Raw genomic sequence first — 144,179 nt, 5'->3', positions numbered from 1 at the left:
ACAACCATGTACAACACAACATACATGATATGTAGACGATAGCTAATCTAGACGTCTGCTGGAGTCTAGTCACATGCATGGACGAACTGATCTCCCATGTCATGCAGGGATCGTCCCGACACCGATGTGTTTACAACATTGCTCCAGTACTATCACTCGTCTCTCTCTTCTATTAACCCAGCCGACTTGCGTGAGTGGGCGAGTGTGCCTATGGTTGGTTCTCAATTGTGGTCCCATATGTGTGCGCAAACACAATATGACGTGCGTTCCATTCGGAGAGCGGCGTGCCAGACCGACCGACCGTCTGGGGTGCGATGCAAACGCGACGGACGTGTTGTATACATGTGTACTGCCATTTTCTTGAGGCTTAGCTCCATGGCGCAAACCATGGACACAAAATTATATTTAAAAGTCGAGGGTGGGGATTTTGCCGCGCGGTAGGCGGGGCAGTTCCGCCTAGCCGGTTTGACAGAGAGGCGAGAAGATGAGGGAGTAGGCTGCTGCAAACGTAGGGCTATGTGATTTGACGCCTCGTTACTGGACAGGTGGGGCCCCGTTATTTGACTTGCCATTATCATTATTACTGCGACGCTATGACCAACATGAGTCTTCCGATTCCTGACCACCTCCATGGTATACAGGTGCCAAGTACTGTACTCCTTACTCCTTGGGAAATAAAATAAATACTACAAAGAAAGAGATAGAGAGAAGTAAAAAAATTCTCTTATAGCCAACCTTATATCTAACCTTGTTGTATGAGTGACTAAGTGATGACTATGTATGACATGCCAACATCAGATAGCCTAACGCACCTAGACGGAGGAAGTAGTTTCATGCATGCGAAGTAGGCTAAAGATGCTCATTTATAGCCGTCTGAAATCTTCAAGGGCGCTACCGCGCGAGCGAGCCAACGGTCGTGGTAGGCGTGACCATGATACGGGCTGCTGACAACCCTTAGATCTGAGATCGAATGGTCGCATGCTAAGTTGCTGAAAATTTGCAGAATAACCCTCAATGATAGGATATTCACCCATAGGTTTAAAATCTGGCTATGCAACCATTTGATCTCAGGTCCAAGGGCTCTCGGAAGCCCGTATCATGGGAGCATGGAAAGCTTCGTATCACCTGTAATTTTCCCCACGCTTGACGTGCGAACACGCAGATGCATGAAGCCACTTAATTGGACGTCTAGTAGACATGACATCTAATTGGGGCCCCATAGTACTGTGCATGAATCCATTTACCCACTGGGAAAGCCACTACCCTGCCATTTGCATGCCCCACTCAGCATTTTTATAATCGAAAGACCGCTAGCAGTTCGCTCCTACTTGTCCCCGGCCATCCTTTAACATTACAGCAGTTTGCTCCTACTCGTCCCGTCCTTTCACATTACAGTGGTTCCACTAATCCTCACGCTCCTCCCAAATCCATGGCATCCCAAATCTCCATCATCGGCAGTGAGTACAAGGTTAGAACCATCACTGACGATGAGTTCGACGTCATCTACACCCGTTCCTCCGCGATGGTCAAAAGTCAAATGGTGATGAGTGGGTCGCTGGGCTAGAAGTTGAGTACATCATAGTCCTAGGAAAAGAGAAGAATATAAAGGAGGAAGAGAGGAAGAAGCCCGCCGTGATCCAAGTTTGTGTGCATAACTTGTGCTTGGTCTACCACATATGCCATGCCGATGTTGAGTGCAAGGATTTTAAGAACTTCCACGTGGGCGGCAAAGTCAAATTCGTTTATGTAGAGTTTGCGAACGACATAAAAGTCCTGGATCAAATAGGCCTCGTTGTAGACTAGCCCTCGACCTCCAGAGGAATGGGCTGGTGTCCTCCCATCAGCCTTCAATGCTGACCCTGGCAGCAGCCATGGATGATCCTTCGTACGGTAAAGTGAAAAAACCTCCGACCAAGTTTCATCTTGCATGACAGTGGAATGTACTAGATAGAGACCACATCCAGTACACTGCAATGGATGCCTACCTTTGTTTTAGTATCTACAAGGGTTGGATGAAGAGCGAGAGCCAATTGTGCGGTTCAAGCAAAGAAGTGTCGGCCAAGAGGAAGAGGGACAAGGATGAAGTCGAGCACGTGGACGAGGAGTCCGAGTAAGGTGGGAGTGTTGTTGCTCATGGTGGTTCTAATCCAGTTTTTACTGGATTAGTTGCTTAGTTTAATTTTAGGGTGGTTAGTTTTATTTTAGGGGTGTGTTCTGCTGAGCCTCCAGCAGAACTATGTTATCCTCCTTCTCGTTCCTTTAACTCTTTAGTACGTACGTACTAGTATTTCTTACAGTTCATCTTGTAGTTGGCAGTACTACCACTAATTTCTTCACATTATATACATACTATATATGATATGGCCAACATCATATTCGCTATACTATAACCATGCTCTAAGCATGGCACATACATAAAACACTTAAATGAGATAAGTAATTTAAAAAAAACTTAAATGAGAGAACTTTACCCAAAGCATGAAGGAGTTTAGTTGTCAAAGAATTAAATACGTATGCTAATTTCATTAATAGACTTTAGCACCCCATCTAAGCACGTACTAGCTTTTTTAATAGTACTATATGCATAATTTGGCGATGAGCGCTCTCCATATGTACCACCTTTTTTCGTTAATTTCATCTTGTTAGTTTTGCTCCGTGGCGCAATCCATCGATACTAGTACTACTATACAAAAGTACATTTAAAAGGCTAGAGGGCGGGGCAGTCTCGCTTGGTCGGTTTCGAGAGGCGAGGGCCTTTGTGATTTGACGGCTCATTACTGTTGGAAGGTGGGGCCGATTTGACTGCTCGTATAAATGTTGCCGACGACCTAAGGAGGAGCAAAGAACCGTGCAGTATATACTCAAGTTTGCCACTTAAGTACTAGTACGACGGAGGAGCATGAAAATCGGCAGCCCAGTGCAGTATGGCTATAAAAATGATCTAATTTGCTAGTGATCGATCCCATGGCGCCGCTCATCATTAGCATTGTTCTATTTGTGCCTTGCAGAGAACGTGAGACATGTGGCAAAACACCTGAAGCAAAAGAAGAAACACAGGAGCAAAAGAAGAAGGAAGATTATCCCCCCAAAAAGAAGGAAGACGCAGACACAAGTACGGGCGCTGCTCTTTACTTCATGAAGGGTTGCTGCCCGGAGTCCTAACTGCTTCTTCATCGCCTCCATGACCTCCATCTCCTCGCGCATCTCCTCCGCCATCTTGTTCATTCTATCCATGACGTGGGATTTCTCGACGCGAGCCTTCATCATCTGTTCCATGGCTGCATTACATACCATGTCAACGGCCCGGTGCTCCATGCGGAGCTTCGCTAACTCCTCCTTCTGTTCCATGACGAGGGCTTGCAGCATCTTCACCAAGGAACTACTCTTCTCATGCAGCTTCTTCCAGCCGGCGTTCTCCTCCTTCAGCAGGTCGAGCTCGTCGCAGAGCTTCACCTTGTCCTCCTGAAGTTGCAGGATTATCTAGGTTGCCTTCTCACCCGAGGCAATGCTCTCCTTCAGCAACATCGCAAAGCCGGCGGTCAACTCCTCCTTCTTATTGAGCTCAATGGGCATGTCGTCGAGGCTCTCCTTCAGCAGCTCCACCAAGCCATCGATGAACTCCTTCTGCTTATTGAGTTGATCGGGCATGTCGTCGAGGGATAACGACTCCAGCACCGCCAGCTCCGCAAGTTCACCTCCACAGCTAGGGCGCTCCTGGGAGCCCTCGCCTGCCCGTGAGAGATCTTTCGAGGTCTCTGCAAGACGGCGAGCCCTCTCTTTTTTCCGCGGCCTTGGCCGCCACTCCCTTGTTACGAGTAGCTCTCGAGCTAGAGCTCTGCACACCGGCCATGGCAAGGACAGACAAACAAGAAAGACTTATGAGGAGGAAGGTAGAGTGATTTTCGGCTAGGTAGTTCCCCTTTTTATAACCTAGTACTAACACTAGTACTAAAACCTGCATAGTGGGAACACATTCAGGTTTGGTACGTACTAGGTGTGAGCAGGTTTGCACTTAATTATACATGGTAGTACTACTTTGGAATGTGGTGGGAACAAGCTAAAGATTAATTGATGGTTTTGGTTTCGAGGCCCGAAACGGCTCACGATGAGTTTCTTGGAACACAAATTTTAAGTACTACTGCTCAAATGCAGTCGCACAAGTCAGTGATGTAACTGGTCGTCCATGTCAGACCAAGCCGATGCGTATGCCTTCGGGGTGACGCAGGTCCGACCGACTGTCTGTTGGTGCGACCGATCGTAAATATTACACGATGGAGACTTCTAGTTGTGGCTTCATGTGATTGTCCCGACCAATCATTCAAAAACTAGTGATAAATCAATTACCATATTTTTCCAAATGACCAAGTATTTTCGAGGAATACAATACATATAGATGGAGTGACTGTCACGGTTGCAAACCGCCATGGCGCCACAAGTTCACTGCAGCAGCAACCGAGTAGGTCACGGCATCACTGGCGGGTAAGGAGGGCAGCTCACCTCGCCAACGATGCATGCCCAGTAGTGCCGCCGCACGTGGTCCCATGATTTGGTTTCTCCTATCGCCCATTTGAATAGTTGCATTGGCTGCTCATGCCATTCCGCAGGCATGCACGTTCTTTCCTCCGCAGTCGACTCCATGAATATGATCTCTGCCATTAGCCCTAGCTCGACATTAATGAGACGCTGCCAGATGCTGACATCCCTCACCATCTCTCCCCTGAGATCGACTTGCAACTCCGCCTTGTGATTCACAAGGCACGGCTCATTCGAACTTGTCTCCAACCGATGCGACGCTTCCTCGATCCGATTTGCCTTTGCTGCCCACCACCTGAAACGTGGCCCTGGCATTTCCTCCGGCGTCACTGATCTGTGATTCCAAAGCAATGGATCCCCTCTGAAACACATGTGGGTTTCGCTCAAATGCGGTAGTGCTGCGGGCCGCAACAAGAGGGTAGCCCGCGGGATCATGGGATCTAAGGGATTATCCATGGCGGGATCTGATGGGCGAGGAGGGGAGCCGAGTGAAGGCGCTAGGAGATCCCTATGAGGATGAAATAAAGATAGTACTACTTCACTCCGTCCATATGTAAATACAAAGGACACCAACAGTAACCCAGGCAAAAATTGATCATCCTGCCTATGTCCTGGTTTATTGGCCGCCTTTCTATTTTGTGCCAATTTTTTAACAAAAAATTAACTAAGAAAATGTTAATGCATGTCAACAAAAATTATATCATTGGAATCATGTTTGAACATAGTTTTCGATGACATTAATTTTTATGACATGCATAAGTATTGTGTTACTTCAAATTATGGTCAAAAAGTGGCACAAAATCCGAAGGAGACTAATGGAAGTAGCAAACCATGATTTACCTACTCACATGCACGTAGTGGAGTAGTAATGTATTTCTCAACTACTTCCTCCCTCACGTCCACTCAATTTGCATGCAATGTATATTAATTGACAACCAATGAAGTGATCGACTTTACATGCGTCAAACTATCACATGGGGTGGATCTTCCTACAAAAATGCGTCCCACCGTGTACCCGCATGTGCGTGTGAGGGAATGAGTGCGCGCGTGCACATCTTCGCTTCGTCCATGTACTGCTAGTGTGCGTGAGAGAGGACGAGTACATTCTTCTGGAACCAACAGCATGTCACTGTGATCAATCCACAAAAGGAGGTCGCGACAATGCCTCCACATGTGCTACGTGGCCTCATGGATGCCCCCACATCATTTTAATCATAATATATTAACTTAAAAAGGGAGAGACACTGTGTAGCGTGCCATTAGAATTCTAATTCACGTGGTTTACACAAACTAGAAGTACTAGTAAGGTGCACGTGCATTGCACGCATGAGATTTGGCAACCAAATTATGAATAAATACCACACTATAGCATCTAAGCTTTGAGTCATATATGCATGATGTAGACGTTCGTTTAATTCTTACAGTTCATCTTATTCAAAATCAATTAGTTTTTATAAAAAAGTTAGTCTATTTTATGATTCATGGAATTGTGCATTGTAAAGCATAAAGTAAAAACAAATAATGGCAATTCAACTAGAAAAAAGTTTGCGCAATTATCACACGGAAGATTCTAGAACAAAGGAGAAGTACTTGTGTTTTGATGTTTGTGCATTATGCTTAAGTTCAACCATGGAGTCTTCTAGATTGTACATGTGGCAGAATCTAGTGGAATAGAGATGATATCCAATGACCAGTAGTGCTCGGGTTTGCCATCTCTGCACATTCGAATTGGCTTCATCCAACGACCATCTTTCAAATTTATTCGCACTCTATATAGGGGTATAGATATAGATATAGAGGTATAGATATAGACTAGTGGCACATCATCTAAAGCCTTTCTACACGCTCATTTTTGTAAAAATGTGCTCCACCGTGCACCCGTGCATTTGTATGTGGGAACGGGTGCGTGTATGCACCTCTTCTCTTTCACACATGTAGTCCGTGTGTGTGTGAGAGATTGATCCGTCTCCAACGTATCTACTTTTCCTAACTCTTTTCCTCTTGTTTTGGACTCTAATTTGCATGATTTGAATGAAACTAATGCCGGATTGACGCTATTTTCAGCAGAACTACCATGGTGTTGTTTTTGTGCAGGAATAGATGTTCTCGGAATGGAGCGAAACTTTGGAAGGATTTTTTATATCAATAAAGAGAATTTTTGGAGCCAAGAGTCACCTGAGGGGGGCACCTGGGTGGGCACAACCCACCAGGGCACGCCTGCCCCCCAGGTGCGCCCAAGCGGGTTGTCCCCACCTGGTGGCCCCGCAGACCCTGAAACCGACACTATAAAATCCTATTTTTCCAAAAAAATCAGGGAGAAAGAATAATCGCGATCCACGAGACAGAGCTGCAGTCACCTCCTGTTCTTCATTGGGAGGCCAGATCTGGAGTCCATTTGGGGCTCCGGAGAGGGGGTTCTTCGTTCATCGTCATCACCAACCCTTCTCCATCACTAATTACATGATGCTCCCTGCCGGGAGTGAGTAATTCCTTAATAGGCTCGCTGGTCGGTGAGGATTTGGATGAGATTCATCATGTAATCTAGTTAGTTTTGTTAGGGCTTGATCGCTAGTATCTACTATGTTCTGAGATTGATGTTGCTATGACTCTGCCATGCTTAATTCTTGTCACTTTGGGCCCGGGTGCCATGATTTCAGATCTGAACTGTTTATGTTATCATAGTTATATCCATGTTCTAGATCCGATCTTGCAAGTTATAGTCACCCACTACGTGTTATGATCCGGCAACCCCGGAGTGACAATAGTCGGGAACACTCCCGGTGATGACCGTAGTTTGAGGAGTTCATGTATCACCGTGTGTTAATGCTTTGTTCTGGTTCTCTATTAAAAGGAGGCCTTAATATCCCTTACTTTCCAATTGGACCCCGCTGCCACGGGTGGGTAGGACAAAAGATGTCATGCAAGTTCTTTCCATAAGCACGTATGACTATTTACGGAATACATGCCTACATTATATTTACGAACTGGAGCTAGTGTTGTATCGCCCTAGGTTATGACTGTCACATGATGAATATCATCCAACAAATTACCGATCCAATGCCTACGAATTTATCTTATATTGTTCTTGCTAAGTTACTACTCCTATCGTTACTGCTGCACTTGCTACAAAATTACTGCTATCATTGTTACCATTACTATTGCTACTGCCACTATTATTAAAACTATCAAACTACTTTGCTACTGATGACTTTGCTGCAGATAATTAATCTCCAGTTGTGGTTGAATTGACAACTCAGCTGCTAATACCTGCAAATATTCTTTGGCTCCCCTTGTGTCGAATCTATAAATTTGGGTTGAATACCCTACCCTCGAAAACGGTTGCGATCCCCTATACTTGTGGGTTATCAAGACCTTTTTCTGGCGCCGTTGCCGGGGAGCATAGCTATATTTGTTGAGTCACTTGGGATTATTATCAATTTATCACTATGAAGAATCTGAAGGATGCTAAGACTAAGATTCATCCCTCTAAGACGAGGGGAGGTAAGGAACTACCATCTAGCTCTACTTTAGATTCACCTTCTGTTATAAGTAAAAGTTGCAACACCTCCACATGCTATTAACCCTGATATGTCGCAAGTTATTGATGATGGTACTTCTTCTATGAATGATACTTATGATGATGTTGTACCTTTCTTGATGATGATGTGCCACATGGTGACTTTCTTGATGAACAAATTGCTAGAGTAAGACAACATGATGTTGTTGAAACGGATGATGAGCCTGAAACTAAAAATCTAGAAACACCTACTAGAACGAGCACTCCTAGATATGAATTGCCTAAGGTACTGGAAGGTTATGTTATGAATGAGGAGACAACTAGAGACATTCTTGGTTGTAAGGATAGAGATGATCTAGAGAAATTATTATGCAAGTATAAAGAAAAAAAATCTCGGAATGCTAAAATGCAATATGATCCTAAGTTGCTACCTCACCGATATTTACTGATGATAAGGATTATGAATTCTCTGTCGACCCAGAGTCGATTACTTTGGTTGAATATGATCCTTTCAATGGTTATGAAACTGAAACTATTGTGGCACATATTACTAAGTTGAATGACATAGCCACCCTTTTTTGCTCATGATGAGAAAACTCGCTATTACTATATTCTCAAATTATTTCCATTCTCAATAAAGGGTGATGCTAAAGCTTGGTACAATACTCTTGCTCCTGGTTGTGTGCGTAGTCCCCAGGATATGATTTATTACTTCTCTGAAAAATATTTCACTGCTCACAAGAAACAAGCTGCCTTACATGAAATATTTAACTTTGTGCAAATTGAAGAAGAGAGTCTCCGACAAGCTTTGGGGAGGCTTTGCCAATTACGGAATGCTTTGCCTGATCATCCTCTTAAGAAAAATGAAATACTTGATATCTTCTATAATGGACTAACCAATGCTTCTCGGGATTTCCTAGATAGTTGTGCTGGTTGTGTTTTCAGGGAATGATTATTGAATAACATACTGAAAATTTATGATGATTGGACTCTTCCTGAACCACCACTTAAACCCACTCCGAACAAGAAGGGTATATTATATCTCAGTCCTAAAGATATGCAAGAGGCAAAGAAATCTATTAAGGAAAAAGTTATTAAAGCTGAGGATGTCAAAAATTTACCTCCTATTGAAAAAAATACATGGGCTTAATACAACACCACTCCTTAAGGTGGTAGAGGTAAATTATCTAATGAGATTCAATGATAATGATAATCCTCACAATATGCACCCTAGCCAATGCCTTTATGAGATTGAAAACTACACTAGAAAACAAGATCACTTCAATGCAAATGTTATGAAACAACTAAAATACAATTCTGATATGATTGCTCGCTTGAGTGACTTGTTATTTAGAATCTCAAATGATGTTAGAGGTGTGGGAAAGCATGCTTCTATGGTTCAAACTCAGTTAGAACAAGTTGCTAAATCTCAAAGAGAGTTGCTAGATGAAATGAATAATAACATACATGACTTCGCTATTAGAGTAGCAACTAGAGGAGGTAAATTGACTCAGGAACCACTTTATCCTGAGGGACACCCAAAAAGAATTGAACAAGACTCTCAAAGAGTTAACACTGATGCACGTAGTCCTTCTAAAAACAAAAAGAAGAAGACAAATTATAGGACATTGCATGCCTCTAGTGAACCGGAAGTAGAAAAACCTCCTGATAATGATAATGAAATTTCTATCTCTGATGCTGAAACTCAGTCTGGTAATGAACACTCACCTCCTGATAATGAAAAAGATAATGATGAGGTTCATGAAAACACTCAAACAAATAATGAAGAACCAGACAATGATGTCGAGATAGAACCTGCAGTTGATCTTGATAGCCCACAACCCAGGAATAAAAGATAGATAAAAGAGACTTTATTGCTAGGAAACACGATAAAGAAAGAGAACCATGGGTTAAAAATCCTATGCCCTTTCCACCTAAGTCAACTAAAAGAAAGATGGTGAAGAATTTGAACACTTTGTTGAAAAGCTGAGGCCAGTATTTTTGCGCACTCGCTTGACTGATATCTTGAAAATGCCTCCTTATGCAAAGTACATGAAAGACATCATCACCAATAAGAGGAAAATACCGGAAGCTGAAATCTCCACGATGCTTGCTAATTATACTTTTAAAGATGGAGTACCTAAAAACATGGAGATCGGGGAATACCAACTATACCTTGCTCCATCAAAAAGAATTATGTGAAAACTACTTTATGTGATTTGGGAGTTGGTGTTAGTGTTATGCCTTTCTCTTTATATAAAAGACTTGATTTGAATAAGCTCACACCTACTGAAATATCTTTGCAAATGGCTGAAAAATCAACTGCCATACCTATCGGTATCTGTGAAGATGTGCCCGTTGTTGTTGCTAATGTTACTATTTTTTGAGCAAAACACAATGGGGACACTGTAACTCTGATTTTCATTAATAATGATAAATTACATCCACTGTACAAAGATTACAAGGTTTACAGAGGGAATAAATTACAAGTAATCCAACCAACTCTGCATGCCTTCTTTCAGACTTGGCTTAGCTTTTTTGATAATCATACTGAAGTGTTCCTTGAAAGTGTTGATGCAATATGCCATGTTCCTTTCCTTGTGATAAAAAATGATATCGTTTCTATGTTTCCACAGACTCCAACATCCAGCAATGAGGCATTCTTTGAAACATGATGTGTTGTTCTGCCTTCTAGCACCCATTAACATCTCCAATAAGTCATAATCTGTGTTCCATTGGAAGCCAATATTCATCCAGAAATTATGACTAAAATCATAGCTGAAGAAGAGGTGCATTAGATGTTCATTTGGATCATCTTCATAGAGAACACATCTGGTGGTTTGTATGTGAAAGCTCTTCCTGGTAACCAGATCTCTAGTATTGAACCTATCTTGTAAGAGTAGCCAAAAAAAGAATTTTTTTCTTAGGCAGGGTGCACGATTTCCAAATCCATTGGAAAGGTTTGGGTGCATAATAGGGTTACCAATGTATTCTAGGTAAACTCTTTTGTTAGAGTATTTTCCCCCACCCGAGCAGAAATTCCATGGAGTCTGGCCGATCCTGATTGTCTCTATCAGGAATTCCCTGAGCCTTATTCCATTGTTTTTGGAATAAGAGAATAGTTGAGCCATCATATTGGCCAATGGTTGGGAATTCCATTTATCTAACCAAAGATTGATACTATTTCCAACACCATCAGAGCAAATAGTCATGTTTTTATAGCTTTCTAGAATTGAGTAGCAGTTTCTCCACCAAAAGGATCCTACTCTGGTTGGGAAACTTGGGAGTTCTCCATTCGAGTAGTAGTTATTCCATATCAATCTGACCCATGGGATGTCAAGTTTGTTGAAAATTTTATATAGGAATTTGGTGAGGAGAGCTTTATTTTGCATTATGAGGTCTAAAACACCCAGACCTCCAGCTTTCTTTGGGAGACAGACATTTTCCCATTTGACTAAATAGTTTCCATGCTTATTGATTCCTTTTCCATACCATAGGAAGCTCCTACCAGATTTCTCAAAGTGGCCCAAGATGGTGAATGGAACTCTGATACAGCAAATAGCAAAGATAGGTAGGGCAGAAACAATTGCCTTTAGGTGGATAAGTCTACCTGAGTTGGTCATCATGGAGGCAATGCCAGATAATCTGATGTCAAGCCTGGAAACCATAAGCATTAAATCCATGACTTTAGGCCTAGTAGACCCATGGGCAATCCCAGATATGTAAAAGGCATAGACTTTTTCTTATAGTTAAAAATGTTTGCAAGTTCTTGAGCTCTTTCATCAGAAATATTAATTGGCACTGAGGGTGATTTGATGTAATTGACAACCATCCCAGAAAACTTAAAGAACTTGTCCAATATCTGTGTAAAACACCTGATATGCTCAACATCAGCAGGTAGGATGATGAGGGTGTCATCAGCATACTGAATGATTGGGTAACTATCAGTAAAATTTGTATCAATGGGCAGTTTGAGTTTATTTTCTCTCCATGCTTGACACACCATGATCTGCAAAAGTTCCGCAACCATAATATATAGAAGAGGAGAGAAGGGGTCTCCTCGCCTAACACCACATTTCAATGAATGTTTTTCCCAGGGACCCCATTTAGGATCACAGAGGTAGTGGCAGTTAATAGTATCATATTGACCCATCTAATTCATTTATCACTGAAACCCAAGTGCTTCATCATAAATAGGATAGCATTGTAGTTGACCTTATCAAAAGCCTTCACAAAATCAAATTTGAAAATGATTATCTCTTTCTTTTATTTGTGGCACATGTGAATATATTCAAAGCTCCATGCAAGACAGTCTTGTATGTTTCTGGTTTTGATAAAGCCATATTGGTTTTTGCTGATTCTGGAGATGATAATGCTTTGCACTCTGTTAGCAAGAAGTTTGGTAAGAATCTTGATGGGCATGCTTACCAGGGAGATAGGCCTAAAATCATTGGGGGTTTCAGGATCTTGATTCTTGGGAATCAGAGTGATGTATGCAGAGTTAACAGGCTGAAGAGTAACAGTTTCTTCATAAAATTCATTTATGAATCTATAAAAACCGTATTTAATGATATGCCAACAAGATTTCATGAAGTGTGCATTGAAGCCATCAGGCCCAGGGGATTTATCCTTGGGCATCTGCTTAATAGTATCATCAATTTCTTCTTTGGGGAAAGGTCTGTCAAGTTCCTCAGGAAGGCTATCTATGGATAGGTGGGCAATGTCAAAATTTTTATAGCTATCAGATGATGTGCCAATTCTCTCCTTGAATGATGCCCAGAGTATGGCAGCTTTGTGATCATGACCATATGCATATTGGCCATCATCAGTTAATAAATAAGTGATGAGGTTGTGCCTATAAATCTGGGAAGCAATAGCATGAAAAAACTTGGTATTTTCATCCGCTAAATTAGCCCATCTAATATTAGCCCTGATCCTCCAATATAACCTTTTAGCTTCCAATAATTTGTTGGTATGCTTGATGAGGATATTCTTGAATTTCTTTTCCATTCTAGAGAGTGCTCTTTGGTCTTCCAGTCCATCATGCAGCTTAACATAAAAGCAATAGTTCTTAATGGTCTTGCTGAGCTGGGATAGATTTTTGCTCCATATTTTCAGGCCCTTCCTGAGAGTTTTAAACTTAGTATTAATGTTTTTTGCAGAATCAGCATAATGAGCAGAGTTTAACCAGTGGCTCTCAAGAGTCTCTAAAAACCATTAAAATCAGCCCAAAACTCCTCAAACCTGAAAATGGTGCTTTTAGGAATATTGCTGTCAATCTGAACCTTGATGGGCACAGCATCAGAAGAAATTTTTGCCAGGGGGATGGCCATTGTGGATGGATGAGCAAATGTCCAATCAGAACTTGTAAATACCCAGTCAAGTTTCTCAAGTAGTGGCAGATCCTGTTTGTTACTCCAAGTAAATGATCTTCCTTTCAAAGGTATCTCTACAAGATCAAGATTAATAATAATTCTATTAAATAGCATCATGTTGTTAGGGTCTCCACTAGGTCTGTTTCTGTTGTCAGGTCCTCTAATATAGTTAAAATTACCCAAGATCATCCATCTTTTACTCTGGTTGATGTTGAAGCTTTACAACCAATTTGTGAACTCAAGCTTGCCCTCCACTGAATTAGGTACATAAACATTGGGCAGGTACCAACTACTGTTGTCCAAAGTGGATATGAACTCAATAGTGATCTGGAAATAATTTTGAGAGTTAATATTTCCTTTGAACATGTTGCCATTCCATATGGTAATTAGCCCCCCATAATTGCCAGAAGATGGAGAAAACAGAACTGGTTAAACCTCTTAGGGCAGAAGTTTTATATATAAGAAATATCAAAGTCATCCCTCTTGGTTTCTTGAAAGGTCATGATGCAGCAAGCACTTTCTTGAATTTTCTGCCTAATTTCATTCCACCTGGTAGAGGAATTAATACCTCTAACATTCCAGTTCAAAATGTTCCAATTTCTATTAATTAATCATAACAATATTCAGGGAGGAAATCACGCTGTGAGTAGCATAGCATGAGTGGATATAATAGGGACAACAAATAATCTTGTGGATCATCTTAACTAAATCTGGTCTAGTGACATATGAGAACAAACAGAAACAGAGTATGGAGCTTAAGCAGGTGCATGAGACAGAGTAGTAGCACCATGATATAACCTCATAACATCCAAAAGAGCCCTCATGGCAAGAGTGCAGATAATTATTACAACCCAGATAACTTTGTGATGCACGCAGGCATCCAAATGAGCACATAAAGCATAGAAATTACATAAAAACTACAACATAGAAAGCATCAAATTGTGGCCCAAGATTGATAGCTGCAACCTTCTTCTCCTTCTTGAACCTCTGCTGAGTGTTAACAGTATGAGCATGTCCATCCTCATTCTTGCTGGCAGCACCTGCAACAGCCTTCTCCTTGAGACCCTTGTTGCTTAGGGCAATTCTATTACTCCTCCTGCACAAGGTTTCATCAACAATTGGCTTCTTCTTTTTTGTGGTTTTCTGAATGTCTGCAAATTCCTGACCAGTGATTTCTTCAGTGCTGACAGAGTTTGATTGCTGGGGCATGCCCTGGTTGGTGTCAACAGTCTGAATCTGAAGGAAACACCTCTTGTTGGTGCCATTGGACTTGACCACATCAACAACCTTACATGTAGCATTAATGATTTTGCATCCCCCAAGCTTAGGAATGATATCATTAGCATTTGAGACCAGGTTACCCACCAAGTCTTGAAGCATAGCAATGTGTTCAGTAAGTCCATCCACAGCAATATTGCATGTCTCGATAGGTTGAGTAGAGCTGGAGGAAGGGATATCATTATAATTCATGCTGACATTCGTTGGATGGAAACTAGGACTTGCAGCTACATGTGAGGTGTGGTGTGAGCTTTCTATCTCAAGAGGGATATAATCAGGCCCCATAGTCTCATGTACCTCATTAGCATTGTTAGACATAGGAAGCTTGGTGGAAATCACCACAGAATCATTCAGAGCAGGTTCAGAAATCCCAACTCTGGCCATAGCAACAGAGTTGAAGTTCAGATTAGAACTGCCAGAAGAGACACCAGCATCTTGATTGATATGTGCATTGTTGGCTGCATGCACATCTTCATAAGGAGCCCCTAGATTCTCATTATGAGGATTGATAACTACCTGATCCATGGGGATGTTGCCAAGTACATCGTCGTGCCAGAAACCACCATTCACATGTGGCAGAGGATGGGGATTGCCACCATCAGGGAGGAGCGGATCTTCATCCCCTCCCTACTGCCCAATAAGATCACCTGACAGGATGTAAGTAGGGAAAGTCCAGGAGTCCCCATATCCAACATCATCAAGATTCCTTAAGACAATAATACTGATCGGAATAACATCAACATTCATAGTTCTAAGTTTGATAACAACTCTGGTTTTATCCCTAGGATCTTTGTTCCAAATCAAAAATCTGCCATAGGGGGATACAGTGCGGCTAATCACATCTACATCCCAACACTCCAAAGGGTAGTTCATCAGCATGATCCACACATCGTGCAGGAATGTGATGCTATGATAGTTCTAACCTCTATACTGTCTACTGATCCTCAAAACTGAATCACCAATCTGAAACGGACTACTGCCAACAGCTATATCTCTAGAGCATGTAGTGGTGAACTGAATCAGGGCCGTACCCATACAGCAGCATGAAGTGTAGTTGATGCGCCAGCCCCGGCCTTTGAGGAAGTTGGTGATGAGGGCGATAGCGCCATTAAACTCCTCTGCAGAGACCTCGGGGATGAGGGTGGCAACAACCCACTCATCACAAACCATAGGAAGCTCAGCACCAAGAAACATGTAGCCGCGCCGAGCATGAAGGGGACCAGGGGGAATGATGGTGGTACCGGGCGGGAGGTGGGGGAGGGGATTGCATGGGTAGTAGGCCATCTCTGGCAGTTGAGAGCTAGCAGGCGGAGCAGAGGATGGTGGACAAGCAGGAGAAGTTGAGGAGACCACGTGGGTTATAGTTATATCGGGTGTAGGTAGCAGAGTTTATTTGAGCCGATAAGCTCCAAGATTTTTCTTGTTATAACAAACTCGAGCGATATGGTTGTAACCAAAACATGATCGACACCTAATTTTATTGGCTAGGTTTTTTCCAGGCATACGAGGAGGCGGTGTTGGCAGCCGGCGGTGACGACAAGGTCATGGCCAACTGGCTTCACATGGCCCTCGCAGGCGCGCCACATGCGTGGCTGCTTAGCTTGCCAGGATCGTCTGTGGCCTCCAGGGAGGGGCTGCGCAGCCTCTTCGTCACGCGCTTCGCGGGACCGGCACCGCATGCTGTCGCAGCCCTCCTCGGTGGCTCGCAGGCGCCGCCCTCGGACCGCCAAGTCAAGAAGGTTCTTCCGTCAGGTAGTTGCCGCCCGCGTGTAGTACGGGGCTCCCCTGGCTGGGCGGCGCCTAAGGCCGAGCTCACCTTTGACTCGAGGGACCACCCCGCAACCACCGCGGGCGTCAGTGCGCTCCCCATGCTCTGCACTCTCACCATCTGCAAAATGGCGGTCACCAAGACCCTCATCAACGGCGGAGCTGGCCTCAATGTGCTCTCTGTGGAAGCTTTCGGCTTGCTTCACGTGCCACATGGCCGGCTCCACCCCACCAAGCCCTTCTACGGGGTCGTCGACGGCTCTACCTGTCCCCTAAGGCATATCCGCCTCCCCGTCACCTTCGGCACCCGCGACAACTACCGCACCGAACTTATCGACTTTGACATCTCTCGCATCGGCCTCCTGTACAACGCCATCCTCAGGTACCCGGCCTTGGCCAAGTTCATGGCAGCAACTCACCCAACCTACAATCTCATGAAGATTCCCGGAAGCAGCGGCGTCCTCACCGTGGCAGGGGACACCAAGGAAGCGTTGATAGCCCTCAAGCTCGCCTTCAGGGCTGCGGCGGTCACACGGACAAGTCAGGAAGGAGCCCCTGAGGCCCCGGGGGCTGCGCCAGCGAAGAAGAAGCAGTTGTTCTCTCAAGATTGCGCCGAGACGAAGCAGGTGCTGATTGACGAAGACGGGGCATCTGGTGCCACCTTCACCATAGGTGCCGACCTCCCCCCAAAAAAGGAAGAGGCATTGGTCGGCTTCTTGTGTGCGAACAAGGATGTTTTCACATGGGAGGCTAAGGACCTAGTTGGGATCCCGAGGGGGATAATCGAGCATCACCTGAGGGTGTGCCCAAACATGCTGCCAGTAAAATAGAAGGTGCGGCGGCAGTCTACGGAGAACCAGTCGTTCATTGTCCAGGAGACACGCAAACTGCAAGAAGCTGGTGTCATTCGGGAGTTGTGGTACCCGGAGTGGCTGGCGAACCCGGTCATTGTCCCCAAGAAAGGCGGGAAGGAGCGTATGTCCATCGACTTCACCTACCTCAATAAGGCTTGCCCTCAAGACCCTTTCCCGCTTCCGTGCATTGATCAGATCGTCGACTCCACCGCCGAGTGCAACTTGTTGTGCTTTCTGCACGCCTTCTCAGGCTACCACCAAATCAAGATGGCGGTGCAGGACGTCGAGAAGATAACCTTATTGACCCCGTGCTGGGTGTATTGCTACACCTGCATGCCGTTCGGACTACGTAACGCCGGAGCGACCTTCCAACGGCTGATGCACATCACACTGGGTCAGCAGCTCGGGAGGAACGCCGAGGCCTACGTCGTCGACATAGTGGTAAAGTCTCAGGAGGCAAGGATCCTTATTGAAGACCTGGAGGAAACGTTTGCCAGCCTGCGCGAGGTAGATCTGCTGCTCAATCCGGAGAAATGTGTGTTTGGCGTCCCTTCCGGCAAGCTGCTGGGCTTTCTGGTGTCGCACAGGGGAATCGAGGCAAACACAGAGAAGGTCAAGGCAATAGAAAGGATGAGCCCACCACAAACCCTCAGGGAAATGCAAAAGCTGGTGGGCTGCGTGACCTCGCTCAGGCACTTCATCTCCAAGTTGGGGGAACGCACCCTCCTGTTCATGAAAAAGAAGGGGCCGTTCGAGTGGACTCCGGAGGCTAATGCGGCATTCCACGACCTCAAGTGATACGTCACCAGCACGCCGGTGATGGTACCACCACCACGTCCTCTTTAGCCCCTGGTGCTCTACCAAGCCGCCACGCATCACTCTACCAGCGCAGCGCTGGTGGCGGTCCGGGAGGAGCGCTAGGGCAAGGGCCCACCAAGCAACACCACGCACCCGGTCAGGACGTCGCAACTTTAGAACGGCACTCCCGAGGCCTCAGCTGCCCCAACAGATGACCAAGCTCCTCAGGATAACACTCCTGAGGCCCTGGCTGCACCAACGAACTGCCAAGCTCGTGAGGTCCTCCAGTCTCAGGAGGTACAAGGACCCACCGACACCTCCGCCCTCGTAGATCACCCGGTGTACTTCATAAGCATGGTGTTACATGATGCGTGGGCGCGCTACCCCATGCCGCAAAAACTCTTACTCGCACTCCTTGTCGCCTCCCGCAAATTGTGCCACTACTTCCAAGGCCACCCCATCAAGGTCGTCTCGGCTTACCCACTGGAGAGAGAGTGCTCTGGAGCCCCAATGCTGCGGGGAGAGTCGCCGAATGGACCATCAAACTACAGGCATTCCAGTTGGAGTTCAGCACCACCAGAGTCATCAAGGGTGGGACACTCGCCGACTTCGTGGCGTAGTGGACTGACGTCCCCAGCCCCAAAGCAGGAGAGGACCGACCCCTCTCACCAGGAAGCGAGGGGCCAAACGGCTGGGTCATGTACTTCGACGGCGCATTCGTGCGTCAAGGCGCGGGGGCTGGAGCCGTGCTCATCTCGTCCACCCACGACAAGCTCTACTACGCCGTGCAGCTTTGCTTCAAGCAGGGGGAGAAGGTGTCCAACAACATTGTGGAGTACGAAGGCCTGATTGCCGGTCTCAAGGCTACAGCAGCCCTGGGAGTGAAGCACCTCACCATCAAGGGCAACTCACAGCTCCTCATCAACTTCTCCAACAAAGTATACAAGCTGTAGGACGAGAACATGGAGGCCTATCTTGAGGAGGTACGCCTGATGGAGAATTCAAGCACGTGCCGCGTGGCATGAACAAGGAAGCAGACGAAATCGCCAAGAGGGCGTCCCGGCGCCTGCCTCAGGAGCCTGGCGTCTTCGAGGAGCAGCTTTTCAAGCCGTCGGCAGCCTCCACCGCGGCACCAGCGCCGCCTCAGGAGGAGCTCCCCCAACACCACTCTCTGGCGCGCCTGCTTGCGGCCCGACCTCGGGAGCTCGTCTGCTCCTCGCGCTCGAGCCTCGGGAGGGGTGCTGGACCGCGGAGTTCAAGGCATACCTACTCCAAGGCACCCTGCCGGAGAAGGAGGAAGAAGCGGAGCGGGTACCTCGCCAGGCAACTGCGTACTACATCGAGGACGGTGAGCTCTACCGAAAACGACCAAACGATGTTTCTCTGTGATGCATCTCCAAGGAGCAGGGATGTGAGCTATTGCCCGACATACACTGCGGGAACTGCGGGTATCACTCATCATCGCGCACCCTCGTGGGCAAGGCGTTCCACAGTGGATTCTACTAGCCCACAACGCCCAATGAGGCCACTGAGATGGTGAGATCCTGTGAAGCCTACCAGTTTGATGCCAAGCAGATCCACCAGCCTACTCAGGGTTTCCAAACCTTCCCGCTCTCATGGCCGTTCGCGGTCTGGGGGCTGGACATCTTCGTCCCTTTCCGTCGAGTGCCCGGGGGCTACCGCTACCTCTACGTCGCCATGAACAAGTTCACCAAGTGGGCGGAGGTGGAGGCTGTCCGCACCATCCCAGCCGGCTCGGCATTCAAGTTCATCAAGGGCCTCGTGAGCCGGTTCCGGGTCCCTAATCACATCTTCACCGACAACGGCTCGTAGTTCACTAGCAACCTCTTCAAAACATATTGAGCTAACGTTGGAACGCAGATATGCTACGCCTCAGTGGCACACCCCAGGAGCAACGGCCAAGCTAAGCACGCCAACGCGGAGGTCCTGAGAGGCCTCAAGGCAAGAACCTTCAAGAAGAAGCTAGAGGCTTGTGGCAGGGGCTGGTTGGACGAGCTCCAGTCCATGCTGTGGTCCATCTGCACCACCGCGACCAAGCCAACAGGGGAAACACCATTCTTCCTCATCTACGGAGCCGAAGCAGTTTTCCCACACGAGGTTAGGCATCGCTCCGTGCGGGTCTTGGCGTTTGAGGAGCCATGCCAGGACGCCTCATGGGGGATGGACTTCATGCTACGGGAGGAACGCCGCCGCCAAGCCTCGCTTCGTGCAGCGACGTACCAGCAGCGCTGCAGCGGTACCACTGCTGCAGTGTCCGCTCTAGTACGCTTGAGGTGGGTGATCTCGTCCTGAGGCGGGTGCTCTCCAGGGAGGGGCTGCATAAGCTCTCACCCATGTGGGAAGGCCCGTTCAGGATCGCCCATGTCTCCATGCCTGGCGCCGCGCGCTTGGGGACGAAGGATGGGATACCCATCCAGAACTCCTGGAACATCCAACACCTCCGGAAGTCCTACCCATGAAGCAAGGCCCCGTGCCTGTGAAGGTCTCCGCTCGTGACAATCTAACGTAATAATGAGTGGGGTTGTACATGCCCCGGAGTCTCCTGAGTGTCGACCGCGGGCCTCACGGGGGCTCCCTCCCACGTCCTATTGCCTGCACTTAGCTCCGCGCTGGTGAGAAGACTAGAATAGGTGCCGGACGCGGCTGTACTTTTGCTTGCTTTCTGTAGTCGGTTTGCAAGTTATTAATGGAATTTGGAGTTCTCGCGTTTTGTTCGCCGAAGTTGGAATTTTTCTCCCCTTTCTTCGCTTGTCTCTTAGTCGTGACCCGGGAAGAGCGGCAGTTGCCCGTCGCTCCTCCTCACGCATCCCGCACGTGGGGGCTAGGCAGGTGTGCACGTTCTGGTTCACCCGCACGCAAGCACACCGCCCCAAAACCCCGTTGCCCCAGTGCTTCGGCTTTCTTAATCCTCACAAGACGTTATCGAATGAGCTCGTGGACATGCGCACCCTCTTAAGTCCGTGCCCCCGGGCAGTGCGACGCGGTGCACTAAGCCACAACTAACCCATACCTGGGGGCTCGCTCAAGGAAGAACAAGGCACCCCATCAAGCTTTCTAACAAACTCTGAAGCTCTACGATGTCTCCTCAGGCTGACGGCACCTGGGTCGTCAAGAAGGGAGCTTCACCAGATGCCGAGAAGCGCGCCCTCGCGAGGTGGGAAGCTACCGTGAGCATACCAGGCTATGTTACCCTAACCCCATCTACTCGGAACACAGATATCACGACATAACATCAAAATAATAAACATAGCATAGTGGCATAAGTGACATGGTTCATTACACGCCCCGGCAGGGCCATCTACCTTTTACAAAATGCAGGAGAAAGGAAAGGTTAAACAAAAGCAAGCCGCGTGCCTGCAGCAGCTCCCGAGGCCAGGCTCCAGCGGCCCCTGGGCTCAGTCCGAGTCTTCCTCCCGCTTCACCGGAGTGCGGCGACGAGACGATCCGTTTCCTTCCCCGATGCAAGCCCGGCGACGCGGTGGCTGGTCGTAGCTGCTGCTGCTTGTGCTCTCTCCCGAAGAGGAGCCGCCGCAGCTGGGGGAAGCGTGGTGGTTGCCAAGGGCAATCTCGCCCTCGGCGTCATCGCGGCTGTCGTCAAGGCCAAGCTCATCGTTGCTGCTGCCGTCTTCAGGGCAGCACCCCGTGCTACGGCCGTCTTCCCCAAACACCCTCACATAGAGGGTCGCGAGGCCATCGTACTTGAAGTGGAGGGTGCACCTCCTGCTCAGGCCGCGCGCACGGGCGAACGCCTACCAGCCGCGGGTCAAGGACACGTCACCGGTGGCGGTGACTTCGAACCCAACCCATGAAGCCGTGCTGTAGCAGCCGTCAAGCCCCGCGATCGGCAGTTCACCCGCGAAGAAGCGCGGGAGTGGGAGCCTGGTGCCGGTGGGCCTCTCCGACCACACAATGAACTCCGGGAGCACATCTGCCGAGTGGAAGCATGGACGAGGAGGCCGAGCAACCATGACATGCCTCCCCTCATCACAGGGGCTGCCTCGCCCTTGGCAGCCCCCGCCTCAAGAAGAAGCGACGCCGCGACCGCCCAAGGCGACATCGGGCCCCGAAGAAGTGCGCCCGCGCCCCCGAGGATTTATCGCCGGGGTCGCAACATACTTGAGGGGATGGCCACGCCCCCTCTTGGGCGGTGGCGAATCTGGCCCCTCCTTGTAGGCCTTCCCCTTCTCAGCTGCGAAGAACTTCCTCGTCGGCGCCATGAGAACTTCAGCAAGACGGCCGGGCGAAGAGGAAGAAGAAGAGGCGGGCGGCGAGAAGACGGAGATGAGCAAAGGCAGCTCTGTCCCTCCCCTTATTTATAGCCGAAGGGTGGACAACCGTCGGCCTTCGTGATCGCACGCAATGATGGTTTTTTCTGCATGCAGCAGGGTCTCGTCAAGTCAAACGGTTGCCGAGGAAGCGTGGGGAAGCGGAGACGCCCATGTCCCATCAATCGCCACGCGTCGACCAAGGCCACGAGTAGTTAGGGCCCGCGGCGCTCCGCACTTGCGCTTTGGCTTCGCCTTGAAGCCAAGTCCGAGCGCGCCTTGGGCCCGGGGGCTACTGTCGGTGTCTGGGAACGGGGGTACCCAGACTTTCCTACCTGTGGCACATGGCGTGGCTCCGTTGGCGGCCCTGTATGACCCAGCTTTAGCATCAATGACTCAAGACCCTCGCGAGGGGCCAAGCCTTGCGAGGCAGACGAGACCAAGACCTCCACGGGGAACGGCCTCCTCAGGCTGGCTCTTGCGGAGCGGAGATTTCTATGCAAGCCTCACCTCATGAGGCTCGGATGATGCAAGCCATGACGACCAAGGCTGGGCAGGTGCCAGCGGGCGTAGTGTACCAGTTTCCTCTTTGGTGCTAATGAGGCAAGCGCAGGCGCGGTGTCCCGAGGAATCAACTAAAGGTTTCCATTCCGGTGCAACAAGGCCAAGACCGCCAGGACGACAGGACAGAGGTCATCACCGAGCCCACCGTGGTGTCATGACCAGAGGCTTTTGCAGGAGAAGACTACTTTTGTCAGGATAGCATGTACTAGTTGTCTCCCTTCGAATTTGGCCATTGTGGGATCCCTTCCCGCCTCACATTTGGGGAGAGGACCAAGGCCACTATAAATAGAGCCTAGCCACCACCATAAAGGGGGTGGATCATTCCGATCACTCTTTCACTCACCATTTCACTCGAGCCCAAGAACACTCCCTCTCCTGAGGTTGTTCTCCCACTGTACTAGTTCATCCGCAACCCCTCGAGGCCAATCGACCACAAAGCAGGAGTAGGGTTTTACACCGTAAGGTGGCCCGAACCTGGGTAGACTGTTGTGTCCCGTTTCCCTTCCATTCATCGAGCTAGGCCGCGAGATTGGCGAGTAAGCAGACTGGGGAGGACGAGTTCTTCGCATGCACCCCATAGTTCGAATGTCTCAACAGTCTGCGGAACCGGAAATCCGACAGTAACTTAGTGATTTACGAAAGTTCTTCGGTTTCATGCTAATCGAAAGTGGTTATTAATAAGAGTTGATCAAACTTATTAATGGATCATTTTAGAGAGGTATGAAGTTGATGAATTTAGTAAGCACTACCTTCTATCCCTACCTTTTGTTTTCTGTTTTTATTAGTTAAATAAAATAAAATGCTATGTTTTGTCTGTTTTCTAAATTTCCCATGCAATAAAAAATGACCCAAAAATAGAAGTTCTCAGAAATGCCCTGAAAATTTAATACAATTTTTTTCTGAATATTTAAGAATTTTTGGTGCAAATAATATCAGAGGTAGGTGCACCAGGTGGGCACAACCCACCTGGGCGCGCTAGGACCCCCAGGCGCACCCTGGTGGGTTGTGGTCCCCACGTTGCCCCCCTCATTTATCTCTTTATCCCACATCATCACCTACTTCCAGAAAAAAATGACCATTGCTCTCTCTCTCTCGTGTTCTTTATCTCAAACCTGAAGATTTCGATCTCTTTCCTCGAAGCTCCATTTCCGAAACTGTTTCGGGGGATTGTTGCTTGGGATGTGACTCCCCCGTTTGTCCAATTAGTTTTTGCTTCAGTGGTTTATATTTTGAATAATTAGCTACTATTGGTGCTGATGTAGATGAGCTTGCATGTTGAATTCTTAGAGTTCTAAGTAGTTTGAGTGCTTGCTATGGCCTCTATGTATCCCTATGGCCCCTATGTTGCTATCAATTTTGTAAAGTTTTGTTGATAATTTTTTGTCACCCAAATTTTTTCAGAAATTGTACGCGAACATGATGAACCTCTTTGGAAGGAGGTCTTCGAAGAGGAGATCCTCGGAGGCATCCTCTAGTGATAGTTCCATTCGCCGGTCTTATGTTGAACCAAGTGAAAGTTCCATACAGGATCCCGCCACCAAAACTTGCTTGAGGCCATGCCATCATTATATGGTGCGCATGGGCATTAAGGAGGAATTTGAGCAATATGTTCACAATGCCGGTCTCGGTCCCTACATTTCAAATAAGTGCAATCAACACCACACCCTCACTGAATCATTTGTCAAAGGATTTAAATTCCATCCCCACGAGTCTAGGGTGTCATTTAAACTTTATGAAAATTCATTTACCATATCACTAGAGAGATTTGCTCACCACTGCAAAATCCCATTTCGGGGTTCGCTTGACGAACCACCAAGGACTGAGTACCAATCATTTTTGACTACTTTGCTACGGTGAGACGAGGGGAGTGACGCAAGGTAGAATAAAGAGCATTCATTTTCCCACAATTCATTATGTTGCTTTATTTAATGGGAAATGTATTGTGGGAAAATAAGATTGTAGTACACTTTGTGCTCCAGACTTGACCCTCATACGCACCGCTATCACCGGTGATAGGAGTTATAATCTTAGAGCTATTGTTGCACGGAGGTTACAACATAACGTTAATAGTGGCTATTTCTATGGTGGATTTTATGCCACGCGTTTAGCAAGAGAGCTGGGTGTTTCACCTTTTCCCTTTGACCCTATCCTATCCACGCAGTATTTAGACTTTGATGCTATGAAACATCATAAGATCCTTAAAGGAGATATTCATAATTTCACTTATAAATTGTTGTTTAACCAAGCATTAGTGGTGTATACATATTTGCCTGCGCGTCCTCTCTTTGATTATCACAGCAAGGGAAGGTATTTTGTTCTTGAGAGCGAGGCCCAAGCCCACAACGCGGCGGTTGAGGCAGCACGGCAGTCCGAGGCATCTGCACCGAGAACCTCCGTGAGCTACCACTCCGACTACTATCCAGGCTACTAATTGATCACCAAGTTAGGCCAAAAGCCTAAGCTTGGGGGAGTACGTATTCCCACCGACATTACATTCCATTGTATCATCCATGTTAGATTTATTTTCTCGCTTTCTTCTTGTGTGTTTGAAAAAGCTTAAGAAAATACAAAAATATTTCCTTGTTCTTCTTTTGCTTGTTGGGAGCTTTCCCGTGTTAATAGTTTTCTCGTTTTTGCTTTTCCCTTTTATTTGCTTGTTCAATAAAACCAAAAACTCCAAAAATATTTCAGTGTGTTTCTCTGAATTTCTTTTCTTTTTATTCGAGTCGTACCGAGGAGAAGACCATGATGAAAATGTTGAGTGGCTCTCACATGCATAATTGTTTATCTGACAAAGAGCCCATTTTACCTTGTCTTCTCCTGTTGAATAAAATGTTTGCAGATTCCAGCTTAGTCACGACATTCTTGCACTATTATTATTTTCACATCGTTCGGTCGTGCAAGTGAAAGGCAATAATGACGCGGTAGAGAGAAACTGGTATGAACTCGACTTGTTCTGTTTTTGTAAATATGTTTAACCTAGTATCCATGATTCAGCCCATTATGATTGAACATGTTTGCAATGACAATTAGAGATTATAGTTTCTCATGCCATGCATAAGTAGCTAGGAGTGGATAATGATTTATCTTGGGTGTCAACATTGCGTTAAAATGATTGTGATGTAGTATGATGATATGGTATCCTCCTATGAATGTTTGAGTGGCTTGACTTGGCACATGTTCATGCATGTAGTTGAATCAAAACCAACATAGCCTCTATGATATTTATGTTCATGGTGTTCATATCCTACTCATGCTACTGTCCAATGTTACTTATGCATAATGCATGTTCATGACCGTTGTTGCTCTGTAGCTGGCCGCTTCTCAATCTATTTGCTAGCCTTCGCTTGTACTAAGTGGGAATTCTGCTTGTACATCAAAAACCTTGAACCCAAGTTATTCCAGATGAATCCACCATACCTACCTATATGTGGTATTACCCTACCGTCCTAAGTAAATTTTTATGTGCCACCTCTAAAAACTTCAAATAAATATCCTTTTGTGTGCCTGGATCGTTCATGGAACGACAGGAGGTGGTCGGTATCTTCCATGCTAAGTGGGCTATTCTCAGGTCGAGTGTTTATTCACTCGCCATTGCACGAGAAAAGGGCGGTAATGGGGATGCCCAGTCCCGAACTGCAAACAGAAAAAGCTTACAAATAATAAAAAAAAAACTCCCAACGGAGTCAAAACCTTTACTTTTATCGCTTGGGAACCGCCACTAGCGTGCTTAGCATGGAAGATATTGATAACTGATGGTCATGAAGTAAATGAGAAGGGTGCATGTCTCAAAATATCATTTACCTCTGTTTTAAAACTTGAGCTCTGGCGCCGCTGCAAATCACTGTTTCCCTCAACGAAGGGACTATCTATTTACTTTTATGTTGTGTCATCACCTTCTAAAATAAGCACCAGAACCTGAGAGCACTACTGTCATGCTGATGGATTGTGTGTAGCTAATGTTGGGTGCATCATGACTGGATCTTTTCTACCATGAATTACAATGTTTAGTCGCTGCTTGAACTTTGGAGGTGCTCTACATTTATGTTTTGCGGTCTCAGAAAGGGCTAGCGAGATACCACTATTGTCATATTATAACATGGTTGTTTTGATAACGTGTAGTTGTTTGAGATATCATATTATTGCTCGCAAGCTGATTATGTCATTGATATGAGTTAATATAATTTTTAAGAGTTATTGTCGGCATGTTTAGTTATAATGTTGGCTGAAAACCTGGGTGCTGTTTAAGATTATTTATGCAAACAAGAGCAAAAGAGTTCGTAAAAGTTTTTCATTTTCACTTTCACTTTATCAACTGAATTGCTTGAGGACAAGAAAATGTTTAAGCTTGGAGGAGTTGATACGTCTCCAACGTATGTACTTTTCCTAATGCTTTTCCTCTTGTTTTGGACTCTAATTTGCATGATTTGAATGAAACTAACCCCGGACTGACTTGTTTTCAGCAGAACTACCATGGTGTTGCTTTTGTGCAGGAATAGAAGTTCTCGGAATGGAGCAAAACTTTGCGAGGATTTTTTATATCAATAAAGAGAATTTTTGGAGCCAAGAGTCACCTGAGGGGGGCACCATGGTGGGCACAAGCCACCAGGGCGCGCCTGCCCCCCAGGCGTGCCCAAGTGGGTTATCCCCAGCTGGTGGCCCCGTAGACCCTGAAACCGACGCTATAAAATCCTATATTTCGAGAAAAAAAATCAGGGAGAAAGAATAATCGTGATCCACGAGACGGAGCCGCCATCACCTCCTGTTCTTCATCGGGAGGCCAGATCTGGAGTTCGTTTGGGGCTCCGGAGAGGGGGGGTCTTCGTTCTTCGTCATCACCAACCCTTCTGCATCGCCAATTCCATGATCCTCCCTACTGGGAGTGAGTAATTCCTTCGTAGGCTTGCTAGTTGGTAATGAGTTGGATGACATTCATCATGTGATCTAGTTAGTTTTGTTAGGGCTTGATCCCTAGTATCCACTATGTTCTGAGATTGATGTTGCTATGACTTTGCCATGCTTAATGCGTGTCACTTTGGGCCCGGGTGCCTTATTTCAGATCGAAACCGTTTATGTTATCACAATTATATCCATGTTCTAGATCCGATCTTGCAAGTTATAGTCACCTACTACGTGTTATGATCCGGCAACCCGGAGTGACAATAGTCGGGACCACTCCCGGGGATCGACCGTAGTTTGAGGATTTCATGTATTCACCGCGTGTTAATGCTTTGTTCTGGTTATCTATTAGAAGGAGGCCTTAATATCCCTTAGTTTCCAATTTGACCCCGCTGCCACGGGAGGGTAGGATGAAAGATGTGATGCAAGTTCTTTCCATAAGCATGTATGACTATTTGCGGAATACATGCCTACATTATATTTATGAACTGGAGCTAGTGCCGTATCGCCCGAGGTTATGACTGTCACATGATGTATATCATCCAACAACTTACCGATCCAATGCCTACGAATTTATCTTATATTGTTCTTGCTAAGTTACTACTGCTATTGTTACTGCTGCACTTACTACACATTTACTGCTATCACTGTTAACGTTACTATTGTTGTTGCCACTATTGTCACAATTATCAAACTACTTTGCTACTGATAACTTTGCTCCAGATAATTAATCTCCAGGTTTGGTTGAATTGACAACTCAGCTGCTAATACCTGCAAATATTATTTGGCTCCCCTTGTGTCGAATCTATAAATTTGGGTTGAATACTCTACCCTCGAAAACTGTTGCGATCCCCTATACTTGTGGGTTATAAGAGATACTAAGATATGGTGAGGGAGTATGTGTCAATGCAATTTGTATGAAGGACATGCCTATATACATACATGTATGTGCATGGGGCCGGGTGATATACGAGAAGGGAGGGAAGGGGTCGAGCGCGCGAGATATCGATAGAGACAGATAGAGGGAAGAGCTCTACAAGCGTACAAGCAGTGGGATATGGGGGGCGGGGCTGGAAGATGGTGCGAGGGGCCAAGTGGAGGGAGTCTATGAAGGAGTGCACAAGTGCGAGATCGGTATTTAAAGAGAGGGGCGAGAACGTGCGCAGTTGCGCGCTGTGGAGGAGCCATGAAAAATAATTGAGCTAGGGGGGCAAGCATTGCTAATCCTTTACGGGGAGGGCCAATTCATCAACTTAAACCATTTTACCAGCAATTGATATACTGATCACATTCATATTAGCCTGAATATATAGTGATGTTAGGGGGGCCAGGGCCCTTGCTGCCCCCTATCTTCGCCACTGTGCACGCATCTGAGAGATGAAGCGGAAGGCATGGATGATAAGAGGGAGATGATGGATAGATAATGTGGGTGTATTAGCTATGTAATCCTATATATAGAGGTATAGATTGATCGATGTGTATGTGGGAACGAGGGTGAGACCTGACTAGATATATAGATCGACCGGTTTGTGTGGAAAACTGGGAAAGACCTAGCTATATATACACCCACATAGAGGAACATCGATCGTTGCGCATGCATGTGACAGATAAAGAATGCCCAAAGTGATGAAGAGGGGGATGTGTGTGTGTGTGTGTATGCATGGGAGATCGACTTGAAGAAAAAGATTGCATGTGTGTGATGGATAATGCTGAGTGGTAGTGTGTGTGCATGCATGCACGAGAGGAAGTTAGTGGTACAATTATAAACAGAAGACGACTGTGTGGGTGTAAAAGACTAGGTGAGGTCATAATCAATGTAAAGTTGAATTCAAATATTCGAATAAGAGATCATGATGTTTGAAACCCATGCATGCATGAATATAACTGAGATATGCGTGGTGTGGTTTGGAAATGAGCATGCTATACTGTATACACATTGAAGAAGGTCAGACTGGTTTGAATTTGAGATAGGGATGGCACGCATTGTTTGGCCACATTGCATCCACGCATGGACACACTATTCAAATTGGAGATGATGGGTGGCTTTCGCATCACATATCTATACCCCTATATAGTGTGTGAATAACTTTGAAAGATGGTCGTTGGATGAAGCCAATCCGAGGGTGCAGAGATGGCAAATCCGATCACTACAGGTCGTTGGATATCATCTACATTCCACCTGATTTTGCCACATGTACAATCTAGAAGACTCCATGGTTGAACTGAAGCATAATGCACAAACCTCAAAACACAAGCACTTCTCCTTTGTTGTAGAATCTTCCGTATCATAATTGCCCAATTTTTTTCTAGATGAATTGCCCATTATTTGTTTTGACTTTATGCTTTACAACGCACAATTCCATGAATCTTAAAATAGATTAGATTTTTAATAAAAACTAATTGATTTTGAATGAGATGAACTATAAGAATTAAACGAACATCTACGTCATGCATATATGACTCAAAGCTTACATGCTATAATGTGGTATTTATTCATAATTTGGTTGCCAAATCTCATGCGTGCAATGCACATGTACCTTACTAGTCTAAATGGTGTGTGTGTGTTGTGCGTGTTAAACACATTGTACGTAGTATCATACATGGTTTAGATTCCGAACATCTAGCTAGAGCATACATGTACTATGATTTGAATTCAACATAAAATGGAAACATATATTTGAATTCGAGATCGTATGTACATATAGTTCAAATTTGTATGGGAATTTACTACTCCTATGTTCATGTCATGTGTTGTGAAGATAATATTTAGATGGTTGTATAACTAACCCGAGTACAATCCCATTCAAACAGGGAAAATGTAATCAAATTTAGTCCATATGCTAGACAAAACGATTTTTTTTATTGTTTTGGGAAGTGAAAATTGATTTGGTACTTTACATGTAGAGCTTGTTGTCCCGATTTTTTAGTTTTTCGTTGTTGTATTTGAATGCATTTCTAGTAATATGGTAAAATGGGACATGGCTCTCTCTAGTGAGGTGTGAATTGTCTTTTTTTGTACATGTTAAGCTTGTTCTCCCGAAATTTCAAGCCGCGCCTTGTTATGCCAAAATTTCAATATAGTATCTCTGTCTATCGTGCGGCAAAACTCCCGCCTCTTCAACCCGCGCCTTGTTACCCTGAAATTTTAAGATATCTCTTTGTCTCGTTGTGCTCCGAAAACTCCCTCAATCTCAACCCGCGCCTTGCTACCCCAAAATTACAACGCGCGCTAAAACTCCCACCTCCTGCGAAATCCCGACCCGCGAAATGCCCGTGATACCCCTGAACCAAAGGACCGGCTAGCTCAAATTGGTGGGGGTACTTTTGTAACTTACCCCAAATTTCAAACAAGCCCGTCCCCGAGCCATGGTTCCCCCTCCCATCACATCCGCCCCCACATTTTTATATCGAGGCCGCGAAAACCCGCGAAGCCCCACACGCTCCTCCGTCCTCCACCTAGCCGGAGTCTCTTCCCTAGCAACACCTCGACGTCCCTCATCCACCGCACCGGATGAGGATCTGCCGTTGATCTCATCGTCCCGCTGGTTCAGCCACCCTGTCCTCGACCTCCGAGGAGCTGCCCCGACGTTCCCCTCGTCTTTCGCACCACCTCCATTCCCACACCGCCGTCTTCACCTGCACCACTAGAAGAGCAGCATCATCACTGATTCCTCGGATGAAGCTGAGGCCTAATCAATGCCACCAAAGAGGTTCTACACTAATCACTGCATTTTCTTCTTGATTCGATCTCACGGTGCTCCCGGCACTTGGTCCCGAGCCGAGTTGGTGCGGCTCCATCTACGGTGGTGTTGCCAGCCACTTCCTCCATTGCGTCGCTCCCTCAGCGGCGACGTCCACATCAGTATGAGCTGCTGCTGCTTTGGCTCTCGCTTGTGCTGCTGCTCTACTCTTGCTCTCGGTCCCCTACCTAGTCTGCTCTTGCTCTTTCTCGAACTGCTGCTCTCGCTCATGCTCTTGCTTGCGCTGCTGCACTACTCTTGCTTGCGCTGCTGCTGCACGAGCAGCAGATCCTGCTCTCGAGCGATCCCCTGCAACTGCTACCTGAGATGCTGCTACATGACAAGCTGCCCCCGCTCTCGCACGCGCTGCTGCTCCGGGCATTGATGTCTACTATGCAACCTCCTTATAGACTCGTGTTGGGTCTCCAAGCGCAGAGTATTGTAGGATAGTAGCAAATTTCCCTCAAGTGGATGACCTAAGGATTATCAATCCATGGGAGGCGTAGGATGAAGATGGTCTCTCTCAAACAACCCTGCAACCAAATAACAAAGAGTATCTGGTGTCCCCAACACACCAAATACAATGGTAAATTATATAGGTGCACTCGTTCGGCGAAGAGATGGTGATACAAGTGCAATATGGATGATAGATATGGATTTTTGGAATATGAAAATATAAAAACAGCAAGGTAGCAAGTAACAAAAGTGAGCATAAACGGTATTGCAATGCTTGAAACAAGGCCTAGGGTTCATACTTTCTGTTGGGGATATAACTATTGGGTATGACCCGCCCAGGAGGGGTCGGGTCATACCACTGACGGTTTATACATTGAAGATGGCAAATCATGACGAGCCTATTCACGGCCCAAGACCCAGAGGCGACTTGAGGCCCAAGAGAATGAACCGCCATAAAGTATAACTTGTATTGTAAGGCAAGGATAGTTAGTCACCGAGACGGACACGTTGTGTATGAGCTGGCTGGGACCCTGTAAGCCGGCGGGCATCAACCTGTGTATATAAAGGGGTGACCCGACGGTGGGTGAACTCAAGAAAACAAGAGATCGATTACTAGGTCAAGCGTATTCACTCCCTGGTAATCGAAACACAAACAATACAATCCCAAACAGGGGTAGGCCTTTACCTCCATCGCGAGGGGCTGAACCAGTATAAAATCTATGTGTCCTTTGTCCCGATTATCCCCTTTAGGCTAACCTAGTTGCGATGGCTCCTTGACTAACCTCCTCTCTCTAGGACATCTGCCGTGTCAAGTTCACGATAGTTGGCGCCCACCATGGGGCCAGTGAATGGTGGTCTCGAGTTCTTGAAGGCAGCTTCGCAGGGATCAAGGGATGCGTTGTGGGCTGGATGACCAATAGTCGTCGCGGCAAGTTCTACATCAACGACGCAGGCTGGGGCCCCGAGGCAGGTTCAATTGAGTACTGGTACCGGGTCCCCTTCGGCGGAATCCACGTCTTCATCGGCAAGATCGGTGAACCAGGCCCTGAGCCGGACACCTGCACCGACATCATTGAGACGGCTCAGCGTGCACGACCCGCCTAGGTTCAACCCGCCGTGAAGCGTGCCTTTGTTGGTTTCATCCATGGGGCGGAATTTGAGGAAGGATATGTGTCTGGTGGTGAGGCGGCCATCTACTCTGATGGTGAATCGTCCACAGGTGAGACTAGTTCAATGTATCAACTGCAAGACGGCCGGCTTGGGGGCTGTTCCGATGGAGATAGTATTCCGGACCCCTATGAGCCGAACAGGGTTGCGATCTTCATGGCCCAGCCGGCGCTCGGCTCAACGACCATCGCGGCTATGACCTCCAGTTCAACGGATGCGGCGATGGCTGGTGCTAGCGGCACTGCGCACCTGCCGGCTCAAGTTTTGACAGAGTTGTTGGAGGCTTTGGCGACTTTGATGGGTGTGGAGGTGACCCCGGACAACTAGGAACAACATAAGGTGGATGTGGCGAAGCTACGAGATGAGATAGCTCAAGCCAAGGAAGAACTGGCGGCTGAGAATGCTAGGATGGCCATGGAGCTAGCTGTTTTGGACACTCAGGCACAACGGATTCAGGAAGAGTCGTTCCGGCTCACCTTGGATCAATACGCTTCATATGCCATCATGAGAAGGTGGCACCAGAGTCATTTACCTCCGGCTTATGATGCGAGAAACCTCTTCAACACGCCTGGGGTAGGGACCAGTGACCCGCCTGTGGTGAACCGGGCGGTTGAGGCGCCCGTGACCGGAGCGCCGGTTCAGCCGCGTACTATGGATCCGCCTCGTTTGGATATGACTCCGCCTCAGCATGTTCCGACACCGACGGGTCATTATTCTAACCCTTTGGATAACATGATCGCTGCGGCGACATGATTGGCGTCTCTCCCAGTTGAAGGCGAGTCTCCAGCCGCGATAGAGACGCGGAGGGCAAGGGAACTTCTTCAGACAGTCGTGGCTCAACAGGCGGCTTATTCGTATAGCCGTGAACGGATTCACTCAACCCCTTGTCCAAGCCGGAGTTACAGCAGGCACATTGAGTCGCCAGCAGCTTCAAGCAGTGAGCAGCACCATAACCTGCCTCGTAGGCATGACCCGGCATGTTGTGGTGTCGATGCTCAGACTTTGGTGGATCAGGGCAGGGCGCATTGGGAGGCTGAGTTGGCGACTTAGCTGGCGGCTCAACAGCAATCTCTGGTTTATCCATCAGCATCGGTGGAGGCAGGAGTGACCTCTAGAACTTTGGGTGTGCCATGTTTAATGCCGGCTCTGCGTAACGAGCGTTTGCCTAAGGATTCGAAGGGTCCTCGTAAGGTGCCTAATTACATGGCAGATCAACCCCCCTGAGGCTTGGATTGAGAGCTAAGAGATGGCCATGGAGATGCTGGATGTTAGTGATGCTACATGTGCTAAGTATTTCACCATGATGTTGGATGGGCTGGCTCATACTTGGTTGAAAGGGTTGCCCGCTAACTCCATTAGATCATGGGCGGAGTTGAAAGCTCGTTTCATCCAAAAATTTAAAGACACGTGCAATCAGCCTATGTCGATCCTAGATTTGGATTCTTGTGTCCAAGGTGAGGGCGAGTCAACAACCAATTGGGTGCGCCAAATCTCAGCTGTTATACACTCATCGGACAATATCAGTGCCTGTTCAGCAGTCCTGATGTTGCAGAAGAATTGTTGTTTCCTCCCCCTTAAGTAGAAACTGGGGCGACTTAAACGCCACTGCAATGACATGGGGGAGCTCATGGCGGCTCTCATCAAATATGCCGACTCTGATAGTACCAAAGACCCCGACTCTGATGAGGAAAAGGAGGGTAAGGGGAAGAAGAGTAGCAGTGCGAAGGGACAGAGCATAACACGGCGGGTCATAGTGGCAACGGTAAATGCAAGGCTGAGGGCGGTTTAGAATTTGTGGCCAACACAAATACGCAGAACAATAATTAGCTTCGGAAGGGAAAGCCACCCCGGCTTGGCGTACCAAAGTTCAACCTTGAGGCAATGATGAACCAGCCTTGCCCAAAGCATGGTACGCAGGAGAAGCCGACCAATCATCTATGGAAGGATTGCTTCATCACGAGGGAGTACAGAAATTCCATTTTTTTCTAGAATAATCATGGGCCGAATGGCGGCTCAGGATCCGGCTCTCACGGGCCTAGCTTCGGTGGTGGCAGCTCAAACTCTGGTTTCTAGGGTCAATGCAATCAAGGTGGTTTTAATCAGAAGTCTGGTCAAGGGAATCAGCATCAATCTGGTTATTAGAGTAACTAGAAGCAAATTGAATAGTGGACAGTATCATGTGTTCACCACGAGTTTATGTAAACAAGACCAGAAGATTCATAAAAGGGCGGTGAACGCAGTTGAGCCGGCGATTCCTCGTTACTTGCGATTGGTGTGAACATCCTATTCTTTGGAGCCGTGAGGATCACTCACCCCGGGTTGACAATCTGGGTCATTTGGCTTTGGTGGTTGCACCTCGGGTTGGAGGCTATAAGTTCACTAAGGTGCTCATGGATGGAGGCAGCAGTATCAGTATCCTTTACTACGAAACTTTTCATCGTATGAGTTTGACTGACAAGGATCTTAAGCCGTCTAACACTGTTTTTCATGGTGTGGTTCCTGGTAAGTCGGCATATCCAGTGGGTAGGATAGCTTTGGAAGTGGCTTTCGGTGATGATCATGATTCCAGAGTTGAAACATTGACCCTTGAGGTGGCTAAGATCAAGAGCCCTTATCATGCTTTGTTTGGGTGGCAGGCTTATTCTAGGTTCATGGCAAGACCTTGTTATGTTTATCTGCAGCTTAAGATGCCGGGTTACAAGGGGACCATCATAGTGCGTGGAAACCGGAAGATAGCTTTGGAATGTGAAGAGGGCGATGCTGCTTATGCTGAGTCTGTTTGTGCAACAGAAGAGTTGAGGTTTTATAAATATAATGTTTACCCGGCCGATATGACACCTTTGAAGAAGCCAACCATAGAGCATGACCCTCTGTTGAAGTTTAGATCAGCAGATGACACTAAGTTGGTTGATTTTGTTCTTGGCGATTCATCCAAGCAGTTCAGTATCAGTGCTAATCTGGATCCGAAATAGGAAAGCGCGCTCATCGAGTTCATCCATGAGAACCAGGACATCTTTGCATGGAAGCCTTCAGACATGCCAGGTGTACCGAGGGAACTCGCTGAGCACACCCTCAATAGTGATCCAAAGTTTAAACCGGTCAAGCAATTCCTTCATCACATCAATGAAGAGAGGCGTAAGGCCATTGGTCAAGAAGTGGCCTGGCTCTTGGCAGCTGGGTTCATTGTTGAAGTTTTTCATCCTGAATGGTTGGCTAACCTGGTGCTGGTGCTTAAGAAAAATGGTACTTGGCGCATGTGTGTGGATTACACAGACCTTAATAAGGCCTTCCCGGCTGATCCTTCTGCTCTCCCTCGTATTGATCAGATTATTGATGCTACGGCGGGTTGTGAGTGTTTGAGTTTTTTGGATGTTTATTCTGGGTATCATTAGATCAAGATGGCAGTTCAGGACCAGGAGAAGACAGCCTTCATCGCTCCCTTTGGAGCCTTCTCCTATGGGTCTATGCCTTTTGGGCTCAAGAGTGCCCAGGCAACTTATCAGCGGTGTGTTCAAAATTTCGTTCATGGTCAGATTGGACGCAATGTTCATGCTTATGTGGACGATATTGTTGTGAAATCCAGGAAAAAGGAAACCTTTATAGATGATTTGAAAGAGACCTTTGACAATCTCCGGGTCTACAAGATGATGCTTAACCCGGCCAAGTGTGTTTTTGGTGTGCCAGTATGCAAGCTCTTGGGTTTTTTGGTTTCTGAACGAGGCATTGAAGCTAACCCGGAGAAAATCAAGGCTATTACTTCCTTGGCTAAACCGGTGTGTATTAATGATGTTCAGCGTCTGGCGGGTCGTATTGCGGCCTTAAGAAGGTTGGGAGAAAAAGCTATCCCTCTGTACCAGATGATGAAGAAAACAGATCACTTTGTCTGGAGTGATGCTGCTGATCAGGCGTTTGAAGCCTTGAAGAAACCGTTAGTTGAGCCGCTAATCCTTGCCGCTCCTATTGATAAGAAGCCCTTGTTGTTATATGTGGTTGCAAATGGCCGAGCTGTCAGTGTAGCGATTGTGCTGGAATGGAAGGAAGCAGGCAAGGAACATCCGGTTCAGCGGCCGGTTTATTACATCAGTGAGGTGCTCATTGAATCCAAGCAGAGGTATCCGCATTGGCAGAAGCTGGTATATGGGGTGTTCATGCCTAGCCGAAAGCTCAAGCAATATTTTCTTGGTCATTCCATCACTGTGGTTAGTTCTGCTCCTTTAGGGGATATTATTCAAAACAGAGAGGCCACAAGTTGGGTAGCCAAATGGGCCATTGAGCTTGGACCCCATGGTTTGAAATATATGCCTCATACAGCCATCATGTCTCAAGCACTTGTGGATTTCATCAATGATTGGACAGAGCTGCAGATGCCTGAGGAGAAGCCGGATAACACATATTGGACTATTCACTTTGATGGACCAGGCAATTGGAAGGCTCAGGGGCTGGAGTTATTTTGACTTCCCCACGAGGTGATAAATTTTGCTATGTTTTACGGTTGATGTTCCCTTGTACTAACAATGCAGCTGAGTACGAGGCCTTGCTCCATGGTCTTCGGATGGCTAAAGAGATGAATCTAAGCCGGGTGAGGTGCTTTGGTGACTGAGATTTGGTGGCCCAGCAAGTCTCAGGAACTTGGGATTCTAAAGACCCACTCATGGCAGCTTACCGCCGAGAGGTTGATGCTATTGCTGGTCATTTCAAAGGCTATCAAGTGGAACATGTGGATCGCAGGAAAAATGAGGCGGCTAATGCTTTGAGCCGGCTAGGGTCCCAGCGTAAGGCGGTACCACCTAATGTTTTCCTTGATATTCTGCATAACCCTTCAGTCAAATTGCCTACGGAGGAAGATCTTGCTATTCCTGACCCGGAGGTGCAATTGGTGGCGGCTCTTCATGTTATTCCTGATTGGACAGTTCCATATTTGGGTTATATGACCTGGGGCGAGTTACCTGAAGATGAAACTTTGGTCAGGCAGATAACCCGGCGGTCTAAGTCAATGACTATTGTCAATGGAGAGTTGCACCGCTGCAGTGTCACAGGGGTATTTCAATGTTGTGTTTCTCCTAAGGAAGGCTGTGAGATTCTACGAGAGATTCATGAAGGAGATTGTGGTCATCATGCCGGGTCTAACTCTCTTGTAGCCAAAGATTGTCGTCATGGTTTTTATTGGCTGACGGCTCATGCTGATGTAGAGGATTTGGTCAGTAAATGTGATGGTTGTCAGAAATTCTCAAGACGAGTTCATGTACCACCTCAAGAATTGAGGATGATTCCAATTACTTGGCCGTTTGCAGTCTGGGGGCTCGATATGGTTGGACCTTTCAAAAGATCCAAAGATAAAAAGACCCACCTTTTGGTGGTGGTTGACAAATTTGCAAAGTGGGTGGAAGCAGGGCCGGTCAGTAAGTGTGACGTGGCAATAGCGGTTCAAATCATCAAAAAGGTGATTTTCCGTTTTAGCTATCATCACAGCATTATAACTGATAATGGCACTAATCTATCAAAGGGTGCTATGAAAGAGTTCTGTCAACGGGAGCATATTCGTCTTGATGTATCATAAGTCGCTCAACCCCAGTCCAATGGCCAAGCTGAAAGAGCCAATCAAGAAATCTTGAGAGGCATCAAGCCCATGCTTATGGTCCATTTGCAGAGGACGCCGGGTTATTGGGTGGAGGAATTGCCCTCAGTATTATGGAGCATCAATACTTCCCCCAACTGATCTATGGGTTACATGCCTTTCTTCATGGTTTACGGAGCAGAGGCGGTTCCCCCTAGTGACATCCATCACGACTTAACCCCGTGTGGCGGCTTATGTTGAAGCTGCTAATGAAAAAGCATGTCAGGATGCTCTTGACCTGTTGGATGAGGAGCGTGACCGTGCGACGGCTCGTTCGGCGATTTACCAGCAAGATCTGCATCATTATCATAGCGGTCGGGTTTAAACCAGGACCTTTCAAGAAGGAGATTTGGTGCTCCGGCTCATCCGGATCAAACTGACATGCACAAGCTATCCCCACCTTGGAAAGGGCCCTTTGTGGTCAGCAAAAATCTGAACAACGATTCATACTACCTTATCGATGTTCGAGACCACAAGGACTCACGCACATCGGAGGAGGAGACCTACCGGCCGTGGAATATTGCCCATCTTCGGCCTTATTGCACCTGAGCCACAGGCTCTTGTGATGTACATACTTTGTCCATGTATATATTATGATGAAAATAATAAAGACGGCATCCGTGATAATTCAGGGCCTGTGTCATTTCATTTCTGAGAATATGAGTCTTTATTGTCACTTCATACGATTACTTGGGGCTTCCTTCTTATTGAGCACAACTATGACTACCCTCTTGATCCGGCTTGTACGCCATGATTACAAAATACTTGGGGGCTTCCTGCTCATTGAGCATAGCTGTGACTACCCTATTAATCCGGCTTATACGCCTAGAGTGAAATATTACTTGGGGGCTCCTGTTACTGAACAGAGCTTTGTTGTCCCTTGTAATAGGCTTGGATGCTAGGTGTAATCACCAAAAATCCGGGTTATCCTGCCTTTGTTTGCCTGCCACTCCGACCAGGTAACCCTGGAATGACTCACCGTACTCTTGACAATCAATCTTATAAAGACCCTGAATTTGTCAAAGTTAAAATGGTGAGTTGTCATGTGGGGTCCGGCTTACGGGTTTGAATTAAGGTTTAACTCAGTGGTTGTGCGGCCCTTGAACAACACTTGACATTGAGTCTTGGCAGCCTATGAATGCCTTGTTTTTCTGGTTTATGTTTGGTTTGAACATTTTCTAAGATTCATATTCATATATGGTTGAAAACTGATTAGGGCCACGTCGCCTTATGGTTCATATTTGAGTCTACCCGGAGTTTATTAACCCGGCCTGGTCTTGGACTTTAAGTCGCCAGTGTATGATGATTATGACCTTAGAGTGTTGTGCTCTAAGCTTTGGGATGGTACCCCTTGCTGAATATGGCATGATAAGTCGGCGCTATGAATAAATGGAAGAGTGAGTTGTGCTCTCAATCTTTGGGTTGTTAACCTTACTGCACGACATATGATAAGCCGGTAGTGTGAACAAATATCACATGTATGCTATTTCTTTTGTTGCGGTTATATGAGGTTTTGTTAAACCGCCCCCCTGGTTATGAACTATTTAGTCATCAGTGGTCTTTATATGGGGTATTGTGACCCGCCCTGGGGTAAACCGCCAGGGCAACTGTTATTTTCTTATGTGCAGGAAAACATGATAAGTATGGCCTGCATAATTGATGGTATTATGAGCATTAGTGGCAGATCTTCAAATGATGGATCGGCAGTGTTATGCAAACAAAACATGCACAATGGCACGACAGAGCATTGTTTAACTAGCCTATTACACGGCTCCGGGAGCCCAAATTATGGAATGTTTTTCCAGACTAACTCTGATGATGCAGATTATGAACCACCCAAGAGATCAATTCTCCTGGTCTTGGCGGCTTGAAGTTTCCGAGTCATCCCGCGCTGGTTCTTCTTTTTCCTCCGTTGTCTGGAAGTTAGGCGATGACCAATTGATGCTAGTCAAGACTTAAAATTCAGCTTCGTCATTGATAAGTTTAGACAGATCGATTTCGGGGCGAAAGTATGCTTACGGATAGGAGGGATGGGATCGACAATTTTGTAAGCCAGCGTTGGCATTTTCTGATTGTCCACCGTATAAGCCGCCTCATATTTTGATAGATATATTTCATCTGCAATAAGACTCGCTAGCGGACGATTCTCCTTTACACAAGCAGCAAAATCCTTCTTACCAAAGGGAGACCCGTCCTCTTTGAAGCTGGGGCAACCAGTGGCCAACTCGGCCGGGTCTAATTCGGCTTGCCACACTTTAGCCCGGCTTAAAGCCATAATGGCACCGGCTCTGGTGGCTGACCGCTTGATTTCTTAAATTCGGGCAGGCAGGACAGAAAATTTGCTTAGAACATCACTGAGAAGGGATGGCGCTTGATATGTTGGTGAGATGGTGGCTATTGTACGTTGAGCACCCATGTATAGTTGCTCCACCAAGGTATAAACCGCCTTGAGCTTGATCAGCATTTCTTGCTCAAGATTGTTGCTCCTGGGGCCTGTTCAATGCAATATGTGAGTAAATCATCTGGCGGTTTACAACATCAAAAAATCACATTTGATCGTGATATTTGAGTATTACTTACCAAAGATAGCGGTAGTCATCTGTGTTATATGACGTTTCAATCCGCTAAGCTCGGTGGTGACCTCTTCCAAAGAGGCTTCAACTTTTTCAGCCCTTTGTATCAGGGCAGCCTTTTCTTCAGCCCAGACGGCTTTCTCAGTATTAAACCCAGTTTTCAGCTTCTCCGTTTCATCCAAGCTAAACTTGAATTTGGAGTCAGCCTTCCGGGTCTCAGCTTCTTGTGATTCAAGCCGGGTTTTTAATCGGTCAAATGAGGTTGAAAAAATTGGCTGGAGGCCTCCTGCAGGTAGAAGAATGAAACAAATATTTATAGTTATGATATTTCTTTATACAAAGAAAAGTCCCAAGCCCTTTGCAAGCAATAGCACTTGGTACTTGGGGGCTAATGGGTGCAGAAAGTTTCTTTATGAAGCAGTGACAGTGATAAGTCCCTGTTTATTCATGACGATTAAACCGGACCTTGGGGGCTACAGGTGCAAAGTTGATCCTTGTTATCTGAAAGTCCCGGCTTAACTTCATAAGTTTAAGCCGGCCCTTGGGGGCTACAGGTTTTGGTTGTGATACATATCTAAAGGCTATCTAAAAGTCTACAGTATATTTTATTCTATCATATTCAGTAGACTTGGGGGCTGAAGGAATATATCTTATAGACAAGGCCGAAGTTGGTGCCTCGTATTTCTAGTGCATGTGTTTGACCATGTCAATCTCCAGATCGCGGCTAGTGTGCACTTGACTGAGATAACCAGAGAGTACTTCAGTGATGCTCAGATGAGAATAAGTGGCCATGTCAAATTTGACTTTGCGTTTCTCGATCAGTTCTTCTTTGGCAGAATGTTTTGCCAGGGCAGTGGGATTCCCCGGTTCACGGAAACCATTGGCGGTGATAAGAACCTCTTCAGTATTCGGTTCTGAAGGCTTGATTGGGCTTGGCGGTTCAACACCCAAAGGATCGACAATTTTATGTTCAGCAGAGGTGCAGGATTCTCTGGTGGCGGATCATCAGCAAGTTCCTCCGGGCATTGCACGGAGGCTTCAGATATTGGTGCTTGCTTTTCCGGTTCATGAGTCTTGGGGTCTTCGGCTGGCTTGTTTATTTTGGCCTTTTTTCTAGGCTTTGCTATTCCACTACAAGAGGATTGAAAAAGTCAGTATATGTGCAGAGATGTCAAAAAAGAAAGATAAAGTTTTTACCCCGGGGCGGTCTTGAAAGCCGGAAGCTGAGTCTGAGATGAATCGCCAAAAGAAGAGTGAGAAATCCCCTGATAATTTGAGTCAGAAGGATTAAGTGGTCGACGAATAAGACCTGCCTTGGGATAAAAAGAATTGGAATTCTGAGGCACCTCATTCCGGCATTTGCGTGGGGCTGGTGTGCTAGGTAAACCAGAGGTAAGCTCTCTGCCTCCACTAGCCCGAGTTCTGCGCCGGTTCTCGTGCTGTTGTTGCTTCAAAATAAAGTTGGGATCGAAGTGAGCTAAAGGGTGAGAAAATCTTACTTTCTGGATCACTTGTCGATTTTTCTGTCTTGGGAAAGGCTCTGAGTCGAAAGAAATAATAGTTACCACTTCATCGCCTGCCTGGCTAGTTTCCGCATCATCCTCATAGCAATCAGTGTCAATAAGATAGGTGAAAAAAGAGCCAAGGGAATCACGGTCTACCTCCGACTCATCAACTTCATCCAGGTTCAGCATATTAGATGCAGTCAATTTCTTCTTATTCTTCTTCTGGGCTTTAGTCTTAGCCCTGGCTTTCTTGGCGGCTTTTTCATCATACTTCCTTTTCCAAAAGGTGGATCCAGCCTACAAAAGTTACAATAAAGGTTGGAGATTTGCAAAGTTATATGATCAATAAAGCGACAAAGATGAGCCGGATAGACTTACATCCGGTGTCGGGTTGAGTGTGCAGAAGGGATTCAGCCCCACTTTGTTGCAGCTCTCCAAGCTTTCGTTGAGAAGGGTTTTGGTCATATCATTAATTGCTTTATTTGTCAAACGTGTTAAGTTGTAGCGCAGTGGATCTTTGGCATCACCATTATATGTGCACATTAAACCGGGTCGGCGGCTCAACGGTATGATCCTCCAAGCCACCCAGCAATGGACCAGGTCGACACCAGTCAATCCATTGGCCAATAAAGCTCTAACCTTTGAAAAGGCAGGCATAAGATTGCCTATTTCAGCTGTGGTGAGCCGTTCGGGGAGAGGGTGCCTTGGGCTGAGCCGTTGTTCACGGAAACCCGACAAAGGATTCTCGTCAGCAGGAGAAGTATCCTGGCAATAGAACCAGGTCTGATTCCAGTCCTTGCGATGGCTTGGAAGCTGAGCATAAGGAAAGATGGCGTCTCTCTGCCACTGAATGGAGATTCCTCTAAGTTCTAAGCTGGGTCCATCAGTAAACTCATTCTGGTGGTTCAAATAAAAATACTCTGTGACGAGTTCAACACTGGATTCCTCCTGAAGATATACTTCACAGAAGACTTGGAAATTGCATCTATTTGATACAGAGTTGGGTCCGATTTCTTGAGGATGAGGTTCAAAGAAATGCAGAACGTCACGAAGGAATTTCGACCTGGGCGGTGAGAAGCCCCGGATCATGTGATCAGTGAAAACAATGATTTCTTTCTCCTGCGGCCGAGGCCTGACTTCATCTGGCTTGGGAGCACGCCAATGAATGACATTTTTTGCTGGTAAAAAGCAGATTTTGACATATTCTTGAAGCATTTTGTCTGTGACGATGGATGGGACCCAGTTGCATGACGTAACTGTCTTAGTCCTGATTGGGGTGCACGGCCTAAATAAGACGATTCAAGACATGAGTGAACCGGCAGGCACCTGGCGGGTTACAAATTATTGTTTAAACCACCATGAAGAGCTAATGGCAATGGATCTACAGCAGTTTAGAAAATGAAATAAACTTTAAAACTCGAGAACAGAATTATGAGGATGAATAAGCAAGCATGGTTAAGACGGAAGGATATTGCCGGACTATTGAAGTTATGAGGCGTATGATGGCGGCACAAACGGAGCCTAATGTTGTATGGCGGGTCATGGTTTATGGTATAAGCCGCCATGATAATTATGGTGCTTCAAATATATCAATGAAAAATTCTGCTAAGTAACGGACGAATAGATTTCACAAACTAGAGCTATAATTTTGGATGTAATGTTGTTCAAAAAATGAGGTAAATTTTAAACCTAACGTGGCGGCAGCAGAAAAGTTCGTGTGCTCCGCACAAGTTTCATACCTTGTTCAGATCAAAAAGCTACTTGAGCTAAAGTGTCAGGACCCTGATTCCAAGTCACATCGATCTAGCTGGTAACACCTCATATCACTTTGCGGCCTCACGCACGGTATTCCCACGGGTGTCGCCTTACCAAGGCCCAGGACCGTTTGCGCCTTTTGGCTCACGTATATGATAGTGTCGCTAGCATCCATATGACAGAGAACCCGGGCCGACATGACTAGTCGTGAACCCAAAGTGGCACTAGCTTATGGGGACAGGCATACGTTAATCAACATCGAGCATGTCGGTCAGCAGCGTGCGAATCCGGGCTGTAGCACTGGGCTAACAGGACTCCGGTGAACCGGGCTATAGCAGGCTAGGAAGGACTCCGGATGTCACCGCGTGACATTTCCTCGAAGGGACAGACACAGGAACGAAGTGAATCACATGCCGGCCAGTCAAGTGTTCCGGAGCAGTAGTGCTGGGCTAGCAGGACTCCGGTGAACCGGGCTGTAGCGGACTACTATGGCTCATGGAAGCACAAGACTACATTTCCCCATAAGAGAGGCCACCAAGGATAAACAACTAGGTTGTCGGATCCCACACATACCAAGCATTTCAATCATACACACAATATGCTCGATATGTGCAAATACAACATGGCATCACAACAAGACTCTACGACTCAGAGTATTTATTCATTAGGCTCCGAGGAGCGAGATATTACAAACATGGGTCTCATGACCCAACATTCAGAGCATACAAGTCAAGCACATGCGGAAGCTTAACATGTCTGAGTACGGACATCTACAAATAAAAAAGGCCGCGAAGCCTGACTATCTACAAGATCCTGCCGAGGGCACAAGATCATAGCTGAGGTAACAAGCTAAACGTCGAAGTCCACACGGGACTACTAGCGAGACTGACGTCTCTCTGCAAAACATAAAATAGGCAAACGTGAGTACAAATGTACCCAGCAAAACTTACATCAGAACTAGCTACATATGCATCGGTATCAACAAAGGGGGTGGTGGAGTTTGACTACAGCAAGCCAGCTTTGACTCAGTGGCTAACCTGAATTACGACTGCAAGTAACTCTTTGTGGTGGCGCACACGAGTCCACGTATTCACCATATCAATACACCACTATGGATCCGCTCCCGTCTCCCTACGAGAACGCCACCCATAGCACTCACGCTTATCTTGCGCATTTTAGAGTATCCACTTTCACTTGTCTATGAACTGTAGAGGCAACCCAGAAGTCCTTTACCACAGACACGGCTATTCGAATAGATCATATTAACCCTGCAGGGGTGTACTTCGTCACACACGCTCTCGCCACTTACCACCATGTACACATCGTGTACCTCGGCAACCTTCAAGCGGAAGCCTGGCGAGGGAGTCGGCCACGACCTGACTAACCACACAAGTCTCTCGTCCAGGTTTATTGCCTATTCGGGTTCCATCCGCAAGGAGATCCGGCCGGGGTGTCGCTCACGGCCCCAAACGATTTGTCCAGGGTTCCCGAGCCCACCATCCGGGTGCCACTCGGTACACCAGGCCACGTGTGCCTAGTCTGTCCCAAGCCCACCCTGTCGGGTGCCACTTGGTAGAAAAATAGCACTACCTACAAACACCAGAAACTATTTGCAACTCCTGGATAGAGATCAAGGCGGTTAATAAGTCGAGAGAGCTTGGAGCGCCCGGAGCCCAATGTGTGGTAGTAGTTGTTTCATGGATCACGAACACAGAACTCAGTTCCTAAGGACGGCTGCAATGAGACAACCCACCATGTACTCCTACATGGCCTCTCACCGCTACCTTCACCAAATCATGTTCAGACACTTAGCTCACACACAGTAGGACATGTTCATCACCATTCCAACTCATCCCCGATGAATCAGACTCGACTCAACTCTAAGCAGTAGCAGGCATGACAATCAAGCATGAATGAGTAGGCACATCAGGGCTCAAACAACTCCTACTCATGCTAGTGGGTTTCATCTATTTACTGTGGCAATGACAGGTCATGCAGAGGATAAGGGGTTCAACTACCGCAGCAAGTAGCAGATGAATCGTTGTTGTCCTAATGCAGTAAAAGAGAGCAGGAGCGAGAGAGTGGGTTGTATCGGAATGGACAAGGGGGTTTTGCTTGCCTGGCACTTCTGAAGATAGCATTGAGTCTTCATTAGTGTCAACGATCACAACGCCGGAACATCGTCTACCGAGAGGGGACAAATACCGGCAACCAGAGAAGAAACACGATCAATGCAATGCACAATATGATGCATGCTATGACATGGCAATATGAATGTGTTTTGAGCTAATGCAACTAACAACATATTAAATGGAGTTGGTTTGAACCTTAGGTTCAAATTCAAACTTCATATGTGGAAATTCAAATGCCATTTACAAGATTTGTCCTAAACAGTAGCTATAAGTTGCTCTAACATGCATGAAAATGGTACAGATGGATAGATTGGATTTTTCTGATCATTTTTCATATATAACTTGTTTCATTCGGAGCTACGGTTGACTTTCTATGAATTTTAGAAGTTTAGGGCATTTTCTGGAATTTCCTATATAAGAATAATTCCAGTAATTAAATTAATGCGTCGGCATTGCGTCAGGGTGACGTCAGCTGGTCAGCGGGGTCGTCCAGGTCAAACCTGACGTGTGGGGTCCACACGTCAGTGTCACTGTTAGTTAACTAACTAATTTAGAATTAATTAAAGGTTAATCCAGGTTAATTAGCAGGTGGGCCCCACTTGTCATTGACTCAGGGGAGGGGGTCAGCCTGGGTCAAATGGGTCAACTCGCCGGCGTTTAGCCGCCGGCGAGGCCAGACGCGGCGGCAAGCCACGGGTTTGCCCTACGGGGCGCCGTTTGGCGCGACGCTCGTCCGCATCCAACCGTGGGGGTGGCGCGGCCGGGGAGTGGCCGGAGTGGCGCCGGCGACGAGCTTTGCGGCGGCCGGAGTCGGCAGAGAGCGGGGACGCGGTTGCGGTGGCCGTGGCGATGTGCGTTTAGCACCTACGGTGTCTACGTGGTGCGGTGAGTGCGATGGACGCATGCCCGGGGCCAAATGGTCACCGGAGCAGCACCGGCGACGAGCGCGGGCGACGACAGGGTTCGGTCTCCGGCGGAGCGACGGCTACAGCGTGCAAATGGAGCGCAGAGGAGGGGGGTTCGGGTCAGTGGCTCACGGCAAGTCGGACGAGCAGGTCGGTGAGCTCGGAGACGGTCCGGAGCGGGCGGTGCGGCGAAGGCGATCTCCGGCGGCCGGAGGTTGAAGAAGAGCTCGGGTCGTTGCTTGGGGCGTTCGGCGTCGCGTGCGTCGACGGAGATGGTGATGGCGATGAGGCGGAGCTTGGGGGCGCGTCGGAGAGGCAAGGGGAGCACGGTGGGCGCGACTACGTCGACGGGACGGCGACGGCTGCTTCGGCCATGGCGAGGAGAGGGCGAGAGAGAGAACCAGGGGGGAATGAGATGTCGGGGTGTCACAACCGGTTTTTCAATAAAATAATTATTGAGAGACCGCTCCCTTTTACGGACCAGTAAAGAAAAATTCCTTCTCACTGGTAGACAATATCTTGGTCACAGAAGAAAAATAACAGGAGTACTGAATATAATACAAGGTTGAGCGGGGACTGCCCAACAATTTATTACATGCACGCCGATAAAACAAGACGGCGGAAAGGGTGGCATACTACTAACTCACGATAATAACGGTGGTGGAAATATCACCGCGAAGCGGGTGATATGACTCCTGAAGACTACAGCTCTTCGAGCGTCGGAGTGAGGCTCGAGGAGACTTATTGTGGGTGGCGGAAGCGTATATAATACAAGTGACCAATATCCGGGATCGCACAGGACTGACTGGGATTCCTCTAGGCGTCGGACGCGCTATCAAACTCTTCATCCAAGAGATCGCCTTCGTCAACATCTGGCCAAATCAACAAGCCAGGTGAGTACTATGAAAGTACTCGCAAGACAGTTCGGACATAAGATATAACAAATGTAAACATGAAGCATAAGGACAGATTAACCGGTGCGTTCAGACATAGAGATAATAATGCATGGGAAAAGTAGCAGAGAAGTCGGGCGGTAGTCCTCCCGAAATCCCAAAATAAATACTGGGTGCCAAACGAGGGTCTGAATGACTCCTCGAGAGGAAACTGCAAGAATAGTAATACTGGTGCCAAACGAGGGTCTGAATGACTCCTCGAGAGGAAACTGCAAGAATAATAATGCCGCAGTCGGGCGTCGAGGCGACACCACATAAAGGGCTTATAACAGAAATAAAAGACAGACATGCCACAGTCGGACGTCTGAGCGACATCACATAAAGGGCTTATATTGAAAGTAAAAGGCAAACATGCCACAGTCGGACGTCTGAGCGACATCACGTAAAGGGCTTATATTGAAAGTAAAAGGCAAACATGCCACAGTCGGACGTCTGAGCGACATCACGTAAAGGGCTTATATTGTAGCTCAATAATTTAGTAGCTCGAGAACATAAATTATTACAAGTACGAAACAAATATGAGGTTAGTCCATCCGCAGGAATAACAATTAAACTGGGTTTACCACTTGAGCTTGTTCACCGGGGATAAATTTCCACGAGGATAGATATGGATATACTGTTCACCCTACTTGATCATGGATACGATGACTTGGAAGGATTTGACTCTGCAGAGTTTGTACTTAACCACAGCCAACGGATTTCAGTAGTCACGGGGACTAGTTCCGTTTACGGTGTTTTGGAAGAAACACGTCTAACCAGTACACACCCATTCAACATTCCGAAGCCAGGGATCACCCTCGGCAACGTTCAAGAAAAACCTTGAGACGGGGAGGCTACAACCTCGTGTAGCATGGGATCAAATTTCTATACGCGCGCTCTAAGGGGGTGCCCCCCCTCTCGGTCCCAACCGGAAACAGTACCACCTTGCTGCCCTTCATGTCACCACATGATTAGGCCATCTCTCACCAGAGATCATCGCAACTTTGGAACACGCGGTTAGTTGCCTCACAAGCAACGAGGTACTCACCGGTACTCACATGCCACGCACAACCTCTCACGCAAACATGCAAAACACCTATCATATCAAAGGTTCAAACATGCTTGCCTGGTTCGGAGAAGTCGGAGCCTAGCTCGGCGAAGTTCGCGGCTCCGTCACCTCTTCCGGAACCTACGGCATAACGAAAACAGGCACTAACGTGAAAACCAACGCGTGCATAAAAACTTCTCCAAAAATTTTCCAAATAAATACTATAAAGAACTAGACAAAAATACAAGACTGACAAAAAAGAATCATTCAAAAATCACTTTTTATTAAAAATTTATAAAGGTTTCTGTCCAGGGACTCATCTGTAATGAAACAGAAAAGTTCCAGGGTTTAAACTGAGAAAACAGAAAACGCTTCGGAAAGAAACGCGCCAGCTCAAAAGGGAAAATGTATTTTGCCCGAAGGCGCCAACAGAAAACGTTTCGAGGGGGAAGAGAATAAAGGCTGACAGGGGGGTCCACATGTCAGGTTTAAAAAAGCTCGCCGGCGCCCGAAGACTGCGGTGGACGCCGGCGTCGAACCACGGCGAGTCAGGGGGATCGGAGGGTACCAAGAGCTTCAGCGTGTCCTTTCGCGTCGGTGGGTGGTGGACTCGTCCGACGGAGAGCACCACGTCAATGGCGACACTTTCTCTGGCGGATGGCGGCTCGGGTGATGGTGGGGAACCCCGGTGGTGAGCTGCAAACTCCGAATTGAAGCGCGGGTCAGAAGAAGGGGTGCACTAGAGGGCTACTGGCAAGAGATGGGAGGCGGAGGTGCACGCACGGGAGCGAATCGAGCTGGGTCCCGTGGCGGGTCGCGGCGGCCGGAGTTGAGGAAGAGACCTCCTCGGGGCTCTTCCAGTGGCTAGGCAGGGTCTTGGTGGAGTGCAGAGGTGGTGAGGGTTCGAGTTGAAGCTTGGGGCCTCTATTTGTAGGGGGATCGAGGGGGTGGCCGTGAACGGGGTTGCTCTGGCGAGCGATTACGGCGAGGCAGTGGGTGAGCAGGGGGTTTGAGTAGCCGGGTAGCATCAAGTGGAGTTACTGGTGTCGTTCCACTGCTAAACTGGGTTGGTCTTGGCGTAATGGCGCCGGTCCACGGTGGGGTGGCCGCACGGGCACGACGGCGGCAGAGAGCGCGCTCCGCGCCCTGCGGTTCACGACGAGAGTGGCAGCGCGTTCCGGGGAGTGGAAGGCCACGCGGCGAGCTCCGGTGGCTTGGGCGGCGCTGGGTGGCGCCGTCTGCGCCGCGCCTCTCTCTGGCGGCCGCAAAGCCGCCGCTGGTGTCGGTCACGGGGCGGCGCACCTCCTCCTGCTCGTCGCCGACGTCCGCAAGGCTCCAGGGGATCATGCGGCGCAGGAACAAGGGGGAGAGGACGGGGATCAAGGCGACATCGGGGCACTGGCGAGATTGAGATCGAACACTGAAGAAAACGACAGTGGTTCAGCCACTGTTAACTGAACTTGAGTGAACTTGATTTTGACAATGCCCTGCAGGTGTTCGACAGAATGATTTGGCAAGCAGAAAAATTTTCCTGGGGCTGGGACTTGGTGAGGTGACCACTCAATGCACCCAGGGGCTGCCTGATTTTACTCAGAATTTTTGGAGAAATATTTGAATGAATTTCACCAAATTTGACAAATCTGGCCGAAACTTGCAGCAAGTGTAGTTTGAAAAATTTGAACTGAAGACCAGTGGATCTTCATGGATCTTGGTTGAGGGTTCAAAGGACTAGGAAGGGAAAAACGTTTGGGGGCAAAAATCAAAACAGAAAGGGTAGTTCCTTTGTAAATCTCCAAGGGCTAGAATAGAAGACAGAAATTGTTTTGATAAGATTTAAATGGAAAATAATTGTATGGAGAGGTCCAACTTGCTGGATTTGATGCAAAACATGATCCAAAGATGAGGGAAGGTCTAGGAGAGTGGATTTGCACTAAGGCCATGGCAAGAGAGAATTGTTGAAAGTGGTAATGGATTTTTCCAAAAGCCATAGTGCATTCTCAAAGAGATTCTCAAAAGTCATTTTCCCCAAATGAAAAGCATTTTGTCTTGAGTCCAAATAAAAAGCAAGAACCTCCAAGACCAAAACAAGTCTTGGGTGAATCCAAATAAAACTCTTGCCATATAAAAAAATATTTTGAAAGGGAGAGTTCTTTTGAAGAAAAATTTAAATCACCTCCCTCAAGTCAAATAAAATCTTTTGAAAAAATCCAAATAAAAACTTGGGTGTCACAACACCTACCCCCTTAGGAAAAATGTCGTCCTCGAGATTTCTGTTGATCCTCAAATAGATATGGGTATTCTGCCTGAAGGAAATCTTCCCTTTCCCATGTAGCTTCATCCTCGGTGTGATTGCTCCACTGAACCTTGAAAATTTTTGTCGTTTTCTGACGGGTCCTCCTTTCAGACTCTTCCAATATTTTTACCGGCCGCTCTCTGTAGGTGAGATCTGGTTGTACATCAATGCTCTCATGAGATACATGCTTCTCCGGGTTACTCACACATTTTCTCAGTTGAGAGACGTGGAATACGTCATGGACGTCTGACAGCTCCTTGGGTAGGTCTAGTTTGTAGGCTACTGTGCCTCTTCGTGCGACTACACGGAATGGTCCAATAAATCTCGGGGCTAGCTTCCCCTTAATTTCGAACCGTTGCAGACCCCTTATAGGAGACACTTGTAGGTATACGGAATCACCGGGTTCAAAGCTGACCTCACGATGTTTTTGATCGTAGTAGCTCTTTTGTCGGCTCTGCGCTGTCTTGAGTCTGTCCCTGATCTGCTTAACTTTCTCCTCGGCCTCTTTAAGCATGTCTGGGCCGAAGATACGACTGTCACCTATTTCTGACCAATTTAGTGGGGTACGACACCTTCGTCCGTACAATGCTTCAAACGGTGCCATTTGCAAGCTGGCTTGGTAACTGTTGTTGTAAGCAAACTCGGCATATGGCAAACTCCCTTCCCAACTGGACCCATAGGTGAGCACACAGGCTCTCAGCATATCCTCTAGGATTTGATTTACTCGTTCCGTTTGTCCATCTGTCTGAGGGTGGTACGCTATACTGAAAGCAAGTTGCGTGCCCAGAGCTTGTTGTAGGTGATCCCAAAATTTGGAGACAAATTGGGTGCCTCGGTCGGATATTATAGTCTTTGGGACTCCATGCAAGCAAACTATACGGGAGAGATAAAGTTTGGCCAGTCTTTGTGTGGAGTAAGTAGTCTTCACGGGAATGAAATGAGCATCCTTGGTTAGTCGGTCTGTGATGACCCATATGGCGTCATTTCCGTGTTGTGATCGGGGTAGTCCGACGATGAAATCCGTTCTTATTTCATCCCATTTCCACTCCGGTATCCTGTTTGGCTGGAGTAGCCCTGCTGGCTTTTGATGCTCGGCCTTGATGCACTGACATGAATCGCAACAAGCAATAAATGCGGCTATATCCCTTTTCATACCGTGCCACCAAAATCTTTCCTGAATGTCCTTGTACATTTTGGTACCTCGAGGATGAATCGAGTATGGAGCGGTCTGGCTTTCGGTTAGGATTTGTTGCTTGAGTTCCTCAATGTTAGGCACGCAAAGTCTGTCTCCGTACCACAATATTCCTTCACTGTCTGTGACGAACTCTGAAGCCTTACTAAGGTCCATTTTCTTCTTTATACCTTCGATGCTGGGATGTCCCTGTTGAGCTTTCTTGATTTGTTCCACTAGGGTGGGTTGTATCTCCAGATTTGATACGGTGCCCTCAGAGACTAACACCATGTTGAGCCTTGCGAACCCTTGCTGAAACTCATGCCTCAAGTTTTGCGGACCGTCGTTGTCCGGGCTGGGGTTTCGACTAAGGGCATCAGCCACTACATTTGCCTTCCCTGTGTGGTAGTGAATGCTGACATCATAGTCCTTGACCAATTCCAACCAGCGTCGTTGGCGTAAATTTAGCTCTGGCTGTGCGAAAATATATTTGAGGCTCTTATGGTCCGTATATATTTCACAGCGATTTCCCAATAGAAAGTGCCTCCACTCCTTGAGTGCATGTATGACTGCTGCTAGCTCCAAGTCATGTGTTGGGTAATTTTCCTCATGTTTTCGCAGCTGCCTGGAGGCATATGCGACAACTTTGCCATCCTGCATTAGTACACATCCGAGGCCTTTTCGGGACGCGTCACAATACACTTCAAAACTCTTGTGTATGTCTCGCACAGTTAAGACCGGTGCGGTTGTCAGCTTCTTCTTGAGTTCTTGGAAGCTTTTCTCGCATGCTTCCGTTCATACAAATTTCTTGTCCTTCTTGAGCAACTGTGTTATAGGTTTTGCCATAGTGGAGAATCCTTCAATAAATCTTCTGTAATATCCGGCCATTCCCAGGAAACTCCGCACATTGGCGGGTGGCTTCCAGTCAAGTATGGCTTTGAATTTCTCTGCGTCTACGGCCACGCCTTCTTGCTTTAATATGTGGCCTAGAAAACCAACTTGCCTTAGCCAAAATTCACACTTGCTAAATTTGGCGTACAACTGATGTTTCCTTAATTCTCCCAAAACAATTCTGAGATGCTCAGCTTGCTCTTCCGGTGTCCTTGAGTATACCAGAATATCGTCGATGAATACCACAACAAATTTGTCCATGAATTTCATGAACACTTTGTTCATGAGGTGGACGAAATATGCGGGGGCGTTTGTTAGACCAAAAGGCATCACTGTGAATTCATATAATCCGTATCTGGAGGTGAATGCTGTTTTAGGGATATCTTCTGTCCGCACTTTCAATTGGTGATATCCTGATCTCAAATCAATCTTTGAGAACACCTTGGCTTGTGTGAGCTGGTCAAACAAATCATTTATCCGTGGAATCGGATATTTGTTTTTGATGGTGACCATATTGAGTGCTCGATAGTCTATACACAGTCTCAGTGTCCCATCCTTTTTCTTGGCGAACAACACTGGCGAACCCCATGGTGAGGAGCTGGCTCAAATAAATCCTTTGTCCAATAATTCCTTTATCTGCTTCTTCAAATCCACCAATTCTGAGGGTGCCATTCTATAAGGTTTCTTGTAGATGGGAGCGGTGCCAAGTGCTAGCTCGATGCTGAATTCTATCTCTCGGTCTGGTGGCAAGCCTGGTAGTTCTTCAGGAAATACGTCAGGAAACTCGCATACCACTGGAACCTTTCTCAGTTCTGAAATGTCCACTTTGTTCAATTTTGGTTGCTGTGACCGTGGTCTTTCTTGAGCCGCAACTCTTATTGTCTTGCCGTGATGATGAGTGAGAATCACGGACCGATTGAAACAGTCAATGAATCCTTTGTTGGTGGTTAACCAGTCCATCCCTAAAATGACATCCAGTCCTTTATTTTCCAACACGATGAGATTTGCTTGGAACTGTAGTCCGTCGAACTCAATGATTACTCCTTGGCAGTAACTCTGAGCGATTTGCTTATTTCCGGGGGACTTGATGATCATAGATTTTTCCAAGGGGAGTATCGGAAAATCATGTTGCAAAACAAAACTCTTCGAAACGAACGAATGGGAAGTTCCAGAATCAAACAAATCCGTGGCAGGTACTGTGTTGACAGGGAACGTACCAAGCACGATGTCTGGGGCATTCTCCGCTTCTTCCCTGGTCACATGGTTCAGGTGACCCTTCTTGTGGTTGTTGTTGGGATTGAAATTGTTGCGCTTGGGGGCTAGATTGTTTCCACCATTGTTCGGCTTGGGGGCCGAGTTCCTTGGTTTTGGGCACTGTTTAGCATAGTGCCCTTCTTCACCACAAGCATAGCAGGTGACCCCTGGACGGTACGTGTACTCCTTGTCTCTGGCATGAAACTGTCTGACGGGCCTTGGATCAGTGGTCGTGGATCTCCATGCTTCTGTCCTTGCAACCTCTGTCTTGCTTTGGTTGTTGCGAGCAAGAGTCGTCTTGTCCCTCTTTCGCTTACGGAGATCTTCCAGACTACGGCGCTCATTCTCCAAGGTAATGGCCTTGTCAACCAGAGTTTTAAAATCCGGGAAAGTGTGTACAACCAGTTGGCATTTTAGTGCTGGTGCCAGGCCGTCCAGGAATTTTTCCATCTTCTTGTTTTCTGTCATGTGCTCGTCGTAGGCATAACGAGATAGCTAGGTAAACTGACCGTTGTATTCTGTCACTGACATGCCCCTTTGCTTGAGATCGTCAAATTCTCTCGTCTTGATTTTTATGATGCTCCTGGGGATGTGTGCCCCACGAAAGCCTTCCTTGAATTCTTCCCAGGTGATGTTGTGTTCACTGGGATGCATGTGTAGGAAGTTTTCCCACCATGCTGCAGCTGCTCCAGTAAGGTAGTGTGGTGCATAAAGCACCTTCTCATGATCTGAACATTGAGCAATAATCAGCTTCCTTTCGATATCACGAAGCCAGTCATCGGCTTCCAGCGGCTTATCAGTGTGAGCAAAAGTTGAAGGGCGAGTCTTCTGTAACTCAGATAACTTGGAATGAGGTTGATAGGGTTCACGGTGGTTTCCCATATAGATGACGTGATTCATCATCTCTTGGTGCTGTTGCTGGCTTTGTTCAAAGAGACGGCATACTTGAGACAAAGCTGCTTCGCTGTCCTGTTGACTGGACTGTCCCTGAGTGAAGTTGTTGCTAGTCTGTGTCCCATAAGCTTCTTCTGGCTGATTGGGCATGGAACGAGTCCACGGACGAGACATTTTTCCAGTCTGGGGTATTATGTTGCAAAACCCATGAGAAGAACTGTGTAATACAAGGAAAATCTTGCAAAGGCAACAATTTAAACGACCTCAAGGTTTTTAAGAAAACATAAACGATTTTGCACGGGAAGAACTGCTTAGCATATATCTTACACGCGAAAGGCAAATACATGATACAACACTCAGGATGTGCGTACACATTCCTGACATGTTATTTAGACTAGCGTACTCCTCCGGAAAGCAGCGAACACTCAAATACAAACTAGCGTGCAGAGAAAACACATCATACAAGTAGACATAACGCGCGGCTACTCGGTGCACTCAGTCGGAGATGGTGAAGATTTCCTTCCCCTTGCCGAGGGCAAGACTCAGCGGTCCAGGAGATTCAACCTCCACCTCCTCTCTAGCTGGCTCCTGGCGCGCAACACTGCGCTGCGGTGATGGCGCGAGGGCGACAGGCGGTAGTGCGGGTGCGGCAGGCGGTGCAGCTCTGACTGGAGTAGGAGCGATGACTCGGTCGAACTCCTCAGTGGTAGGCAGACGGCGAGCAGTGGCTAAAACGGCCGGTGCATAAGATGCTGAGGACGAGACTAATGTCAGTGGTGGTGCCGTGTGAAGAAGGTCCTTCCTGCAGGCAGGACCGCCCCGGACTAAGTCCATGCGGGCAGCCACAAGATCATCCACAAGGTTGTCGAAAGACTCCTCCAGAGCCTTGAGATACTCCACAACCATCTCGATGGCTTCATCTCGTTCTCCCCAATGGCAGGCGAATGCATAGTGACTGGTATATGGCACGTGGCATGGGAGGTAGCGGTAGCGACGAGTCTTCATCGTAGGAAGGATGTCCCGAAGACGAGCTATCGCCTCACGGGCAGCCATCTGCATGGCATGCCTCTCCGTAGGCATGGCCCTTCCCACAAAACGGAAGTGGCGAGCTGCAGAACGTCCTCCCTTGAATTGCACCACAGCTTGGTGCATAGACACGTCGTCGCTGAGCTTGTGCTGGTAAAGCGTGAACTCCGGGCGAGTCGCTGGCCCGATCGCGAGCTTGGTGATGGAGACGAGGAGTTTGACAAACCCCTCGGGCACGTTCGTGAACACTCGAGTCTCACAGCTGCTGCCAGCCATCTACAAAAGTAGGCAAAAATTCTGAGTAGTCATACCATAAATTTATGATGACCAACAGAAAATAGCTACAATTGCAAAACGCTGAAAAAGCTCAAAAGACGCTAATAACCGATTAGCGATCGCACCTAGTGGCTTCCTACAGTTAGCCTGGCTCTGATACCAAGCTTGTCACGACCGGTTTTTCAATAAAATAATTATTGAGAGACCGATCCCTTTTACGGACCAGTAAAGAAGAATTCCTTCTCACTGGTAGACAATATCTTGGTCACAGAAGAAAAATACCAGGAGTACTGAATATAATACAAGGTTGAGCGGGGACTGCCCAACAATTTATTAGATGCGCGCCGATAAAACAAGACAGCGGATAGGGTGGCATACTACTAACTCACGATAATAACGGTGGTGGAAATATCACCGCGAAGCGGGTGATATGACTCCTAAAGACTACAGCTCTTCGAGCGCCGGAGTGAGGCTCGAGGAGACTTATTGCGGGTGGCGGAAGCGTATATAATACAAGTGACCAATATCCGGGATCGCACAGGACTGACTGGGATTCCTCTAGGCATCGGACGCGCTATCAAACTCTTCATCCAAGAGATCGCCTTCGTCAACATCTGGCCAAATCAACAAGCCAGGTGAGTACTATGAAATTACTCGCAAGACAGTTCGGACATAAGATATAACAAATGTAAACATGAAGCATAAGGACAGATTAACCGGTGCGTTCAGACATAGAGATAATAATGCATGGGAAAAGTAGCAGAGAAGTCAGGCGGTAGTCCTCCCGAAATCCCAAAATAAATACTGGGTGCCAAACGAGGGTCTGAATGACTCCTCGAGAGGAAACTGCAAGAATAGTAATACTGGTGCCAAACGAGGGTCTGAATGACTCCTCGAGAGGAAACTGCAAGAATAATAATGCCGCAGTCGGGCGTCGGGGCGACACCACATAAAGGGCTTATAACAGAAATAAAAGACAGACATGCCACAGTCGGACGTCTGAGCGACATCACATAAAGGGCTTATATTGAAAGTAAAAGGCAAACATGCCACAGTCGGACGTCTGAGCGACATCACGTAAAGGGCTTATATTGAAACTAAAAGGCAAACATGCCACAGTCGGACATCTGAGCGACATCACGTAAAGGGCTTATATTGTAGCTCAATAATTCAGTAGCTCGGGAACATAAATTTTTACAAGTATGAAACAAATATGAGGTTAGTCCATCCGCAGGAATAACAATTAAACTGGGTTTACCACTTGAGCTTGTTCACCGGGGATAAATTTCCACGAGGATAGATATGGATATACTGTTCACCCTACTTGATCATGGATACGATGACTTGGAAGGATTTGACTCTGCAGAGTTTGTACTTAACCACAGCCAACGGATTTCAGTAGTCACGGGGACTAGTTCCGTTTACGGTGTTTTGGAAGAAACACGTCTAACCAGTACACACCCATTCAACATTACGAAGCCAGGGTTCACCCTCGGCAACGTTCAAGAAAAACCTTGAGACGGGGAGGCTACAACCTCGTGTAGCATGGGATCAAATTTCTATACGCGCGCTCTAAGGGGGTGCCCCCCCTCTCGGTCCCAACCGGAAACACCCATGCCCCCTGACCGGATGACTGGCTTTAATCCAGGGCCATGGAACCATCATCCCGGCCCCTCTGTTTGGTGTGTACACGGAAAGAGGTTACCAACTTACTAAACCGTATCCTAGCAAAGAAACATGTGGTAGCACGGAAGGGAAAAGAACGATAACGTGACTCCGTCCATGTTAACGTCGGAATTTGTCGGATGACGCAAGGCTGGTATGCTACAACAGTACCACCTTGCTGCCCTTCATGTCACCACATGATTAGGATATCTCTCACCAGAGATCATCGCAACTTTGGAACACGCGGGTAGTTGCCTCACAAGCAAGGAGGTACTCACCGATACTCATATGCCACGCACAACCTCTCACGCAAACATGCAAAACACCTATCATATCAAAGGTTCAAACATGCTTGCCTGGTTCGGAGAAGTCGGAGCCTAGCTCGGCGAAGTTCGCGGCTCCGTCACCTCTTCCGGAACCTACGGCATAACGAAAACGGGCACAAACGTGAAAACCAACGCGTGCATAAAAACTTATTCAAAAATTTTCCACATAAATACTATAAAAAACTAGACAAAAATACAAGACTGACAAAAAAAGAATCATTCAAAAATCACTTTTTATTAAAAAGTTATAAAGGTTTCTGTCCAGGGACTCATCTATAATGAAACAGAAAAGTTCCAGGGTTTAAACTGAGAAAACAGAAAACGCTTCGGAAAGAAACGCGCCAGCTCAAAAGGGAAAGCGTATTTTGCCCGAAGGCGCCAACAGAAAACGTTTCGAGGGGGAAGAGAATAAAGGCTGATAGGGGGGGTCCATAGAAAAAAGGTCGCCGGCACCCGAAGACTGCGGTGGACGCCGGCGTCGGACCACGGCGAGTTAGGGGGATCGAAGGGTACCAAGAGCTTCAGCGTGTCCTTCCGCGTTGGTGGGTGGTGGACTCGTCCGACGGAGAGCACCATGTCGACGGCGACACTTTCTCCTGCGGACGGCGGCTCGGGTGATGGTGGGGAACTCCGGTGGTGAGCTGCAAACTCCGAATTGAAGCGCGGGTCAGAAGAAGGGGTGCACTAGAGGGCTACTGGCAAGAGATGAGAGGCGGAGGTGCACGCACGGGAGCGAATCGAGCTTTGTCCCGTGGCGGGTCGCGGCGGCCGGAGTTGAGGAAGGAGACCTCCTCGGGGCTCTTCCAGTGGCTAGGCAGGGTCTTGGTGGAGTGCAGAGGTGGTGAGGGTTCGAGTTGAAGCTCGGGGCCTCTATTTATAGGCGGATCGAGGGGGTGGCCGTGAACGGGGTTGCTCCGGCGAGCGATTACGGCGAGGCAGTGGGTGAGCAGGGGGTTTGAGTAGCCGGGCAGCATCAGTGGGAGTTACTGGTGTCGTTCCACTGCTAAACTGGGTTGGTCTTGGCGTAATGGCGCCGGTCCACGGTGGGGTGGCCGCACGGGCACGACGGCGGCAGAGAGCGCGCTCCGCGCCCTGCGGTTCACGACGAGAGTGGCAGCGTGTTCTGGGGAGTGGAAGGCCACGCGGCGAGCTCTGGTGGCTTGGGCAGCGCTGGGTGGCGCCGTCTGCGCCGCGCCTCTCTCTGGCGGCCGCAAAGCCGCCGCTGGCGTCGGTCACGGGGCGGCGCACCTCCTCCTGCTCGTCGCCGACGTCCGCAAGGCTCCAGGGGATCGTGCGGCGCAGGAACAAGGGGGAGAGGACGGGGAGCAAGGCGACATCGGGGCACTGGCGAGATTGAGATCGTACACTGAAGAAAACGACAGTGGTTCAGCCATTGTTAACTGAACTTGACTGAACTTGATTTTGACAATGCCCTGCAGGTGTTCGACAGAATGATTTGGCAAGCAGAAAAATTTTCCTGCGGCTGGGACTTGGTGAGGTGACCACTCAATGCACCCAGGGGCTGCCTGATTTTACACAGAATTTTTGGAGAAAGATTTGAATGAATTTCACCAAATTTGACAAATCTGGTCCAAACTTGCAGCAAGTATAGTTTGAAAATTTTGAACTGAAGACCAGTGGATCTTCCTGGATCTTGGTTGAGGGTTCAAAGGACTAGGAAGGGAAAAAGGTTTGGGGGCAAAAATCAAAACAGAAAGGGTAGTTCCTTTGTAAATCTCCAAGGGCTAGAATAGAAGACAGAAATTGTTTTGATAAGATTTAAATGGAAAATAATTGTATGGAGAGGTCCAACTTGCTGGATTTGATGCAAAACATGATCCAGAGATGAGGGAAGGTCTAGGAGAGTGGATTTGCACTAAGGCCATGGCAAGAGAGAATTGTTGAAAGTGGTAAAGGATTTTTCCAAAAGCCATAGTGCATTTTCAAAGAGATTCTCAAAAGTCAATTTCCCCAAATGAAAAGCATTTTGTCTTGAGTCCAAATAAAAAGCAAGAACCTCCAAGACCAAAACAAGTCTTGGGTGAATCCAAATAAAACTCTTGCCATATAAAAAAAATATTTTGAAAGGGAGAGTTCTTTTGAAGAAAAATTTAAATCACCTCCCTCAAGTCAAATAAAATCTTTTGAAAAAATCCAAATAAAAACTTGGGTGTTACACGGGGCGGTCGAGCAGGCGACGTGGGCGTCGTCCAGATCCTCCAGACGCGCGGGCAGCAAGCAGGTGACGCCGTGGCGCGCCGGCGGCGTCGCGGTGTCCCTCCTCTGCCTACTGGCAGAGGTGGGGGATGACTGGCACGGCGCTGGGCTGGGCCTCTGCTGGGCCGCCAGGTAAGCCCAGGTGAGGTTCCTCTCTCTCTTTCATTTCTTCTGTTTTCTATTTCTTTCCTCTGTTTTGAATTAGTAACAATACCAACCCATTTTGGAAACTCCTGAAATAATTTGTGGACTCTCTTTGGATTATTCCAGTGACCCACATTTAGTTTCAGAATCATTTGAGCACTTAAATATTTATAGTATTTAAATGCCCAAAGTCAAATAAAATATGATTTAATTCAAAAAATCCAAAAATGATCTAAGAATACATTCATCATTTTTGGCAGAGGTTTCCACCTTAACCAGAAATCATGAACTTTTCTTAGGGACATTTTGGGTTTATTGAAAAGATTTTAATCCATCCTAGTTGAGTTGATTTAATGCTAGGGTTTGAACATCCCCATTTCAAGTTTCTTTCAAATATTAAACATGATCCACACATGAAGCTAGCCTAGTGCATTGCCAGAAGCTAGGGATGTGACAACTCGCCCCCACTAAACAAGAATCTCGTCCCAAGATTCAAGCGTAGGGTAAGAGGAAAAGGGGACACAAAAACCAACACAATCTTCTCGATCCAATACCCTCATCGAAGAGGTTGACTCATTGCTTCAAATTGATCTTGTCGTCTTTGCTTTCGGGATCTTCATCCAACATGATGACGACAGAAGAAACTCTATAGGAATCGATCTTCTTAAAGATCGAGCAACTCACGATCAACTCACGGAATGAGATGTTGAACATCTCTCGAGCCAAGACACGGAACATACATCCAGAGGGAAGAAGTGAAACAGAGAATGAAGATTCGAATTGATAAGCACAATCCCACGCTGAATAAGACGGTGCATGGTTTCAAGATAACGAGGAGTTGTCTGCCATCATTCCATAACGGGGCACCTTAGGGAGGGTGGCTCATAGGAATATTCCCTTAAGTGGCAGAAAGAATTACTTTTGATTCAGAGATCATTGAAACTCTCCATACCAGCGTAAGGCAATTTACAAATGATCGTTTGAAAGAATTCAAAAGAATGGCACACTCAATTTGGATAGGAGACTATGGTTATAGAACAACTCGGCAAATGGAAGGCACATTCCAGTTGATACCAAGGATATAACCTAGTGACTGAGCGTGCTTTCAAGAACTTGAGCATTTCCATATTCATCAAGGTTTTACCAACATCCGTGACAGGGATCCCGGTAACACAACATACTACCATAATGAATAGTGATGGACGATGCAGATGCAAAGGAAGATAACATCTTCTTAGATTTCACCTTAGCGAGGCCAAGGGAACAAAATCTAGATAATCGACCGAGAGACATTTAGCACTCCGCTTCTAATGTTCTCCTTGATATGCTAGCGTAACCCATTTATTGATATGGTTTGATATCTAGAACATCAAGTAAAAGGTCGGACTTCGGGAACACAACTAACCATAAGGAACTCTTGGGAGATGTTCCAACCATCATGTCTGCCTGAGATTCAGATCTGGTTGGTGTCAGAATGTTCCAGACTCATCCAGTCTAGAGACAAAAATGAAAGTTTGCAACACAAATCGACGAGACGACATTGCGAGATTCTCGGGAGATGAACTACGATAGTAAGCTCCAAAACATGAGTTGGTTCTGCTACAAACATGTGAACACGTTGTCCCGGACAAGCATGCTCACATGGTAGTCTTACAATGAAACACTACCGAGTTCTGGTTGGGAGCCATCAACGAGGATATCGAAGTCCTTACATAAGGCATGCTTCTTAAGAAGGAACTTCTTCTCCTCGAACAAATCAATCAGTGGCTTGGTGTTCTACGGAATTCATATGGAACGGAGGTAATTAATCTACCAAACCATAGAATACTTCGCACGAATGCATGACTGACTTGGGATGATTCCAAAGGAAGCAAAAAACAAGCTCCCTCGAATTCACGGCGGCAACTTGCATCGATTGCACGTGAACTTAGAGGAAGTCACTACTTTCATCCAAACATATACTTCATGAACGGGGCATGAAGAAAATGCTTACACAAGTTTCCAACACTAGCTTAATGCTCAACAAAATCATGGACAAGATGAAAATGTTGCAATGGGCTCAGCAACAATCCATCCAGGCTTCCATATAGATGGAATTCCAAAATTAAGTAAACATGGGAATAGCATTGGTCAGACCCAAAAGATATAATGGTGTATGCTCGAGGAATCAACCACGAGTAAGACAACATTACGAACATCGTTGGTTCTGATTTGATTTGACGATAGCCCATGTTCAAATCAAAGTCTTGATACGACAATAGGTCCAACAACTGATCACAGGGACCAATCGATGAAGAAATTATCTTTCTACAGCAAACACACACAAGAGATATCCTTTGGGAATAACTAAGTCAGGCAAGCTTTTATCTTCCAACTCTCCAAGTTGTTGTTTAGCTTAACCAACTAGCTCAAGGTATCCAACACAGATTCTTGGAGAAAGAGTGGTTTATAGGAAAACCATTTGATCACGAGCTCAACATAGCGGTCAGGTGACAACCTGGTGATACTTCTGAGAAGATATTCGGAAAATCACGAACCACCGATATGTTACTAAGCTCAAGAACAATCTTGCTTTTCAGGGCAAGACAATATGATCAACTGAGCAAGGGTTTGACAAAATCCTAACTCATTGATTGAAGAGTGCACCAAAAATAAGGACTAGGTAGCACGATCAATCTTAGGATGATGATTCAATAACCAGCACGCTAAGAATGAGAGTATTGCCATTAACTACCGAGCAACGAGTTGCTCAGAGTATTGATTTCACACATCACGGTTCACTTGTCGGTATTCCGGTTGTGACAACACGGGGCCGAGGAATGAATAATGATGGCGAGAAGTATCACTGCGTCAAGAATTCATAAGAGGTGGTGCAATTCTCATGACACTCCTGACATAAATATGGTAACACTCCAAGGTATAACAGAACAAAAACAGGATTGGCATTTTGATCTGTGGAATATGACTACTTTGAACCAATCCTAGATATGGACGAGGTACCGGAGTTTGTTTCTCCTAGTCATTCCGGAATAGAATGGCTTGACAGACCACAAGAATAATAGGCATCGATGAACACGATCGCACACGTACCCTTGACTATCAATTGATAGATGAAGGTCGGAATACAGCTAAAGAGGGACAACCCAAAGGAACATATGTTTTTCTGAGTTATGGATGCATAGATTAGTATGTCGAGCAAAGCTCAGCATTTCTTCCGGATAACCCATGCAGAAAGGTAGAACTGGCAGATTCGCAATGTAGAATGGAGAACTCATCAAGAGCACTCTAGTTGTGATCTTTTGATTCAACAGAACTTCTGCCATAAGCAGTTCATGATATTTGGAAAAGGATATACCATGAACCTCGAGGACTATCGCAAGGTTACTAATATCCTAAAGGAACTAGCAACACTATCAACATGAAGTAAGTAGGGCAAATCTCAAGTTCAGAAACCCAGCAGTAGAATACCTATTACTAAGTAGCATCACGGGATGCTTTCGAGAATGATGGCCAGAATCATCACACTGGGAACACAAAACATCGCTAGATTACTAGGTGACTCCCTAAAACACCTAGGGTCATAATAATAGCTCCAACATATATACCGAGGCAATAGAGTGCCTCAACGCACCGGTAGTGTGCTTAATCTGGCCCAAAGGAACATCGGAAATGGAAAGAAGGAATTTGCAAATGCTTCAAACTATTTAGAAACCTGGGATGACTCGGACAGCATAATGGCTGTAAATGCTCAAAAAGATTTGGAACATTCTGCAAGAATGGTAGCATAACCACTCAGAAGCACAATATCAAGGTTTCGAGATCAACAGTTAACATACGGAAGTAGTAGAGACTGAACTGAGGCTTGAAACCAACAATCCTATAAGTCTACGGATTAGTAACACGTGATCCTAATAGAAAGATGAGAAGCCTAGTTCTTAATCCCCGCAGAAAAGAAGAGGCTGACTCAGATCAGAAGGGCATAAGGTATAAGGAGTAAAAAGAGCCTTACGTTCCCTTCCACAATCAATTCCCTTACATAACTAAAGCATTTCTAGACTCAACTTCGACCAGTTTGGCTTGGTAATCCTACAGGCAGCCAGGCTCTGATACCAAAGCTGTCAGGACCCCGATTCCAAGTCACATCGATCTAGCTGGTAACACCTCATATCACTTTGCGGCCTCACGCACGGTATTCCCATGGGTGTCGCCTTACCAAGGCCCGGGACCGTTTGCGCCTTTTGGCTCACTTATATGATAGTGTCGCTAGCATCCATATGACAGAGAACCCGGGCCGACATGACTAGTCGTGAACCCAAAGTGGCACTAGCTTACGGGGACAGGCATACATGAATCAACATCGAGCATGTCGGTCAGCAGCGTGCGAATCCGGGCTGTAGCACTGGGCTAACAGGACTCCGGTGAACCGGGCTGTAGCAGGCTAGGCAGGACTCCGAATGTCACCGCGTGACATTTCCCCGAAGGGACAGACACAGGAACGAAGTGAATCACATGCCGGCCAGTCAAGTGTTCCGGAGCAGTAGTGCTGGGCTAGCAGGACTCCGGTGAACCGGGCTATAGCGGACTACTATGGCTCATGGAAGCACAAGACTACATTTCCCCATAAGAGAGGCTACCAAGGATAAACAAGTAGGTTGTCGGATCCCACACATACAAAGCATTTCAATCATACACACAATATGCTCGATATGTGCAAATACAACATGGCATCACAACAAGACTTTACGACTCAGAGTATTTATTCATTAGGCTCCGAGGAGCGAGATATTACAAACATGGGTCTCATGACCCAACATTCAGAGCATACAAGTCAAGCACATGCGGAAGCTTAACATGTCTGAGTACAGACATCTACAAATGAAAAAGGCCGCGAAGCCTGACTATCTACAAGATCCTGCCGAGGGCACAAGATCGTAGCTGAGGTAACAAGCTAAACGTCAAAGTCCACACGGGACTACTAGCGAGACTGACGTCTCTCTGCAAAACATAAAATAGGCAAACGTGAGTACAAATGTACCCAGCAAGACTTACATCAGAACTAGCTACATATGCATCGGTATCAACAAAGGGGGTGGTGGATTTTGATTGCAGCAAGCCAGCTTTGACTCAGTGGCTAACCTGAACTACGACTGCAAGTAACTCTTTGAGGTGGCGCACACGAGTCCACATATTCACCATATCAATACACCACTATGGATCCGCTCCCGTCTCCCTTCTCCCTACGAGAACGCCATCCATAGCACTCATGCTTATCTTGCGCATTTTACAGTATCCACTTTCACTTGTCTATGAACTGTACAGGCAACCCAGAAGTCCTTTACCGCGGACACGGCTATTCGAATAGATCATATTAACCCTGCAGGGGTGTACTTCGTCACACACGCTCTCGCCACTTACCACCATGTACACATCGTGTACCTCGGCAACCTTCAAGCGGAAGCCTGGTGAGGGAGTCGGCCACGACCTGACTAACCACACAAGTCTCTCGTCCAGGTTTATCGCCTATTCGGGTTCCATCCGCAAGGAGATCCGGCCGGGGTGTCGCTCACGGCCCCAAACGATGTGTGCAGGGTTCCCGAGGCCACCATCCGGGTGCCACTCGGTACACCAGGCCACGTGTTCCTAGTCTGTCCCAAGCCCACCCTGCCGGGTGCCACTTGGTAGAAAAATAGCACTACCTACAAACACCAGAAACTATTTGCAACTCCTGGACAGAGATCAAGGAGGTTAATAAGTCGAGAGAGCTTGGAGCGCCCGGAGCCCAATGTGTGGTAGTAGCTATTTCATGGATCACGAACACAGAACTCAGTTCCTGTGACGGCTACAATGAGACAACCCACCATGTACTCCTACATGGCCTCTCACCGCTACCTTTACCAAATCGTGTTCAAACACTTAGCTGACACACAGTAGGACATGTTCATCACCATTCCAACTCATCCCCGGTGAATCAGACTCGACTCAACTCTAAGCAGTAGCAGGCATGACAATCAAGCATGAATGAGTAGGCACATCAGGGCTCAAACAACTCCTACTCATGCTAGTGGGTTTCATCTATTTACTGTGGCAATGACAGGTCATGCAGAGGATAAGGGGTTCAACTACCGCCACAAGTAACAGATGAATCGTTGTTGTCCTAATGCAGTAAAAGAGAGCAGGAGCGAGAGAGTGGGTTGTATCGGAATGGACAAGGGGGTTTTGCTTGCCTGGCACTTCTGAAGATAGCATTGAGTCTTCATTAGTGTCAACGATCACAACGCCGGAACATCGTCTACCGAGAGGGGACAAATACCGGCAACCAGAGAAGAAACACGATCAATGCAATGCACAATATGATGCATGCTATGACATGGCAATATGAATGTGTTTTGAGCTAATGCAACTAACAACATGTTAAATGGAGTTGGTTTGAACCTTAGGTTCAAATTCAAACTTCATATGTGGAAATTCAAATGCCATTTACAAGATTTGTCCTAAGCAGTAGCTATAAGTTGCTCTAACATGCATGAAAATGGTACAGATGGATAGATTGGATTTTTCTGATCATTTTTCATATATAACTTGTTTCATTCGGAGCTACGGTTGAGTTTCTATGAATTTTAGAAGTTTCGGGCATTTTCTAGAATTTCCTGTATAAGAATAATTCCAGTAATTAAATTAATGCGTCGGCATTGCGTCAGGGTGACGTCAGCTGGTCAGTGGGGTCGTCCAGGTCAATCCTGACGTGTGGGGTCCACACATCAGTGTCACTGTTAGTTAACTAACTAATTTAGAATTAATTAAAGGTTAATCCAGGTTAATTAGTAGGTGGGCCCCACTTGTCATTGACTCAGGGGAGGGGGTCAGCCTGGGTCAAACGGGTTAACTCGCCGGCGTTTAGCCGCCGGCGAGGCCAGATGCGGCGGCGAGCCACGGGTTTGCCCTACAGGGCGCCGTTTGGCGCGCGGAGCATAGCTACGGGATGCGGACGCTCGTCCGCATCCAACCGTGGGGGTGGCGCGGCCGGGCAGTGGCCGGAGTGGCACCGGCGACGAGCTTTGCGGCGGCCGGAGTTGGCAGAGAGCGGGGACGCGGTTGCGGTGGCCGTGGCGATGTGCGTTTAGCACCTACGGCGTCTACGTGGTGCGGTGAGTACGATGGACGCATGCCCGGGGCCAAATGGTTACCGGAGCAGCACCGGCGACGAGCGCGGGCAACGGCGGGGTTCGGTCTCCGGCGGAGCGACGGCTACAGCGTGCAAATGGAGCACAGAGGAGGGGGGTTCGGGTCAGTGGCTCACGGCGAGTCGGACGAGCAGGTCGGCGAGCTCGGAGACGGTCCGGAGCGGGCGGTGCGGCGAAGGCGATCTCTGGCGGCCGGAGGCTGAAGAAGAGCTCGGGTCGTCGCCTGGGGCTTTCGGTGTCGCGTGCGTCGACGGAGATGGCGATGGCGATGAGGCGGAGCTTGGGGGCGAGTCGGAGAGGCAAGGGGAGCACGGTGGGCGCGACTACGTCGACGGGACGGCGACGGCTGCTTCGGCCATGGCGAGGAGAGGGCGAGAGAGAGAACCAGGGGGGAATGAGGTGTCGGGGCGGTCGAGCGGGCGACGTGGGCGTCGTCCAGATCCTCCAGACGCGCGGGCGGCAAGCAGGTGACGCCGTGGCGCGCGCGGCGGCGTCGCGGTGTCCGTGCTCTGCCTACTGGCAGAGGTGGGGGATGACTGGCACGGCGCTGGGCTGGGCCTCTGCTGGGCCGCCAAGTAAGCCCAGGTGAGGTTCCTCTCTCTCTTTCATTTCTTCTGTTTTCTATTTCTTTCCTCTGTTTTGAATTAGTAACAATACCAACCCATTTTGGAAACACCTGAAATAATTTGTGGACTCTCTTTGGATTATTCTAGTGACCCACATTTAGTTTCAGAATCATTTGAGCACTTAAATATTTATAGTATTTAAATGCCCAAAGTCAAATAAAATATGATTTCAAAAAATCCAAAAATGATCTAAGAATATATTCATCATTTTTGGCAGAGGTTTCCACCTTAACCAGAAATCATGAACTTTTCTTAGGGACATTTTGGGTTTATTAAAAAGATTTTAATCCATCCTAGTTGAGTTGATTTAATGCTAGGGTTTGAACATCCCCATTTCAAGTTTCTTTCAAATATTAAACATGATGCACACATGAAGCTAGCCCAGTGCATTGCCAGAAGCTAGGGATGTGACATAAAGGAGAAAATGAAGAACGACGAAGAGCACCAAGGAACAAAGAAAACCCTAATGCAGATCTGAGGCTTGGGGAGATAAGACTTACGGATTCTGATGGGCAGCGGTCGCGCGCCGGCATTCTCTGGTCCAGTCAGGGTGATGCAGCGGCTTTAGTTGACGCAGCGAATGGAGGTTGACGGCGGCGGAGCTCGAGCATGTGCGCGGTATTGCGAAGGAGGAGGAAGAAGACAAGGAGGCGAGGGGGAGAATGGAAAAGACCCCGACCCTATTCATAAGAGGATGGATGCAAGGCATGCGCGGGAATCGAGGAGGCCGAAATCATCATGTGGCTATGCGGACGCCTTGATTTACGGGAAGTTCACTAAGATAAGGATCATATAAGATGTTCTGGGCCTCATGCGAAATTAGTGCGAAATGACGTCATGGCGGGTTAAGAAGATTCTGTGAGCTAACGTCATGGCGTGTTACAGCAAAATTTATTAAACGGATGATGCAAAATTTTGACAAGTCAGGTATTGAAGATTGATGTGAACAAGTTCAAATCAACCTGGGGCCTAATGTTGGGAATATAACTATTGGGTATGACCCGCCCAGGAGGGGCCGTGTCATACCAGCGACGGTTTATACATAGAAGATGGCGGATCATGACGAGCCTATTGACGACCCAAGGCCCAGAGGCGACTTGAGGCCTAAGAAGATGAATCGCCATAAAGTATAACTTGTATTGTAAGGCAAGGATAGTTAGTCACCGAGCTGGACACGTTGTGTATGAGCCGGCCGGGACCCTGTAAGCCGCCAGGAATCAACCTTTGTATATAAAGGGGTGACCCGACGGCGGGTGAACTCAAGAAAACAAGAGATCGAGAACTAGGTCAAGCATATTCGCTCCCTGGTAATCGAAACACAAGCAATACAATCCCAAACAAGAGTAGGCCTTTACCTCCACCGCGAGGGGCTGAACCAGTATAAACTCTCTGACTAAGTCCTCTAGCTAGGACATCTGCCGTGTCAAGTCCACGACAGTTTCACTAATGCAAGTTCTCTCAACAATAATAACATAATCAGATAATATAATAATCCGTCAACGTGCCACAAAGATTCACTCCAAAGTCACTAATTGCGGAGAATAAATGAAAAGATTATTGTAGGGTATGAAACCACCTCAAAGTTATTCTTTCTGATCGATCTATTGGGCTATTCCTATAAGTGTCACAAACAGCCCTAGAGTTCGTGCTAAAATAACACCTTAAGATACACATCAACAAAAACCCTAATGTCACCTAGATACTCCAATGTCACCACAAGTCTCTGTGGGTTTGATTATACGATATGCATCACACAATCTCAGATTCATCTATTCAAATCAACACAAAGAACTTCAAAGAGTGCCCCAAAGTTTCTACCGGAGAGTCAAGACGAAAACGTGTCCCAACCCCTATGCATAAGTTCACAAGGTCACAGAACCCGCAAGTTGATCAGCAAAACATACATCAAGTAGATCACGTGAATATCCCATTGTCACCATAGATAAGCACCTGCAAGACACACATCAAGTGTTCTCAAATCCTTAAAGACTCAATCCGGTAAGATAACTTCAAAGGGAAAACTCAATCCAACACAAGAAGGTAGAGGGGGAAAAACACCATATGATTCAACTATAGTAATAAAGCACGCGGTACATCAAGATCGTGCCAAATCAAGAACATGGGAGAGAGAGAGATCAAACACATAGCTACTGGTACATACCCTCAGCCCCGAGGGTGAACTACTCCCTCCTCGTCATGGAGAGCGCCGAGATGATGAAGATGGCCACTGGTGATGGTTTCCCCCTCCGGCAGGATGGCGAACGGGCTCCCGATTGATTTTTCGCGGATACAGAGGCTTGCGGTGGTGGAACTCCCGATCCAGGTTATGTTCTAGAGGTTTTGGGATTTATAGGAGGTGTTGGCATCGGGAACAAGTCAAGGGGCCCACGAGGCGACGGCAAGGACGGAGGGCGAGCGCTAGGGGGGTGGGGGCGCCCTCCACCCTTGTGGTGGCGTCAGGACTCTTGTCCGATATCTTTTCGTTCCAGCATTTTTTATATTTTTGAAAAATATTCTCCGTAAATTTTCAGCTCGTTTTGACTCCTTTTGATATGCCTTTTCTGCAAAGCTCAAAAACAAGGAAAAATAGAAACTGGCACTGGGCTCTAGGTTAATAGGTTAGTCCCAAAAATCATATTAAATAATATATAAATGCATATAAAACATCCAAGGTAGATAATGTAATAGCATGGAACAATAAAAAATTATAGATACGTTGCAGATGTATCAAGCATCCGCAAGCTTAATTCCTGCTCGTCCTTGAGTAGGTAAATGATAAAAACAGAATTTTTGATGTGGAATGCAAGCTAACATATTCATCAATGTAATCTTCTCTATTATGGCAAGAATATTCAGATCCAAAAGATTCAAAACAAAAGTTTAATATTGACATAAAACAGTAATACTTCAAGTATACTAACAAGGCAATTATGTCTTCTCAAAATAACATGGCCAAAGAAAGCTTATCCCTACAAAATCATATAGTCTGGCTATGCTCCATCTTCATCACACAAAATATTCAAATCATGCACAACCCCGATGACAAGCCAAGCAATTGTTTCATACTTTTGATGTTCTCAAACCTTTTCAACTTTCACGCAATACATGAGCATGAGCCATGGACATAGCACTATATGTGGAATAGAATGTGGTTGTGGAGAAAAAAAAAGAAGGAGATAGTCTCACATCGACTAGGCGTATCAACGGGCTATGGAGATGCCCATCAATAGGTATCAATGTGACGCAGTAGGGATTGCCATGCAACAGATGCACTAAAGCTATAAGTGTATGAAATCTCAAAAAGAAACTAAGTGGCTGTGCATCCAATTTGCTTGCTCACGAAGACCTAGGGCAATTTGAGGAAGCCCATCGTCGGAATATACAAGCCAAGTTCTATAATGAAAATTTTCCACTAGTATATGAAATTGACAACATAGAAGACTCTCTATCATGAAGATCATGTTTCTACTTTGAAGCACAAGTGTGGTAAAAGGATAGTAGCATTGCCCCTTCTATCTTTTTCTCTCATTTTTTTGTATTTTTTGGCCTTCTCTATTCTTTTGGCCTTTCCTCTTTTTTCCCTCACATGGGACAATGCTCTAATAATGAAGGTCATCACACTTTTATTTACTTTAGAACTCAAGAATTAGAACTCGATACTTAGAACAAAATATGACTCTATATGAATGCCTCCGGTGGTGTACCGGGATGTGCAATGAATCAGGTGTGACATGTATGAAAGAATTATGAACGGTGGCTTTGCCACAAATCCGATGTCAACTACATGATCATGCAAAGCAATATGACAATGATGATGCATGTCATAATAACGGAGCAGTGGAAGTTGCATGGAAATTTATCTTGGAATGGCTATGGAAATGCCATAATAGGTAGGTATGGTGGCTGTTTTGAGGAAGGTATAAGGTAGGTGTATGGTACCGACAAAAGTTGCGTGGTACTAGAGAGGCTAGCAACGGTGGAAGGGGGAGAGTGCGTATAATCCATGGACTCAACATTACTCATAAAGAACTCACATACTTATTGCAAAAATCTATTAGCCATCGAAACAAAGTACTACGCGCATGCTCCTAGGGGGTAGATCGGTAGGAAAAGACTTTCGCTCATCCCTAACTTCCAAACCGGATTTCCGCAGCTTGCACCCCCTACCTGGCGTGCCAAAGATGTCGGGGGAAACGAAACCTATGGGATCACAGGGAATCCCTTCTACGGTTGGCGGGCGGGGGCTATGGAAAGAGCGGGTTTGGAAGATCAACACGGGGGAATTTATCCAGGTTCGGGCCACAAGTGATGCGTAATACCCTACTCCTGCTGGTTTGTGTTTATCTGGTGTTCTTGGACTAGCTATGAAGCGTGCAGGGTCCAAAAAGTCCAAACCCTTCTCCAGTATGCCTCGGGCCTCCTTTTATAGCCAAAGGGGTCACCCCAATGGCACACAGGAGGTGGAAAGTTTGTACTGTATACAAGTCTATCCACTAGAACCGTAGGACAAACGCATTTAATGCGCTGCCAACGTGCCCTCTCACTTTATCAGGGACGGCAAGGAAGCTCGTCTCGTCCATCACCGCCTCGTCTCGCTCTGATGCGCCTCCAAGCTGACTAGGCGTGCAGCGCCACGCTGGCTGGCTAGCTGCTGAGCTAGTGCGGTGGCAGAGTCTTCACGAAGATCTGCATGCCACCACGCAGGTGCTTGCTGAGTTGGCCTGGAAGCTGCACATCGCCACGCAGGTGCCTGCCTTGTTGGCGGGTTGAATGCTGTGTTGGAATGGTGGTGGAGCCTTGGCAGGTGGGGGCCTAGCTGTGGCCTCGCAGATGTCCCCGGCGTGAGCGTCCCCGGCAAGGATCTTGCCGGGCATATCCATCTTCTGGTTCTCATCTAGTCTTGTATGTTCTTGGTCTTCACGAAGATCTGCATGCCACCATGCAGGCACCTCCCAAGCCTTGGTTCCAACGTTGTCGATGGTGTCCGAACTCTTAGGCTCAAGGGTGGCGGCCTTGCTGGTGTTGGGCAAGTGCCCCCGAAAAGGCTCTTGCCGGGGCTACGTAAGCTGCCCCGGCATGGCTCTTGCCGGGAAGAGCCCACCTTGTCCCTTCGCTCCTCGTGCCTCCGTCTTGGCGTTGCTGTGGTAGTCTTGTGCCTTTGCTTCATCTTTTGTCCTGCCAAGCGCGGCCGCAGGCGTGTGGCTGCGACTGCCTGCGCACAAGTAAAGGGGTACAAAAAGGACCCCTACTTTTGTACATCGACAGGAGCCCCCAGGCCTGGGCCATATATAAGCACGGAGCATTATTGGGCCAGGCCAAGAACGGTGCGTGGGTACGTGTGGCAGAGTTTTACCGCAGTAACTCCCTCGCTAGTTGCGCTTCCCCACGACCCGTGTTGAATGTGTGATGTGGGGGTCGTGTGTGGGGCGGTTGCTGCCCGCTTGCGTCACATTGTGGCGGATAGTAAATTGGCGGCTCGCGCCTTCCCCATAAAAAGAGGAAAACGCAGGGGCACGGCTCATTTACTAAGTGGACTCGGGTCGTGGCCTTCAAGGCGCCCACGCCCCATGATCATGGGGTGGAAAACAGTCGCTTCACTTGTCTTCTCGATTCTGGCCTGCTCGCCACGTGTCTTCCATGCCCCAAGGAGAGTAGGTGGTGGACACGGAGGGCACGGGCCTTAATGGCGAGGCGGGAAACCGGGTCGTCGCTGATTGGAGCAGCGGGTCGGTCCCGATTCCCTGTGCCCCTGGCGGCCGGATTGGTAAAGTGGGGCGGCCGAGCCCCGGCCCCGCCTCTTTATAAGAAGGGGAGGGGATGGCATCCTTCAATCCTTCAACATTCATCTCCTTCCATCTCGACTCCTTACTTCCCTTTGCTATAGCGAGAGAGCGCGCTGGCGCTCCAATGGCAGGGACGAGGGTCTCTGCTCGACAGCGCGCCCCTCCTCCCCAGGAGCTCATGGTGGCAGAGTCCGCCGCGAGAGGAAGAGGGAGGGGAGAGGCCGAGGCCGCCGTGATGCTCGAGGGAGAGGAGGACGGGGCGGCGCACCGGTCGCGCCTCCGCCAGGGGCTGTTCCCCCAATGGAGGGCCATGTCGGAGACCAGCCCTGCGAATTCTTCATCAGGTTGCACAAGCCAGTGCGCGGTCGCCTCCGTCTCCCCACTCCGTTCGCTCGGGAGATGGAGCTCGACCCGCCATAGGCCTTGAGGCTGCATATGAGGTGCTGCGAGAATGGCAGCATGCGGGTCGACGTCGACTTCCCCGCCCCTCACGTCATGTATCTCCTCCGCGGGTGGAAAACCTTCGCCCGTGCGCATAGCCTATCGGAGGGGCTTGTCCTCCACTTTGCATTGACAGAGAGCGGCCTGCTTTTCGTCAAGGTCTTTGGGTGCTCGGGAACTCTCTTAAGGTGTTGCGCGGAGAGCTCCACTGACGACGAAACCTCCTCCTCGAGCGAGAGTGACGAGCAGGACAGCGACAGCGACGATGAGGGCGTCAAGCGGGAGGACGCCGACTCCGACTGACTGCGTCGCCCTCCTCCCTCGGCCATGTGCCATGTTGAGGGTCTTACTCGTCAAACTCTCCATTGGCGCGTTCCCCGCTGCTTCCTTTTTGCCTTCACCTACTGCACCAGGGAGGAAAGGGGCAAGAACGGAGATCACGGGGCACCTATCTTTCTTTTAAATTGTAGGCACTTGCCAAATCTTAATTTCTAGATAATGTAATCTCTCGAGGCCATGCTTGTGTCCTGTAACCCCTGTTCTTGCATCAGCATGTAACTGAAAAAGTCTAGCCTTTTCGGGAACCCGTGCACTGTAAATGAAAAAGTCTAGCCTTTCCGGGAACCCGTGCATGCGTATGCTCGTGCAGAGGCGAAACACCTCCTTAATGTAACTAAACGAGTCCTCCCAGCAAGCTGCCCTGCCGGCGCCCTTTGTGCCTGCCAGAGAATCATATCTGTCAGGTTACAAACAAAGGGTCCAGCCCCCCGTCCACCTCCTTTCAGCAAGGGCTACTACGACCACTCCAACCGAAGCAGCGTTCGGGCCGGAAATGCGAGCACCCGAGTTTTTAATGAAGAGTGGCGAGGTTTTCTAATGCACAAGTCATAGGTTACAAACACGAATGGGCAAGAGGTAAACTTTATCTATTTGGTTTGCCGGGGATAGCCGTGCCGGGCGGTCTTCTCGACTTCCTGCCGGAGCTGGGTCCTTGGCGTGGCTGGAAAGAAGAGAGGGCAAGAGCATGGAACCTCGGTGGTCCACTAACATTTATTGGAACCAAAAAGCAGTACAGTACCCTCGACAAGCATGCATATACGTATACACATAAACATGGAAATCGACAGGAAACTATACATACGAAGGGATTCCTTTCCCTGACTGCGCACAGGGTCTACGCCTGGCTTTGTACATAGGGTCACATGCCTTGCCGGCAAGGCTAGTACAAAATGGGGGTTGCCGGGTCACCCGGCAACCGCGCCTTAGGGGTAAAACTTGCGAAGATATTCGATATTCCAGGAATTGCTCGCCGGAATGCCATCTTCGGTCTCCAGGCGAACTGCGACGGGCCTGGTGACTTGTATTACCCGATAAGGGCCTTCCCACTTCGGCATCAACTTGTTTGAATTCTTAGCGGATTGAATCCGCCGAAGAACAAGGTCACCTTCCTCAAGGCTTCGGGCGTGAACCTTGCGGCTGTGATAGCAGCGCAAGGCCTGCTGGTAGCGAGCGACTCGCACAGCAGCCCGAAGACGATCTTCCTCAAGGAGCGTCGCATCCTCTTGGCGCAACTGCTCTTGCTCAAGCTCATCATAAGCGAGCACTCGAGGTGACCCGTATATGAGGTTCGTGGGGAGAACTGCTTTTGCCTCGTAAACCAGGGCAAATGGTGTTTGGCTAGTAGCTCGATTTGGTGTCGTTCTGATCGACCAAAGAACTATTGGCAACTCATCAACCCAGCGCCTTCCGCACTGGTGCAGCTTGTCAAAAGTCCTAGTATTGAGGCCTTTCAGCACTTCTGCATTCGCCCTCTCGGCCTGGCCGTTACTTTTGGGTTGAGCAAAAGAAGCAGAACAGACCTTGCTGCCGAGGTCTTGAATGTACTGCATGAAAGTGCGGCTCATGAACTTCATGCCGTTGTTGGTGATGACTCTATTGGGCACACCAAAACGGCAGACTAGCCCCTTGAAGAACTTGACGGCTGACTGTGCTGTCACCTTTCTCACTAGTTCCCCTTCCGGCCACTTTGTGATCTTGTCGATCGCGACGTACAAGTACTCAAAGCCCCCGACAGCGCGGGGACAGGGGCCTAGTATGTCGAACCCCAGACCGAAAATGGCCAGGAAAGAGGGGTTGTCTGAAGAGCTTGGGCTAGTTGATGAAGCTTCTTTCAATGGAACTGGCACACTTCACACTTGGTTACTAGGGCAGTTGCATCCTGGAGAGCGGTGGGCCAGAAGAAGCCTTGCCGGAATGCTTTGCCGACAAGGGCTCTCGACCCTATGTGGGAGCCACATATGCCTCCATGTATCTCTGCCAACAGCCTCAGTCCGTCTTCTCGAGGAATGCACTTCAACTTCACGCCGTTCGGTCTCCTTCTGTATAGGGCATCATCCACAGACTGGTACATGCTGGATCGATGGGCTACTTTCTCTGCTTCTTCTTGTTCCTCAGGAAGCTCCCCTGTTTGGAGGAAACGAACGGTGTGTTGTGCCCATGCCGGAGCCTGAGGCTCGACGACAAGGACTAAAGGCACATCTTTGGCCGCAAGGGCAGCTGCCTCTACGGTCAGAGCTCGAGGCTCTACCGGGGGTTGCTGCTCTCGGGCAAGCTTGGGGCACCCGGCAACGTCCTTGTAGGCGGCTCCTGGGAGCTCAGCGGGAAAGTACTTGTCGGGGCCGGCCTTCCTTTGCTTGTTCTATCCTGCTGATGGCTCGATGGATGGTCGAGTTAATTGAAGCACAAAGGTACCTGGTTCCATAGGCAACTTCAGGGCAGCGCGCTTCGATAGGTTGTCAGCAATGCTGTTCTCCGCTCGGGGACATGCTCTGCTTGCAATCCATCAAAACACTCTTACAACTTCCTCACTTCATCCACGTAGGCCTCCATTAACAGGCGCTGGTAATCCTTGTTGACTTGCTTAACGACGAGCTGCGAATCACCTCTGATGATGAGCTTCTTGATTCCGAGGTTTGCCACGATCATGAGACCGGCAAGCAATCCCTTATACTCCGCCGTGTTGTTCGTTGATTTTTCCCGGGGAAAGTGCATCTGGACTACGAACTTGAGGTGCTCTGCGGTGGGCGCGACGAGTAGCACGCCGGCACCAGCAGCTTGCAGTGAGAAAGCACCATCAAAGTACATAACCCAATCGCGGCAGGTCTCCTTGCCGGGAAGGGTGGTTTCTTGGTCCTCTTCGTCGGGCGTTGCCATCCATTCCACTATGAATTCTGCCAAGGCTCGGCTCTTGATTGTTGAAGTACTTTCAAACTTGAGGCCAAAGCTCAACAGCTCCAATGCCCACTCCACAATCCTCCCTGTCGCATCTGGGTTGTGCAAAATCCATTGCAAAGGGAGGCGGGTGACGACGGTGATCTCATGCACATGGAAATAGTGATGCAGCTTTCTCGAGGCCATAAGGAGGCCAAATAGTAGCTTCTGCATACTAGAATATCTTGATCTAGCCCCCTGCAAGAGGGGACTGACAAAATAAATGGGGTGCTGCACCACCTTCTTCTTCTGTCCCACTTCGACCATCTGCTCAGAGTCTGTCTTGCCGGGATCGGGCCTTGCTGGGGGTTTTGCCCTGCCGGCATCAGGCTCTGCCAGGGAGGGCTCCGGCCCACCATCCGATGGCTCTGCTGCTACTGTTGTTTCTTCCTCAAGTTCCTTCTGCGCCACCAGCGCAGCACTGATCACTTGATTCGTTGCTGCTAAGTAAAGCAGCAACGACTCTTGTGGTTTACGCGCGACTAGTATTGGCGCGGAGGATAGGTACCTCTTCAAATCTTGTAGCGCTGCCTCTGCCTTCGGAGTCCACTTTACTAGACCCGCCTTTTTCAAAACTTTGAAAAAGGGGAGGGCGTGCTCAGCAGATTTGCAGATGAACCTACTCAGGGCAGCAACGCAGCCGGCGAGCCTACGGACGTCTTTGACCCGTTTTGGCGCCTCAATCTGTTCGATTGCCTTGATCTTGTCGGGATTTGCTTCAATTCTGTGTTGAGATAGAAAGAAACCAAGAAGTTTTCCGGAGGGGACACCGAACACGCACTTCTCTGGGTTGAGCTTGAGGTTGATCTTGCACAGATTTGCAAATGTTTCTTCTAAATCTTGCACGAGCGTGGCCCTGTCCTTGGTTTTGACCACTATGTCGTCCATATAATCTTCCATATTTCTATGTAGCTGGGGCTCAAAACCAATCTGAACTGCTCGGGCAAACGTTGAACCAGCGCTCTTCAACCCGAAAGGCATTTGTACAAAACAGTACCTACCACATGGGGTGATGAACGTGGTTTTTTCTTCATCTTCCTTCATCATGAAGATCTGGTGGTATCCTGAATAAGCGTCAAGGAATGACAGCAAGTCGCACCCCGCAGTGGAGTCCACAATCTGGTCGATGCATGGCAGAGGGAAACGATCCTTTGGACAGGCTTTATTGATATCTGTGTAGTCAATACACAACCTCCATTTCCCATTTGCCTTATGCACCACCACCGGATTGGCCAACCATGTGGGGTGGAGCACTCCTCTCACCAGGCCTGCCGCCTCTAACTTCCTGATCTCCTCGATAATGTACTCTTGTCACTCCAAAGCTTGCCTCCTGACCTTCTGCTTGACGGGCCACGCATGAGGACAGACATCAAGATGGTGCTCAATCACCTCCCTGGGAACGCCGGGGATGTTAGATGCTTGCCATGCAAACACGTCGACATTCGCCTGCAGGAAGGCGACGAGCGCGCTTTCCTATTTGCTGTCGAGGGTGGAGCTTATAGTGAAAGCCCCGCCCATGTCATCCTCCTTGACGGATACCTTCTTGGTTTTTGGTGGTGCAGCCTTTGACTTCTTGCTCTTGCCGGTTGAGCTCCCTGGCACGTCCTCAACGGGAGCGCAGCACTCCAAAGAGGCGCGCTTGCCAGAGTGGGTGCAAGAGGTCTTGCCCGAAGAGGTCTCGCCGGAAGGGGTCTTGCCGGCAGAGGTCTTGCCGGCCTTCTTCCTTCCCGGGGCTTTAGCGGCAGGAGCAAGTGCCTTGGCGGCAGTTGCTACAACTGCTTCTCGGTAGAGTTGGTCGGTGCAGATGAGTGCGTCTTTCTTGTCAGAGGGGACGGTGATGATGGTCAGCGGCCCCGGCATCTTCAATGTGTTGTAGGCGTAGTATGACGCAGCCATGAACTTGGCCAGCGCTGGGCGGCCAAGGATCCCGTTGTATGGCAAGGGGATCTCGGCGACATCAAAAACGATCTTCTCCGTCCTAGAGTTCAGCTCGCACCCAAACGTAATGGGCAGCGTGATTTTACCTTGCGGCTAACTCCTTCCCGGGTTGACCCATTGAAACATGCCCGTCTCCTTGAGATCTCCATCAGGAATTTGCTGCTTCTTGATCACAGCGGGCGAGATCAAATTCAGACCGGCCCCATCGTCAACCAACACTTTTGTCACCTTGAGGTTGCGTATTGTTGGTGAAACCAATGGCCGCAAACACCCGACTGCAGTTGTGCGATCAGGGCGATCCTCGGTGTCAAAAATGATGGGCGTGCGGGACCACTTCGGTGGCTTCTGGGCATCGAACAATAGCTCTACCGCAGTCACCTCTGTGACACCCAAGTTTTTATTTGGATTTTTTTCAAAAGATTTTATTTGACTTGAGGGAGGTGATTTAAATTTTTCTTCAAAAGAAATCTCCCTTTCAAAATATTTTTTTATATGGCAAGAGTTTTATTTGGATTCACCCAAGACTTGTTTTGGTCTTGGAGGTTCTTGCTTTTTATTTGGACTCAAGACAAAATGCTTTTCATTTGGGGAAAATGACTTTTGAGAATCTCTTTGAAAATGCACTATGGCTTTTGGAAAAATCCTTTACCACTTTCAACAATTCTCTCTTGCCATGGCCTTAGTGCAAATCCACTCTCCTAGACCTTCCCTCATCTTTGGATCATGTTTTGCATCAAATCCAGCAAGTTGGACCTCTCCATACAATTATTTTCCATTTAAATCTTATCAAAACAATTTCTGTCTTCTATTCTAGCCCTTGGAGATTTACAAAGGAACTACCCTTTCTGTTTTGATTTTTGCCCCCAAACCTTTTTCCCTTCCTAGTCCTTTGAACCCTCAACCAAGATCCATGAAGATCCACTGGTCTTCAGTTCAAATTTTTCCAACTACACTTGCTGCAAGTTTGGACCAGATTTGTCAAATTTGGTGAAATTCATTCAAATCTTTCTCCAAAAATTCTGAGTAAAATCAGGCAGCCCCTGGGTGCATTGAGTGGTCACCTCACCAAGTCCCAGCCCCAGGAAAATTTTTCTGCTTTCCAAATCATTCTGTCGAACACCTGCAGGGCATTGTCAAAATCAAGTTCAGTCAAGTTCAGTTAACAGTGGCTGAACCACTGTCGTTTTCCTCAGTGTTCGATCTCAATCTCGCCAGTGCCCCGATGTCGCCTTGCTCCCCGTCCTCTCCCCCTTGTTCCTGCGTCGCACGATCCCCTGGAGCCTTGCGGACGTCGGCGACGAGCAGGAGGAGGTGCGCCGCCCTGTGACCAACGCCAGCGGCGGCTTTGCGGCTGCCAAAGAGAGGCGCGTCGCAGACGGCGCCACCCAGCGCCGCCCAAGCCACCGGAGCTCGCCGCGTGGCCTTCCACTCCCCAGAACGCGCTGCCACTCTCGTCGTGAACCGCAGGGTGCGGAGCGCACTCTCTGCCGCCGTCGTGCCCGTGCGGCCACCCCACCGTGGACCGGCGCCATTACGCCAAGACCAACCCAGATTAGCAGTGGAACGACACCAGTAACTCCCACTGATGCTGCCCGGCTACTCAAACCCCCTGCTCACCCACTGCCTCGCCGTAACCGCTCGCCGGAGCAACCCTGTTCACGGCCACCCCCTCGATCCGCCTATAAATAGAGGCCCCGAGCTTCAACTCGAACCCTCACCACCTCTGCACTCCACCAAGACCCTGCCTAGCCACTGGAAGAGCCCCGAGGAGGTCTCCTTCCTCAACTCCGGCCGCCGCGACCCGCCACGGGACCCAGCTCAATTTGCTCCCGTGCGTGCACCTCCGCCTCCCATCTCTTGCCAGTAGCCCTCTAGTGCACCCCTTCTTCTGACCCGCGCTTCAATTCGGAGTTTGCAGCTCACCACCGGAGTTCCCCACCATCACCCGAGCCGCCGTCCGCCGGAGAAAGTGTCGCCGTCGACGTGGTGCTCTCCGTCGGACGAGTCCACCACCCACCGACGCGGAAGGACACGCTGAAGCTCTTGGTACCCTCCGACCTCCCTGACTCGCCGTGGTTCGACGCCGGCGTCCACCGCAGTCTTCGGGCGCCGGCAAGCTTTTTTAAACCTGACATGTGGACCCCCCCTGTCAGCCTCTATTCTCTTCCCCCTCGAAACGTTTTTTGTTGGCGCCTTCGGGCAAAATACGTTTTCCCTTTTGAGCTGGCGCGTTTCTTTCCGAAGCGTTTTCTGTTTTCTCAGTTTAAACCCTGGAACTTTTCTGTTTCATTACAAATGAGTCCCTGGACAGAAACCTTTATAACTTTTTAATAAAAAGTGATTTTCGAATGATTCTTTTTTTGTCAGTCTTGTATTTGTGTCTAGTTTTTTATAGTATTTATTTGGAAATTTTTTGGAGAAGTTTTTATCCACGCGTTGGTTTTCACGTTAGTGCCCGTTTTCGTTATGCCGTAGGTTCCGGAAGAGGTGACGGAGCCGCGAACTTCGCCAAGCTAGGCTCCGACTTCTCCGAACCAGGCAAGCATGTTGGAACCTTTGATATGATAGGTGTTTTGCGTGTTTGCGTGAGAGGTTGTGCGTGGCATATGAGTATCGGTGAATACCTCATTGCTTGTGAGGCAACTACCCGCATGTTCCATAGTTGCGATGATCTCTGATGAGAGATGGCCTAACCATGTGGTGACATGGAGGGCAGCAAGGTGGTACTGTTGTAGCATGCCAGCCTTGTGTCATCCGACAAACTCCGACGTTAACGTGGACGGAGTCACGTTATCGTTCTTCCCCCTTCCGTGCTACCACATGTTTTCTGCCAGAATGCGGTTTAGTAAGTTGGTAACCTCTTTCCGTGTACACACCAAACAGAGGGGCCGGGATGATGGTTCTGGTCAGGGGGCATGGGTGTTTTCGGTTGGGACCGAGAGGGGGCACCCCTTAGAGCGCGCGTATAGAAATTTGATCCCATGCTACGCGAGGTTGTAGCCTCCCCGTCTCATGGTTTTTCTTGAACGTTGCCGAGGGTGATTACTGGCTTCGGAATTGTTGAAAGGGTGTGTACTGGTTAGATGTGTTTCTTCCAAAACACCGTAGATGGAACTAGTCCCTGTGACTACTGAAATCCGTTGGCTGTGGTTAAAGTACAAACTCTGCAGAGTCAAATCCTTCCGAGTCATCGTATCCATAGTCAAGTATCATGATCAGCGTACCCATATCTATGTCGTAACCTCGTGGTATACTCTTCGTTACGGTAAGCAAGATGAGTGGTGGACTTGGCTGAACGTTATTCCTGTGGATGGACTAACCCTGTTGTTTACCTCATGTCTGCTTATTTTCTTGATATGATTAATAATTCATGAGCTACTAAGTTATGAATATAAGCCCTTTATTTGATGTCGCTCAGACGTCCGACTGTGGCATGTTTTGTCTCTTACTTTCAATATAAGCCCTTTATGTGATGTCGCTCAGACGTCCGACTGTGGCATGCACTGCCTTTATTTTCTGTTATAGGCCCTTTATGTGGTGTCGCCCTGACACCCGACTGCGGCATTATTATTCTTGCAGTTTCCTCTCGAGGAGTCATTCAGACCCTCGTTTGGCACCAGTATTACTATTCTTGCAGTTTCCTCTCGAGGAGTCATTCAGACCCTCGTTTGGCACCAGTATTACTATTCTTGCAGTTTCCTCTCGAGGAGTCATTCAGACCCTCATTTGGCACCCAGTATTTAATTTGGGATTTCGGGAGGACTACCGCCCGACTTCTCTGTTATCTTCTCATGCAATTATTGTCTCTATGTCCGAACGCACTTGTTATACCGTTCTTATGCTTCATGTTTACATTTGTTATATCTTATGTCCGAATTGTCTTGCGAGTACTTTCATAGTACTCACCTGGCTTGTTGATTTGGCTAGATGTTGACGAAGGCGATCTCTTGGATGAAGAGTTTGATAGCGCGTCCGACGCCTAGAGGAGTCCCAGTCAGTCCTGTGCGATCCCGGATACTGGTCACTTGTATTATATACGCTTCCGCCACCCGCAATAAGTCTCCTCGAGCCTCACTCCGACGCTCGAAGAGCTATAGTTTTCAGGAGTCATATCACCCACTTCGCGGTGATATTTTCCACCATCGCTGTTATCGTGAGTTAGTAGTTATGCCACCCTATCCGCCGTAATGTTTTATCGGCGTTCATGTAATAAAGTGTTGAGCAGTCTCCGCTCAACCTTGTATTATATTCAGTACTCCTGGTATTTTTCTTCTGTGACCAATATATTGTCTACTAGTGAGAAGGAATTCTTCTTTACTGGTCCGTAAAAGGGATTGGTCTCTCAATAATTACTTTATTGAAAAACTGGTCATGACAAGCTTGGTATCAGAGCCAGGCTGACTGTAGGAAGCCACTAGGTGCGATCGCTAATCGGTTATTAGCGTCTTTTGAGCTTTTTCAGCGTTTTGCAATTGTAGCTATTTTCTGTTGGTCATCATAAATTTATGGCATGACTACTCAGAATTTTTGCCTACTTTTGTAGATGGCTGGCAGCAGCTGTGAGACTCGAGTGTTCACGAACGTGCCCGAGGGGTTTGTCAAGCTCCTCGTCTCCATCACCAAGCTCGCGATCGGGCCAGCGACTCGCCCAAAGTTCACACTTTACCAGCACAAGCTCAGCGACGACGTGTCTATGCACCAAGCTGTGGTGCAATTCAAGGGAGGACGTTCTGCAGCTCGCCAATTCTGTTTTGTGGGACGGGCCATGCCTACGGAGAGGCATGCCATGCAGATGGCTGCCCGTGAGGCGATAGCTCGTCTTCGGGACATCCTTCCTACGATGAAGACTCGTCGCTACCGCTACCTCCCATGCCATGTTCCATACACCAGTCACTATGAATTCGCCTGCCATCTGGGAGAACGAGATGGAGCCATAGAGATGGTTGTGGAGTATCTCAAGGCTCTGGAGGAGTCTTTCGACAACCTCGTGGACGATCTTGTGGCTGCCCGCATGGACTTAGTCCGGGGCGGTCCTGCCAGCAGGAAGGAGCTTCTTCACACAGCACCACCTCTGACATTCGTCTCGTCTTCAGCCTCTTATGCACCGGCCGTTTTAGCGACTGCTCGCCGTCTGCCTACCACTGAGGAGTTCGACCGAGTCATCGCTCCTACTCCAGTCAGAGCTGCACCGCCTGCCGCAACCGCTCTACCGCCTGTCGCTCCCGCGCCATCACCGCAGCGCAGTGTTGCACGCCAGGAGCCATCTAGAGAGGAGGTGGAGGCTGATTCTCCTGGACCGCTGAGTCTTGCCCTCGGCAAGGGAAAGGAAATCTTCACCATCTCCGACTGAGAGCGCCAAGTAGCCGCGCGTTACGTCTGTTTGTATGATGTGTTTTCCCTGTACGCTAGTTTGTATTAGTGTGTTTACTGCTTTCCGGAGGAGTACGCTAGTCTAAATAACATGTCAGGAATGTGTATGCACATCCTGAGTGCTGTATCGTGTATTTGCCTTTCGCGTGTAAGATATATGCTAAGCAGTTCTTCTCCGTGCAAAATCGTTTATGTTTTCTTAAAAACCTTGAGGTCTTTTAAATTGTTGCCTTTGCAAGATTTTCCTTGTATTACACAGTTCTTCTCATGGGTTTTGCAACATAATACCCCAGACTGGAAAAATGTCTCATCCATGGACTCGTTCCATGCCCAATCAGCCAGAAGAAGCTTATGGGACACAGACTAGCAACAACTTCACTCAGGGACAGTCCAGTCAACAGGACAGCGAAGCAGCACTGTCTCAAGTATGCCGTCTCTTTGAACAAAGCCAGCAACAGCACCAAGAGATGATGAATCACGTCATCAATATGGGAAACCACCGTGAACCCTATCAACCTCATTCCAAGTTATCTGAGTTACAGAAGACTCGCCCTTCAACTTTTGCTCACACTGATAAGCCGCTGGAAGCCGATGACTGGCTTCGTGATATCGAAAGGAAGCTAATTATTGCTCATTGTTCAGATCATGAGAAGGTGCTTTATGCACCACACTACCTTACTGGAGCAGCTGCAGCATGGTGGGAAAACTTCCTACACATGCATCCCAGTGAACACAACATCACCTGGGAAGAATTCAAGGAAGGCTTTCGTGGGGCACACATCCCCAGGAGCATCATAAAAATCAAGAAGAGAGAATTTGACGATCTCAAGCAAAGGGGCATGTCAGTGACAGAATACAACGGCCAGTTTACCCAGCTATCTCGTTATGCCTACGACGAGCACATGACAGAAAACAAGAAGATGGAAAAATTCCTGGACGGCCTGGCACCAGCACTAAAATGCCAACTGGTTGTACACACTTTCCCGGATTTTAAAACTCTGGTTGACAAGGCCATTACCTTGGAGAATGAGCACCGTAGTCTGGAAGATCTCCGTATGCGAAAGAGGGACAAGACGACTCTTGCTCGCAACAACCGAAGCAAGACTGAGGTTCCAAGGACAGAAGCAAGGAGATCCACGACCACTGATCCAAGGCCCGTCAGACAGTTTCATGCCAGAGACAAGGAGTACACGTACCGTCCAGGGGTCACCTGCTATGCTTGTGGTGAAGAAGGGCACTATGCTAAACAGTGCCCAAAACCAAGGAACTCGGCCCCCAAGCCGAACAATGGTGGAAACAATCCAGCCCCCAAGAGCAACAATTTCAATCCCAACAACAACCACAAGAAGGGTCACCTGAACCATGTGACCAGGGAAGAAGCGCAGAATGCCCCAGACATCATGCTCGGTACGTTCCCTGTCAACACAGTACCCGCCACAGTTTTGTTTGATTCTGGAGCTTCCCATTCGTTCATTTCGAAGAGTTTTGTTTTGCAACATGGTTTTCCGATATTTCCCCTGGAAAAATCTATGATCATCAAGTCCCCCGGAAATAAGCAAATCGCTCAGAGTTACAGCCAAGGAGTAATCATTGAGTTTGAAGGACTACAGTTCCAAGCAAATCTCATCGTGTTGGAGAGTAAAGGACTGTTTCAATCGGACCGTGATTCTCACTCACCATCACAGCAAGACAATAAAGGTTACCGCTCAAGAAAGGCCATGGACACAGCAACCAAAGCTGAACAAAGTGGACATTTCAGAACTGAGAAAAGTTCCAGTAGTATGCGAGTTTCCTGACGTATTTCCTGAAGAACTGCCAGGCATGCCACCAGATCGAGAGATAGAATTCAGCATCGAACTAGCACCTGGCACCGCTCCCATCTATAAGAAACCTTATAGAATGGCACCCTCAGAATTGGTGGAGTTGAAGAAGCAGATAAAGGAATTATTGGACAAAGGATTTATTCGAGCCAGCTCCTCACCATGGGGTTCGCCAGTGTTGTTCGCCAAGAAAAACGATGGGACACTGAGACTGTGTATAGACTATCAAGCTCTCAATATGGTCACCATCAAAAACAAATATCCGATGCCATGGATAAATGATTTGTTTGACCAGCTCGCACAAGCCAAGGTGTTCTCAAAGATTGATTTGAGATCAGGATATCACCAATTGAAAGTGCGGACAGAAGATATCCCTAAAACAGCATTCACCTCCAGATACGGATTATATGAATTCATAGTGATGCCTTTTGGTCTAACAAACGCCCCCGCATATTTCGTCCACCTCATGAACAAAGTGTTCATGAAATTCATGGACAAATTTGTTGTGGTGTTCATCGACGATATTCTGGTATACTCAAGGACACCGGAAGAGCATGCTGAGCATCTCAGAATTGTTTTGGGAGAATTGAGGAAACATCAGTTGTATGCCAAATTTAGCAAGTGTGAATTTTGGCTAAGGCAAGTTGGTTTTCTAGGCCACATATTAAACCAAGAAGGCGTGGCCGTAGACCCAGAGAAAGTCAAAGCCATACTTGACTGGAAGCCACCCGCCAACGTTACAGATGTGCGGAGTTTCCTGGGAATGGCCGGTTATTACAGAAGATTTATTGAAGGATTCTCCACTGTGGCAAAACCTATAACACAGTTGCTCAAGAAGGACAAGAAATTTGTATGGACGGAAGCATGCGAGAAAAGCTTCCAAGAACTCAAGAAGAAGCCGACAACCGCACCGGTCTTAACTGTGCCAGACATACACAAGAGTTTTGAAGTGTATTGTGACGCGTCCCGAAAAGGCGTCGGATGTGTACTAATGCAGGATGGCAAAGTTGTCGCATATGCCTCCAGGCAGCTGCGAAAACATGAGGAAAATTACCCAACACATGACTTGGAGCTAGCAGCAGTCATACATGCACTCAAGGAGTGGAGGCACTTTCTATTGGGAAATCGCTGTGAAATATATACGGACCATAAGAGCCTCAAATATATTTTCACACAGCCAGAGCTAAATTTATGCCAACGACGCTGGTTGGAATTGGTCAAGGACTATGATGTCGGCATTCACTACCACCCAGGGAAGGCAAATGTAGTGGCTGATGCCCTTAGTCGAAACCCCGGCCCGGACAACGACGGTCCGCAAAACATGAGGCCTGAGTTTCAGCAAGAGTTCGCTAGGCTCAACATGGTGTTAGTCTCTGAGGGCACCGTATCAAATCTGGAGATACAACCCACCCTAGTGGAACAAATCAAGAAAGCTCAACAGGGACATCCCAGCATCGAAGGTATAAAGAAGAAAATGGACCTTGGTAAGGCTTCAGAGTTCGTCACAGACAGTGAAGGAAAATTATGGTACGGAGATAGACATTGCGTACCTAAAATTGAGGAACTCAAGCAACAAATCTTGAACGAAAGCCACACCGCTCCATACTCAATCCATCCTGGAGGTACCAAAATGTACAAAGACATTCAGGAAAGATTTTGGTGGCACGGTATGAAAAGGAATATAGCCGCATTTATTGCTTGTTGCGATTCATGTCAGCGCATCAAGGCCGAGCATCAAAAGCCAGCAGGGCTACTCCAGCCAAACAGGATACCGGAGTGGAAATGGGATGAAATAGGAATGGACTTCATTGTCGGATTACCTCGATCACAACGCGGAAATGACGCCATATGGGTCATCACAGACCAACTAACCAAGGTTGCTCATTTCATTCCCGTGAAGACTACCTACTCCACACAAAGGCTGGCCAAGCTTTATCTCTCCCGTATAGTTTGTTTGCATGGAGTCCCAAAGACTATAATATCCGACCGAGGCACACAATTTGTCTCCAAATTCTGGGATCACCTACAACAAGCTCTGGGCACGCAGCTAGCTTTTAGTACAGCGTACCACCCTCAGACTGATGGACAAACAGAACGTGTGAAACAAATCCTAGAGGATATGCTGAGAGCCTGTGTGCTCACCTATGGGTCCAGTTGGGAAGAGAGTTTGCCATATGCCGAGTTTGCTTACAACAACAGTTACCAAGCCAGCTTGCAAATGGCACCCTTTGAAGCATTGTACGGACGGAGGTGTCGTACCCCACTAAATTGGTCAAAAACAGGTGACCGTCGTATCTTCGGCCCAAACATGCTTAAAGAGGCCGAGGAGAAAGTTAAGCAGATCAGGGACAGACTCAAGATAGCGCAGAGCCGACAAAAGAGCTACTACGATAAAAAACATCGTGAGGTCAGCTTTGAACCCGATGATTCCGTATACCTACGAGTGTCTCCTATGAGGGGTCTGCAATGGTTCAAAATTAAGGGGAAGCTAGCCCCGAGATTTATTGGACCATTCCGTGTAGTCGCACGAAGAGGCACAGTAGCCTACAAACTAGACCTACCCAAGGAGCTGTCAGACGTCCATGACGTATTCCACGTCTCACAATTGAGAAAATGTGTGAGTAACCCAGAGAAGCATGTATCTCATGAGAGCATTGATGTGCAAACAGACCTCACCTAGAGAGAGAGGCCAGTGAAGATTTTTGAAGAGTCTGAAAAGAGGACCCGTCAGAAAACAACAAGATTTTTCAGGGTTCAGTGGAGCAACCACACTGAGGATGAAGCTACATGGGAAAGGGAAGATTTCCTTCAGGCAGAATACCCATATCTATTTGAGGATCAGCAGAAATCTCGAGGACGAGATTTTTCCTAAGGGGGTAGGTGTTGTGACACCCAAGTTTTTATTTGGATTTTTTTCAAAAGATTTTATTTGACTTGAGGGAGGTGATTTAAATTTTTCTTCAAAAGAACTCTCCCTTTCAAAATATTTTTTTATATGGCAAGAGTTTTATTTGGATTCACCCAAGACTTGTTTTGGTCTTGGAGGTTCTTGCTTTTTATTTGGACTCAAGACAAAATGCTTTTCATTTGGGGAAAATGACTTTTGAGAATCTCTTTGAAAATGCACTATGGCTTTTGGAAAAATCCTTTACCACTTTCAACAATTCTCTCTTGCCATGGCCTTAGTGCAAATCCACTCTCCTAGACCTTCCCTCATCTTTGGATCATGTTTTGCATCAAATCCAGCAAGTTGGACCTCTCCATACAATTATTTTCCATTTCAATCTTATCAAAACAATTTCTGTCTTCTATTCTAGCCCTTGGAGATTTACAAAGGAACTACCCTTTCTGTTTTGATTTTTGCCCCCAAACCTTTTTCCCTTCCTAGTCCTTTGAACCCTCAACCAAGATCCATGAAGATCCACTGGTCTTCAGTTCAAATTTTTCAAACTACACTTGCTGCAAGTTTGGACCAGATTTGTCAAATTTCATGAAATTCATTCAAATCTTTCTCCAAAAATTCTGAGTAAAATCAGGCAGCCCCTGGGTGCATTGAGTGGTCACCTCACCAAGTCCCAGCCCCAGGAAAATTTTTCTGCTTGCCAAATCATTCTGTCGAACACCTGCAGGGCATTGTCAAAATCAAGTTCAGTCAAGTTCAGTTAATAGTGGCTGAACCACTATCGTTTTCTTCAGTGTTCGATCTCAATCTCGCCAGTGCCCCGATGTCGCCTTGCTCCCCGTCCTCTCCCCCTTGTTCCTGCGCCGCACGATCCCCTGGAGCCTTGCGAACGTCGGCGACGAGAAGGAGGAGGTGCGCCGCCCCGTGACCGACGCCAGCGACGGCTTTGCGGCCGCCAGAGAGAGGCACGGCGCAGACGGCGCCACCCAGCGCCGCCCAAGCCACCAGAGCTCGCCGCGTGGCCTTCCACTCCCCAGAACGCGCTGCCACTCTCGTCGTGAACCGCAGGGCGCGGAGCGCGCTCTCTTCCGCCGTCGTGCCCGTGCGGCCACCCCACCCTGGACCGGCGCCATTACGCCAAGACCAACCCAGTTTAGCAGTGGAACGACACCAGTAACTCCCACTGATGCTGCCCGGCTACTCAAACCCCCTGCTCACCCACTGCCTTGCCGTAATCGCTCGCCGGAGCAACCCCGTTCACGGCCACCCCCTCGATCCGCCTATAAATAGAGGCCCCGAGCTTCAACTCGAACCCTCACCACCTCTGCACTCCACCAAGACCCTGCCTAGCCACTGGAAGAGCCCCGAGGAGGTCTCCTTCCTCAACTCCGGCCGCCGCGACCCGCCACGGGACCTAGCTCGATTCGCTCCCGTGCGTGCACCTCCGCCTCCCATCTCTTGCCAGTAGCCCTCTATTGCACCCCTTCTTCTGACCCGCGCTTCAATTCGGAGTTTGCAGCTCACCACCGGAGTTCCCCACCATCACCCGGGCCGCCGTCCGCCGGAGAAAGTGTCACCGTCGACGTGGTGCTCTCCGTCGGACGAGTCCACCACCCACCGATGCGGAAGGACACGCTGAAGCTCTTGGTACCCTCCGATCTCCCTGACTCGCCGTGGTTCGACGCCGGCGTCCACCGCAGTCTTCGGGCGCCGGCGAGCTTTTTTAAACCTGACATGTGGACCCCCCCTGTCAGCCTCTATTCTCTTCCCCCTCGAAACGTTTTCTGTTGGCGCCTTCGGGCAAAATACGTTTTCCCTTTTGAGCTGGCGCGTTTCTTTCCGAAGCGTTTTCTGTTTTCTCAGTTTAAACCTTGGAACTTTTCTGTTTCATTACACGTGCCTGGTTTTTGAATGATTCTTTTTGAATGATTCTTTTTTTGTCAGTCTTGTATTTTTGTCTAGTGTTTTTTAGCATTTATTTGGAAAAAAATTGGAGAAGTTTTTATGCACGCGTTGGTTTTCACGTTAGTGCTCGTTTTCGTTATGCCGTAGGTTCCGGAAGAGGTGACGGAGCCGCGAACTTCGCCGAGCTAGGCTCCGACTTCTCCGAACCAGGCAAGCATGTTTGAACCTTTGATATGATAGGTGTTTTGCATGTTTGCGTGAGAGGTTGTGCGTGGCATATGAGTATCGGTGAATACCTCATTGCTTGTGAGGCAACTACCCGCATGTTCCATAGTTGCGATGATCTCTGATGAGAGATGGCCTAACCATGTGGTGACATGGAGGGCAGCAAGGTGGTACTGTTGTAGCATGCCAGCCTTGTGTCATCCGACAAACTCCGACGTTATCGTGGACGGAGTCACGTTATCGTTCTTCCCCCTTCCGTGCTACCACATGTTTTCTGCCAGAATGCGGTTTAGTAAGTTGGTAACCTCTTTCCGTGTACACACCAAACAGAGGGGCCGGGATGATGGTTCCATGGCCCTGGATTAAAGCCAGTCATCCGGTCAGGGGGCATGGGTGTTTCCGGTTGGGACCGAGAGCAGGGCACCCCTTAGAGCGCGCGTATAGAAATTTGATCCCATGCTACACGAGGTTGTAGCCTCCTCGTCTCCAGGTTTTTCTTGAACGTTGCCGAGGGTGATTCCTGGCTTCGGAATTGTTGAAAGGGTGTGTACTGGATAGATGTGTTTCTTCCAAAACACCGTAGACGGAACTAGTCCCTGTGACTACTGAAATCCGTTGGCTGTGGTTAAAGTACAAACTCTGCAGAGTCAAATCCTTCCGAGTCATCGTATCCATAGTCAAGTATCATGATCAGCGTACCCATATCTATGTCGTAACCTCGTGGTATACTCTTCGTTACGGTAAGCAAGATGAGTGGTGGACTTGGCTGAACGTTATTCCTATGGATGGACTAACCCTGTTGTTTACCTCATGTCTGCTTATTCTCTTGATATGATTAATAATTCATGAGCTACTAAGTTATGAATATAAGCCCTTTATGTGATGTCGCTCAGACGTCCGACTGTGGCATGTTTTGTCTCTTACTTTCAATATAAGCCCTTTATGTGATGTCGCTCAGACGTCCGACTGTGGCACGCACTGCCTTTATTTTCTGTTATAGGCCCTTTATGTGGTGTCGCCCTGACGCCCGACTGCGGCATTATTATTCTTGCAGTTTCCTCTCGAGGAGTCATTCAGACCCTCGTTTGGCACCAGTATTACTATTCTTGCAGTTTCCTCTCGAGGAGTCATTCAGACCCTCGTTTGGCACCAGTATTACTATTCTTGCAGTTTCCTCTCGAGGAGTCATTCAGACCCTCGTTTGGCAGCCAGTATTTAATTATGGATTTCGGGAGGACTACCGCCCGACTTCTCTGTTATCTTCTCATGCAATTATTGTCTCTATGTCCGAACGCACTTGTTATACCGTTCTTATGCTTCATGTTTACATTTGTTATATCTTATGTCCGAACTGTCTTGCGAGTACTTTCATAGTACTCACCTGGCTTGTTGATTTGGCCAGATGTTGACGAAGGCGATCTCTTGGATGAAGAGTTTGATAGCGCGTCCGACGCCTAGAGGAGTCCCAGTCAGTCCTGTGCGATCCCGGATATTGGTCACTTGTATTATATACGCTTCCGCCTCCCGCAATAAGTCTCCTCGAGCCTCACTCCGACGCTCGAAGAGCTGTAGTTTTCAGGAGTCATATCACCCACTTCGCGGTGATATTTTCCACCATCGCTGTTATCGTGAGTTAGTAGTTATGCCACCCTATCCGCCGTTATGTTTTATCGGCGTTCATGTAATAAAGTGTTGAGCAGTCTCCGCTCAACCTTGTATTATATTCAGTACTCCTGGTATTTTTCTTCTGTGACCAAGATATTGTCTACCAGTGAGAAGGAATTCTTCTTTACTGGTCCGTAAAACGGATTGGTCTCTCAATAATTACTTTATTGAAAAACCGGTCGTGACAACCTCACGCGCCCACTGCTTCAGTTGGCGGTGAGAGGTGTGCAGCGAGGCCCCCACCGTCGACACACATGGCCACTATAGCTTTCTGGAATTCGTGCTCGCCGGACTCGTTGTCCTCGTCATGATCATCATCTTCCTCCTTCTTGTCGCGGCCCCGAGCGGGCATGTCTTGTTGATTATCTTTGCCGTGGCGACCTCCTTGGCCACCATGCTTTTTTCCGGACCCCTCAGCACCATCCTGACCCTTCTCCTTGTCCCGCATTTCATATTCAGCTTTCTTCTTCTCAGCAAGAAGCTCAACCTTTTGGCAGTTCTGGAGGTCATGGCCCTTGGTGCGGTGGATCTTGTAGTACTGCTTGTCGGAGCCACCTGGCTTGTCGGCGGCCGCCAAGGCCCGGCAGGCGGTGCACCTTCTTCATCGGGGTCGTCAGCCTTGGCTTCTTGGAGGTGCTGGGGTCGCCGGATCCCTCAACGGCAAGCACCGTCTTGCCCTTACGCTTCCTGTTGTGGCACCGGCCCGTCTTCATTGGGGCGGCGGCGCCGGGGTCGCCGGATCCATCAATGGCAAGCACAGTCTTGCCCTTATGCTTCATGTTGCGGCACCGGCCCTTCTTCATCGGGGCGGTGGCGTCTTCGTCCGTGGAGTCGGTTTCTGCGTCGGCTTCCTCGTCGGGGTACTTCCTTCCTCCGCACGAGCACATCTATCTGCCAGAACATAAAGTTCGGCTACATCCTTGACCTTGTTCATCACCAACTCTTCACGCATCTTACAGTTGTGTACGTTCTGATGGATCGCACTGATGACAACGGCGGGATGAACATCTGGGATGGTGTATTACACACGGCTAAATCTTTCTATGTACTTACGCAGGGACTCGCCATCCTTCTAGGGGATGATATGCAAGTCACTTGCCTGGCTAGGAGCTTGGTGGCCTCCGGCAAAGGCGCCAACAAAATCGTGGCACAGATCTGACCAGGAAGAGATGGAATCTACTGGCAGGTGCATCAACCACGACATGACGTTGGGCTTAAGCGCCAACGGTAAAGGCGCCAACGGTAAAGGCGCCTCCGGTAATGGCGCCAACAAACTCGTGGCACAGATCTGACCAGGAAGAGATGGAATCCATTGGCAGGTGCATCAACCATGACATTACATTGGGCTTAAGCGCCAACGGAAAGTAGTTGGCGAGCACCTTGTCATCGCGAGGCCCAGCGGCTTGCATCGCGATGGTGTAGATGCTGAGGAACTCCTACGGGTGAGTCTTGCCGTTGTACTTTTCCCCAACATCAGGGTTGAACATGCGGTTGGCCTTGAAGGGCCTCGCGAGAGCCCTGTCTTCGTGGCTCCCTTGCCTGCAGCCGGCGCAATGATCTCCCCGGAAGTGGGCACAGGGTGGCGACCACCGTCGGCTGCTGGCGACACGGCCGCCGAGGAACCAGGGCCGCTCGGGGCTCCTGAAGGGTCGTCCCCCGGGCTCCAAGATAGCCGTCCTGAGGAAACGGCCGGGGGGACGACGCAGTCCGATGCTCCTGAGGCTGAAGCCCCCGAGGCCCCGGCGAGTCGCCACGAGGCGGGGGCCAAGGTCTCCACGCAGTCCAGCACCCCTCAGGAGCCACACCGGCAGCGCCCGTCATTCGCGACCGCACCCAGGACTTCGACTGGCTCCGACCGAACTTCGAAGTGCTCTGCTAGAGGAAGGGGTCTCCGAGCTGCAGCGGTGACGCTTTCCGGCCATTGAAGCAGAGGAAGTACATTGCTATTGACGAGTTAGTACCTTATCTTTGTAATTTCTTGAGCGCCGCTTCTCCTCCTGACCATAGTTCCTTAGGGTCCCTCCTGCTAGGGCGATGAAGTCTCCCGAGAAGCCGCCTCCGCCTGCCTCTGGCTCCCTGCTGACCCTCGGCGCCTCATGTCGAACTGCCGCGCGTGGCGCGAGGGTTGCCGGGGAGGCAGACGCGTGATACGTCTCCAACGTATCTATAATTTTTGATTGTTCCATGCTATTATATTATCTTTTTGGATGTTTAGTGGGCTTTACTAAGCACTTTTATATTAATTTTGGGACTAACCCACTAACAAAAGGCCCAGTGCAAATTGTTGTTTTTTGCCTATTTCGGTGTTTCGCGGATAAGGAATATCAAACGGAATCCAAACGGAATGAAACCTTCGGGAGAGTTATTTTTGGAACAAACGTGATCCAGGGGACTTGGAGTGGACGTCAAGAAAGAAGAGAGGAGGCCACGAGGCAGGGAGGCGCGCCTGCCCCCCTGGGTGTGCCCCGCACCATCATGGGCCCCTCGTAGGTCCACCGACCTACTTCTTCCTCCTATATATACCCATATACCCCAAAAACATCCAGGAGCACCACCAAATCCTATTTCCACCACCACAACGTTCTGTACCCGTGAGATCCCATCTTGGGGCCTTTTCCGGCGCTCCGCCGGAGGGGGAATCGTTCACGGAAGGCTTCTACATCAACACCATAGCCTCTCCGATGATGTGTGAGTAGTTTGCCAAAGACCTTCGGGTCCGTAGTTATTAGCTAGATGGCTTGTTCTCTCTCTTTGGATCTCAATACAAAGTGCTCCTCGATCTTCTTGGAGATCTATTCGATGTAATTCTTTTTGCGGTGTGTTTGTCGAGATCCGAAGAATTGTGGGTTTATGATCAAGATTATCTACGAACAATATTTGAATCTCCTCTGAATTCTTTTATGTATGATTTGTTATCTTTGCAAGTCTCTTCGAATTATTAGTTTGGTTTGGCCTACTAGATTGATCTTTCTTGCAATGGGAGAAGTGCTTAGCTTTGGGTTGAATCTTGCGGTGTCCTTTCCCAGTGACAGCAGGGGCAGCAAGGTACGTATTGTTGCCATCGAGGATAAAAAGATGGGGTTTATATCATATTGCTTGAGTTTATCCCTCTACATCTTGTCATCTTGCCTAATGCGTTACTCCGTTCTTATGAACTTAATACTCTAGATGCATGCTGGATAGCGGTCGATGTGTGGAGTAATAGTAGTAGATCCAGAATCTTTTTGGTCTACTTGTTACAGACGTGATGCCTATATACATGATCATGCCTAGATATTCTCATAATTATGCACTTTTCTATCAATTGCTCGACAGTAATTTGTTCACCCACCGTAATACTTATGCTATCTTGAGAGAAGCCACTAGTGAAACCTATGGCCCCCGGGTCTATTTTCCATCATATAAGTTTTCAATCTATTTCTACTTTGCAATCTTTACTTTCAATCTATATCATAAAAATACCAAAAATATTTATATTATTATCTCTATCAGATCTCACTTTTGCAAGTGGCCGTGAAGGGATCGACAACCCCTTTATCGCGTTTGTTGCAAGGTTCTTATTTGTTTGTGTAGGTACGAGGCGACTTGCATGTAGTCTCCTACTGGATTGATACCTTGGTTCTCAAAAACAGATGGAAATACTTACGCTACTTTGTTGCATCACCATTTCCTCTTCAAGGAAAAAACCAATGCAGTGCTCAAGAGGTAGCAATGCGCCAGCCTGGCGTCTTGACCCTGCGCTCTTGTCGTCCATCCTTCGTGGTCCTGCCTGGGGTGCGGAGAGTGTGCCGAGGAACCCACCGCTGGTCCTTGCCCGCGGCTCGGCGACACCGGCTCCGGCCTCACCTTCAAGCAACGAGGCTCCGCCCCACCGGGCCTCCGCCGAGGCCCGAAGGGCGGCCGGAGAAGCACCAGCCCCCAGCACCCTGCCGGGAGTGGGTGAGCCACTTCGAACTTCTCCAACAAATCTTGGCGCGGAAGATGGACCCGGCCGCGCGTTCGAGCTTGCACGCGAGCGCGGAGCAGACCGCCATGAGCTCTTCCGGGAGGCGATTGGCACGTTGAGCCGTCTCGGGGAAGTGCTCGTGGATGTTGACGCCCGCCTTGAAATAGAAGGCCTTCGGTTGGCGAACGAATGGCATCAGCTGAAGGTAGCCATCGACCTTGGGCGTCTCCAGCATGAACGCGCCAACACGAAGGCCGAGGTGTCCCTTGCTACCTCGCGCGAGGCCAGTACCCAGGCCTTGGAGGAGGCTAGGGAAGCTGACCACCGCCGCAAGGCCGCAGAGAAGCGCCAAGGGGAGCTCCGGGCGCTGAACGCCTCCCTGGAGCGGCAGGGTCGAGGCGCGCAGAGCTGCCTTGGCATCGATGAAGGGGGAACCCTCCAAAGAGGGGGAGCTCTTGAAACGCGAGGAGGCGTTGATGCTGGAGGCCATGGAGCGCAGCCTCGAGCTTGAATGGTTGGAGACGAGGGAGCGTTAGGTCGCCCAGGCGGAGGAGGCGGCCACCGCACGTGAAGCCAGGATCTAGGAGGAAGTCGACCGCAGGGTGGCGGAGGCTCGAGCGGATCTTGCTAGTAGGTACGACCTGAAGCTGAAGCTCATGGACGCCGAAGCTGAGGGCAAGACCACCGCCCTCAGGTCAAGGTTGGATAAAGCAGAGCAGTGCGAGAAGGCCACTGTAGTGGCCCTAATCTCCGTCCAGGCCGAGCTGGCCTCCGCCCAGGCCGAACTGCTCCCGCTCCAGCGGCGGGTTACTGATGCTATGTCACTCGTGCAGCAGAGTAGGGAGGAAGCGGTCCGCCGGCAGACGTTGCTGTGCGAGCACACCCCCATGCTCTAGGCTCTCAGGGTGAGGGCCAATCAGGCGCTGGGTGCTATCTGCGACGAACACGAGCCTCACCCCCATGCAGAATACTATGCCAGCCATCTCCACTTCTTCACCGACGTCGTCACGGGCCTGGAGGACCGGGCCGAGAGGGCTCGCGAGCTTGTGGACAAAAAGAGCCGAGGCCTCCTTGGGCGCGTGTTCTCCCGCGTCTTCAGCCATCTTCAAAATGCCGACCCCAACTTCGATTTTGATGCCACCATTGCCCCAATGCCGGGGGCTATCCGGGACAACCTGGCGTGCTGGGTTGACGATAATGTGGATGCCCTGGTCAGGGCCTTCGCTTTCGAGGATGACGCGGTGGTGGTAGTGGCGGACGAAGGCGGCGTGGTTGATTATGGCGAAGGCGATGCCAGCGACAGCGCCAGCAGCGCATCCGGGAGCGATTCGGAAGATGCTGCGGGCGACATGTTCGATTAAGCCCATGCTCCTTGCTTTGAACCTGCGCGCAAAAACTTGGGCACGGCCCCTCAAGGTTTAAAAGCATTTTGGGGAGGGGGGGCCTCATGTAATCAAACTACTATTTCATTCTTTAGGCCAGACTTGATCGAGCTTTTGTGCGCCCACAAGCTCTTCCGCGGTCTTGCTGTTGTAACTTACCTCAGTCTGGGCAGGCCTCGGACCGGTCTTGTAGTCGTCAATGTGTATGTCTCCCGAGGGGAGTCCTTCACGGGCCCGCATGGTTTCGGGCTTCTGAGGAGCCTGCTAGTCCGCCCGAGAGGGCTTCGCGAGGCGCGAGCGCCAAATTGTGGCAGGGTTTCCGCGCAGCGGGCGCATACTGCGCCCAACTCCTGCTCGCGAGGGGCTCGCAAGGGAAAGGTTAGTAAGCGCGGGCCTCAGGGCGAGCCACGGAATCCAGAAAGTTCAGAAAAACCAACACGAACGAGAAAGGATGCCCCCCATGCTTGCTAAAAAATACAATTTCGAGTTCAAATCCAAAAAGGCGGCAATCCAAGCTACAGAAAAAGGGGTTGAAAGGAAATGGCCATGTCCGGCACCTAGCTAGTCTTCTTGTCTTCCCACCAGCGCGGAGCTAAGTGCTTTCACAGGCCATCAGCATAGTCATTGGGGGACAGTGTCGATGACCAGCGCGGAGCATGGTGCTTCCACTAGGACGTGGGCGGGAGCCCCTAAGGCCCGAGAGCGGCTCTCCGGAGACTCCGGGGCGTGTATAGCCCCACTCATTATTACGTGAGAGTGTCACGGGTGGAGACCTTCACAGGCGTGAGCCTTGCTTCATATCGCCAGACGAGGGCTCCACCTTGCGCCACCCTCGACCATAGTTGGGGCGTCCATAGACCAGGACGGTGCCAAGGGGCAAAGGGGACGCTAGCGGCGCCCTCGGCGACCACGGGCCCTCTGCCAGGGGGAGGGCTCGCCGGCGCCTCCTCGACAGAGGACCTACCTTCGGGCTATGCCTTTCTCCGTGTGGCACGGGGGAGGTCCTGTCTCCAGACCCCTCCCGTGCAGCCCCCAGTGTGTTACCCCTGGTTGGAGCGGGGCTGCCGTGCCGGGGTCGCCGTCCGCCACTGTAGCCTAGTTCACCTGCGACCCATGGTTAGCATAAGCTTGCTCCTGAGATATAAGTGGTACCCTGCGGTTGTTGTCATCGGCGGGGTCGGCGAGGCTCCTGGGTGGCCCGTGGAAGGCCTCGACCTCCAGCATCTCTTCCTCCCAGCCCGGCTTAAGAAACAAGCAGGGGCCATCCTCTGGTTTGTACTCTTGATCCACCATGCGAGGCATATAGGCTTCTTGAGCCGCCGCTCCTGAACTCCCGTCGAGTCGCCCTACGCCCCATGGCGCCGGGCCCAGCGCGCCCCCTGGTGGCTGTAGGGTGCGCTCCATTGGGACCGCGAGGAGGAACACCCGTACCTACGCCACCTGGGGGAAGCACAGGCGCGGCCGGATGTTCGGCACAGTTGGCCGAGCTGGTGCTGATGATCCCTCCTGGTGCATTTGGGAGTACGCGGGTGCGACGAGGCCCGCCGTGCGATCAGACCACAACATGAGATGTAGGTAAGGAGCAGAAAGGCGGCGTACCCCTGGATGCAGTTTCCAACACCTCAGTGACGCGCTCTAGCAATGCATCACGGCTGCTCTCCGCCAGCCGGCACCGCAGCAGCTCCCGTGCTACTATGAGCGCAGCTCGCATGTTCGCTTGTTCCCGTCGGGTGTGTGGCGCCGTCGCTGCTGCGTAGCTTGAGGCCCTTGCGCCGGCCCGCACGCGCCGCGGTGTGAGGGTGGAAGGCGTCAGTCCTCGCCGCCCGCATCCCGTGGCGTTTGGCGGTGTGCGGGCCGCCTGGAGTGCGGAGTTGAGGTCTCCTTGGGCGGATGGTGCCGCCCTGACGGGAAAAGCTGCCCAATGGTCGGCATTGGTCCTTGGGTCGCCAGGCATCGGAACCGCGGGGTGTTGGCGGATCAGCTAACGGAAGAGAGGCTTCAGCGCACCCCTACCTGGCGTGACAAATGTCGGATTCTGGGTTCTGGCAAACTATTTTCTCCGGTGCCATCGTTGCTGCGATGTGACTTGGAGCGGCGTTTAGGGCACCGGTACTTAGACCGTGTCTCAGGAGGTTTATTCTCAACTGGATCTCCTTTGTCATCTTCACGCGCTTTTTTAGGTGTGTCAACTATGTACACGTCGTACGAAGGGGTGGTCGTCCCACATCTGGTGACTGGTGGGTCTTGGCCTTGCTCCTTGTGGGCATCGTCGTCTATACCGTCAATGTCTTTGGAGCCATACTCAGGCATGTCGGTTAAGTCCTCGACAGTGGCTATAAAGTGGGTGGCGGGTGGGAAACGAAATTTCCCATTATCAGCCTCTAGCACGAACCGACATAGTTCGGTTCTGAGTCCCCTGCCAGGGACAGTCTTTTTAATGAATTTAGCACATCGCCGAAGGGCGAGTGTTGGAAGATATCTACGGCGCTGAACTCGAAGATCGATGACCGATCCAGCTCTGAGCCCGCGGGCGTGCGCGGTTCGGACCTTATGGCCGGAGACGCGTTCGAATTCCATTGACGCTGGCATTGCGAGGTGCCGAGTCTGTGTGCGGCTCCAACGCCGCTGATTCTGCGGTTTTGGATGGCGCGATCTGCTCCGGATCCAAGGGCGTGCCAGTTATAGGAACCATCTCCAGAATATGGTCCGATGATAGATTTAAGTCATGTTCATCGGTACGAGGGGGAACGGTCGTCGTGGTCTCAAATCCGTTGAAGATCAAGTCTCCAGATATATCCGCGACGTAGTTCGAGCTTCCAAATCTGACCTCATGGCCAGGGGCGTAGCTATCGATCTGCTCCAGATGGCCAAGCGAGTTGGCCCGCAGCATGAAGCCGCCGAATACAAAAATCTGTCCGGGGAGGAAGGTTTCTCCTTGGACGGCGTCACTATCGACGATTGAAGGGGCCATCGAACCCTTCGTCGACCGCACAGTGGAACTCTCAATGAAAGCACCAATGTCGGTGTCAAAACCGGCGGATCTCGGGTAGGGGGTCCCGAACTATGCGCCTAAGGTCGATGGGTGGAGGAGACGGGGGACACAATGTTTACCCAGGTTCGGGCCCTCTCTATGGAGGTAATACCTACTTCCTGCTTGATTGATCTTGATGAATATGAGTATTACAAGAGTTGATCTACCACGAGATCGTAATGGCTAAACCCTAGAAGTCTAGCATGTATGACTATGGTAATGAATATATACTATCCGGACTACGCCCTCCGGTTTATATAGACACCGGAGGGATCTAGGGTTACATAGAGTCGGTTACATACGAAGGAATCTTCATAGTAGATCGCCAAGCTTGCCTTCCACTCCGAGGAGAGTCCAATCCGGACACGGGTATAGTCTTCGGCCTTCATGTCTTCACAGCCCACCAGTCCAGCCAATGGATAACAGGCCGGACGTCCGAGGACCCCTTAATCCAGGACTCCCTCAATAGCCCCTGAACCTGGCTTCAATGACGAGGAGTCCGGCGCGCAGATTGTCTTCGGCATTGCAAGGCGGGTTCCCTTCTTTCTGAACTCCAAGATAGTCTTCAGATGTAATGATTGTATCCGGAGTTGTATACACAACTGCAGAGGATATAATATTTTACGAGTTCAATCCGCAGACAACTTTTTGGTAATATGACATCACACCTGCCCGGCCATTATTGTCGGACCGTTTTAGCTGGCACGTCATCCCACGTCTCAAGACATGGTTTTATTGGCATGTCTTATCTCAGCGGAGATCGTGTCTCCCCTTTTTTAAGGGATTCCTGTCAACCCGGACGTGGGTAATGCAACCGTTGCTTGGGTACAACTCCTTGAGAACAGGCAAGTTTTTGAGGCTTAGGAAGAGACGTTTGATATTCGCAGCCTTTATATAGGGGTATTGACCCGTCTTTTTCTTTCACGCTTCCTTCTTCCTCAACCCCTGCTACCCCGAGTTCCAGCACTCGGGTTTCGGTTGCCATAAGCCCCAATCATGTCCGGATCCAGCCATCAAGGCCGGTGGGTAGCTTCTTCTATCACGGAGGGAGATATTGCAAAGCTTCGGGCGGCGAGGTACCTGACCGTAGAAATCCATCACCGGCTTCCGGCCGAGGGGCAGGATATTCCCACCCCCAGATCCGGCGAGAGGGTCGTGTTCGTGTCCCACTTCCTCCGCGGGTTAGGGTTTGCACTTAACCCCTTCGTCCGAGGGCTCATGTTCTATTACGGGCTAGATTTTCATGATATGGCCCCAGACTCTATTCTTCTTATCTCGGCGTTTATCGTCACGTGCGAAGCCTTCCTCCGAACTCCTCCGCACTTCGGCTTGTGGCTCAAGACCTTCGATGTGAAGCCACAAGTTATAGAGGGGGGGCTAGTTGAGTGCGGTGGTGCTAAAGTGAGCAAGCTTGCTAGCGCTGTTTGGCTGAAAGGATCCTTCGCCAAATCTTCCGATTTATGGCAGCAGGGGTGGTTCTATATCACCGAGCCTCGTGGCTCCAAGTGCGCAGCTGCGCCTGCATTTCGATCCAGCCCCCCAATTCAGCTTGCATCGTGGATTAATAAGGGGTTGGACTGGGGATCATCGAACAAGGTGCAAACTCTGCAAAGTCCCAACCGAAGCCTCATTGAGAGGGACATCAATACCGTCAATGTCATTCAAGTAATGCTAGTTCGTCGGACCCTGCCATGCCAGCGACGGCCTCTCCGCTTGTGGGAGTTCAATCCAGAAGGGCCGTGGACTCTTCAGCACTTCTTCGGCACTACGCACGAAGGAATGTGGAGATTATTCTTCGGGAAACGAAGGCAATGGCCGGGCACCACCGAAGATGTCGGCCTAGACTGTAACCATCCGGATACCCCGGTAAGTACCCGTTGGCCGGATACCTCATAATCTGATACCCAGTAGCAAGATACTAACAGAATCATCCTTTTTCAGGGCTGGATAAAGAAGGTGGAACGGATTAGGTGTCCGGCTCCCCTTCCCGAAGACTCAGCTACTCCTGTGTTAACAAGGATGCTGGCCTCGGCACCATACCAGGCGCCGGTAAGGGAGGGTAAAGAGGAGAGTGAGAAGACCGAAGATGACCTTGGTTCCGGGGGTAAGTCGGACACTGAGTCCGGCGAAATTGACCTTTCCTTGCTTGAAGACAGAGGCAGAAGAGGACACAGTATCCCTTCTCCAAGCAGGAGGAAAAGGGCCGCCTCCAAAGATTGGGAGGGGCGGTCTTCCAAGAAAGTAAGATGCCACCGTCGAGTGGCTTGGGTTTGGAACGCGACGCCGTCGAACAGCTCCAACAAGGGGACAGGCCCTCAGCGAATCCGGAGTACTTTCATAGCGTCCCGCTCCGTTCCTGTTACGGAAGATATATGTAACGTGTTCATGCATTTTTACAGGTCGGCACAGAGTTTTTCTGGGCGATCCTCTTCTTCGGGAAGTCTCTTCCCAGAGATGAGGGAGAGCGAGACGCCTCCTCCAAGCTCCTCTCCAAATAAGGCGGATGACTCTGAAGTGTCATCGCGGAGGGTCCCTCTTAATCAACAAGTTACGCAGGGGACAAAAGAGGCAGTACCCGAAGGTGGATCTCCGACCATCCAGGATTCTGGGGCTGATGATGACAAAAGCCCCGGACTGTCTGGCTCGCAGCCGACAGTGATTCTGGAGACGGGTGAACAAATTCCTTCAAAGGATTCTTGTGCTCCTAGTGCGGCTTCCGGAGACCCGGAGACTCCGGATATATTGCGGGACATGTTGCAGAAAGCATCTGTCTCGGGGAACAGTGTACCTTGATGGGTACAGTAATTGAGAAGATTTTGTCCGCGAAGAACGGATTAAATGAAGCCTTCATGGGCTTACTGAAAGGCTTTGAGGTTTGTAACATAATGTTTTCAGCTATGTTTCATTTGCAAAGATGCGCCTATGTATAGGTAGTAGCTCCTGAGACTCGGGTTTTCTTCCACTAGGAAGCAAACGGAGGATCGAAAAGGATCGTTTGAGGACTAACCTGATGTACTTGAACACAGGCTGCTTCCCCCTTGGCCACTTCCCGGACTATGGAAATTGTCGAGCTATAGCGGAAGCTTGATGTGGCAGGGGATGATCTTGCATTAATCAATATGCGTCTTGACGAGTCGCAAGGTAGGTATTCGGGGCAATCCCCATACATTTTTGTGGTATAAGCATGATGCTAAAATCTGTATGCTGGAATATGCGTGGCTACAGATGGTGCTGCCGCCATTGAAGTTCTTCGAGCGGAGCTGGCCCGAGCCAAGGAGCAGGCCCGGCGTAGCAATGCTGCTGCCGAAAAGGCATCGGCTGAGCTAAAAGCCAAACAAGCTGCACGGCGCCAAGACGAGGAGAAGATATCCACGGTGGCGCTCGAACTGGAAAATGCCACTGGCCACTGCGAATTTCTGGAGAAGGAGAATAAAGCCTTAACGGATGAACTGGACAAGGCCTTTCAAGAGGCGAGGGAAGCGTGATCAGAATCCAGAGCAGTCCGTGAGGAGGTTCGGCAGGCTAGGGAGATTGCAGCTGGAAAGCCCTTTCTGCTGCAAACTAAGTTCGGTGACCCGAACTATGCTCAGCTGAACTGATGTGGAGTTCTCCGAACGAGTTCTTGGACTTGCCGAAGAGTTCTTCCGATGCGGCGCAGTATTACCAAGTGCGAGATGGGTATGCAACGGAGAAGCTTTTTTGGTCGCAGTTTGGCACATCAAAGCGCCCTCTGTTGCTCAATGAATAGATGTCCCAATGGGCCGAACATCATAGGATATCCGGCGCTGCCATGAAGGATGTCATAATCCGGTTGTGGCCAACCGAGCCTGTTCCAAATAGCTATTTCGGTTTCGTGCAGAGGCTTGTTGACGCGGTGTCGCGTATCGACGCTGTGAAGCGGTCAACATGCATTGAGGGTGCACGGATGGCTATTGCCCGAGTCAAGACATTTTGGGAAAGATGAACGGCATCGATATCGCGGCTAAGGGTCCACCCAAGGGCAAGGACCATCCTGAACTGGAGCGTTATTTTGAAGACGTCCTAGAGGCCGCCCTCCTAATAGAGGGTCAATGCTCGAAAGACATAATGTTCGAGTAAACGTGTATGATAATTGTAAAATACAATTTTATAGTTAATCTATTTTTATGTCTTGCTTGAAAGCTTGAATTCCTCTGTGACCGTTTTAATATAATCTGAAAGTTTTCCAGTCGTCGGCTTCAGCCCCCTTGTAGGAAGTACGGGGGTGTTCGGAAAAGCATTTAATCACTCTTTATCCAACGTCTTGGTCCATAAAGGAGGTGATAATGCGGCGAACCAGGCAATCAGACTATAGGGCCTTAACACTTTCACTTAGCCATAGGAGTTCGACATAGCCCCTGGTATGTATGCGGCGTATGGTGCCTTACATATTTGATCTAAAAAAGATCCTTTGTGTGACACGAAGAATCGCTAAAGATTCCAATAAGTCGTCAAGTGGTTGACCAGCTCTCGCCGCATCATGACAGTTAGTTTTCGGCTTTCTCTACTAAGGTACTTGACCAGATGAACCGGAAGCACAATCGCAATAGTTCTCCCTTTACTACCCTAGCCGATATAGCGGAACGTAGGGTAGCAAGCACACGAGCCGGGCAACCCAGCAATTGACCCAAGACAATGATTCGGAGCTAATGCATATAAGGCCAAACCTGCGACGCCGAAGTACACTGTAGAGCTGTTCAGGCTTTTGCTGGCAACTCATTTGTTCCCATACCGAGCCCCTGGCAGGTTATGCCAAGGTATGTTTGTGAAACAACCGTGGGGGCCGTATTTGGTGGCGAAACAACACTGATGATTAATTCGGATACTGTTTATTGGGAGCTGAGCGATATGCCAATGACTATTTATTATATATATAAAAGCGATCCTCCCGGCTATTTGACATGCTCGGGGTCGGGAGCGGATGAACAGGCATTGTACAGGCTCAAAATAGAGAGTGCGGTCTACAAAAAGTTATTTTGCACCTCCTGTCGCATGTCTGCGCCGCCAGTCCTCGGCGTGGGGAATCCTTGATGGAAATAGCCCCTCGGGTGAGCGTACGGGTCCGAACTCCGATAGAGCCAATTTCAGATGTTTGTCCTGTTCGTCACCTGTTTTTAAGGGATGGTGAAGAAAGAAATAGAAAAAAATGGATAAAAAATGTTACGGGGATGCTTGCAGGCTTGTCCGTTGTCTGCCTCCGCCAATGCCCATGGTATCTTGAGTGCGTAGTGATGTATGCACGGCACAAATTTTGTAGGTGTACGAGGTGGGCGGCAGAAGCCGGACTGCTATTTTCGCTCCAGGAGTAGTTGATCCTCGGGTGGAAATTGCTTCTGGCCCCCGGTATTCCGTTGGTGAACCTCTCCGTCGTCCCTGTCGCCTGGCGGCCTCTTTCCTTTGTGTTCGGCGTTGAGCTTGTCGGCCTGTTTAAAGACCCAGCAGTTTATGTTAGTATGATTAGCTGGTTTGTCGAGGTGGCCGTGAATCTGGCAGGGTCGGTCCAATATCCTGTCCAGGTTGGATGGTTCATCTCGTTTCGCCTTGAATGGCTTCTTCCGTTGACCGGGCTTGGAATTTCTGAATCCGGCGTTGACCGCTGTGTCGTGTGATCTTTCATTATCATTGCGACTGTTGTATTTGCTTCGTCATGGCTTGCCGTTGCCGTCTCGGATTTCGGAAGTGCCCGGGTCGCTGGCGCTGTTGCTTCTATGAGCGAGCCAGCTGTCTTCTCCCGCGCAAAAGCGGATCATCAGAGCAGTGAGGGCTGTCATGGATTTAGGTCCTTCTTGACCGAGGTGGCGTGCAAGCCATTCATCCCGGACACTGTGTGTGAAAGCCGCAAGGGCTTCCGTGTCCAGACAGTCGATGATTTGGTTCTTTTTGACTAAGAACCGAGTCCAGAGCTTCCTGGCTGACTCTCCGAGCTGCAGGACAAACTTAGGTTATCGGCATCCGGTGGCCGGACATATGTTCCTCGGAAGTTGTCGAGGAAGGCCTCCTCCATGTCCTCCCAGCTGCCTATGGAATTTTCAGGCAGGCTGTTTAACCAGTGCCGAGCTGGCCCTTTTAGCTTTATTGGGAGGTACTTAATGGCGTGGAGGTCGTCCCCACATGCCATATGGATGTGGAGGATAAAATCTTCTATCCATACCACGGGATCGGTTGTTTCGTCGTATGATTCGATGTTGACGGGTTTGAATCCTTCGGGGAATTCATGATCCATTACTTCATCGGTGAAGCAAAGCGGGTGTGCGGCGCCTCTATGTTGGGACACACTGCGACGTAACTCCAAAAGAGTCCATTTGCGGTTTTCGGCTCAGGCGTGCCTAGGTTTGTCACGTCTGAATAGGTAGCTGTCGTCGCGTGTCGAGGCATGCCTTCGTGATCCGTAGATAGGTCTTGCGTGTCCTGCTCTACTGTCCAAGTCCCACTTCAGGTCGTCTGGACAATTGTGAGCTACAATATTTTTGCCTTTACGGTGAGGTGGGGCGGTCTGGTGTTCGGCTTGAGTTGCTTCTTTATCCAGACAGAGGTGTCGGCGACCAGCCGCATTGCGTGATGATGGTACGGGCTCCACCACCTCGTCATAGAACTGATGTAGCAATCTATACTTCGGGTAGCTTTTGGCTAGGCCACTAAGGCCATATTCTTCAGTGACCAGGACTTGGGTCCATCTATCGTCGAGTAAGTCTTGGTCAGCTTGAAGCTGCTGCTGCTTCTTTTTCAGGCTTCTCGCAGTGGCTATGAGCCTGTGCTTGAAGCACTCCTGCTCGAGCGGCTCTTCGGGTACGATGAAGTCTTCGTCGCCGAGGCTTACCTCATCTTCGGAGAGGGGAAGGTAGTTGTCGTCTTCCAACTGTCGCTGGGCAGGGCCTGTTCATCGGGACTGGCTTGCCCGTTTTCATGTTCCTCCTGTCCGGATCTTGCTCCAACGGGGTCTTCATTGTTTTCGGCGTCGTCGGGGGTACAATTTTCTCTAGCGCCATCGTTGCTGCGATGTGACTTGGAGCGGCGTTTAGGGCGCCAGTACTTAGACTGTGTCTCAGGGGGTTTATTCTCAACTGGATCTCCTTTCTCATCGTCGCGCGCTTTTTTAGGTGTGTCAACTATGTACACGTCGTACGAAGGGGTGGCCATCCCTTGTCTGGTGACTGGCGGGTATTGGCCTTGCTCCTTGTCGGCATCGTCGTCTATACCGTCAATGTCTTCGGAGCCATACTCATGCATGTCGGTTAAGTCCTCGACAGTGGCTATGAAGTGGGTGGCGGGTGGGAAATGAAATTTCCCATTATCAGCCTCTAGCTCGAACCGGACATAGTTCGGCTGTGAGTCCCCTGCCAGGGACAGGCTTTTTAATGAATTTAGCACATCGCTGAAGGGCGAGTGTTGGAAGATATCTGCGGCGCTGAACTCGAATATCGATGACCGATCAAGCTCTGAGCCCGCGGGCGTGCGCGGTTTGGAACTTATGGCCGGAGAGGGTCCGGAATTCCGTTGACGCTGACATTGCGAGGTGCCGAGTCTATGTGCGACTCCAACGCCGCGGATTCTGCGGTTTTGGATGGCGCGATCTGCTCCGGATCCAAGGCCGTGGCAGTTACAGGAACCATCTCCTGAATCTGGTCCGATGATAGATTTAAGTCATGTTCATCAGTACGAGGGGGAACGGTCGTCGTGGTCTCAAATCCGTTGAAGATCAAGTCTCCACAGATATCCGCGACGTAGTTCAAGCTTCCAAATCTAACATGGTGGCCAGGGGCGTAGCTATCGATCTGCTCCAGATGGCCAAGCGAGTTGGCCCACAGCATGAAGCCCCCGAATACAAAAATCTGTCCAGGGAGGAAGGTTTCTCCTTGGACGGCGTCACTATCGATGATTGAAGGTGCCATCGAACCCTTCATTGACGGCAGAGTGGAACTCTCAATGAAAGCACCAATGTCGATGTCAAAACCGGCGGATCTCGGGTAGGGGTTCCCGAACTGTGCGCCTAAGGTCGATGGTTGTGATGACCGACAAGTGTAGGGGATCTATCGTAGTCCTTTCGATAAGTAAGAGTGTCGAGCCCAACGAGGAGCAGAAGGAAATGATAAGCGGTTTTCAGCAAGGTATTCTCTGCAAGTACTGAAATAAGTGGTAACAGATAGTTTTGTGATAGGATAATTTGTAACGAGAAACAAGTAAAAAAGTAAATAAAGTGCAGCAAGGTGGCCCAATCCTTTTTGTAGCAAAGGTCAAGCCTGGAAAAACTCTTATATAGAGAAAAGCGCTCCCGAGGACACATGGGAATTATCGTCAAGCTAGTTTTCATCACGTTCATATGATTCGCGTTCGGTACTTTGATAATTTGATATATGGGTGGACCGGTGCTTAGGTGCTGTTCTTACTTGAACAAGCATCCCACTTATGATTAACCTCTATTGCAAGCATCCTTAACTACAACAAAAGTACTAAGGTAAACCTAACCATTGCATGAAACATATGGATCCAAATCAGCCCCTTAAGAAGCAACGCATAAAACTAGGGTTTAAGCTTGTGTCACTCTAGCAACCCATCATCTACTTATTACTTCCCAATGCCTTCCTCTAGGCCCAAATAATGGTGAAGTGTTATGTAGTCGACGTTCACATAACACCACTAGAGGATAGACAACATACATCCCATCAAAATATCGAACGAATACCAAATTCACATGACTACTAATAGCAGGACTTCTCCCACGTCCTCAGGAACAAACGTAACTACTCACAAAGCATATTCATGTTCATAATCAGAGGGATATTAATATGCATATAGGATCTGAACATATGATCTTCCACCAAATAAACCAACTTGCATAAACTACAAGGAGTAATCAACACTACTAGCAACCTACTAGTACCAATCCCGGACTTGGAGACAAGAATTGGATACAAGAGATGAACTAGGGTTTTGAGAGGAGACGGTGCTGGTGAAGATGTTGATGGAGATTGCCCTCTCCCGACGAGAGGAGCGTTGGTGATGACGATGGCGATGATTTCCCCCTCCCGGAGGGAAGTGTCCTCGGCAGAACAGCTCTGCGGGAGCCCTAGATTGGTTCCGCCAAGGTTCCGCCTCGTGGCGGCGGAGTCTCGTCCTGAAAGGTTGCTTATGATTTTTTCCTCGACGAAAGACTTCATATAGCAGAAGATGGCCACCGGAGAGCCAACAGGGGGCCCACGAGGCAGGGGGCGCGCCCTGGAGGGTAGGGCGCGCCCCCACCCTCGTGGGCAGGTGGTGGCCCCCCTGACGTATGTCTTCCGTTCAGTATTTTTTATTATTTCCAAAAATGACTTTCGTGGAGTTTCAGGACTTTTGGAGTTGTGCAGAATAGGTCTCTAATATTTGCTCCTTTTCCAGCCCAGAATTCCAGCTGCCGGCATTCTCCCTCCTTATGTAAACCTTGTAAAATAAGAGAGAATAGGCATAAGTGTTGTGACATAACATGTAATAACAACCCATATTACAATAAATATCGATATAAAAGCATGATGCAAAATGGACGTATCAACTCCCCCAAGCTTAGACCTCGCTTGTCCTCAAGCGGAAGCCGATAACGATAAATATGTCCACATGTTTAGAGGTAGAGGTGTCGATAAAATAAAATACGGACATGAGGGCATCATGATTATTCTCATAACAGCAACATAAATGGATATTGTCATATGATTTCTTATGCTCAAGTAATAATCTATTCACAATGCCAAGTATGAAACAAAACTTTATTGAGAACTAACAAACTATAATCTCAGTCATTGAAGCAATTGCAATTTATCATAACATCGGAAAGAGTCTATGTCAGAGCTTTCTAGCAAGTCCACATACTCAACTATCATTTAGTCTTTCATAATTGCTAACACTCACGCAATACTTGTGGTTACGGAGTTTTAATCGGACATAGAGAAAGATAGGGGCTTATAGTTTTGCCTCCCAACCTTTTACCTCAAGGGTAATGTCAACAGTAATAACTCATGCTAACTTTCATCCAATTATATATATATCTATCAGGATCTTTCCAACACCCTGTGCTTGCCAAAGGATAAAGTGTAAAAAGGAAAGGTGAAGATCACCATGACTCTTGCATAAAGAAGAAGATAATAATAAAAGATAGGCCCTTCGCAGAGGGAAGCAGAGGTTGCCATGCGCTTTCAGGGTTGGATGCACAAAATCTTAATGCGAAAGAACGTCACTTTATATTGCCACTTGTGATATGAACCTTTATTATGCAGTCCGTCGCTTTTATTTCTTCCACATCACAAGATCCTATATAGTTTATTTCCTCCACACCGATCAATCATACATATTTAGAGAGCAATTTTTATTGCTTGCACCGATGACAACTTACTTGAAGGATCTTACTCAATCCATAGGTAGATATGGTGGACTCTCATGGCAAAACTGGTTTAAGGGTTTTTGGAAGCACGAGTAGTATCTCTACTTGGTCCAAAGAATTTGGCTAGCATGAGGGGGAAAGGCAAGCCCAACATGTTGGATGATCCATGACAATATACTTTATCTCAGATATAAGAAAACATAACCCATTACGTTGTCTTCCTTTTCCAACATCAACTCTTTAGCATGTCATATTTTAATGAGTGCTCCCAGTCATAAAAGATGTCCAAGATAGTATATTTATATGTCAAACCTCTCTTCTTTATTACTTCCTATTAATTGCAACGATGACCAAAGCTACGGTTGTCAACTCTCAACAATTTTTAATCATGATACTCTTTCTATGAGAAGTCATTACTCTCAATAAGATCAATATGATCTCTTAGCTTCTTTTTATTCTTTTTCTCCCTTTTTTCACTCAAGATCATAGCAAGATAATCAAGCCCTTGACTCAACACTAATCTTTATTATATAGCTCACGGACTCGTTTACATAGAGAGATCATAAAGCAAAACTCAAAACTAGACCATGCCATAAACTTTATTCTACTAGATCAAGATACTACTAATAGGATCGAACTAAGAAAGCGGTAAAGATAGGAGTGTGATGGTGATACGATACCGAGGCACCTCCCCCAAGCTTGGCAGTTGCCAAGGGGTGTGCCCATACCCATGTGATTATGTCTCCTTTGTTGGTGAAGAAGGTGGAGTTGTTGATGATGCGGGTTTGTCGTCCATCTTCCAAGGCATAGGCTCACCATCATAGAAGGATGATCGAGTCTCCGGGATCCTCAAATCTGCAGCCAAACTCATCCTTTTGAATCTATATTCATACATACAGTTTTGGTTTTGCAGGTCATAGATTTGGGCTTGAAGGTGCTCGATCTTCTCGTGAAGCTTGAAGATGCTCTCCCCAATGTTGTTTGCATCCAGTTTGTGGTTGTTGGTGAACTCCGCGATCATCATGTGGTTGGAGTTGAGTCCATGTTCCACCATCCCCTGGCACTTGAAAACTTGTTGCTCCATTGCTTCGAGCCTCGTCTCCATGCTTCCGGTCCCCTTCGGTCCCTCAACATCGCGGATGTGCAGCAACCCATCACGCATCTCAATGGTTTGAGGGTGTCGCAGCACCTCCGCGAGGTAAGGATTGATGACCTTCTCGAAGAACTTGTCCTTGGGGGCACTTGGAGACGTCATGATAATCTAGATCTGTCAGAAAAACAGCTCGAAACAAGGGCAGAGGATATTTGCGTGATACCGGGGTCAAAACCTTCGGGAGATTATATAATGAATTTTTACCGACCAAAATACGTAACGTGCAAGAAAACGGAGTCCGAAGAGCACACGAGGTGCCCACGAGGTAGGGGCGCGCCCAGGGGGTAGGGTGCGCCCTCCACCCTCATGGGGCCCTCGTGTCCTTCCCGGACTGATTCTTATTTTTCTATTTTTCTAAATATTCCAAAACAGAGAAATATTGCCATAAAAATTGTTTTGGAGTCGGTTTACTTACCGTACCACATACCTATTTTTCAGAGTCTGAAACATTCCGGAAAGTGTCCCTTATGTATTCCTCCGGGGTTTCGGTTTCAATAACATTGGTTTCAACATTTATGGGATTACCTGAGATATAATGTTTGATTCTTTGACCGTTCACCACCTTCGGATTTGTGCCTTCGAAGTTGTTGATTCTTATGGCACCGGAATGATAGACCTCCTCGATAACGTAAGGGCCTTCCCATTTAGAGAGATGTTTTCCTGCAAAAAATCTTAAACGATAGTTGTATAGCAATACATAATCACCTACGTTAAACCCACGCTTTTGTATCCTTTTGTCATGCAATCTTTTAACTTTTTCTTTAAACAATTTGGCATTTTCATAAGCTTGGGTTCTCCATTCATCAAGTGAGCTAATGTCAAATAACCTTTTCTCACCGGCAAGTTTGGAAACATAGTTGAGCTCTTTAATAGCCCAATAAGCCTTATGTTCTAGTTCGAGAGGTAAGTGACATGCTTTTCCATAGACCATTTTATACGGAGACATACCCATAGGATTTTTATATGCAGTTCTATAGGCCCATAATGCATCATCAAGATTCTTGGACCAATTCTTCCTAGATCTATTAACAGTCTTTTGCAAAATTAATTTGGGCTCTCTATTACTCAATTCTACTTGACCACTAGACTGCGGGTGATAAGGAGATGCAATTCTATGGTTAACATCATACTTAGCAAGCATTTTACCAAAAGCACCATGAATAAAATGTGAACCACCATCAGTCATTAAATATCTAGGGACTCCAAACCTCGGAAAAAATAACTTCTTTAAGCATTTTAATAGAAGTGTTATTATCAGCACTACTAGTTGGAATAGCTTCTACCCACTTAGTAACGTAATCAACAGCAACTAAAATATGTGTATAACCATTAGAGGCAGGAAAAGGTCCCATATAATCAAAGCCCCTAACATCAGATGGCTCAATAACAAGTGAATAATTCATAGGCATTTATTGACATATAGTAATGTTACCAATTCTTTGGCATTCATCACAAGATAAGACAAATTATGGGCATCCTTGAAGCGAGTAGGCCAATAAAAACCGGATTGCAATACCTTATGTGCAGTTCTGTCTCCAGCGTGGTGTCCACCATATGCCTCGGAGTGACACTTGTGTAGGATCGGTTCCTGTTCATGCTCAGGTACACAACGTCTAATAACACCATCTACTCCTTCTTTATAAAGATGTGGGTCATCCCAAAAGTAATGTCTCAAATCATAGAAGAACTTTTTCTTTTGCTGGTATGTGAAACTAGGTTGTATAAATTTAGCCAGGATATAATTAGCATAATCAGCATACCACGGAGTACTACGAGAGGCATTTATGACATTTAATTGCTCATCAGGAAAGCTATCATCAGTAGGTAGTGGGTCATCAAAAAAAATTTCTAACCTAGACAAGTTGTCTGCAACGGGGTTCTCAGCTCCCTTTCTATCAACAATATGCAAATAAAATTCTTGTAGTAGGAGAACCCATCTAATAAGTCTAGGTTTAGCATCTTTATTTTCAATAAGATATTTAATAGCAGCATGATCAGTGTGAATAGTTACTTTAGAATCAACAATATAAGGTCTGAACTTATCACAAGCAAATACAACTGCTAAGAATTCTTTTTCAGTAGTAGCATAATTTCTTTGAGAATTGTCTAGAGTCTTACTAGCATATTGAATAACATTTAATTTCTTATCAACTCTTTGCCCTAGAACAACACCTACAGCATAATCACTAGCATCACACATAATTTCAAAGGGTAAATTCCAATCAGGTGGCTGAACAATAGGTGTAGAGATCAATGCTTTCTTAAGTATTTCAAATGCTTCTACACAATCATCATCAAAGACAAATGGTATATCTTTTTGTAATAAATTAGTCAGAGGCCGAGAAATTTTTGAGAAGTCCTTAATGAACCTCCTATAAAATCCGGCGTAACCAAGGAAACTTCTTATACCTTTGATGTCCTTGGGACATGGCATCTTTTCAATAGCATCAACCTTGGCTTTATCAACCTCAATACCTCTTTCAGAAACTTTATGCCCCAAGACAATACCTTCATTAACCATAAAGTGACACTTTTCCCAATTGAAGACAAGATTAGTTTCTTCACATCTCTGCAAAATTTGATCAAGGTTTCTCAAGCAATCATCAAAAGAGGATCCATAGACGGAGAAGTCGTCCATGAAAACCTCAGAAATCTTTTCACAAAAGTCAGAGAATATAGCCATCATGCATCTTTGAAAGGTAGCAGGTGCATTAGATAAACCAAAAGGCATACGTCTATAAGCAAAAGTACCAAAAGGGCAAGTAAAAGTAGTTTTAGATTGATCGTTGGCTGACACCGGTATTTGAGAGAAACCAGAATAACCATCTAGAAAGAAAAAAATATGTATGTTTAGATAATCTTTCTAGCATTTGATCGATAAAAGGTAAGCGGTAATGATCTTTCTTAGTGGCCTTATTTAATTTGCGGAAATCAATTACCATCCTATAACCTGTAATAATTCTTTGCGGAATCAATTCATCTTTATCATTAGGAACGATGGTAATGCCTCCCTTCTTAGGGACACAATGGACAGGACTTACCCACTGACTATCAGCAACAGGATAAATTATACCTGCCTCAAGGAGCTTTAGTATTTCTTTTCTTAACACTTCCTTCATCTTAGGATTCAGCCTTCATTGATGATCACGAACTGGTTTGGCATCTTCTTCCAAATTTATTTTATGTTGACATAGAGTGGGACTAATGCCCTTAAGATCATCAAGAGTATATCCAATAGCAGCACAGTGCTTCTTCAGAGTTTTCAATAGTCTCTCTTCTTCATGCTCTGAAAGGTTAGCACTAATAATAACAGGATATATCTTTTTCTCATCAAGATAAGCATATTTAAGAGTATCAGGTAAAGGTTTGAGCTCAAACACGGGATCACCCTTGGGTGGAGGAGGATCCCCTATGATTTCAAAAGGCAAATTGTGTTTCAGGATAGGTTCCTTTTAAAGAACACTTCATCTATTTCCCTTCTTTTTCATAAACATATCATGTTCATGGTCTAGGAGATATTGTTCTAAAGGACCACTAGGAGGTACGGCAATAGAAGCAAGACCAATAATTTCATCCTTACTAGGTAATTCCTCTTCACGGTGTTGTCTATGAAATTTAGAGAAATTAAACTCATGAGACATATCACCCAAACCAATACTAACAACATCCTTTTCGTAGTCTATCTTAGCATTAACGGTGTTCAAGAAGGGTCTACCAAATATAATGGGACAAAAGCTATCTTCTGGGGAACCAACAACAAGAAAATCAGCAGGATATTTAGTTTTCCCACACAAGACATCAACATCTCTAACAATTCCCATTGGTGAAATAGTATCTCTATTGGCAAGTTTAATTGTAACATCAATATCTTCTAACTCAGCAGGTGCAATATCATGCTTAATTTCTTTGTATAAGTCAATAGGTATGGCACTAGCACTAGCACCCATATCACATAAACCATGATAACAATGATCTCCTATTTTAACAGAAATAACAGACATGCCTACCACAGGTCTATGTTTATCTTTAGCACAAGGTTTGGCAATTCTAGCAGTTTCATCACGGAAATGAATAACATGCCCATCAATATTATCAGATAAGAGATCTTTAACAATAGCAATATTAGGTTCAACTTTAATTTGCTCAGGAGGTGTATAAGTTCTAATATTGCTTTTATGAACCACAGTTGAAGCTTTAGCATGATCCTTTATCCTAACAGGGAAAGGTGGTTTCTCAACATAAGAAGTAGGAACAATAGGATCATTATAAGTGATAGTCTTTTCTTCAACTTTAATAGGTGCAGCTACTTTTACTTCTATGGGAGGATGATATTTAAACCACTTCTCCTTGGGGAGATCAACATAAGTAGCAAAAGATTCACAGAATGAAGCTACTATCTCAGAGTCAAGTCCATATTTGGTGCTAAATTTACGGAAAACATCGGTATCCATAAAAGATTTAACACAATCAAACTTAGGTGTCATACCTGACTCCTTACCTTCGTCGAGATCCTAATCTTCAGAGTTGCGTTTAATTCTATCCAATAAATTCCATTTGAAATCAATAGTTTTCATCATAAAAGAGCCAGCACAAGAGGTATCGAGCATGGTGCGATTGTTATCATAAAGCCGAGCATAAAAACTTTGAATAATTATTTCTCTGGAGAGCTCATGATTGGGGCATGAATATAACATTGATTTAAGCCTCCCCCAAGCTTGAGCGATGCTTTCTCCTTCGCGAGGCCAAGAATTATATATATAATTGCGATCACGATGACCAAGATGCATAGGATAAAATTTCTGATGAAATTCCAATTTCAATCATTTATAGTTCCATGACCCCGTATCATCACACAGCCTATACTATGTCGATGCATCTCCCTTCAAAGATAAAGGGAAGACCTTCCTCTTAACAACATCACCGGGTATACCTGCAAGCTTAAATAATCCACAAACTTCATCCACATATATTAGGTTCTCATCAGGATGCTTTGTTCCATCTCCTACAAAAGGATTAGTTAGCAGTTTTTCTAACATACCCGAAGGAATCTCAAAGTGGACATTTTCATTTTCATTTTCAGTAGGTTCAGTGGGTTGAGGAGCAACTCTTTGCTCTACTGGTCAGGGTGAAGATACCCCGAACAAGCCCCTTAGAGGATTACTTTCCATAGTAACAAGTGACAATAAATTTCAGCACACTATATAAATTTTTCCTTACCAAATTCCACCTACCAAAGGTGCTTCACTCCCCGGAAACGGCGCCAGAAAAGAGTCTTGATGACCCACAAGTGTAGGGGATCTATCGTAGTCCTTTGGATAAGCAAGAGTGTCGAACCCAACGAGGAGCAGAAGGAAATGATAAGCGGTTTTCAGCAAGGTATTCTCTGCAAGTACTGTAATAAGTGGTAACAGATAGTTTTGTGATAGGATAATTTGTAACGAGCAACAAGTAACAAAAGTAAATAAAGTGCAGCAAGGTGGCCCAATCTTTTTTGTAGCAAAGGACAAGCCTGGACAAACACTTATATAGAGAAAAGCGCTCCCGAGGACACATGGGAATTATCGTCAAGCTAGTTTTCATCACGTTCATATGATTCGCGTTCGGTACTTTGATAATTTGATATGTGGGTGGACCGGTGCTTAGGTGCTGTTCTTACTTGAACAAGCATCCCATTTATGATTAACCTCTATTGCAAGCATCCGCAACTACAATAGAAGTATTAAGGTAAACCTAACCATAGCATGAAACATATGGATCCAAATCAGCCCCTTACGAAGCAATGCATAAACTAGGGTTTAAGCTTCTGTCACGCTAGCAACCCATCATCTACTTATTACTTCCCAATGCCTTCCTCTAGGCCCAAATAATGGTGAAGTGTTATGTAGTCAGCGCTCACATAACACCACTAGAGGATAGACAACATACATCTCATCAAAATATCGAACGAATACCAAATTCACATGACTACTAATAGCAAGACTTCTCCCATGTCCTCAGGAACAAACGTAACTACTCACAAAGCATATTCCTGTTCATAATCAGAGGGGTATTAATATGCATATAGGATCTGAACATATGATCTTCCACCAAATAAACCAACTAGCATCAACTACAAGGAGTAATCAACACTACTAGCAACCTACTAGTACCAATCCCGGACTTGGAGACAAGAATTGGATACAAGAGTGAACTAATGTTTTGAGAGGAGATGGTTCTGGTGAAGATGTTGATGGAGATTTCCCTGTCCCGATGAGTGGAGCGTTGGTGATGACAATGGAGATGATTTCCCCCTCCCGGAGGGAAGTGTCCCCGGTAGAACAGCTCTGCCGGAGCCCTAGATTGGTTCTGCCAAGGTTCCGCCTCGTGGCGGCAGAGTCTCGTCCCGAAAAGTTGCTTATGATTTTTTCCTCGATGAAAGACTTCATATAGCAGAAGATGTCCACCGGAGAGCCAACAGGGGGCCCACGAGGCAGGGGGCGCGCCCTGGGGGGTAGGGCGCGCCCACACCCTCGTGGGTAGGTGGTGGCCCCTCTGACATATTTCTTCCTTCAGTATTTTTTATTATTTCCAAAAATGACTTTCGTGGAGTTTCAGGACTTTTGGACTTGTGCAGAATAGGTCTCTAATATTTGCTCCTTATCCAGCCCAGAATTCCAGCTGCCGGCATTCTCCCTCCTTATGTAAACCTTGTAAAATAAGAGAGAATAGGCATAAGTATTGTGACATAACGTGTAATAACAGCCCATATTGCAATAAATATCGATATAAAAGCATGATGCAAAATGGACGTATCAGGTTGCAGGAGACGGGGAACACAATGTTTACCCAGGTTCGGGCCCTCTCTATGGAGGCAATACCCTACTTCCTGCTTGATTGATCTTGATGAATATGAGTATTACAAGAGTTGATCTACCACGAGATCGTAATGGCTAAACCCTAGAAGTCTAGCCTGTATGACTATGGTAATGAATATATCCTATTCGGACTACGCCCTCCGGTTTATATAGACACCGGAGGAATCTAGGGTTACATAGAGTCGGTTACATAGGAAGGAATCTTCATAGTAGAGATTATTCACATAGATTCAGAGGGCCAGAGCCAGCCTTCGGAGCAGTTTTGGGTTTCCTGAGAGAGACAGAGAGAGAGAGAGAGAACATGGGGAATGGAGAAGTGAATGGGTATGGTGGAGTTAGAAATCCCCATGCCCAGCACTTAACCCCCTCGCGAGTCCTTGAAGTGGTAGTACCACTGAGGTAGGCGGTAGTACCGCCTGAGCAGAAGTACCATGCCCACAATGGTAGTATCGCCTCAGTGCGTTGACACGGGGTCAACACACTGCACTCGGCGGTACTACCACCAGCAAGCACGGTAGCACTGCCGAAGCGGTAGTACTGTTTCTGCCAGCGGTAGTACCGCCTCCTACCAGAAAACTGCACTAGATCCAATAAGGGAAAAAGGGGCTTATGCAATATTTGAGAGGTTGAGGCAAGGTAGGCCTGGGTTGGAGAAAAGAACACAACAAAGAGGAAAGGAGTACTCCAAGGTCAAAATCAAACAAAAAGAGAGCACACTTGGAGTAGTCCAACACCCGAAAGCCTAAAACACGAAAGCACAACTCAAACCCGAAGGGGCCAAGCCTCTCAACGAGAGGGTGGTGACTGAGGTCACCTGTGTTTGAGTCAACTGGTATGGCACCGCGAACATTTTAACCTTGGATCCATGACTAAAACTCGTCTTTGAAGCACAGGTACCATCAACAATGGCTAATTTGAAAGACTCGATCAATTTATCCATAATGGGGGGGGGGGAGGGAGAGTTCATTGAGAGGAACAACACTCCCCTTATTCCCATGCCTACATCTAGAACAAGATAATATGATTAATGTGATGGGGTGTGCCTAGATTCAAGCCACACTACTGTGACACCCAGGTAATTAAGCTACAGCAACCCTCAGCTAATCATGTCAGGTCATCATAATTAAAATTTTGCTAAATCTCATTGCTTCAAAGTAAGTTGAAATACAAATTCAAATAACAAGTAAAATTATAGTTTAATAAAAAGGTAAATTAAAAATGTTCATTGGGTTGCAAATATTCACTATCTAATTACCAAACATCAACCAACATTTGTGGGGATGTTTATATTCCTCTAAGATAATTAAAATAGGGTCAAACAACATTTAATTTAACCATTTAAAATAAACAAATATTTATCCTTTTCAAAATGACTTGAAACTTGGTGTGGAGCTCCATTATATGACCCAATATTTATGTGCCAAGTTTCTTGTTCACCAAAATTCATTTGCTACTTAATCTAAATGCCAAACAGAGGAGAAATAAATAAACAGAAGAGGTAAAGGGAAAATGAGCAGTACTGCTTTGCACTTATGGCCTGCTGGCAATTGGCGGCCCAGCCCCCCCGGCTCCTTCCCTTTCCTCTGTTCATCAGAGGCGGGGTGGATGTCTGCACGCCGTCCATGGCACCGCTGGACACACGTCGGCCATCCCGCGGTCCCCTGGGTGGTTAAGGACGTCACGCGCGAGACCCTCCCGCAACCCTAGCACCATTCCCCCTTTCCCCGCGCCGTTTTTCTTCTCCTCTACGCTCACCGGACGCCCTCGTCACCATGGCCCCGTCGTAGTTGTGTCAATCGGCCTCCGTTCTTCGTTCCGCGCTGCCCAAGAGCTCCGTCACGCTAATCTCCTTCGACTAATTCACCAAATTGAGCTGGGGAAGCCACGCCATCGTTGCCCACATCGTTTTCCTCCGTCACGGCCACCGCGGCCTCGCCGTCGATCCGCGTCTCTTCGTCCACCCCGGCCCCGTACGAGCTCACCATCAGCTCTCCCCCGGTGAGCAGCCTTGACCCCCCCTCTTTCCCCTCGTAACCGTCGCTATAGGCCGCCATCACCGGGCGCCGGGAGCTTCATGCGCCCGCGCCCCTAGTCGCGTTCGCTCACGGCCATGGCCGCGCGCACCCCTGCCACTTGCCTGCGAGCCCCTGTGGCCGTCCCCTGCTCGTCCAGCCCCCCTCACTCCCGCGCTTGCTGCTGCTTTGTGCCGTAGCCGCGTCCTCCGCTGCCAGCGCCGCCTGGTGCCTCCCGCTTGCGCTGCGTGCTTCTGCCTCCCCCTTCGCATGATGCCTCTACCGCCGGCTTCGCTCGCCTGCGCCACCCGCCCTGCCTTGCGCCGTCAGCGCCTGGCCGCTTCCACTAGGACGCTCCTGCCCGGGGCCTCGTCCTGCACCCCCGCCCCATGCGCTGGGCGATGGCCGCCGGCGCTCCTTCAGGAGCGCCGTGCGAGCCCCAGCCGTGGCCTCGGGCCACCGCATGATTGGGCCGGCCTGAGTAATCAGGGAATTATCCCCTGTTAGTTCTCTTTTTGTTGTATTTTTATTTTATTACATTAGTTAGATGGCCCTATGACTAGTGGCCCCCATTGCTATTTATTCTAACTTAATTAAAGTCTAAACTAAGTCTAGTCACTAACAGGTGGGCCCCCACGTGCCAAGTTAACTGGTCAACATTGACTTTGACTGCTGACTCAGCACACCCCTGGGTCCCATTGTCAACCTCACAAGCACACTGTTGTGTACATTTTCTATGTACACTTAGCATTTAACATTAAATGATTTTCGAATTAATTTATATCCAGGAAATTTAGGAATTCATTTAAACTTTAGAAATTCATATAAAATAAACCGTAACTCGGATGAAAATAATTTATATATGAAAGTTGCTCAGAACAACGAGACGAATCCGGATACGCAGCCCTTTCGTCCGCCACACATCCCTAGCATAGGAAACACGCAACTTTCCTCCTCCGGTTCATCTGTCCAAAAATGAGAAACACCGGGAATACTTTCCCGGATGTTTCCCCCCTTCACCGGTATCACCTCCTACCACGTTAGGGCACACCTAGCACCGCGCATTGTCTTGTCATGCACCTTCATGCTTATGTTTGCATTATATTTATTGTTTCTTCCCCCTCTTCTCTCGTTAGACACCGAGACCGACGCCGCTGCTACCCAGTACGACTATGGTGTTGACGACCCCTCCTTCTCGGCTGAGCTTCTAGGCAAGCCCCCCCTTGATCACCAGATATCGCCTATTCCTTCTCTCTACTGCTTGCATTAGAGTAGTGTTGCATGTTACTGCTTTCGGTTAATCCTATTATGCTGCATAGCCTGTCATTGTTGCTACAATTGTTACCTTTACCTGCTATCCTAATGCTTAGTATAGGATGCTAGTGTTCCATCAGTGGCCCTACACTCTTGTCCATCTGCCATGCTATACTACTGGGCCATGATCACTTCGGGAGGTGATCACGGGCATATGCTATATACTTTATACTGTTACATTACTTATGATACTGTTTGGAGATGGGGGCTGAAGGGGCAGGTGGCTCCATCCCGGTAGAGGTGGGCCTGGGTTCCCGATGGCCCCCGACTGTTACTTTGTGGCGGAGCAACAGGGCAGGTTGAGACCACCTAGGAGAGAGGTGGGTCTGGCCCTGGTCGGCGTTCGTGGATACTTCAATTAACACGCTTAACGAGATCTTGGTATTTGATCTGAGTCTGGCCACTGGCCTATATGCACTAACCAACTACGCGGGAACAGTTATGGGCACTCGACGTCGTGGTATCAGCCGAAGCCTTCGTGACGTCAGCGACTGAGCGGCGCGCGCCGGATTGGACTGGAACGCCTGTTAGGCTAGGTATGCTTCCGGCCGCCCACGCAACATGCAGGTGTGCAATGGGCGATGGGCCCAGACCCCTGCGCCATAGGATTTAGACCGGCGTGCTGACCTCTCTATTGTGCCTAGGTAGGGCTGCGACGTGTTGATCTTACGAGGCCGGGCATGACCCAGGAAAGTGTGTCCCGCCAAATGGGATCGAGCGTGGTGGGTAATGTGGTGCACCCCTGCAGGGAAGTTTATCTATTCGAATAGCCATGTCCCTCGGTAAAAGGACGACCCGGAGTTGTACCTTGACCTTATGACAACTAGAAGCGGATACTTAATAAAACACACCCTTCCAAGTGCCAGATATAACCCGGTGATCGCTCTCACACAGGGCGACGAGGAGAGGATCGCCGGGTAGGATTATGCTATGTGATGCTACTTGGTGAACTTACCATCTACTCTCTTCTATATGCTGCAAGATGGAGGCTGCCGGAAGCGTAGTCTTCGACAGGACTAGCTATCCCCCTCTTATTCTGGCATTCTGTAGTTCAGTCCACCGATATTGCCCCTTTACACAGATACCCATGCATATGTAGTGTAGATCCTGGCTTGCGAGTACTTTGGATGAGTACTCACGGTTGCTTTTCTCCCTCTTTTCCCCCTTTCCATTCTTCTCGGTTGTCGCAACCAGATGCTGGAGCCCAGGAGTCAGACGCCACCTTCGACGACCCCTATTGCACCGAGGGTGCCTACTACTACGTTCAGGCCGCCGACGACCGGGAGTAGTTTAGGAGGATCCCAGGTAGGAGGCATGCGCCTCTTTCGATCTGTATCCTAGTTTGTGCTAGCCTTCTTAAGGCAAACTTGTTTAACTTATGTCTGTACTCAGATATTGTTGCTTCCGCTGACTTGTCTATGATCGAGCACTTGTATTCGAGCCCTCGAGGCCCCTGGCTTGTATTATGATGCTTGTATGACTTATTTATTTTTAGAGTTGTGTTGTGATATCTTCCCGTGAGTCCCTGATCTTGATCGTACACATTTGCGTGTATGATTAGTGTGCGATTGAATCGTGGGCGTCACAACTGCTCGATTTAATGATAGCTCATTCCTTAACTTGCCATTACTTCATCCAAGGGCTTCGTGAAAATGTCCGATAGTTGCTCTTGAGTGTTGACATAGATAATCTCAATCTCCCGACGCTTGGTATGATCCCAGATGAAATGATTATGAATCTTAATATGCTTCGTCTTGCTATGTTGCACCGGATTGTAGGAGATCTTGATAGCACTTCCATTGTCACATAGAAGAGGAACTTTGTCACAAGTGGCATCGTAATCCTTTAAAGTTTTCCTCATCCATAGAAATTGTGCACAACAACTTGTGGTAGCTACATGCTCGGTCTCAATGGAAGAGAGAGACACACAATTTTGCTTCTTCGAAGACCAACTTACCAAAGAGCGACCAAGGAATTGACACCCTCCGAAAGTTGACTTCCTATCCACAATATCTCCCGCCCAATCCGAGTCCGAATAACCAATGAGATCAAAGCTAGCTCCTTTTGGGTACCATAAACCAAAGTTTGGGGTATGAGCCAAATATCGAAAGATTCAATTGACCGTCACATAGTGACTTTCTTAGGTGTGGTTTGGAACCTTGCACACATTCTCACACTCAACATAATATCCGGTCTAGATGCGGAAAGGTAAAGCAAGGATCCAATCATGGGGCAATATACCTTTATCCTCCACTTTACCATTGGGATCGATGTCAAGCTTGCATTTGGTAGGCATAGGAAACTTGACGGGCTTGACATCATCTAGCTTGAATCTCTTGAGCATGACTTGGGTTTATTTGTCTTGGTTGATGAAGGTTCCTTCTCTTCATTGCTTGACTTCGAACCCAAGAAAGAACTTCAACTCTCTCATCATAGACATCTCAAACTTCTCGGTCATTAGTGCGGCAAACTCATCATTGAAAGATTTGCTAGGAGGAGCAAATATGATATCATCAACATATAGTTGGCATATGAAGAAATCCCCTTTGACCCTCTTAGTAAAAAGAGTGGGATCAATTTTTCCAATTTCAAACCCATGATCTTGCAACAACTCGGTAAGGTGATCATACCACGCACATGGGGCTTGTTTAAGGCCATAGAGTGCCTTGTTGAGTTTGTATACATGATTGGGGAGCTTGGGATCCTCTAATCCCGGGGGTTGTTTAACGTATACCAACTCATTCAAAGGACCATTAAGAAATGCACTCTTCACATCCATTTGTTGCAATTTAAAATCATGATGAGATGCATATGCAAGCAACATGCAAACAGATTTGACACGAGCAACGGGGGCAAAGGATTCACCAGTCGATACCCTTGACTTGGGAGTAGCCTCGTGCCACGAATCTTGCCTTGTTTCGAACAACCACACCATTCACATCTTGCTTGTTCTTGAAGATCCACTTGGTCCCAATGACATTGTGGTCCTCCATTGGCCTTGGCACTAATTCCCAAAATTGGTTGCGCTCGAAGTTGTTGAGTTCATTGTGCATGGCTTCAAGCCAATCCACATCATTGAGCATCTCATGTACCTTTTGGGGTTCAACACATGAAACAAACGCGTGATGCTCACAAAAGTTTAACAATTGTCTACGAGTAGTTATCCCTTTTTTCAAGATTCCAAGCACATTCTCCATGACATGTTGTTGATGCTTGAGCCTGGAAGCCACCTTGGCGGCATGACGCTCCAAAAGTTCCTCAATAGGAATTTGAGGTTCATCATCTTGATCATTTTGAGCACCGTCTTGAGCAGCCTCTTGATCTTGAGCTTGCTCGGTGTCATGAACTTGATCTTGGGCACCATTTGGTGAACCACCGTCGTCATGAGGTTGATCTGCCCTTGATCCTGTTCACTTGTTTGAGGCCCTTCAGTTTGTTCTTTGGAAGTGTGTGGGTCTAGCGTTGGTGATGGATCCACTTGAGTAGAGCATTGTCCTTCTCCTTAGGCCAGAAGGGGTTCCTCAATGGGGAGTATTTGACCAATCTTGTTGGGGATATAACCCCACGGTGTGACCCGCCCAGGAGGGGCCGTGTTACACAGATGGTGACTCATAGAAAAGGGCCCAAAGTGGGCCAAAGAAGACAAGACAATAGATGGCGGCTCATAGGCAGGCCTATTGAAGGCCCAAGACCTGAAGGTATGAGCCGCCTGATGATGGCTTGGTCTGTAAGGCAAGGAAATTAGAACCAGAGTCGGTTACATTGTGTGACCCGACCTGGACTCTTGTAAGCCGCCGGACTTCGAGCAGTGTATATAAAGGTGAGACTCGGCGGCGGGTTAACTTAAGAAAGAATTGATCGATAGCTAGGTCAAGCGTATTTGCTCCTTTGTAATCGAAACTCAAGCAAATACAACTAGAAGCAGGAAGTAGGGTTTTACCTCGTTGTGAGGGGCCAAACCTGGGTAAATCCTTTGTTTCTTTTGCCCCGTTCAACCCCATCAACCTAACATACGTTGTGATGGCTCCACACCTAAGTCCTTTCACTAGGGCATCTGCCGTGACAAAACCACGATATTTGGCGCCCACTGTGGGGCCAAAGCACGGTGGTTTTGAGTTTTTGAAGATCAATTTCTCAGGGATCAAAGAATACGCCGTGGGTCGGATGACCAAGAGTCGTCGTGGCAAGATCTACATTGACAACGCTGGCCGGGGCCCCGAGGTCGACTCAATCGAGTACGGGCATCGGTCCCCTTTGGCGGAATTCACGTCTTCATCGGCAAGATCGGCGAGTCACAGCCTGAGCCGGACGCTTGCAACGACATCATCGAGATGGCCCAGTGTGCGCAACCAACCAGGGGTCAACCCGGCCAGAAGCACGTCTTCGTGGGCTTTGTTCATGGGAAGGAACTTGAGGAAGGATTTTGTGTCTGGTGTAGAGACGACCATCTATTCAGGTGATGAGTCCTGAACTAGAGAGACCGAGCCAATCTATCAGATTCAAGATGGTGGGCTTGGGGGATATTTCGATGGTGACAGTATTCTGGATCCCTATGAGCTGCCAAGCAGGGCTGCTGTTTTTATGGCTGGTACGCAGGTGATGGTAAATTCGTCAACGACCACGGCTATGACATCCGGCTCAACTGCTGCTGCGACAACCGGGGCGAGCGACTCTGTAAGGCCGCTGGCTCAAGTCTGATCCGAGCTCTTGGATGCTTTGCCAACTCTGTTAGCTGTAGAGGTAACTCCAGTGAATCAAGCACAACATAATGCAGAGGTTGCGAAGGTGTGAGACGAGGTGGCCAAGGCCCGAGAGGATCTTAATGCAGAGAACACCAGGATGGCAATAGAGCGAGCTTCATTGTAGGCTAAGTCACAGCGAATAAGAGAAAAAGCTTTTCATCTGAGTTTGGACCAGAACGCGTGCAATGTTGTTCTTGGAAGGAGGCATCAGAGTCGCTTGGCTTCACAGTTTGCAGAATGGAATCTTTTTAACACACCTAGGGCAGGAACGAGTAACGCGCCGGGCTTAACCCGGGCTGGTGAGGCGCTATGAACCAGAGCGGCGGATCAGCCTCATGTGCACCCACCCCGTAGGGATCAGACCCCTCCTCAGCGGGTTCCAACACCCTCTGGCCATTATTCTAACTCGGTGGACAACATGATAGCAGTGACTACACGGCTGGCGGCTATACTGATCGAAGGCGAGTCTCCGGTAGTGATAGAGACCCGGAACGCTGTGGAGCTTCTTCAAATGGTTGTGGCACAGCAGGCGGCTTATTCATACAGTCATCAGCGTGTTCACTCAACTCCCTACCCAAGTCGAGGTTATAACCAGTGCATTGAGTCGCCGGCAGTTTCCAGCAGTGAGCAGCATCGTAACCCGCCTCATAATGATGACCCGCCACGCTGGCCAAACCCGCCCTAAGATGACCATATTCCAAACAATGCTCAGGCCCTCGTGGATTTAGATAGAGCCCGTCATGAGGCGGAATTGGCAGCTCAGTTGGGGGCTCATCAGCAATTTCCAGTAAACCCTTCGGCGTCCATTGAAGCTGGGACCACTTCCAGGACAGTTGGTGTGCCGTGTCTAGTACTGACTCTATGCAATGACTGTCTGGCAAAGGATTTTATGAGCCCTCATAAGGTGCCTAATTACATAGCTGATCTTCCACCTGAGGCTTGGATTGATAGCTATGACCTGGCTATGGAGATGTTAGATGTCAATGATGTTATGTGTGCCAAGTACTTCACTATGATGTTGGATGGACCAGCTCGAACCTAGTTGAAAGGGCTACCTGCCAATTCCGTCAATTCAGGGGTTGAGTTGAAGGCGCGTTTCATTCAGAATTTTAAAGGAACATGTAATTAGCCTCTATTAATCATTAATCTGGACAACTGTGTGCAACAAGTGGATGAGTCGGCCCACCATTGGGTTTGCCGGGTCTCAGCTATTATCCACTCACCAGATGGTATTGTGGCAGGCTCCGCTGTTCTGATTTTGGAGAAGAATTTTCACTTCACACCTCTCAAGCAGAAGCTTGGGTGGCTTAAGCATCACTGCAATGACATGGGAGAGCTCATGGCGGCTCTCATCAAGTATGATGACACAGACAACACTAAGGACCCCGGATCTGATGATGAAAAATCCAACAATGGGAAGAAGAGTGGTAATGGTAAGGGTCAGCAGCAGAACATGAAAGGGCATAATGGTCATAACCAGGGTAACAGTGGTAAGCGCAAACAAACCGATGGCGGGTCAGATTTTGTGGCTAACACCAATGCTCAGCAAAAAAACAGTGTCGTAAGGGTAAGCTGCAATTTGGGGGACCAAAATTTAACCTTGAGGCAATGCTTAATGACCCTTGCCCGAAGCATAGTCTGCCCGGTCAGCCGTCAACTCATGCTAGGAAGGACTGGTTTAGTATGAAAGAATATAGGAATTCTAACTTCAATCAGAATCATGGCAACAATAATGGCCCGCCTGGCGGCTCAGGATCCGGCTCACAGGGGCCGAGTTTTGGTGGCGGCGGCTCCAATTTTGCGTATCAAGGACAAGGTAACCATGGTGGTTATAACCAACAGTTTGGTCAGGGTAACATATAGCATCAGTCAGGATACCAGAGCAATCCAAAGCAGCTTTACAGTGGTTAGTATCATGTTTTCACCACAAGTCTCTGCAAGCGAGATCAGAAGGTTCATAAACGCGCGGTCAGTACGGTTGAGCCGACGGTATGTACCTCAATATTTACGGTGGTCGGATCATCGAATCACATGGAGTAGGGAGGATCACCCGCCCCGGGTTGAGAATCCAGGTCAACTAGCGTTGGTGGTAGCCCCTCAGGTTAGGGGATATAAATTCACTGAAGTGCTCATGGACGGTGGCAATAGTATCAATATCCTTTATTATGATACTTTCCGTACGATGAATTTAACTCATAAGGTCCTCAAGCCGTCATCTACAGTTTTTCATGGTGTGGTACCTGGTAAGTTGGCATACCCAATGGGAAGATTGCTTTGGAAGTGGCCTTTGGTAATGACTACCATTACAGAGCAAAGACGTTATGGTTTGAGGTGGTTAAGATCCGGAGCCCTTCTCATGCCTTTTTTGGACTGCCGGCTTACGCTAAGTTTATGGCGCGGCCTTGTTATGTTTACTTGCAACTTAAAATGCCAAGGCATAAGGGCACAATTATAGTCCACGACGATCGAAGAATTGCATTGGAATGTGAGGAAGGAGATGCTGCATATGATGAGTCGGCTCGTGCCACAGAGGAGCTCAAATTTAAGATAATGTTGACCCGACTAATATGTCTCCTTTGAAGAAGCCGATCACTGAGCAAGACCCTTTGTTGAAGTTGAAGTTGGCTGACGATACTAAGCATGTTGACTTTAACCCCGGCGACTCATCTCGGCAGTTCACCATAAGTGCTAACATGGATCCGAAATAGGAAAGCGCGCTCATCTAGTTCATCCATGAGAATCGGGACATATTTGCATGGAAGTCTTCAGACATGTCGGGTGTACCAAGAGAACTCGCTAAGCACACTCTTAACATTGATCCTAAGTATAAGTCGGTGAAGCAGTTCCTTTGCCGTTTTCATGAAGAGCGACGTAAGGCTATTGGAGAAGAGGTGGCCCGGCTCTTGGCGGCCGGGTTCATCATTGATGTTTTTCACCCTCAGTGGTTGGCCAACCCTGTGCTGGTGCTTAAGAAAAATGGCACTTGGCGTATGTGTGTAGATTATACAGATCTCAATAAGGCTTGTACAGTTGATCCTTTTGCTCTTCCCCTTATTGATCAGATTATAGATGCCACGGCGGGTTGTGAGCGTTTGTGCTTCCTCGATGTTTATTCTGGTTATCATCAGATTAAGATGGCAGTTAAAGACCAATAGAAGATGGCTTTTATCACAGCTTTTGGGGCTTTCTGCTATGTTTCTATGCCTTTTGGGCTCAAGAGTGCACATGTGACTTATCAACGTTGTGTCCATAACTGTTTTCATAACCAGATTGGATGCAATGTTCATGCTTATGTGGATGATATTGTTGTCAAGTCGAGAAAGAAGGATACTCTATTGGATGATTTAAAGGAGACCTTTGATAATCTCCGGGTCTATAAGATGATGCTTAACCCGGCCAAGTGTGTTTTTGGTGTGCCTGCTGGCAAGCTCTTGGGTTTTTCGGTCTTAGAGAGGGGCATTGAAGCTAACTCGGAGAAGATTAAAGCTATCACTTCATTGGCTAAGCCGCCGTGTGTCAATGATGTCCAGCGCTTGGCGGGTCGTATCACGGCTTTAAGCCGGTTCATAAGCCATCTGGGTGAGAAGGCAATTCCTTTGTACCATATAATGAAGAAAACAAATCACTTTGTCTGGAGTGATGCTGCTAATGAGGCATTCGAGGCACTCAAAAAGCTGTTAGCTGAGCCGCCCGTCCTTGCAGCTCCCATTTAGAAAGAACCCTTGCTCCTATATGTGGCGGCTAATAGTAGGTCTGTTAGTGTGGTGATTGTGGTGGAGCGCAAGGAGATGGGTAAGGAGTACCCAGTCCAAAGGCCAGCTGTCGGGACCCCGATTCTAAGTCACACCGATCTAGCCTGTAACACCTCATATCACTTTGCGGCCTCACGCACGGTACTCCCACGGGTGTCGGCTTACCATGGCCCGGGACCGTTTGCGCCTTTTGGCTCACGTATATGACAATGTCGCTAGCATCCATCTGACAGAGAACCCGGGCCGACAGGGCTAGTCGTGAACCCAAAGCGGCACTAACGTATGGGGACAGGCATACATGAATCAACATCGAACGTGTCGGTCAGCAGCGTGTGAATCCGGGCTGTAGCACTGGGCTAACAGGACTCCGGGAACCCGGGCTATAGCAGGCTAGGCAGGACTCCGGATGTCACCGCGTGACATTTCCCCGAAGGAACAGACGCAAGAACGATGTGAAACACATGCCGGCCAGTCAAGTGTCCAGAGTAGTAGTGCTGGGCTAGCAAGACTCCGGTGAACCGGGCTGTAGCGGACTACTATGGCTCAAGGAGGCACTAGACTACATTTCCCCATAAGAGAGGCTGCCAAGGATAAACAACTAGATTGTCGGATCCCACACATAGCAATACACGTTACACGTACGGATAACATGCAAGTATGTGCTGTACAACATGACATCACAACATAAGGCAAACTCATATAGATAAAAGGCCCAGAAGAGCCACATAGCATTAAGTTCAAACAGGGGTCACATGACCCATCATTCAGAGCATACAAGCAACGGAAGCATTACATGTCTGGGTACAGACAACTACAAAGGAAAAAGGCTGAGAAGCCTGACTATCTACAAGAGCCTCCCAAGGGTGCAAGATCGTAGCTAAGGTACAAGCTACCCGTCGAAGTCCAAGCGGATCTACTAATAAGACCGAAGTCTCCGCTGCAAAAAGATAAATAAAGCAACATGAGTACAAAGGTACTCAGCAAAACTTACATCAGATCCTATCATACATGCATTTGTATCAAGAAGGTAGTGTGGGTTTTAGTTGCAGCAAGCCAGCTTTGACTCAGTGGCTATCCTATTCTACGACTACGAGAAACTTCTTTGAGGTAAGAAGGTGCACACGAGTCCACTAATCACCACCAAATTACACCACTATGGATTCATTCCCGTCTCACTACGAGAAGCCATCCATAGTACTCACACTTATCTTGAGCATTTTAGAGTATCCACTTCAAGTTGTCTATGTACCACGTAAGCATCCAAGAAGTCCTAACCGAGGACACGGCTATTCGAATAGATCATGATAACCCTGCAGGGGTGTACTGCGTCACACACTCTCTCGCCACTTACCGCCATGTACATGTCATGTACCTCAGCAACCTTCAAGTGGAAGCCTGGAGAGGGTGTCGGCCACGACCTGACTAACCACACAAGACTCTAGTCCAGGTTTATCGCCTATTCGGGTTCCATCCGCAAGGAGATCCGGCCGGGGTGTCGCTCACGGCCCCAAACGATGTGTACAGGGTTCCCGAGCCCACCATCCGGGTGCCACTCGGTAACCGGGCAAAGTGTGCCTAGTCTGTCCCAAGCCCACCCTGCCGGGTGCCACTCGGTAGAAAAATAACACTACCTACAAACACCAGAAACTAGTTGCAACTCCTGGACAGAGATCAAGTTGGTTAATAAGTTGAGAGGGGTCGAGTTACCAGAACCCAATGTGTGGTAGTAGCTAGTCATTGGACAACATACAGAGAACTCAGTGCTTAAAGACGGTTCCAATGAGACAACCCACCATGTACTCCTACATGGCCTCTCACCGCTACCTTTACCAAATCGTGTTCACATGCTTAACTCTCGGCACCAGAACATATCGTAACACTCCAATTCATTCCCAATGAATCAGACCTGACACAACTCTAAGCAATAGCAGGCAAGGCATGGTAGGAACACAACATGGCTCAATCAACTCCTACACATGCTAGTGGGTTTCAACTATTTACTGTGGCAATGACAGGTCATGCAGAGGAATGGGTTCAACTACCGCAGCATAAAGTAGCAGTTGAATCGTTGTTGTCCTAATGCAGTAAAAGGGAGCAGAAGCGAGAGAGTAGGATTGTATCAGAATGAACAAAGGGGGTTTGCTTGCCTGGTAGATCAACAGGGTGGCACTGCTCCTCAGACAGGTACTCTGGAACACTCTCCGGAGCAGGACCTATCGAGAGGGAACGGTGTCGACAGTCAAAACACAATCATATGCAACAATATGATGCATGAATATGGCATGAATATGTGATGTATTTTGAGCCAATGCATTTAGCATTCAACTTGGAAGAGATCCTTTTGAACCAAAGGTTCAAATGCAACTCTAATTTAAGTCCTTATATATGCCATTTATATGTTTTCACTTATACAGCAGGTATAAGTTGGTTTGTCATGCATGAAACTAGTACAGATGGATAGATTGCATTTTTCTGATAATTTTTCATATATAAATTATTTCAATCTGAGCTACGGTTGAATTTCTATGAATTTTAGAAGTTTTACTAATTTTCTGGAATTTCCTGATTTATTTTAAATCCAGAAAGTCCTTTATTGCGTCAGCATGACGTCATCGCTGCGTCAGCAGGTGAACGGGCTGGCCAGGGTCAAATCTGACCGGCGGAGCCCACTGGTCAGTGAGACAGGGGTTAACCCCGCGTTGACTCACCTTTGACCTGCTGTGGGGCCCACTATCAGCGGTTGTAGGGCGGCTAATTAGTGGGGTTTAACCACTAATGGCCGTGCCACGTCGGCACGCCGGAGTTTGGCCGGCGGCGACCTCAAACCGCGGCGGAAGATTGCCGGAAACATGCTAGGGGCTGCGGTTTGTCGCTCGGGAGGCACCGGGCATGAGCTCTTGCTCTCGCGCATCTGATGGACCAGACGGGAGGTCACGGGGCGCCGGAATCTCGCCGGCGGCGAGGTTCAACGGCGACAGAGCCACGGCGTTGTGCGGGACGAGTCTACGGTGCACCATTTCGACCACTGGGTAGTGCTACGGACTCCTGCGAGCTCAACTAGCACGGCTGTAAGCTCAAAAGCGGGCGGAGGCGGCTGTGGCCACGACAATGACATGGCAGGGCGGCGGCGAGCTTCGGGCACGGTGGCGCTAGCGCGAGAGGACGTGCGGGGCGACGGGGATAGGGGCGAAACGAAGAGGGGCTCACCCCGCGTAGTTTGGAGACGTCAGCGAGCTCGGGGGAGGCCGGACGGCGACTAATCGACGTCGGCGATCCAGGGCGGCGTCGGCGGGGACGAGCTCCGCTCGGGCGGCGCGGAACAGAGAGCAGAGGAGGGGAAAGGGGTCCAGGGAGAGTGAGAGGGGTCAGGGGTGTGCGTGGCATCGCGGGAGGCGTCCAGGGCGATGAGGGGGGGGGGGAAGCAGGAGGTGGCGCACATGCACGCGGGCGGCGAGCGCGTGCCCATCGTCCTCCTGGCGCTAGGAGGACGACGACTGGCACTGGCCAGTCGGCTGGGCCGGCTTGCTGGACTGCCGGGCCAGGCCAGGCCTCGGGTGAGCACAGGTAAGCTTTTCCCTTTTTGTTTTCTTTTTCTATTTTTCTGACATTTGTTCTGATTTAGTAGAATACTAAATCATTTTATTTTCTTATGCCAATTTTTGTATGGGCTAGTGGTATTATTCCAGAACTCCTCAACAAATGGCATAATTTTTGGACAATATTATATATATAACAATATATATCCAAAGCAAATAATTACTGCATTAATTCCAAATGGCCAAAATAAATACTTACGAGCTCCTGAAAATATTGGTTTGATTTTTATCTCTGTCCAATATTTTCAGGGAGTAACATGACATTTTCTTGGACCCTTTTGGAGCAATTTTTATCTGGGTCATTTCCAGAAATGATTTCTGAGGGTTTCACAAATCCCCATTTCAAATTAAAATTGGAGTTAAATATGATCCACACATGACTAGCTAGTCTAGGTCATACCAGAACTAGGGATGTGACAACTCGCCCCCACTTGAAAGAATCTCGTCCCGAGATTCAGGGGTCGATGGAAAGAAGGTGGGGTACTCCAGTCGAAGACGATCTTCTCGCTCCCAAGTAGCTTCTCTCTCAGAATGATGAGACCACTGAACCTTGAGAAACTTGATGTTCTGACGTCGGGTAACACGCTCTGCTTGATCAAGGATGCGAACAGGGTACTCTCGATACGTGAGGTTATCTTGGAGATCAAGCGTTTCGTGGTCCACTCCGCAGATGGGATCCGAGAAGCAACGCCTGAGTTGAGAGACGTGGAAGACATCATGGACTCGAGATAGATGTGGGGGTAGTTCCAACTGGTAGGCAACCTCTCCTTGTTTAGCGAGAATGCGAAAAGGACCAATGTAACGAGGAGCCAACTTGCCCTTGATACCGAAACGATGGGTACCCTTTAGAGGAGTAACCCGAAGGTAAGCCTTGTCGCCAACTTCATAAGCCACTTCCTTATGATGACGGTCATACTGGCTCTTTTGGCGAGATTGGGTTGTTTTCAAATTCTCACGAATGATGCGAACTTGCTCTTCTGCTTCCTGGATCATGTCCGGTCCAAAGAATTGTCTTTCACCGGTTTCTGACCAGTTCAAAGGTGTTCAACATCTTCGTCCATATAGAATCTCAAAAGGAGCTTTCTTAAGACTGGATTGATAGCTATTGTTATAAGCAAACTCGGCGAAAGGTAGGCATTTCTCCCAATCCATACCGAATGAGAAAACGCAAGCTCTAAGCATGTCTTCGAGAATTTGGTTGACCCTTTCCACCTGACCACTTGATTGAGGGTGGAAAGCGGTACTGAAGGAAAGATGGGTGCCCATGGCAGTTTGGAAACTCTCCCAGAAATGAGAAGTGAAGAGACTACCACGGTCTGAATTGATCTCTAGTGGAACACCATGAAGTGACACTATTCGAGAAATATATAAGTCAGCGAGCTGACTAGCAGTGATACTCTCTCGAACAGGTAGGAAGTGAGCCACTTTGGAAAGACGATCAATGACTACGAAGATAGCGTTATTCCCTTTCTTGGTCCTGGGAAAGCCGGTGATGAAGTCCATACCAAGTTTATCCCATTTCCACTCAGGAATGGCTAAAGGTTGAAGGGTGCCAGCAGGCCTTTGATATTCTGCCTTAACGCGACGACAAACGTCACAGTTAGCTATGAACTCAGCAATTTCTCTCTTCATCCTAGTCCACCAGAACCTCTGGCGTATGTCCTGATACATCTGAGTACTACCGGGATGAATCATGAGAGGCGATTCATGCGCCTCCTTAAGGATCAATTGCCGAAGATGTTGCTTCTTGGGAACCACCAGACGGTTCTCGAAGAGAACAACACCTCGATCATCTATAGAGAAACTACCAGCAATACCCTTGGCAATGTTTCTCTTGATCTGGGTAATCCCCGTATCATGCTTCTCGGCTTCTATGATATGATCCACAAGAGTAGGCTTCGCCACCAAGGTAGAAAGGAATCCGTGAGGAGCAATGTGAAGATTAAGCTTACAGAATTCCTCATGGAGAAGTGGTTGGCCCTGCTGCATCATAAGATTGTTGCAATAGGACTTACGACTTAGCGCATCAGCCATGACATTGCCCTTGCCTGGGGTGTAGGTAATCCCTAAGTCGTAATCTGAGATCAACTCCAACCAACGTCTTTGCCTAAGGTTCAAATCTGGTTGGGTGAAAATATACTTGAGACTCTGGTGATCGGTGTAAATCTCGCAACGTTTACCAAGAAGGTAATGTCGCCATGTCTTAAGTGCATAGACTACGGCTACAAGCTCTAGATCATGTGTAGGATAATTCTCCTCATGTGGATGTAACTGTCGAGATGCATAGGCAATCACATGGCGATCCTGCATAAGAATGCAACCTAGTCCCTGTCGTGAGGCGTCGCAGTAGATAACAAAGTCTTTAGTGAAATCCGGTGGCACAAGTATGGGGGCAGAAGTCAGGCGTCTTTTCAGTTCCTGAAAACTGTATTCACACTGTGGGGACCACTCAAACTTTTTATCCTTCTTGAGAAGTTCCGTGAGGGGTTTGGCTACTTTGGAGAAGTTTTCAACGAAGCGGCGACAATAACTGGCTAGACCAAGGAAACTCCTAACTTGTTTAACTGTTTCAGGTGGAGTCCAATCAAGAACGGCCTGAACTCTCTCAGGATTTACAGCAATGCCCTTACCAGAGATCACGTGGCCTAGGTAGGTCACTTTTGGCAACCAAAATTCGCACTTGGAGAACTTGGCATAAAGGCGGTGCTCTCTGAGTTTTTCTAACACAAGTCTAAGATGTCCGGCATGCTCTTCCTCGTTCTTCGAGTAGATAAGGATATCATCGAGGTAAACCATGACGAACTTATCTAAGTACTCCATGAAGATCGAGTTCATCAAGCGGGAGAAGGTGGCTGGAGCATTGGTTAGACCGAAACACATGACGGTGTACTCGTACTGGCCATAACGAGTGACAAAAGCCGTCTTAGGAATGTCCCCGTTTCTAATCTTGATTTGGTGGTAGCCTAACCTCCAATCCATCTTGGAAAAGACTGAGGATCCAGCAAGCTGATCATACAGGTCGTTGATCCTGGGGAGAGGATACTTGTTCTTTATCGTGACCAAATTAATGGGACGATAATCTACAACCATCCGGTCCGTACCATCCTTCTTCTTGACGAATAGGACGGGGCAAGCCCAGGGAGAAGAACTAGGATGGACGAAACCCTTTTGCAAGGATTCATCGAGTTGTTTCTTAAGCTCGGCTAGCTCTAAGGGTGCCATTTTGTAAGGTCTCCTAGAGATTGGGGCGGTTCCTGGGATAAGATCTATGACAAACTCTACATCCCTGTCAGGTGGAATACCTGGCAGTTCTTCTGGAAAGACATCCGGAAAGTCACGGACTACCGGGATATCTTCAAGGTCTGGAAGAGGACTGGCATTAAGAAAATAGAGTTGACGCTTTGCAACTCTGGTGGAGACAGTGACTAACTTGCCAGATGGGTGTGTGAGTTGAACAGGCCTGGTGTAACAATCAATCTTGGCATGATGAGCTGTCATCCAGTCCATACCCAAGACGATGTTAATATCTGTAGACTTGAGGGCTATAAGTGAGGCAAGGAATACCAGTCTATCAACAAGAATTTCATTACCATGGCTTATTCTGGTAGTTTGCCATCTAGACCATGGAGTTTGGATTTCAAGTGGAGTTGGCATATCACAAAATGACATGTCGTGCAAATGGGCATAGCCTTCAGAGATGAAGGAGTGAGATGCTCCAGTATCGAATAGAACCAAAGCTGGATGGCAATTGACAAGGACTGTACCAAGAACGACATCCGGATCATCGTGAGCATCTTTAGCTGAGGCGTGATGCACACGTCCACGCTCAGTGGGAGCTGACTTGACACTGATCATCTTGCGTGATGGCTTACCACTGCCAACAGACTTCTCAGACAGGGGTGGGGCATAGTTGGTTTGAGAGCAGTCACGTGCATAGTGTCATGGCTTCCCGCATGTGAAGCAAGTCCCTGAAGTTGGATGTGGACCCGCATTGACAAGCGGTCTACCAATAGGCCTGGGTGGAGCATACTGCTGAACTGGGTGAGGCAGCACATAAGATGGTCTCGGGGTATAACCAGGTGGAAGAGCGGAGTTTGGAACCCAAATCCGGCGCTTCTGAGAACTAGAACCGGAGGAAGAAACCAAATCACGGGTGTGCTTACGAGACTCCTCGTTGGTGAGCTGAGCTGTCTCCGCATTAATGGCCTTGTTCACAAGAGCCTGGAATGTACTGCAATGGTGCAGGTGGAGATCACGACGCAACTTGGGGTTGAGACCCTTCCGGAACCTAGCCTGCTTCTTAGCGTCCGTGGACACTTCTTCTGTAGCATAGCGGGCGAGGTTCTCAAACTCTCTACTGTAAGCATCAACAGCCATCTTACCCTGGGTGAAACTACAGAGCTCTTCTCTCTTGCGGTCAATGAGAGCCTGAGGAATGTGATGCTCGCGAAAAGCCTCAGTGATAACTCTCCAGGTCGGTATGTGGCCAACTAGAAGCATAGCCTCATAGTTCTGCCACCAAAGACTAGCAGGACCTTCCAGGTGATATGCAGCATAAGTGACCTTGTCACCTTCAGCTACGTTCGCAGAACGCAGCTTGTGTGTGATACTACGGAGCCAGTCATCTACATCCAGTGGCTCAATGGAATGATGGAAGGTAGGTGGTTTCAGACCAATGAAATCATAGATGGTCGCTGACTCTTTGCACTGGGGTGCGGTGTTCTCCTCAATACGTGCTAACAAGCAGTTAGACTCATGCTTGTTCCTCTCCATCTCTAGCATAAACTCTGCCAACGAAGGCTGGTCGGGAGGATCCTCCTCATCCCTACCACCTCCGTGGTTTAGGCAACGAGCAACAGAACTTCGGTAAACTGACGACATCCTGAGAAGCGGAACCAAGGACGAGGTCAACAACAACTATAGGATGCAACATGTAGCATAAGAAAATGTAGTATCTCTCGAACTCCTAGGACAAATCCGGCAGCATAACGGCAGTAAAATGCTCAAAATGAGTCATTCTGCAAAAGGCGGGGTAGCACCATACTCAACATCGTCACTCAAGGTTCGGAGATATTACTAAACAGGCTACACCGGAGGTACTCAAACTGGGATAAGACTCTGATCAACCAATCCTAAGAGACTACGGAGTAGTAACACGTGATCCTGATAGACAGAAGAGAAAGCCTAGTTCCTTAACCCCGTAGGAAAGATAGGATGACTCAGATCAGAAGGGCATGAGGTAAAAGAAGAAAAAGAGCCTTACGTTCCCTTCCACAATCAATTCCCTTACACAACTAAAGAATTTCTAGACTCAACTTCGACCAGGTTGGCTTGGAAATCCTATAGGCAGTCAGGCTCTGGTACCAAAGCTGTCGGGACCCCGATTCTAAGTCACACCGATCTAGCCTGTAACACCTCATATCACTTTGCGGCCTCACGCACGGTACTCCCACGGGTGTTGCCTTACCATGGCCCGGGACCGTTTGCGCCTTTTGGCTCACATATATGACAATGTCGCTAGCATCCATATGACAGAGAACCCGGGCCGACATGGCTAGTCGTGAACCCAAAGGGGCACTAACGTATGGGGACAGGCATACATGAATCAACATCGAACGTGTCGGTCAGCAGCGTGTGAATCCGGGCTGTAGCACTGGGCTAACAGGACTCCGGGAACCCGGGCTATAGCAGGCTAGGCAGGACTCCGGATGTCACCGCGTCACATTTCCCCGAAGGGACAGACACAGGAACAATGTGAAACACATGCCAGCCAGTCAAGTGTCCAGAGCAGTAGTGCTGGACTAGCAGGACTCCGGTGAACCGGGCTGTAGCGGACTACTATGGCTCAAGGAGGCACTAGACTACATTTCCCCATAAGAGAGGCTGCCAAGGATAAACAACTAGATTGTCGGATCCCACACATAGCAATACACGTTACACGTATGCATAACATGCAAGTATGTGCTGTACAACATGGCATCACAACATAACGCAAACTCATATAGATAAAAGGCCCAGAAGAGCCACATAGCATTAAGTTCAAACAGGGGTCACATGACCCATCATTCAGAGCATACAAGCAACGGAAGCATTACATGTCTGGGTACAGACAACTAAAAAGGAAAAAAGGCTGAGAAGCCTGACTATCTACAAGACCCTCCCAAGGGTGCAAGATCGTAGCTGAGGTACAAGCTACCCGTCGAAGTCCAAGCGGATCTACTAATAAGACCGAAGTCTCCGCTGCAAAAACATAAATAAAGCAACATGAGTACAAAGGTACTTAGCAAGACTTACATCAGATCCTATCAGAAGGTAGTGTGGGTTTTAGTTGCAGCAAGCCAGCTTTGACTCAGTGGCTATCCTATTCTACGACTACGAGAAACTTCTTTGAGGTAAGAAGGCGCACACGAGTCCACTAATCACCACCTCAATACACCACTATGGATTCATTCCCATCTCACTACGAGAAGCCATCCATAGCACTCGCACTTATCTTGAGCATTTTAGAGTATCCACTTCAAGTTGTCTATGTACCACGTAAGCATCCAAGAAGTCCATAACCGAGGACACGACTATTCGAATAGATCATGGTAACCCTGCAGGGGTGTACTGCGTCACACATGCTCTCGCCACTTACCGCCATGTACATGTCATGTACCTCGGCAACCTTCAAGCGGAAGCCTGGCGAGGGTGTCGGCCACGACCTAACTAACCACACAAGACTCTAGTCCAGGTTTATCGCCTATTCGGGTTCCATCCGCAAGGAGATCCCGCCGGGGTGTCGCTCACGGCCCCAAACGATGTGTACAGGGTTCCTGAGACCACCATCCGGGTGCCACTCGGTACACCGGGCCACGTGTGCCTAGTCTGTCCCAAGCCCACCCTGCCGGGTGCCACTCGGTAGAAAAATAGCACTACCTACAAACACCAGAAACTAGTTGCAACTCCTGGACAGAGATCAAGTTGGTTAATAAGTCGAGAGGGGTCGAGTTACCGGAACCCAATGTGTGGTAGTAGCTAGTCATTGGACAACATACAGAGAACTCAGTG

This window comes from Triticum aestivum, chromosome 5D (assembly GCF_018294505.1).
Source record: "Triticum aestivum cultivar Chinese Spring chromosome 5D, IWGSC CS RefSeq v2.1, whole genome shotgun sequence".
Lineage (NCBI taxonomy): Eukaryota > Viridiplantae > Streptophyta > Magnoliopsida > Poales > Poaceae > Triticum > Triticum aestivum.
This window is presented reverse-complemented; position numbering follows the sequence as displayed.